This window comes from Camelina sativa, chromosome 4 (genome assembly GCF_030686135.1).
Source record: "Camelina sativa cultivar CO46 ecotype springtype chromosome 4, ASM3068613v1".
NCBI lineage: Eukaryota > Viridiplantae > Streptophyta > Magnoliopsida > Brassicales > Brassicaceae > Camelina > Camelina sativa.
The window spans coordinates 8,222,056-8,364,318 of NC_141883.1; the positions used below are offsets into that span (position 1 = coordinate 8,222,056).

The 142,263-nt window shown below is 36.8% G+C and overlaps 17 protein-coding genes, 2 long non-coding RNA genes and 2 pseudogenes across 25 annotated transcripts; 13 read left to right on the forward strand and 8 right to left on the reverse strand.

The window, feature by feature from the left end:
- The first annotated feature begins 5,251 nt into the window (after positions 1-5,251).
- LOC147945597 (secreted RxLR effector protein 161 pseudogene) lies at positions 5,252-6,058 on the forward strand (annotated as a pseudogene).
- Positions 6,059-6,617: 559 nt separating this feature from the next.
- Positions 6,618-8,098, forward strand: LOC109132665 (uncharacterized). Its single transcript, XR_002037678.2, has 2 exons — positions 6,618-7,142; positions 7,434-8,098. It is a non-coding gene; the product is annotated as an uncharacterized LOC109132665 (long non-coding RNA).
- Positions 8,099-9,595: 1,497 nt separating this feature from the next.
- LOC104780172 (BAG family molecular chaperone regulator 8, chloroplastic-like) lies at positions 9,596-15,868 on the forward strand. The gene is made up of 2 exons (XM_010504659.3): positions 9,596-14,466; positions 14,552-15,868. The coding sequence occupies exons 1-2, from the start codon at positions 13,720-13,722 to the stop codon at positions 15,692-15,694; spliced, it is 1,890 nt and encodes a 629-aa protein (XP_010502961.1). The 5' UTR covers positions 9,596-13,719; the 3' UTR covers positions 15,695-15,868.
- A 1,309-nt stretch (positions 15,869-17,177) lies between these two features.
- On the forward strand, positions 17,178-18,543 carry LOC147945598 (uncharacterized). Its single transcript, XM_087509308.1, has 3 exons — positions 17,178-17,703; positions 17,785-17,951; positions 18,022-18,543. Exons 1-3 carry the CDS (start codon positions 17,178-17,180, stop codon positions 18,541-18,543), a joined length of 1,215 nt encoding a protein of 404 aa, XP_087365434.1.
- Positions 18,544-18,546: 3 nt separating this feature from the next.
- Positions 18,547-19,236, forward strand: LOC147945599 (uncharacterized). Its single transcript, XM_087509309.1, has one exon. It carries the CDS (start codon positions 18,547-18,549, stop codon positions 19,234-19,236), a length of 690 nt encoding a protein of 229 aa, XP_087365435.1.
- Positions 19,237-28,383: 9,147 nt separating this feature from the next.
- On the forward strand, positions 28,384-33,707 carry LOC104780175 (alpha-glucan phosphorylase 1). Its single transcript, XM_010504661.2, has 15 exons — positions 28,384-28,852; positions 28,993-29,222; positions 29,327-29,428; positions 29,592-29,768; positions 29,859-30,134; positions 30,473-30,744; positions 30,866-30,983; positions 31,063-31,440; positions 31,536-31,688; positions 31,776-31,904; positions 32,089-32,325; positions 32,478-32,554; positions 32,793-32,979; positions 33,069-33,269; positions 33,376-33,707. Exons 1-15 carry the CDS (start codon positions 28,612-28,614, stop codon positions 33,490-33,492), a joined length of 2,895 nt encoding a protein of 964 aa, XP_010502963.1. The 5' UTR covers positions 28,384-28,611; the 3' UTR covers positions 33,493-33,707.
- On the reverse strand, positions 33,551-35,149 carry LOC104780174 (uncharacterized). Its single transcript, XM_010504660.3, has 2 exons — positions 34,732-35,149; positions 33,551-34,168 (listed from the first exon to the last, which is right to left on the reverse strand). The coding sequence occupies exons 1-2, from the start codon at positions 35,110-35,112 to the stop codon at positions 33,653-33,655; spliced, it is 897 nt and encodes a 298-aa protein (XP_010502962.2). The 5' UTR covers positions 35,113-35,149; the 3' UTR covers positions 33,551-33,652.
- A 444-nt stretch (positions 35,150-35,593) lies between these two features.
- LOC104783712 (uncharacterized) lies at positions 35,594-38,891 on the reverse strand. The gene is given in 3 exon segments (XM_087509310.1): positions 35,594-36,240; positions 36,243-36,709; positions 37,315-38,891. Coding segments are annotated over 3 exon segments (2,475 nt in total). The 5' UTR covers positions 38,676-38,891.
- Positions 38,892-39,353: 462 nt separating this feature from the next.
- LOC104783713 (uncharacterized) lies at positions 39,354-41,717 on the forward strand. Its single transcript, XM_087509312.1, has 3 exons — positions 39,354-39,608; positions 39,708-39,767; positions 39,864-41,717. Exons 1-3 carry the CDS (start codon positions 39,354-39,356, stop codon positions 41,715-41,717), a joined length of 2,169 nt encoding a protein of 722 aa, XP_087365438.1.
- A 2,649-nt stretch (positions 41,718-44,366) lies between these two features.
- On the reverse strand, positions 44,367-45,917 carry LOC104780176 (histidine-containing phosphotransfer protein 2). Its single transcript, XM_010504662.2, has 6 exons — positions 45,606-45,917; positions 45,186-45,316; positions 45,019-45,093; positions 44,843-44,914; positions 44,684-44,756; positions 44,367-44,588 (listed from the first exon to the last, which is right to left on the reverse strand). The coding sequence occupies exons 1-6, from the start codon at positions 45,669-45,671 to the stop codon at positions 44,532-44,534; spliced, it is 474 nt and encodes a 157-aa protein (XP_010502964.1). The 5' UTR covers positions 45,672-45,917; the 3' UTR covers positions 44,367-44,531.
- A 311-nt stretch (positions 45,918-46,228) lies between these two features.
- Positions 46,229-47,698, forward strand: LOC147945600 (uncharacterized). The gene has a single exon (XM_087509613.1). The coding sequence runs from the start codon at positions 46,229-46,231 to the stop codon at positions 47,696-47,698; it is 1,470 nt and encodes a 489-aa protein (XP_087365739.1).
- Positions 47,699-48,960: 1,262 nt separating this feature from the next.
- On the forward strand, positions 48,961-51,858 carry LOC147945601 (uncharacterized). The gene has a single exon (XM_087509313.1). It carries the CDS (start codon positions 50,932-50,934, stop codon positions 51,856-51,858), a length of 927 nt encoding a protein of 308 aa, XP_087365439.1. The 5' UTR covers positions 48,961-50,931.
- A 977-nt stretch (positions 51,859-52,835) lies between these two features.
- Positions 52,836-55,241, reverse strand: LOC104780177 (UDP-glucose 6-dehydrogenase 2). 2 transcript variants are annotated; one of them, XM_010504664.3, is made up of 2 exons: positions 55,002-55,241; positions 52,836-54,537 (listed from the first exon to the last, which is right to left on the reverse strand). In XM_010504664.3, exon 2 carries the CDS (start codon positions 54,532-54,534, stop codon positions 53,092-53,094), a length of 1,443 nt encoding a protein of 480 aa, XP_010502966.1. In that variant the 5' UTR covers positions 54,535-54,537; positions 55,002-55,241; the 3' UTR covers positions 52,836-53,091. The 2 variants fall into 2 exon arrangements, with proteins under 2 accessions (XP_010502966.1, XP_010502967.1); XM_010504665.3 differs by having other exon boundaries at positions 52,836-54,540; positions 55,002-55,237.
- A 5,135-nt stretch (positions 55,242-60,376) lies between these two features.
- On the reverse strand, positions 60,377-60,938 carry LOC147945602 (uncharacterized). Its single transcript, XR_015596342.1, has 2 exons — positions 60,805-60,938; positions 60,377-60,617 (listed from the first exon to the last, which is right to left on the reverse strand). It is a non-coding gene; the product is annotated as an uncharacterized LOC147945602 (long non-coding RNA).
- An 18,896-nt stretch (positions 60,939-79,834) lies between these two features.
- LOC104783714 (expansin-A23-like) lies at positions 79,835-81,154 on the forward strand. The gene is made up of 2 exons (XM_010508835.2): positions 79,835-80,025; positions 80,430-81,154. The coding sequence occupies exons 1-2, from the start codon at positions 79,875-79,877 to the stop codon at positions 81,047-81,049; spliced, it is 771 nt and encodes a 256-aa protein (XP_010507137.2). The 5' UTR covers positions 79,835-79,874; the 3' UTR covers positions 81,050-81,154.
- A 1,492-nt stretch (positions 81,155-82,646) lies between these two features.
- LOC104780178 (uncharacterized) lies at positions 82,647-83,178 on the forward strand. Its single transcript, XM_010504666.3, has one exon. The coding sequence runs from the start codon at positions 82,694-82,696 to the stop codon at positions 83,021-83,023; it is 330 nt and encodes a 109-aa protein (XP_010502968.1). The 5' UTR covers positions 82,647-82,693; the 3' UTR covers positions 83,024-83,178.
- Positions 83,179-89,781: 6,603 nt separating this feature from the next.
- On the reverse strand, positions 89,782-90,997 carry LOC104780179 (plant-specific TFIIB-related protein 2-like). Its single transcript, XM_010504667.2, has 2 exons — positions 90,148-90,997; positions 89,782-90,052 (listed from the first exon to the last, which is right to left on the reverse strand). The coding sequence occupies exons 1-2, from the start codon at positions 90,995-90,997 to the stop codon at positions 89,883-89,885; spliced, it is 1,020 nt and encodes a 339-aa protein (XP_010502969.2). The 3' UTR covers positions 89,782-89,882.
- Positions 90,998-91,288: 291 nt separating this feature from the next.
- LOC104780180 (uncharacterized) lies at positions 91,289-93,303 on the reverse strand (annotated as a pseudogene). The gene is made up of 6 exons (XR_015596656.1): positions 93,168-93,303; positions 92,441-92,648; positions 92,302-92,350; positions 91,971-92,208; positions 91,790-91,891; positions 91,289-91,703 (listed from the first exon to the last, which is right to left on the reverse strand). The product of XR_015596656.1 is annotated as an uncharacterized LOC104780180 (transcript).
- A 12,996-nt stretch (positions 93,304-106,299) lies between these two features.
- LOC147945603 (uncharacterized) lies at positions 106,300-106,806 on the forward strand. Its single transcript, XM_087509314.1, has one exon. It carries the CDS (start codon positions 106,300-106,302, stop codon positions 106,804-106,806), a length of 507 nt encoding a protein of 168 aa, XP_087365440.1.
- A 15,562-nt stretch (positions 106,807-122,368) lies between these two features.
- LOC104780181 (protein RIK-like) lies at positions 122,369-128,891 on the forward strand. Of its 5 annotated transcripts, none has more exons than XM_010504668.3 (12): positions 122,369-122,706; positions 122,930-123,062; positions 123,476-123,577; positions 123,650-123,684; positions 123,765-123,840; positions 124,102-124,218; positions 124,300-124,377; positions 124,646-124,739; positions 124,841-124,958; positions 125,088-125,607; positions 128,118-128,439; positions 128,615-128,891. In XM_010504668.3, the coding sequence occupies exons 1-12, from the start codon at positions 122,627-122,629 to the stop codon at positions 128,695-128,697; spliced, it is 1,758 nt and encodes a 585-aa protein (XP_010502970.1). In that variant the 5' UTR covers positions 122,369-122,626; the 3' UTR covers positions 128,698-128,891. The 5 variants fall into 5 exon arrangements, with proteins under 5 accessions (XP_010502970.1, XP_010502971.1, XP_010502972.1 ...); XM_010504669.3 differs by having other exon boundaries at positions 122,447-122,706; positions 128,121-128,439; XM_010504670.3 differs by lacking the exons at positions 128,118-128,439; positions 128,615-128,891 and adding an exon at positions 126,142-126,495 and having other exon boundaries at positions 122,447-122,706.
- A 3,306-nt stretch (positions 128,892-132,197) lies between these two features.
- Positions 132,198-134,823, reverse strand: LOC104780182 (exocyst complex component EXO70E2). Its single transcript, XM_010504672.3, has one exon. It carries the CDS (start codon positions 134,375-134,377, stop codon positions 132,377-132,379), a length of 2,001 nt encoding a protein of 666 aa, XP_010502974.1. The 5' UTR covers positions 134,378-134,823; the 3' UTR covers positions 132,198-132,376.
- Positions 134,824-142,263: the final 7,440 nt, after the last annotated feature.

Sequence of the window (142,263 nt, forward strand, 5' to 3'; positions counted from 1 at the left end):
AACACTGGATGGTGGACTCCATAACCGGGCCATGTACGACCCATACGTATACGGTCCATCGAACATAGGTTCATCAGCCATTACCTATTCTTAGTCGGTTTTAGTTTTTGTCTTTGCAACTCTATATATATGTAACCTCGATGAGATATTATGAATAAGAACAAGAGTTTTACTCCTTCGATTCTCTAGTTCCATAACACGTTATCAGCACGATCGTTTCTAAGATCCAGCTGAGTAAAACCCTAAAAACCCTAAAAACCCTAAAACCCCTAAAACCGCCGTCTCTCTTCTTTACCCTTACTCGAACCCTACTTCTCTTACTAGATCACGATAAACCCTTGTTCGTGACTAGTCCTTGTTCGAGATTAGTCCAAGCAGCCTGTGCTTGGATCAAAGTTCTATCCTATTCAAGTTCGAGGTTCGTGGTTCCGGGGTAAGCCCTGTTCGTGAGCGGTCAGAGATCCGTTCGTGGGAAGCTGTTGCGGTTCTGTTCGAGGTTCGTGGTCCATTCAAAGTTCGAGGTTCGTGAGAGATATCTGAGGTCTTTAGCTCCCAGATCAAAACCGGTCAGACCCCTATTGGTGTTAAGGTAAAATCGAAACCTATGGGACAATAAAAATCAAACTTGGACATTGAAAACTATTGAACCCTAAACATGCAAGTACACAATCTAACAAAGTTTAAATTCCCTAATTCCTAAAACTTAAAATCGGATTGTTTAGGGTTGTTAGATTGTCTTGTTAAATTGCACCAAAAATTATATCAAGCTTGAAATCGGATTGTTTGAAATTGTTTAAAATTATTGCTTGATTGTTTGATGCATAAGAACCTAGAACTTAAGTTGTTAAAATCGATTGTTAAATCTGATTGTTCTAGGAAGATTAAAAATCCGAAAATTGCATGCATCCTTGAAATTATTAATCGAATTTGGCATAGAATTTTCCTGTAAATTTCGGTTGCATAAGAACCCTAAAATCTTAAATTAAAATCGATTTAGGTGTTTGAGAAATTCAAACCCTAAAACTAAAACATTAAAATCGGAATTATTCTATGTTTGCATAAAAAAAAAATAGATAACTTCTAAATTAATTATAATCATTATCCTAAAGTTTAAGGAATATTTTGTTGTTATCTAAGTTAAGAAGAAAAAAAAGGAAAAATTCTAAAATTATCTAAGAAAAGGAAATTATTGCATGCCTTAATCTATTTGATTTTGTTGTCTTGTTTGCATGGATTTAAACCACGAAATTTAAGAGAGACAAGGCATGGTTCGGTCTCAAATACCGCATGACCTAAGTTTAAATTGATGGCATGGTTCGGTCTTAAATACCGCATGGCTTATTGTTTGAATGCATGGTTCAGTCTTAAATACCGCATGCTAATAATCGAATGTCTATTTCTGTTTATGCAGATGGCAAGGTTGAATAACCTAGACTATGCTGTTTTGGATGTCTCTGGAAACAACTACTTGAAGTGGGCATTGGACACCAAGATAAATTTGAAGTCAAAGGACTTGTTTGAATGCACTGAGGAGGATTACGATCCGACCGAAAAGAAAAAGTACAAGGCCATTCAACATATTCGCCATCACCTTGTTGAGAGTCTCAAAGACCAGTACCTCACAATAGAGAATCCTCTTGACCTTTGGACATAGCTTAAACGCAGATACGGACACCAACAAACGGTGCTCCTACCAAAGGCTCAATTCGATTGGAAGAACCTAAGGATCCAGGATTACAAATCCGTGGATGAGTATAACTCTAAGCTTTTTAGGATTGTCTCACTCCTTAGGTTGTGTGGTACTGAAGTCATGGAGAAAGAGTTGCTAGAGAAGACTTTGTCTACTTTTAGTACTCACAATATAGTACTTCAGCAACAGTACCGTGAAAAAGGTTTCAAAACCTATGGGGACTTAATCTCATGTTTGCTACTAGCTGAGCAGAACAATGAGTTGTTGTTGATGAATAGTGCTATGAGACCTCCCGGTACAACCCCATTACCGGAAGCACACAAGGTTGACGTGGCAAAGCAGAATGAGCCTAAACAGCCTAAAGAGCCCAAGGAGACTAACTACGTTCACAGAGAAAGACACTATGGCCGTGGCCGTGGTGGCAGAGGACGTGGTGGTCGTTGGGGCCAGGCAAGCCGTTTTGATGGTTACGGCCGTGGTGGTCGTGGCCGCGGTGGTAGGGGCCGTGGGTCCTTTAAACTGCAAATCAAGGCTAAATCGGTTTGTCACCGATGTAGTATGTCCAACCAGTGGGCTAAGAACTGCAGAACGCCTAGACATCTCATTGATGCATATCAAGAGACTTTGAAGAAGAATCTAGAGGCCAACTATGTGCATCTTGGTGGAGAAGAAGACTTCGACCATGAGAATGATGATCCACTAGATTTTGAGACTTCCGATTGTTTCAAGGAAGATAACTAATTTTAGTTATGGTTTTTGGTTTAATTTATATGCTTTCATGCTTTAATTTTATTCTATGTATTGGATAATTATTTTGGTTTAATTTCAATGATTTTATTTAAATTTTTTTTTGCTTATTTTATTAAAGTTTAAAATAAAAATTATTGTCATTATAGAAATGGCTGAGGATATGAGTGTGCTAGTGGTGGACAGTGGATCCAGCCACACAATTTTGAAAGATAAAAGATATTTTATAAACCTCATATTGAAAAATGCTAATGTTAGTACAATTGCGGGTATAGCAAATTTAATTGAAGGCTACGGCCAGGCACACATATTATTGCCTAACGGCACACATATAGAATTATGTGATGCATTGTACTCACCCAGCTCTAAGAGAAGCTTATTGAGCTTTAAAGACATTCGTTTGAATGGTTATCATATTGAAACAAAGGGTGAAGGAAGCAAAGAATTTTTATACATTACAGAAAATGTGAATGGCCATAAAAAGGTCCTTGAGACTATACCTGCACTAGCCACTGGTTTATACCATGCTAAGATTAACATGATAGAAGCTAACTTGGCAAAGCACAAAATGTTCAATGAACAGTTCACTCTATGGCATGACCGGCTTGGCCATCCGGTAAAGAACATGATGCGTAAACTAATTGATAGTTCAAATGGGCACAACCTTAAAGAAAGGAAAGTTATCCCTAAAAATCTCACGTGTGTAGCATGTGCACAAGGGAAACTTATAATACGGCCATCACCAGCCAAAGTTCATAAAGAGACTTTAAACTTGTTGGAAAGGATACAAGGTGATATATGTGGACCAATACACCCATCTTGTGGGATGTTTAAATATTTTATGGTTATGATCGATGCATCAACCAGATGGTCACACGTTTGCTTGTTATCCACAAGGAATCTAGCATTTGCTAGGATGTTAGCTCAAATTATAAGATTAAGAGCACATTTTCCAGATTTTCCACTTAAGACTATACGTCTAGACAATGCTGGTGAGTTTACATCCCAAGCGTTTAATGATTACTGTATGTCCATGGGGGTAAGTGTGGAACATCCTGTGGCACATGTCCATACACAAAATGGATTAGCTGAATCATTCATTAAACAAATACAGTTGATAGCTTGACCATTGTTAATGAGATCGAAGCTCCCTGTGTCGGCTTGGGGACACACAGTCTTACATGCATCAGAACTTATACGCATCAGGCCATCTAATGAACACAAATATTCACCATCCCAACTATTAACGGGTCATGAGCCAAACATATCCCATCTCAAAACATTCGGTTGTGCCGTTTATGTACCGATTGCTCCACCATAGAAAACTAAGATGGGACCTCAAAGGAGGATGGGAATATATGTTGGATATGAGTCTCCCACCATTATAAAGTATCTTGAGCCAACCACAGGAGATTTATTTAAGGCCAGATACGCGGACTGTCAATTTACAGAATCCGAATTTCCTATGTTGGGTGGAGAGACTAGCAAGCTGGTTAAAGAAATAACATGGAATCAAACATCCTTGAATTGGCAAGATCCTCGGACTCTAGCATGTGATGCAGAGGTCCAGAAAATTATACATTTGCAAAAGCTAGCTATACAATTGCCAGATTCCTTTGCTGACCCAAAGAGAGTAACAAAATCATACATACCAGCTTGTAATGCACCAGTACGTATTGATGTTCAGAAGGAACACAATAATCAAGTTGCTACAGAGTCTAAGCCACGTTTAAAACGAGGTAGACCATTAGTAACCAAAGATAAGAACCCTCGGAAAACCAAAGGTGCAAAACAGACCGAGGATAAGGGAATTACAGAAAATACAGACATGGCCGCGGCAAGTCCTAAGGTACCAAGTGAGGTTCGGGACGCTGAACCTCAAGGACCTGAAGGTATAGATAATGATGAGATCTCAATAAACTATATAATGTCTAGAATTAAATGGAACCGTAAAGATGTCGACATCGATGATATATTTGCATACAAGGTAGCACTTGAAATGAATGAGGATCATGAACCCACATCTATATTAGAGTGCACTCAAAGTAAAGATTGGCTAAAGTGGAAAGAAGCCATTGACATGGAGTTAAACTCTTTAAAAAAGAGAAGTGTGTTTGGTCCGATCTTAAGGATAACACCTGAAATTAAACCAGTTGGACATAAGTGGGTCTTTGTAAGAAAGAGAAATGAGAAGAATGAAATCGTGAGATACAAAGCACGGCTTGTAGCACAAGGATTCTCTCAAAGACCAGACATAGATTATGAGGATACATACTCTCCTGTGATGGATGCAACAACATTTCGGTACTTAATAAATTTGGCTATTAGAGAAAAACTGGATTTGCGGTTAATGGATGTTGTAACCGCATACTTATATGGTCCACTGGATAATGAAATCTATATGAGATTACCAGAAGGTTTTGAGCTCAAAGATAAGAGTAGTTCTCGAGAACAGTACTGCATAAGGCTGGACAAATCCCTTTATGGACTGAAACAGAGTGGTCGAATGTGGTATAACTGGTTAAGTGAATATTTAGCTAAAGAAGGCTATAAGAATGACCCAATCAGTCCATGTCTATTTATAAAGAAGTTTGCAAACAAAGGGTTTGTAATTATAGCAGTTTATGTGGATGATTTAAACATCCTTGGAACTTCTGGTGAAATTGCCCAAACAGTAGAATATCTCAAGAAAGAATTTAAAATGAAAGACCTAGGCAGACAAAATTCTGTTTGGGGCTACAGCTTGAGTACATAAATAATGGAATCCTTGTGCATCAAAACACATATACAGAAAAGGTACTCAAGAGGTTTAAAATGGACCAAGCTCACCCATTGACCAGCCCAATGGTTGTTAGAAGCTTAGACTTGGATAAAGATCCATTTGGTCCAAAGAAGGCCGATGAAGAAGTTCTCGGACCTGAAGTGCCATACCTCAGTGCAATTGGAGCGTTAATGTTCCTGGCTAGCCACACTAGACCGAACATATGTTTTGCCGTGAACCTCCTAGCAAGATTTAGTTCTTGTCCGACTATAAGGCACTGGAACGGTATTAAACATGTCCTGCGTTACCTACAAGGGACAGTAGATTTTGGTTTATTTTATACTAACTATAACAGAGATGGTTTAGTTGGTTTTGCTGATGCAGGTTACTTATCAGATCCACACAACTCCAGGTCTCAAACCGGGTACGTATTCACGCACGGTGGTACAGCAATCTCATGGCGATCCATGAAGCAGACCCTCGTGGCCACATCCTCAAACCACGCGGAGATCCTAACAATACATGAAGCCAGTCGTGAGTGTGTATGGTTACGGTCCATGACGCAACACATCCGGATCGATAGTGGCATGGACGACAATAAGGAAGCAACCGTAATCTATGAAGACAATACGGCCTGTATCGCACAGCTCAAGGAAGGTTACATTAAGGGAGATCGGACGAAGCACATACTACCCAAGTTCTTCTTCACACACGAACTACAAAAGGCCGGAGAAGTTCGTGTGATACAGGTGCAGTCATGCGACAACTCAGCCGATCTCTTCACCAAATCATTGCCGACAACAACATTCAGGAAGCTTACGCACCAGATTGGAATGCGGAGGCTTAAGGACTTAGAGTGATGCTTGGAACAGGGGGAGTAATGCGTGCTGTACTCTTTTTCCTTCACCAAGGTTTTGTCCCATTGGGTTTTTCTGGTAAGGTTTTAATGAGGCAGCATCCCCAAGCGCATTACAGGGATCATCTCCTTGCACATGCACGGTTATGTCATCCAAGGGGGAGTGTTGTAAAACACTGGATGATGGACTCCATAACCGGGCCATGTACGGCCTATACGTGTACGGCCCATCGGACATAGGCCCATCGGCCATTACCTATTCCTAGTCGGTTTTAGTCTTTGTCTTTGTAACTCTATATATATGTAACCTCGATGAGACATTATGAATAAGAACAAGAGTTTTACTCCTTCGATTCTCTAGTTCCATAACACAAGATCATAACCAGATGGTCACACGTTTGCTTGTTATCCACAAGGAATCTAGCATTTGCTAGAATGTTAGCTCAAATTATAAGATTAAGAGCATATTTTCCAGATTTTCCACTTAAGACTATACATCTAGACAATGCTGGTGAGTTTACATCTCAAACATTTAATGATTATTGTATGTCCGTGAGTTTACATCCTGTGACACATGTCCATACGCAAAATAGATTAGCTGAATCATTCATTGACAATGGTCGAGCTATCAACTGTAGAAATACATTTTGCCCTTTAGAAATACTAACATCCGGTGTTCGGGATGTTACCCTAAAAAAAAAGGTTTGAGAGAGAGAAACTTTCATCGGTGTTTTACTTTGACATCCGGTTCGCTCCGGCAAGGTAGTCCGGTAGTATAAACTGGCTTCAATCCGTCCAACACCGGCTTCTTATGCGTGGGTTTGGCTCGGGTTTTGTTTCCGTCAACGACCGTTTTCTTTGACGGTGATGGACGACTTTGCTTCGGGCATGAGTTGGCCCCCTCGGCGATTTCATGTTCCTGCTTCCGGCATGAGTTGGCCCCCTCGGCGATGTCATGTCCGGCTTTGCTTCTGGCATGCGTTGGCCTCCTCGGCAACGTTATGTTCGGCTTTGACTCCGGTAGGCGTTGGCCCCCTCGGCGACGTTATGACTGGATTTCGTCTAGGGTTTCACCATCCTGTTTCTCGGTGATTCATCTAGCTTGCTCCGGTTTTTTTCGGAAGTTATCCTCTGGTCAATTGATTCGGATGCTTTTGGTTTGGGTGATCTTAATTTTATTTCAATTCATAGATCTGATTGCATAATTCTTTGAGCCTCCTTTGTTTAAAGGACTTCTTTCGTTTTTCATGCTTATTGGGTTTGTTTTTAAAAAAAAAAAACGAATTGAGGTGGTGCTTGAAGTCGCCGTCGGTGCCCTTGGATTGATAACGAATTGAGAAATTTCTCCTTGCTGGAGCATTTCGATCAATTGTTTTTAGGGTTGGTGAAAGCTAAATCGGCTTAATCTCTACGTCGTTGGTTTTTCTGAGAGGCTTGGGAAGTTCTTTCATTCGCAGATTAGAAGTTGAAGTTTGTTAAAAATTGATAGAGTTCTCCAAATTATCCCTCATCGGATCTTACTGAAGCTTGAAGAATCAATGATTTTCAGCGGTTTCCGGTGGTTTGGAGTTCCTTCCGGTCGTAGATGGTAACCGGTGACGACATAATCTTTGGCTGTCCACGTCTTCACTTTTCTAAGTGTCCGACGTGGATCCATGATGACTCCTCAACAAGTCAACATCTCTTCCTTCATGCTTGGGTTTCTTTCTTGGATTGGGCTTTCCTTAGTTGGTCTAGGCCTTAGACCTTTTGTTTTGTATGTTTGTTTTTTAGTTACAGTTTAATAAAAAGAAAACTTAGGTTAGATATTAGGAAGTTTAAGGTGACTGGATTGCACTCATGGCTTCGCTAGGTGGCGCGTTAAGTGTAAATGTTCCTAGGATGAGGGTTAAGTGAGAGATTCGGTTTTCCTTATTCTATTAGGGTTGTTTTGTTTTTCTGTTTAATTTGGCTGTGCTCTTCTACCTTTCTTTGGGTTTTTAGGCTTCGTATGTACTGGCTTCTTGTTGATAATAATAATAATAATCCATTGAAAAAAAACAAATACAGCATCCGTATTTTGTTAAGATGCCGATGATGATACATTTTTTTGCCCTTTTCCCTTTAGAAAAAAATACATTTTACGAAAATGTTAATAAATTTTGTAAAATCTACGGTAATTACTAATACATTTAGTAATTTTTTTTAATATTTGTTTGTGCTCAACCATACCAAACAAAAACATTGTTGTGATTCAAATTGTGGAAAATAGGTTGTACTTATCTTGTTCAAAGTGACCCTAAGGTAAAACGTTTCTCATTTTTTTTTAGTATTTTCTAAAGATTAGCATGGTTTGGATTTAAAATAATATGTTTGTAAAATTGCGTTCTTCTTTTACTTATTATCATTATTTTTGTTTTTTCAGAACTACTTGTAAGAAAAACGGATGTTCATGAAATTATTTGATCTGAGCATCCACATTTTGGTAATTACTATAAACTCTGCAAAAATTATTTATGGCTTAAAAATTAGACAAAAATCGATAATGTCAGTGTTACTCTGCAAAAATTATTTATGGCTTGAAAATTAGACAAAAGTCTATAATGCCAGTGTTACTTAAGAATTGAACCTACTATTACCTAAGATTGAATTCACTATTACCTAAGAATTGAACTCACTATTATGTGGTGCTGCCAAAGCAACATAAATCGGAAATTAGACGACCAACATGTCTCCAATATTGGTATAATAATAATATGATTATTATTTTTTGGTAAACAACAGTTGTAATAATAGACCTAAAGTTATCATACTATCAACATCACAATATTGATTTTGGTATTGATTGTGGTGTCACTATTGCTTTGTTTCTCTCGGTATCAAAAACTAAACAAATTATCATTCAAAATTTTGTAAAATCTCAAATCTTACCAAAAATTCAGAATTGCATAAATAAAAATAAAATCAATTAAAAACTAAAAAATATACAAGACCTTTGTTTGCAAACTTAATTTTTAAATAGATTATTATTGTACTTAAGAATTTAGTTTATAATTTTACTCTTGAACTATAAGCAAACTTTTAGTAGAAAATGAAAATATTCATGTCTCCAACATTTCTCTCGCAAACTATACGCAATGTCGAGTCCCCGTAACCAAAAGAATTTCATACCATAATAGTACTTCGCGTCGAAACTCTATTATAGAGCAACATTTGTTCTAATACTATTCTATATTTTACTCTAAAATAGAAAAAATGATAGGATTGCTTTATATATGGAGCAACTTTATTTCTCACTTAATTTTTTTATACTAACTTTATTTTAGAGTTGAAACTAAAGCAATATATTAGAGGAAAAATAAAAATATTCTTTTAATGGTCTACCTTATTCAAATTTGTATTCTTTTAATGTTACTCACAAACATGAAACAGAATATTCATATCACCAACAATTCTGTTACAAAGTGTTTAATACCTTGTTGACAAAAAAAAAAAAAAAAAAGTGTTTAATACCTTAAGATGAAAAATCTGCAAAACTCAAGTGGAACAAATTAAGAACCTTGTACAAATCGGTCAAGAATAGAAGTTTAGAACGTGCGCGTGCGTTTCACGCGCCTTCATTTCTCTCTCTCAAAGGCGATTACCAAAGAGAAACCCTAGATCTGAGCGTGTCTTGCCTCTCCGGTATCCGGCATCGTTGTCGGTGCTGTGAGAGGGCCTGTTCTGTTCCTCTTTTGTCTCGGTTTCCCCCTCAGGCAATTTTCTTTGGCTGTTGGAACGGAGATTGGTGGTTTTGGCTTGCTGGCGCATTTCGAGGCTGGATCCAGTGGTGGTTTCAACGGAGGTCCTCCTCACCACCGTGGATCTTTCAATTAAAGGTTTCATCTCATCTCTGGGAGGCTTGGGACGGTTTCCCGGCTTGAGTGAGTCTCCTCGGGTCTGTACTCGACGGTGTAGCTGGTTCTAGATCTTGTGGCAGATAACTTCTTCGCTAGTGTGTGGCTTAGTGGCGGTTGGGTCTCGCATTCGTGTGAATCGATTGTTCTTTGCTTCTGTCTTGAAGCATCGAGGTCCCCTTGGCTTTTCTTGAAGTCTTGTAGCCGCGTTGTCCGTTCAATATGGCGGAGATTTTCCCTCGTCTGCGGACCTGTGATGTTCAGAGCATCAAAGGTCGTTGGTTATGCTAACGCTCTCCTCTCTTCCGAATTCTTCTCTTCACTGTTCTGTCTCTAGCTGTTGATGCTTGTGGTGGTTTTGTTCTTGTTCTATTGTTGGTGTCTTCTTTTTGTTCTGTTGCGACAAGGGTCTGCGCAGCGTAAAACTCTGGTGGGGTTTTTGGTGATGAATAAGAGGCGGCGGTGTGGTCTAGGTGGCTTCACTATCCCGTGGGAGATGGTTCCTTTAGCTTGCGATGGGAATGGTGGTCGGAGGCGGCTTCTCTGGCTACCCGTAGATGCTCTCGTACCGCCGGGTGTGTGTTTAAGTCCGCTATAGCCGTTCCGTTTTTGCATTAGTCCTCGGAGAAACTGTAAGTGTTCCTCTGCTAAGGTTTTGAAGGCTGGCCTAAGTTTGGAATTGCTCGTGTCAACAATGATGAGGATTCGAGCTCTTTGGAGCTGAGGCAACCACACAAATTTTTGGGCTTTTGTTCGGAATCGGTGTTTCTTCTCCTGATTCCTGCTTGCTGAGTTTTTTTGCTTGTGTTTCCTTGTTGTTTGTTGTCTTGTTTGTTGTGACGAGGTATTGTCTTGGCTGTTGTTCTGAAGCCGTGATATTTGCCTTGTTTTGCTACGGCAAGGGTTTGCTCGGTGTAAAGCTGTAGTGGAGTTTTTAGTGATGAATAGAGGCGGCGGTTTGGTCTAGGTGGCTTCACTATCCTGTGTGGGTGTGTGATTAAGTCGGCTATAGCCGTTCCGTTTTTGCGTTAGTCCTCGGAGAAGCTGTAGGTGTTCCTCTGCAACGGTTTTGAAGGCTGGCCTAAGTTAGGAACTGCTCGTGGCGACAACGATGAGGATTCAAGCTCTTTCGAGCTGAGGCAACCACGCAAATTTTTGAGCTTTATTGCTCGGAATCGGTGTTTCATCTCTGGACTTTGCTTGGTGGTTTTTTCTCCTTGTACTTCTGTGTTGTTTATGTTTTAGTTTTAGTTGTTTTGTTTAGTTTTTTTGGTCTTTTTCCGCTTCTTCGTAACTTCTGTTAAAAATGCAAAATTGGTATAAAATTTAACTTTTTTCCAAAAAAAAAACAAAAAGAAACCTCGTACAAATCCCATCCGGTTTGGTTCGACCAGTTGTCCATAAGATGAAATGCGTGCCGGTTTATAGTAGTCTCTGTCTCATAAAAATTGATGGTTTTAAATGATCAATGAGTTTAAATATATTATTTTTTTTTACTAAAGAGAAATTATTTAATTTAAACCAATAATAATTCAAATTTTTTTTTTTTTTGTTAACCAAACATTAAATTAGAAGATAACTTCAAGGTTAGTTGCCCAAACTGGAGAGAAAGAGTTTACAAAGGTAGATGCTGAAACTAACAATCTCGAAGAGCGGGCAAGACAATCAGCCCGTACATTAGACGTACGCGGAATCCTCAAAAGCAAAAAGGATGGAAATGATGAGTGAAGTGAGCTAAACTCATCCAACAGATTAGAAAAAGCATGACAATCATCAGGGAACTGCACCATCGCCACTAATTCAGCACAATCCGTCTCGAAACTCTAACATTGAGTGCCCATCGCCAATATGGATGCCATCGCCCAAATCAACGCTTGAAGCTCCCATTAATAACGTTCTATCTTCATTATTACATAATCACCAACCTAACCCTTCCAAAGAATCTGAAGCCTTCCAAGATCCATCGACCTGACACCGGAGACCAGGGAGCCGAATCTCCAAGGGTAAATGATCTAAAGGAACCGAAGTGAAGGACTTAGCCTCCTCCCATAACAACTTATCCATAGTCGCCTGAGTGATAATATCAGCTGGCTCTGCCTCTATACCCTGAAAACCTTTTTTATTTCTATCTTTCCAGATACACCAGACAATCCAAGGAAGACGGAAACTTATATCCGTGGTCACCGACTGGGACGACGCTCGCCAATATAGGAAATCTAAGTTCGGAAAAATAGAACCATATGGAAAATACCTACCTCGCAAAACCCGAGCCATAAGAGACGTTGGGTAGTGAATTAACCGCCAATACTGCTTAGCCAACATAGCATCATTGAACTGTTCCAAAGCACGAAACCCCAAGCCGCCGTCACATTTATCTTTACACATCTTATCCCAAGCAACCCAGTGCAAACCGCGGGCCTTATCGTTAGACTTCCGCCAAAAATTTGAGATAGCACTCGTTAAGTTAGACGTTAGATCCTTTGGCAACTTATAACAAGACATAACATGGGTTGGGAGAGCCAACGCTACCGATTTAATCATAACTTCCTTCCCACCTTCCGATAAATATTTTGTAGACCAACCATTCACGCGATCATCCAAACGGTCATTAACGTATCTAAAAACCTTAGTTCTCGAACCCTGGAGATTTTCCGGGATACCCAAATACAAACCCATACCACCTTCTTTGGAGATTCCCATTACCGATTTCAATTGAGTCCTTATTTCGGGGGAAACTTTTTTGCCAAACATGATGGATGATTTCTCTAAGTTAACCTCCTGCCCAGACGCTTTCCCGTAATCTTCAATAATTCCCAATACCGTAGAACATTCAGCTGCCTCTGCCTTACAGAAGAACAAACTATCATCAGCAAACAACAAATGTGAGATAGTGGGACAATCTCGAGCTAGCTTGATATCTGAAATCCTCTGTTCTCTTTCAGCCTTCTTAATATTGGCAAATAAGACCTCCGTACATAAAATAAACAAATAAGGAGATAAAGGATCCCCCTGACAAAGACCCCTCTGTGGCTTAATAAAGCCTTTAGGCTGACCATTTAAAATGACTTGATACGAAACGGAAGAAACACACCACATAATCCAGGAAACCCATTTCCTATCAAAACCCAGCTTAACCATAACTACTTCCAAAAAATCCCACTCTGCACGATCATATGACTTACTCATGTCTGTCTTGAAAGCCAAAAACTCCGATTTACATTGAGGATTGGTATTTAAACCATGAAACATCTCCTGGGCCACCAGTATATTATCAGTGATTAAACGTCCAGAAACAAAAGCCGATTGTGTTTCTGAAACAAGGGATGGGAGAACTCGCTTGAGCCGAAAACACAGAATTTTAGAGATAATCTTATAACACACATTACAAAGGCTAATCGGCCTAAACTCCGACATCCGTTGGGCTTGTTCCGTTTTAGGAATGAGACAAATATTCGTTTCATTTAACCGTGGATCGAAACGATCTGTGCGAAAAAAATCCTTCACCAAATCCACGAGATCTCCTTTAAGAATGGACCAGAACCTCTGAAAGAACAAAGCCGTCATTCCGTCAGGTCCTGGTGTCTTTTCAGGATGCATAGCAAATAAAGCTTTGCGAACCTCTAATTCTGTGATCTCCTTGATCAGAATCCTATTCATGTTAGTCGTGATTAGCTGAGGAATTTCCTGGAGTATCTGCGAGACATCCGTATTTTATATATTTTCAATGATTACTTCTTAAAATTTACAAAACATCAATTTTTGTGGAAAAAAAAAAAAAAAATTCCACAACATGAATCTTTATGACATAGAGGGAGTAACTCACAAGCACTACGTTTCTCAGTCTTCATCTTCTAAAAAGGTTTCTCTCATTCACGGGACCGATTTGGTCAAAAGCCATTTAATACTCCTTGATCTAGTAGTAGACTCCGCCGCCGATTCTATGGCATCTCACCACCACCACGGCTGCGTACGCCACCAGAACCACCACAATAAAATCCCTCTATTCGCCACATCATCACACTGCTGCACTCAAATCAACCACCCTTCTCCGCCGCCGCCGCCGCCGGAAGATAATCTTATTCATCTCGTCGCTACTTACCTCCAAAATCAGCAGCAACAAGAAACACAATGCTCATGCGAAGCCTCGTGTCAAAACATCAATGTCGTTAGTGGTCAGCACCGTGTTTTGCGCCAGCAGAAGAGTGTTCCACGAGAATACGACCAAGATGTTCTGTCTTGTCTTCTCCGCAAAATCGATGATCTTGAATCGTCGCTCAGCAAGTTTTCATCTTGCTATGACCGACGTCGTCGAGATCGACACTCTACGCTGAGAGATTCGGCGGCGCGTGTCATCCAAACCCATTTCCGGTCTTACCTTGTTCACAGATCCATATCCTTTAGGCAACTCAAGGAGCTTGCAACGATCAAATCTACCTTCCTGTCTCTCAAGTCTTCTGTTTCAGGGAAACCCATTTTCCCTTTCAAAGCTGTTTCTCAGAAAGCTACAGACCTGCTTCTTCAACTTGACTCGATTCAGGTATTAAACACTTTGTGAATCCTTCTGTTTATTAAGTTTTTTTTTCTTTCAGATCTTTGATTTAGTATCATTGTCTCTTTATTAGGGTAGGATTGATCCAATGATACGAAGTAGTAAGAGATCATTGAGCAGAGATTTGGTGAGGTTTTTGCAGTATGTTGATGATTGTGCTGTTAAAAGGAGTGATTTTGTTGCTAAGTCTTCAATAACCGTGAGTAGCCGCAGCAAACTTAATGGCAAAAAGCCTCAGGGTTTTGGTGTAGCTGATGACAGAACAATAGAGAAATCGAGGAAAGTCTTTGTTACTTCTAGTGAGGATGAAGATAGCAATGCAGACATGACTGTTGATAGTGAAGAAGTTCCAGTGAGTAGTATTGATAAGAGGAAGATTGGTAGCTCTAACTCTAGAACCGGGGCTGTGATAAAAGGCAATGTAGTGAAGCCTTCGGGTAGGACATTTGTTTTATTGGACAAGAACAGGAATGTGTATCATCAGGTATATGGCAATACGCATAATCTGACTTCGAGTGCGGAGGATGATTCAGTTGATGGTCACGAGGAACCCCTCGTGATGTCTAGGGATAGTAGAAGGAGGCATAGTTTGAAAACTAGGAACGGGGTTTCAGTGAATGGAAGTGGAGCGAAAACAAGCCGGGTGGTGAAAGCTGTGAGCGTTGATGGAAATGGGAATGTATGTAAGGTTTATGGAGATACAGATGACCTTACTTCAAGTGCAGAGGATGATGATTCAGTTGATGATGGAGAGGAAACCCTCGTGATGTCCCGGGATGATGGAAAGAGGCATAGTTTGAAAACTGGGAACAGGGTTTTGGTGAAAGGAAGTGGAGGAAAAACAATCCCAGTGGTGAAAACTGTGAGCTTTGATGAGAATGGGAACGTGTATAAGGCTTATGGAGATACGCCAGAGTCAAGCGTAAGCGAGGAAGGTGACTCGACAAGCGGATCAAATGGTGGAAATGGAGAAGGGAAAGGGAATGTGAATGAGGTTGAGGAAATCAAATACGTTCCAAAAGAAAACGAGAGCTTTAAAGATGATGATGAAGAAGAAGAAACTGATTCTGAAAATGAAGTCTCTTCTTCAGAGGGCAGTGAAGGAGTTACAAGAAACATGAACCACCAAGGAAATGACAAACACGAGAGGGAAATCCAGGTTCAAAAAGGAAGCTTAATGTTCTCTCCTCCATTGCCATTGCAAATGGAGCCTTGACCAGTGTGGCATGAAAAGAATCAAAGTCCTCCAAAGCGATAGCTTCATTGGTTATGACTAGTTTAATTCCAAAAACCTGCATTTTGCTATGTTTTAGAAACTCAATGAGATAACCTTTTTAGTTGTAGAATATTGTAACATAACTGCATTGTGAGTGTTTCCTTGGTTTGCTCATTCCACTTCCGTCTTTCTGTAATCTCTGTTGGATATGGGCTACGCCCAATATGCCACTCGGCCCAACAAAATTCATTAATTACAATCTCGGCCCGACAAGATTGGGAGCAAATCCACTAATTCCCGCAAAAGGGCAATCTCGGGAATTCACGACGGTAACCCTAGACATCCCTAGGTCAACAGTCCCCTATAAAAGGAGAAAGCATTTATTGGGATCAGCATCCTGACCCGCGGACAATACCTACAGAGCAATACTTTGCGTCGAAAACTGCGATTGTCTTTCGTATAATTTTTTCTTGTTTTCAGTTCGTCACTTTAAGCTTGCTAGTTCGTTTGTGAACTAACAAGCTCTAACCCGACTTGTTTTAAGTGACGATCTCACGTTTTCCCCAATTAATAAAAGAACTTGCTTGCTCTTTCCCACAAAATCTTTATTTGTTTAAACTGTGTAATCCCCGGTACAAACAATTGGCGCCTACCATGGGGTAAGAGTAAAGCGTTTCCTTTGACGAATCAAAACCGACGATCCTCACTTCTTCGAAGTCTCAAGAGTCATGACGAACCCCAGCGAAAACTTCAATGAAGCAACAGAGCAGCCAATGGGGGGCGATAGGGGCGAACAAGAACACAAACTGTCCCCCCGCCAAGCTCCCTGCCGAACTCCCTGCCGAACTCCCTGCCAAGCCCAACCGAAGGCTCCTTGCCGAGCCCAGTCGAAGGCCCACTGCCGAGCACAGTCTCTCCACCGGCGCCTGACGCGTCCTCCGAGCCTCCCGTAGCTGCACACGCCGAAGCCGGACCTGCCGCAGACCAGCTGGTTACCAACGCCGCTGCTCTCCTCACCGCCGCTCTCACCAACGCTACCACTCTCCCCAGCGCCACTCTCCCCTTACCTGTACAAAGAAACAAACTCGACGATATGATGCAGGTCATTCTCGGTCGTCTTGATGGCCAGGAAACACGAACGAACGAACGGCTCGAGGCCATCGCAGCTGCACAAGAGGCCTCGCAGAACCAAATCAGCAAGCTCCAACGAAGGAGGGGCGAGCGCCGAAACGACAGCAGTCCTACCGGTGAGAACGAGAATCCTCCCCCAGCACAACCTTCTGTGGAGGACCGATACGACGGCCACAAACGCCGCCCGACATAAATTATCGTAGGATCCGTTGATCGACGCAGTAGAGAGGAGCCAAATGAGGAGCTGCGAGACGGCCAAGACCAAAGGAGCGGTAGCCCGCCGACTCCGACATTGCCGATCCAACAGCCCGAGGCCGATCTCAAGGATGAAACCATACGATGCCTAGAGGCGATGGTCCACGAACTCTCTTCCAGAGTCCATCGAGCCACGAGCTCTGCTACCAACCTCGATCGAGTGCTCGAAGAAGTCCAGCGCTCACCGTTTACGGCACGAATCTCCCGCTTTCAAGTCCGTTACGTAAACAAGTTTAAGTTCACCCTGTACAACGGATTAGACGATCTGAAACCATTTTTGACGTCAATGAGTTTTGCAATCAGCCGAGCTCATTTCAGTGATGAAGAGTACGAAGCTGGCTGCTGCCAGCTATTCGTTGAGAATTTAGCCCATGAGGCTCTAGGGTGGGTCTCCCGGCTCCCGTCAAACTCGATAGGGAGCTATCACGAGCTTACCACCGCTTTTCTCCAACATCACTCTACATTCATGATTCGAGGTGCGTCGAATGCCGATCTCTGGAACATGTTCCAGCGAAACGACGAATCTCTCCGAGACTTCATGGAGAGGTTTAAAAGAATCGTCTCGAAACTCTCAATTGCCGACGACACGGCAATATCAGCTCTCCGAAATGCTCTCGCTCACGGCTCCCAATTTAGGGAGGACGGAATAATACACGAGCCTCTGACTCTGGATGACGCACTACACCGTGCTAACTGATACATAGAGTTAGACGAAAAGAAGGCATCGAGGACAAACCGTCCAGAACCCCCGGCCCCCAAATCGTCCAAAGGAAAAGAGAAGGCACAAGACGAGCATCACGAGTCTCGTCAACACTTTGACAAAGAATACGCTGATAAGTTGGACAAAGGAAAGAAAGTCCAAACGTTTGCAGTTAGCAATCAAGATCCCAAGGCATCTTCATCAAGGCCCTGGAATAACAAGTGGGTCCGAGACCCATCAGGAAAGGGTGGCAACAAATATTGAATACCACAAGCGAGCAGGACACTCAACAGAAGAGTGCCGCACCCTCCAACAAATATTGCTCGACAAATTTAAAGAGGGCCAAATTGACGTCGATCTCGAGCGACGACAAATAGCCGTTCACAGGGATAACCATTTCTTCAATCCTGAGAACGAAAACCCAAGCAAGCAATATAACACTCCGGCTCCACGCCGAAGACCCGAAACCCTACCTCCGCCCCCACCATCAACCCATAAAAGGAATCCCGAGCGAACTGAGGATGCAAACGCTCCGGCTCCACGCCAAAGAATAAACATGATCATCGGTGGTCTGGCGACTTGCCGAGACTCGGTCCGTTCTATCAAAGCTTATCGACGGGGACTAGAGGTCAAGCGAAGATGGTTAGCTCAAAGCACGCCACCTACTACGAACTCCGATCTAATAGTGTTCACAGAGGCCGACGCATCGGGTTTAACTGGGCCTCATAACGACCCACTGGTGGTTGAGATGGAGATTGGCTAAAGCATGGTTACCAAAATCTTGATCGACACAAGTAGTTCGGTAAACGTCAATTTCAAAGACGTGCTCATTCAAATGGAAATCGACCTGCGGACCACCGAGCACAATGTTCAACCTCTCACCGGATTCGACAGTGATACGGTGATGACGGAAGGCACGATCATGCTACCAGTTTATGTGGGCGGGACGATGCATTGCATCAACTTTGCTATCGTCGACAAGCCGATCGTATACAACGTCATCCTCGGCACTCCTTGGCTGCATAAGATGAAGGCTGTGGCATCAACTTACTACCAGTGCGTAAAGTTCCCAACTCCTAGAGGAATATTTACACTACAAGGGGACCAGCTGGTAGCAAGAACCTGCTTCATCATTGAGCGACAACAATGCCACGCCCGGACATTCACCGTTTTGGACTCAGCTGAGCGCCCAGATAGTCGTGTTCGCCCTAACTCTGAATCAATCATCCAAGTAAACATCGACTCTTCCGACGCAACTCGATGCGTGGGAATTGGGGCCGACCTACCACAACCAATCAAGGACGAACTCGTAAAGTTCCTGTGCCAGAACGCAACAAGCTTTGCATGGAGCATGAGCAGTATGACCGGCATCGACCCCAACATAACCTGCCAAGAGCTCAATGTGGACTTGACGTTCAAGCCGATCAAACAAAGGCGACGAAAGCTCAGTCTATAGCGTACCGCCGCCGTTAACGAAGAAGTCAAAAAATTGCTCGAGGCTGGATCCATCCGTGAGGTTAAGTATTCCGACTGGCCGAGCAATCCAGTCGTGGTAAAGAAAAAGAACGGCAAGTGGCGGGTGTGCGTCGATTTTACCGATCTCAACAAGGCGTGTCCAAAGGATAGCTTCCCCCTACCGCGAATCGACCAACTAGTCGAGGCAACCGCGGGGAACGAACGTTTGTCGTTCATGGATGCATACTCAGGATACAACCAGATTATGATGCAAAAGAGCGATCAGGAGAAAACGGCATTCATCACCGATCAGGGAACTTACTGTTACAAGGTTATGCCATTTGGCCTAAAAAACGCTGGTGCAACCTATCAGCGCCTCGTTAACCGCATGTTTGCCGAGCAGCTCGGACGAACCATGGAAGTTTACATCGATGATATGTTGGTCAAGTCAACCCGAGCCGCTGATCACGTCTTGCATCTCGCTCAGTGTTTTGAAGTGCTAAACCGATACAATATGAAGCTGAACCCAGCCAAGTGCTCGTTCGGCGTGACTTCTGGAGAATTCTTAGGATACCTCGTCACGAAGAGAGGTATCGAAGCTAACCCAAAACAAATTTCGGCGCTTACCAACCTCCCATCTCCCCGCAACACCCGAGAAGTTCAACGCCTCACCGGGCGGATCGCTGCTCTGAACAGATTTATTTCACGATCTACCGATAACTGTCTACCATTCTACCAGTTGCTTCGTAGCAACAAGAAATTCGAATGGGATGATAAGTGCGAGTCTGCTTTCCAAGAACTCAAGCACTACCTAGCTACTCCCCCTGTCCTAGCAAAGCCCGATTAGGGCGAAACTCTATATCTGTACATCGCTGTCTCCGGCTCGGCGGTCAGTGGCGTACTAATCAAGGAGGACAGAGGAGAACAACACCCAATCTTCTATGTGAGTAAAAGCTTAGACGGAGCCGAACTCCGATATCCCACATTAGAAAAACTCCCTTACGCTGTAGTTATTTCGGCCAGGAAGCTTCAGCCGTATTTTCAATCCCACACTATTGAAGTATTAACCAACCAACCCCTGCGAACCATTCTCCACAGCCCTAGTCAATCGGGCCGCCTGGCGAAATGGGCAGTGGAACTCAGCGAGTACGACATCGAATATAAAAACCTTGTTTCACCAACGGGTGAAGTACTCGAGCAATCGTTCCGGCTCGCCTTTCCCGCCTCGAACAACGAGGCCGAGTACGAAGCCTTAATCGCCGGAATGCGATTGGCAATTGGAATTGGGGTGAAAAAGATACAAGTCTTCTGTGACTCACAGTTGGTAACTCACCAGTTTAGTGGCGACTACGAGGCGAAGAACGACCACATGGATGCCTACCTCAGAGTCGTCAGAGACCTGTCCAACAATTTTGAGACATTCGAGCTGAACAAAATTCCCCGGAGTGAAAACGCACCGGCCGACGCTCTGGCCGTCCACGCATCCACCTCCGATCCTGACCTCCGCCGAGTCATCCCTGTCGAGAGCATCGATCGACCAAGCATCGATCTCCTAGCACGCGTCGAGCCCAATATCCAAGATAAGAAAAAGAAAAAACAGATTATCGAACATGAGACTTTCAGCGATCAAGTCTCGAAAAAGCAAAGAACAAAGGACAACACCCCCATACTCACGCTATTCGTCGTTGAACCATCGGCAAATGTACCACCTGTTGAGTTCTCAGCCGAGCAAGGATCCGCGATTATCAAAGAAGGACGAACTTCGTCGTCTCAGGAACAATCGTCACCATCTCACGAACAAGTTTCATCGTCACCATCTCAAGAACAAGCGTCATCATCGCACGCCCAACCCAATCCCGAACTTCACGAGCGACCACACGATTGGCAAGAAGAAATTCGTTGTTTTATCGCAGACGGTATCGTCCCCTCGGACAAATGGGAGGCCCGGCGCCTTCGAACTCGCTGCGCGCATTACACACTTCTCGATGGCAACATCTTTCGTTGGACAGCATCTGGTGCACTTTTGACTTGCGTCAGTCCCGAAGAAATCAATGATGTAATGAGAGAGGTTCACGAAGGTTCCGGCGGTAATCACTCCGGAGGTCGCGCGCTCGCACAACGCATACGCAATAATGGTCATTATTGGCCTACCATGAATGACGACTGCGAGAAATTCGTCGCTAGATGCGAGAAATGCCGAACTGTTGAGAACGACCTCTCCACCATATCCCTTTATGAGATGGGCCATGGATATCGTTGGACCTCTCCCTGCGTCCCGTCAGAAGAAATACATTCTCATTATGACGGATTATTTCACCAAATGGGTTGAAGCTGAAGCCTATGCAAAAATCGGAACAAACGAAGTCCAAAAATTTGTGTGGAAAAACATCATTTGTAGGCACGGAATTCCGTATGAGATTGTCACTGACAACGGCGCGCAGTTCACTTCGCTCCAATTCGAAGGTTTTTGCGCGAAGTGGAGAATCCGTTTGAGCAAGTCGACCCCCCGCTATCCACAAGGCAACGGACAAGCCGAGGCAACCAATAAGACCATCATTGATGGACTAAAGAAACGAATCGAAGATAAGAAAGGTCTCTGGGCCGACGAGCTCGATGGCGTTCTATGGTCACACCGAACTTCCCCGCGCCGATCAACAAGAAGGACACCGTTCTCTCTTGCGCATGGAATGGAAGCCCTTGCACCAGAGGAAATTGGCGTACCTACCTTACGACGCTCAATGCTCGTTCACGATCCTACTCTCAATACTAAGATGATGCTCGATACCCTCGACACTCTCGAAGAAGAACGCGACAAGGCACTTCTTCGAATTCTGAACTATCAACAGCAAGCCGCTAAATATTACAACAAGAAGGTGAAACCACGCCACTTTGACGAAGGCTATCTCGTCCTCCGAAAAGTCTTCGAGAACACTGCCAAGCTCAACGCAGTAAAAATGGGCGCTCATTGGGAGGGCCCTTACCTGATTTCCAAGGTCGTCACTCCCGGAGTCTACGAGCTGCTCGCCATGGACGGCACACCAATTCCTCGCTCATGGAATTCCGGCAACCTTAAACGTTATTACCGTTAGAACGGCCGCACTACAAAAAAAAAAAAAAAAAAAAAAGAACGCTCGTACTACCGAGCTCTCCCTTTGTAATATGAACTACGAATGGCTTGATCCCTTTTCTAAGGGTACGTAGGCAGCCCGTCACAAGGCACAGCTATACCAAAAAATTAAAAACAAAAGTTTCAACCTGTCAAAACACACGAGCTCTCTCGAACGAGTCCATCTTTGCGAGATGTCCAGCTATTACATCGACCCTCTGGCCAAGGGAACGATTTAAAACGCGTTCCTCATGGATGCAGCGGTGAAATAATCTGCATAAATAAGCCGACCCAGATCGCATTCAGCTAGCAGGCGGTTAAGTTTGTATAAGCCAAGCTCTTACTTGCACTCTCTTGCCGACCTCGTGGCACACACAGGGTAAGCCGTACACCAGAGCCGCACCTAGAAGGTACGACGAGCTCATCTTGACTACCACCCTAAAGATTTGGTATTCGATACACGTAATAGGATAAACCAGGAGACGTCTTGCACCGTAAAGTACAACTCGATACCAAAGATAGGAAAAACACAAAAACATTCTTATTCCATAAACATTTTTATTCCAGAAGAACACAAGGACAAGGAAACGAAAGCCAAATACAAAAGGCCACATTCGGCACAAAAAAAAACTAACAGAACAAACAAGTCTCAAAGTGCAAACTTAGTCTTCAAATCCCAGATCGGCATCGGAGGCTTTATCAAACTCAAGCTCGCCGATCTTCACGTGCCAGACTTGGCACTCCCTCCGCAGACTTTCCAGCGTGTCCATCGGAACATTCGCACCCCTAGCAACCATCTCCTCGAGATACGAGCGAATCCCCTTAGCACGGTTGCTTTCAACGAAGAAATGGTCCGTGCACTCTAAATAGATAATGTAACGACGCAATATGTCAACCCGAGTCCGGCATGCGTCAAGCTCGGGCCGACCTTCGAAGGGCTTGCTCCCAATAGGCTCGAGATCGTCCGCTTCAAGGACGGGAATCTCCACCTCAGCCAATGACGCCTCACGACGAGAGCGCTCCTCTAACAAACGATCCCATCTCCATTTCGGGACTAAAAATCCCTCGTCCATCATAGTTTCAAGATATCCGATAATTCCGTCAACACGATGAAACTAGAAATGACGCTCGAACTTTCGACGCGTAGCGAGAATGTAAGCTCTCAACCTCTGGATCCGAGCGCGATAAAACTCCATCTCGGAAAGAACTACGTCATCGGACCTCACAAAGAGCCGCTCTCGCGCCCTCCTCAGCCATGCCGACCTCGTTGTCACAGGCATATGACCGATCTCAACTACTCTAAAATCAAAAGGAGAGGTTTATCTTTAAAACAAGAAAGGAGGATGATGAGAAATGAGCAACTTGAAGACTAATTTATAGAACAAATAGTACAATTTTCGAGGCGAAGCAATTAATACCGCAATTCTCGAAAAACACATCCATAGAATGATGAACACATATCATAAAATCAGAAGACAACACATAAAGCAAATCCAATCATAATGCAAAGGTTCAAAAAGAAAATACACCGCCTAAACGGCTCAACAGTCACTACAAAATGGGAATAGGTTCTAATAGAACAACAAGACAAAAGCAAGTCACTGCTCGGCAGCAACCTGAGCGTCCGAGGCCGCAGGTGCCCCTGCCATGACGACCTCCTCTCCTACGATCACGGAAACCTCCGCCGCCTGAAGATTCGTAGGAACGATCCCAGTCTCTGGAAGAGCCTCGAGGTCGCTGTCCAAAACGTCGGCGATATCGAAACCAAGAACCTTGTCCTCCCACATCTTCGCATCAACCTCCAAGCCGAGCAAAGTCTTCGACGGAATGACCGTACCACTCTTCACCAGCTCCTGAAGACAATCATAGGTGCCGGTCACCTGGCTCAAAGTCAGAAGAGACTCCTGCGCCACTCTGTTGTCAATAATATGCTTCCTCATCCTCTCAATACGAGACCTGTAGCCAGCAACCTCGACATCGACGTCATGCCGCTCCGCTTGCAGCTGCTGCAACTGCGCCTTCTGAAATGCGTGATCGACCTCGAACTGCTCGAGACGAGAGCGGGAAGCGTCAAGAGAAGCCTTGAGATCAGCCACCTGCTTCCTGAAACCGGCAGTTTGCTTCGTAAGAACGGTAGAAACCCCCCGCTCTTTTTCAAGATCCTAACGAAGCTCCTCAGCCGATCTCCTCGACGGTTCAGAAGTACGAGAATCAGCAAGTTGCTTCTCCAGCTCAGCAATGCGACGCTCGTACGAGACGACCATGCGATTCACACCACCACCATCCTGAAATGCAAGAAATAATGAATCAAGATGATAATTGGGAAAATTCAATCAAGAACATAAAGAGAAATGCTAACCTGGAAGTGTTTCCGAGCCCACGACCGATACAGCTCGGGATCATAGAGGGAACCCACAGAGGGGAGCGGGTCGAAGGAGCCGCAAACCTTGCTAACGAGCTCACCACAAGCAGCAACGTTGTTGATGAACAACTCATCCTTCGTCTTGTAAGAAAAAGAGAACGAATCATCAATCTCAGTGGTGTCGCGCGGTATGCCATCCCTCCTAGATATCTTGGACGACTCGGGCTCGGGAACAACCACCTCACCATGAGAAGCTCTCTTCCTCGATGGAGTAGGACGCCCAGAATCAGCGACAACGATCGCCAGGGCATCAGAAGCCTCGCCACGTGACTTCTGTGCACGCGGAACGACAGCAGGAACCTTGGCAGCTCTTTTGTCGGCACGGATAGCGGCCACCTCCGCCGATCTTAAATCTCCTGCAACTCGCAGATCAGCACCTCCGCCGGCTGACGGGTCAACGACTTCAGTGTCGGCAGCGCGCGAAGAAGACCCAGCATCAACGGCCTTCTTGAACTGATCGGCGTATCGAGGAAGACGAGTGTTTACTTTTCCCATCCCTAAGCGCGGTAGACCTAAAAAGGAAAACAAAAGTGTGACGACCCAATAACCACCAAGGAGAGCAACAATCGATACAACAGAATAAGCAGGAAACTCACGAGATCTCTGAGTAATCGAAGGCCAATGGAGCGCCCCTAGTGTATGATCTGTCTGAGATTATCGAAAAAACCTGGAGGATGAGCGCGCAAACGGACGACAGGCTCTGCAAACACCAACAAAAACAAGGAAAGGGTCAGAAACCAGTCAAATGGCAATCAAACAAGTATGAGTGAGAAACTATGAAGCTACCGGGAAACATATTCCACTCAGTAGCACAAAACACATCGAGATCGTCAAACGAAATTTCATCCCGCTTAACAAAGTATCTTTTCTCAGCCCCGACGAATCTTTTCTCAGCCCCGACGATTATCTGATGACCCGATTTAGCACTGATGTAGAAGTATCCCGGACTACCTCTAACTTTTGTGAACTTGGTGGCTTCCTCCAGAAAATACACATCAACCTCTATACCACAGTTGGTACCAAGTATCGCCAAACCGACCGCATTACGGATACCTCCCACAGAAAGCTGAGAAATGGCAATCCTACGCCTCGCAGAATAACGTATCAAATATTCCGGCAAAGGGAACCAAAGACCGCATTCAGTAAAGTAATGCTCAAAAAGCGCAATGAAACCTGTCGGAGGCATCCAAAGACGTTCGTGAGCCTCAGGAACCCAGAAAACCAATCCCTCGGGCATCTTACACCACCGCGCCATCTCAGCAATACTATCCGATGTGCACAACGAAGGACCGTGATCGGCCGGACCGGCTGAAAGATTGGCACCAATCGACGCAGTTCTAAGACCCAAAACAGCCGAACAAGGACCAGTATCCTCGGCCAGGACAACGTCCATAGGACTCCCACCAAACCACTGTCGCTATCTTTGCTGAACTCGAGAATATCAGCAAAATTGTAGTCGTTGGCCAAACTATCAAAATCTCCACACTCTGCTCCAATACCAACACTAATATCATCAAAAACATCTTTATAAGCCGCAAACTCTTCGGAAAAAGTACGCTGGATTCCCGCAAGAGTTTTACCACGCGTATACGTTAGAACTCGGGAGCTCGTCGAAGGACGACCTTCCTTTCTGCACGAAATGCCGACCTCGCGACCACCCACCATGAGATCGGAACCGACCTCAACCCGGCGACTAAATGCGCCGACCTCAGGAGCACCCATTCGTCGAGCTGACATCCTGCTCGCGAGACTGCCGATCTCACCAATTCGACGAGTGGTCGCAGCGCCCTCAACCATGTCGATCTCCGGTTCGTCTCCTATGCCGACCTCGGGCATGCCTTCCACGCCGATCTCACTGACGCTAGGCCGAGCTACGAGATCTCTCATCCCGATCTCACCGACGCTAGGCCGAGCTACGAGATCTCTCATCCCGATCTCGCCGACAGATTGCCGACCTCCGAGATCTCTCATCTCGATCTCGCTGACGCCAGGCCGAGATCTGAGATCTCCCATGCCGAACTCACCAGATCCAGCCACTCTCGGCGGAAAAGCGCCGACCACACCATTCAATCTGGAACCCTCTCGATCCGATCTGCCGATCTCCGCCGATCGACCAGATTCAAACGCTCCGCCTTTCTCAGCCGGATTCACAGAATCCATACGGCGCCGATCTCCGACCATCCGGTTGCCGACCTCGTTCTCTATGCCACCCTCGAAACCCAGCTCGACCTGATGACCTTCAAACCCGCTCAAGCCCGAGCTAGCACGGCAACCTCCATCTCTCCCTGTATTGGCATCGTGCCGATCCCGAACCGAACGGCCTCGCTGACCACCGGCGATCTCCCCATGAGAAGCTCGGCGGCGGCAGCTGCTAGGTCTTCAAGGATATGTGACCAAACAAAGGGGAGAAAAAAATAGAGAGAGAAAGAAGTAAAGACATAAAATAAAAGGATAGAGAGAGAAAATTACCTTTTTATGAAGTGGAGGAAGTGAAGAAAAAGGGAGAAGAGGAAGAGCAAATAAATAAGTAAATAAAACGGAAATTTTACTGCAAAATCCGTCACCTCGATATGCGATATGCCCCTTTTCGGGAAATTCATCGAATACCGCGCTTAGAGTAAAGACCGCTGGATATCCACGGTATCTCTCGAAGAACGAGCCTGGTGACTACAAAAAAATCGTTGTAGCAATTTGTAGGAGCGACCCGAGACGATATGTGCCGAGTAGGCATATTACGGACAATTTAAGTACGCTCGCCGATCGTAGAAGGACTGCCACTCTCCGGACTAAGGGGGGGACTATTGTTGGATATGGGCTACGCCCAATATGCCACTCGGCCCAACCAGATTCATTAATTACAATCTCGGCCCGACAAGATTGGGAGCAAGTCCACTAATTCCCGCAAAAGGGCAATTTCGGGAATTCACGACGGAAACCCTAGACATCCCTAGGTCAACAGTCCCCTATAAAAGGAGAAAGCATTTATTGGGATCAGCATCCTGACCCGCGAACAATACCTACAGAGCAATACTTTGCGTCGAAAACTGCGATTGTCTTTCGTATAATTTGTTCTTGTTTTCAGTTCGTCACTTTAAGCTTGCTAGTTCGTTTGTGAACTAACAAGCTCTAACCCGACTTGTTTTAAATGACGATCTCACGTTTTCCCCGATTAATAAAAGAATTTGCTTGCTCTTTCCCACAAAATCTTTATTTGTTTAAACTGTGTAATCCCCGGTACAAACACTCTCTTTGCCATTTTTCGAGTCGACCCTTTTGTCGTAGACAAATGTTATTCTTTGAGTGATGGTCTCCTCAGTTGCCTGTAGAAACCAGCTTGATTAGGTAGATCAATTGGAGTGTAATCTTTTTTTATTTTTTTTATTTTTTGTGTTTGTAACTCAATAAGAACTTTTTTGTTTGTTGCATTATTCTCGTATCCGTTCAGTACAAACTACAAAGTCATATTGTAATTTTTTTCACGTGCACAAAAATATTTGAGTATGTTATATTATTAACAAAAGGAGTCGCACTAAATTGACGATGAAGAAACCTGACACGTGTACGGTGCACATTACTTCTCAGGTCCTTTTCTCCCAGAAATATCTCCTTCCTCCTCAACTACTAAACCCACTGAGAAAGGTGATTTCTCACGGATAGTAATAGTAATAGTACAGTCTCATCATCCAATAAAACAACGACACGTGGATTCAATGTCACGTAGTCAACCACAGATCACTTGTTTATAACTTGATCACTCTCACTGATAAGATTTTGCCTCGTGAAACTGAAAAAAAAAAAAAAGCTCAGAGCTCTCTCTCTAAGTGTTCTCTACTCCACCACTGGGATTGATGGATTCGATGCGAATCTCCGGTGTATCGACAGGAGCTGAGATTTTGGTACAATGCAATTCCTTATCTCGCCTCGTTGCGCGTCGTTGTGCTGACAACGGAAGATGGAAGACGAGGATGTTTCCGGCGAGAAGCAGAAACTGGCGACCGTCGGTAAAGAGAAGGTTTCCGTTAGTGGTTAAATCTATCTCTAGCGAGCCTAAGGAGAAGGTGGTTGATGCAGTTATCGATTCCGAACAAGGTCGTTTTCTCATCCGAATTACTTGGTTCTAGTTTAAGAATTTAGGGTATGGAATTTGGATTTTGTAGTGAAAATGTTGGGGTTTGTGAAAGTTTGCTGATTCGTATTCAATGTTCGCGTTTGATTGAATTTTTTTTCAGAAGTGATGAATCCGTTTGCTCCAGATGCTGCTTCCGTAGCTTCGAGTATCAAGTACCACGCGGAGTTCACGCCTTTATTTTCTCCGGAGAAGTTTGAGTTACCTAAGGCGTTCTTTGCGACTGCGCAGAGTGTTAGAGACGCTCTGATCATGAATTGGAATGCTACTTATGAGTATTACAATAGGGTGAATGTGAAACAGGCTTATTATCTGTCAATGGAGTTTTTGCAGGTTTTTGCTTTTGACTTTTATTCTTTCTTGTGTGTTTGAGACTCTTATTAGTGATCTTGTGTTTGGCTATAATATGACCTGACTGTTTCTCTCTCACATTGTAGGGTAGAGCCTTGTCGAATGCAGTGGGTAACCTTGGGCTTAATAGTGCTTATGGTGACGCCTTGAAGAGGCTTGGTTTTGATTTGGAAACTGTAGCTAGTCAGGTGAGTTTTTGATTATTATTGTAGATTGATCTTCTCAAGGATCTATGATTTACTACAAAAGTCTAAGAGCTGGTTGTTTTTGTGGGTTTGTTGCTTGGTTTCTCAGAGCCTTAATCTTCTTTATTTGTGCTGAGATGCTTAATCTTTGACTTCCAAATGGTAGGAGCCAGACCCTGCACTTGGGAATGGTGGACTTGGGAGACTTGCGTCGTGCTTTTTGGATTCCATGGCAACTTTGAATTATCCGGCTTGGGGTTATGGGCTTAGATACAAGTATGGCTTGTTCAAGCAGAGAATCACAAAAGATGGACAGGAGGAAGCTGCAGAAGATTGGCTTGAGGTCTCCTTCTCTAACTCTTTTCCTAATTTGTACTCCCTGGAAACAATGCTGAGAAGTGGACATATTTATTGACTTACCTTTTTCTTTCAGCTGAGCAATCCTTGGGAAATAGTCAGAAACGATGTCTCATATCCTATTAAGTTTTATGGAAAAGTGGTTTTTGGATCAGATGGTAAGAAACGGTGGATTGGTGGAGAAGACATAGTTGCTGTTGCCTATGATGTTCCTATACCTGGTTATAAAACTAAGACGACAATCAATCTGCGACTTTGGTCAACGAAAGCTCCTTCAGAAGATTTTGATTTATCTTCATACAACTCTGGGAAGCATACTGAAGCAGCAGAAGCTCTATTTAACGCTGAAAAGGTCTGTATTTGAGCAGCACTAACATCATTGCGTAGAACTAATAAAAAAAACTGTCGGTAGATGCATTAAGTTTTATTTAAAGTTGCTTTCACATTTGTGCTTTCACACCTAGCGCTTTTCACTTCTAATAAATTTGACCATGATCTGTTTACAAAGGCCTTTCTGGTTACTCGGTTAGTGCATATATCTTACAAATTTAGGGAGAACTAGCAACAATAGGTTATTACATGGAGATTCAGTCTCGCATCACTTGCACTTCTTTATATAACAACGAGCTTTTTGATGTGTACTTGCTGAAAAATCATTGTTTTTTTTCCTGTGTTTCCTAATGAAATTAGATTTGTTACGTGCTTTACCCTGGAGATGAGTCACTTGAAGGAAAAACTCTTCGTCTGAAGCAACAATACACGCTGTGCTCAGCCTCGCTCCAAGATATCGTAACACGTTTTGAGACAAGATCTGGAGGAAATGTCAACTGGGAAGAATTCCCAGAGAAGGTTGCAGTGCAGATGAATGACACTCACCCTACCCTATGCATTCCTGAGCTAATGAGGATTCTAATGGATTTGAAAGGACTAAGCTGGGAAGACGCTTGGAAAATCACACAAAGGTACTTTTTAAAATGTCTTTTAGTCTCTTGTGCTTATTTGCTTTTCTCGTTCCAAAATAAAAGATAAACATACAAGTTTAAAACCTGCAACGAGTTTCTGAAAGGTTAATAATGTTTCAAGGACTGTGGCATACACCAACCATACAGTCTTGCCTGAAGCACTGGAGAAGTGGAGCTTGGAACTAATGGAGAAATTGCTTCCACGTCATGTAGAGATTATAGAAAAGATTGATGAGGAGGTCATCCCTGAACAACATCAAATGTCTCTTCTATCTTTTCTTTCGTATTTGATCTAAATTTCAGTTTCATGTATTGCAGCTAGTTCGTACAATTGTCTCTGAGTATGGCACTGCAGACCATGACTTACTCAAAGAGAAACTGAAGGCAATGAGAATCTTAGAAAACGTCGAGTTGCCTTCTTCCTTTGCAAATGTGATTGTGAAGCCGGAGATCTTACCAGTTATTGCAAAAGACACCATAGACGAGCTCGAAGATGCTCAAACTGGCGTGAATAAGGAACAAGAAGAGGATAAAACTGCTGTGGAGGAGGAGGAAGTTATCCCAGAACCGACAGTAAAACCACCAGGGATGGTCCGTATGGCCAACCTTGCTGTCGTGGGTGGTCATGCTGTAAACGGAGTTGCAGAGATACACAGTGAAATAGTGAAGCAGGATGTTTTTAATGATTTCGTTCAGGTAAAAATTCTAATTAGTGAACCGTTGAAATGCTATAAAATATACTACCTGGAAGAACGTAGCTCTCATCTTTGAATATTCTATCATTTTGGCAGTTGTGGCCAGAAAAATTTCAGAATAAAACCAATGGAGTAACACCAAGGCGATGGATTCGTTTTTGCAACCCTTATCTAAGTGATATCATAACTAAATGGATAGGCACAGAAGACTGGGTCTTACATACCGAAAAGCTTGCAGAGCTAAGAAAGGTATGTGCTTTATCAGATTCGGTGTTGTTTCACATTCTGTAGTCTCTGTAGTAAGACACTGGGTATCATTGTTTGGTATTTCTCCAGTTTGCAGATAATGAAGATCTCCAATCTGAGTGGAGGTCAGCAAAGAAGAAAAACAAGTTGAAGGTTGTGTCACTTATCAAGGAAAGAACCGGATATACTGTCAGCCCGGATGCAATGTTTGACATTCAGGTTAGTTCCAAAGGATCTTTTTTTACTGATGAGTTGTTTGTTTGGATGCTGCTTTTCTGTTTGAAAAGTCCATTCGGCATCCGGGCTTTACCCAAATATATGTGTAAAGCACAAATCTAAGAAGCTTTCTTATCATCTCATTAAATAGTAAAACTTTGGTTTTTGCCTTGCAAACTATTTGCAGATTAAACGTATTCACGAGTACAAGCGACAACTGCTTAATATCTTGGGAATTGTTTACCGCTACAAAAAGATGAAGGAAATGAGTGCCAGTGAGAGGGAGAAGGCATTTGTTCCAAGAGTTTGCATATTTGGGGGAAAAGCATTTGCCACATATGTACAAGCTAAAAGGATTGTGAAATTCATCACAGATGTTGCATCTACAATTAACCATGATCCAGAAATAGGTGACCTGCTTAAGGTATGTGACTTTTCTTACCTACTTGTATTAACCATTTTCTCAAGCCTAGAGCAGACAACCAGGATAATCCTCTATGAAGTCTGGTTTAAGCGTCTTGTGGAAGATGGTACCTATATTAGAACCACTAATCAGAAGTGTTAACTATCTTCTAGGTTATCTTTGTTCCTGATTACAATGTCAGTGTTGCTGAATTGCTTATTCCAGCAAGTGAGCTTTCTCAGCACATCAGGTAACAACTGCTTTGGCTTAGTCACCTTTTTATAGGTTTTGGTCACAACTCCATGGGGCTGAAACACTAAAACTGAGATAACTGGTAAACCAGGAGCTTGGGCTAGTATCTCTGTTTGTCATGAGAACTGTAGGAACAAATCCTGGCACAAGGAACAATGTTTTTCAGTGAAATTTAGAAAAAGTTATATTCAATGGTACTGTGCTATTTTCTGAATACTTACGAGTTCTCTCTGCAGTACCGCTGGGATGGAAGCTAGTGGGACAAGCAACATGAAATTTTCGATGAACGGATGTGTTTTGATTGGAACCTTGGATGGGGCAAATGTCGAGATTAGAGAAGAAGTTGGAGAAGAAAATTTCTTTCTCTTTGGTGCCAAAGCTGATGAGATTGTGAACCTCAGGAAGGAGAGAGCAGAGGGAAAGGTATATGATTTGAAGAGTTAACCTTGTCACGCTTCTGTTTTAGCATCAAACAGAACTTGATTTTGATATGCTTGCTCTTCGCATTCCAGTTTGTTCCGCATCCTACTTTTGAAGAAGTCAAGAAGTTCGTTAGAAGCGGTGTCTTTGGCTCAAACACCTACGACGAACTAATTGGCTCTTTGGAAGGAAATGAAGGCTTTGGACGAGCGGATTACTTCCTCGTTGGCAAAGACTTTCCTAGTTACATTGAGTGCCAAGAAAAAGTCGATGTGGCATACCGAGACCAGAAAGTAAGTAGTGATACATTTTCATTGATCATCAAGCTTTATTTATGTTGACTCAGTACAAAACTTCCTCAAAGATTTAAACCTTAAAAATTGCTATTTATGATTACAGAGATGGACGAGAATGTCAATCTTGAACACAGCAGGTTCATTCAAGTTTAGCAGTGACCGGACAATCCACGAATACGCTATAGACATATGGAACATCAAGCAAGTTGAACTTCCATGAGGCTTGAGACCACCAGTCTACGTTAAGAAACTGTTTTGTACCTTCCCAAGTTTGTAAGTGTATCAAAAAGTAATAAGGAAATAATCATGTAATGATCCAATACAATTGAATGTAAGAAATAAGATACAATTGAATGTAAGAAATAAGATTCAAGAGTCTATTATGTATTTACAGGGGCCTTCGCTGCCTTAGCGGCATGCTTCTGACCGGCTAAATGATTGTTGTAAACCTTGTCGCTATTACAAACCACGTTGCATATTCTACACAATCTAACTGACTCATTTGAAACCCCACATTCAACGACTCTCCGTCTCGTTGTCTCTAGATCTTCTGGTGTTGATTCCGCACCTTTCTTCCTAGCCTTGCTCTTACACGGATTGTCTTGTGGTCCTATCAATGGGACTGCAATGGTTGGTCCAGACAAAGAAGAAGCCGTGTTAGATGACACTAAGCATGTTTTTAACTTCTCCAAGTTCTTCAGGTGTTTCTTCCCCAATATATGTTGCTCGAACACACTCGGACCGTTACAGTAAACTTTACAAACTTCACAGTAAGCAGATTGAACAACTTTTCCCTTCTTTGACGGTTTCTTCACTTCCGGAAGTTGAGCTTGAACTACGTAACCGGTACAAGAAATATCCGGCGGGTATACGCTATGAGGCTGCCCTGTGGGATCCTGATTCATCCTCAATTATAAAAGTACAAGAAAATATCAAATATCAAATTCAGCACACTGGGAAGGTAGTAAATATAGTGCATAAACAAACAAAATTTTATTTCTTCAGATCCTAGAATTTTTGTTGTTCTGTGACCATAATTTACATGATGGTTCCCTTTCTAGAACAAGTTTGAAGCATAACCAGATCCTTTGCACACCCCAAGAGGAGCAAATAGATCAATCTCATGAGAGCAATCACAAAGCAACATTGTCAAACTGAAATTCACTAATGATACAAGTAACACACAGATCACAATGAATCAGTAAGACATCATCTTCACATTGAGATTTGCACAAACAACAATCACTAGTTAATCAAACCTTTTGATGTCTGAGGAAAACAGAGCAACATGGTTGAAACTGAAATTCACCTAAATGCATCAAGAACTTGTTGCAAAGGACCTAACTTTATCATCATCCACATATCCTAACGAATCACTAAAGACATCATCTTGACCCCATTGATTTCCCAAGTTAAAGGATAAAAATGTCATAACTTTCCCCTCATCAAAACAACTTACAGGTCCTGTAATCGCAAGAGGATCAGTGCCATACATATGAATAGCCTCTCGCCAAGCCCAGTTCTGAGTATTCGAATCCAATATGTAATACGCCGTCGTATCTACAGTCACATCCGACGTGGTAGTGGCAATCGTAGCCGCCGTAGGATCAACAACTCCAGGCGGCGGTGGAATTGCAAAAGCTAAGGATTCATCATGGGTTTGCTGATTAGGTTCTGGATTTGTGTAGTAACCATAATAGGAAGCGTAGTACCCATCAGCGGGCGTCGACATATTCATTTCCGGTGGTTGTATCGCCGGTGCCGGCGGTTGTTGCCACTGGCTGTTGTAATCCATCAAAAAACTGAATGAAAGTTTTGATCTTTTTGCTCCTTTTTCCATAAAACCAAGACCAAAGTTTTCAACTTTTCATCTTTTCGTACAATTCTACTGAAACCGGACAAAAGACCAGACAGACCGGACCGGTTTGATCGAAAAGTGTGTCCTTCTGGTTTAATTGGACCAGTAAATAAATCAATTTCACTTGGATTGATTCTGTATGTCAGACATGAAGGTGGAACACACCTCATACAATCTACAAGAAGAAGAAGTATTTGAATCAAAGAATTGAGATTAAGCTCGAGATAGTTTCAGACTAACAAAAATACAGGGAAAAATGTCACAACTATACACATCTGCAAATCAAATCATTCTAAAGTTTCAATCTTCTATTTACTTCTACTAACACCACCCTTATTGTTCAACTCATCTCACTGTATAGATGAACACATACCTATCCTTTCTCTATAGTAATTTGGTACAATGTGAAACCTCAAAAGCTTTGGTAAGACTTGGAAACATCAAAGGAATGACATTTTTTATTCTATGAGAGTTGAAGTTTGCTGGTTTTGCTAGCTTCTGACTCAGTCATGCCACACACTGAACTATCATCTTCAGTGTACTCCATCTCACTCACTAACAGCCCTTTCATCGATCAGTGGAGTGTTTGGTGACCACCTAGAGTTTGAGAGCATACAAAACTCTTGCCACATATTTTGAATCTATAGCTGGAGTGAGATTTACTCCTCAGAGGAGAATGTAATGCAGTAAACTTGGTTTTACTGCAACTACTAGACTTGACAAAACCCGAGTGAGCAACCAGTTCACCGAAGTCATCTAGTTTCGACTCAGCACAATGTAAGATCTTCTCCTGAGAGACTCCAAAGCTTGATGGATGTGAAGGTAATGCACTAGACCTGGTCATACTGCATGTACTAGACTTGTGGAAACCCGAGTGAGCAAGCAATTCGTGAAACTCTAGTTGCGGCTCAGCACATTGTAAGTTCTTCTCCTCCTGAAAGACTTCAAAGCTTGATGGTTGTGTAACAATCTTCTTAGCTTTTACTGAGTTAGACAACGAATTATCATCTTCAGTATACTCCCTTTTATGTGCTAATTGCCCTTCAATCGATCTGTGAAGTCTTTGGTGACCACCTAGAGCTTGATAACACCCAAAAATCTTGTCACATTTACACAATTATAGCCGGAGTGAGTCTTTTTCTGCAATTTACTTCTCAAAGGACAAGGTTTACTCTCCAAATCCATAACATCATTATCACCCAGAGGCAAATTTCTGATAGAAGCAAAGTCATAAACTCGTTGAGAAAACATAACCAAGCTCACTGCAGCTTCTGTCACCTCCTGTTTCTCAATCTCAGTCATGGGAAAAGTAGATCCTATCCCAAATAGATCAAAGGCTTCTGTTTCTTTAGCACAAGAAGATGAAACAGAGCAAACCCTAGACTTCTTAAAACCCCAAATCCTTTCCAAACCATTATCATCTTCGATTCTATTGCTTTTCCGTTCAATTTTCTCGAGAAAATAAGGAAGACGATGGGAAAAGAAAACATCATAAAGGAGAAAGACGAAGATCGTGAAGACAACACATAAGTTTCTTATAATCAGAGAAATTGAAGAACAAAGGGTAAAAAGACGAAAGCTTTTTCCAGTTTATTTTCTCGGGAAAATGAGGAAAGGAAACATAAGAAAACCCCAAAGCACGAAAGGCGAGAGCTTGATTAGCTTACCAGAGCAAAATCCTCAATTGATTTTTAGAAATCAGGACGAGAAAGAACACATTTTGACCTAATCCGCTGAGCTTAAAACCTCAAAGAACACAATTTTGACTTGTCGCAGAGCTTGTAGTATCGCTTTCGATCAGAGCTACACACAGACTCTAGAGAAAAAAAATTACTTGTTGTGGAAGCTAATGAGTCTCTCTGTATGCAAAAGTAAAGAGCCAGGGGATAGTTATCTCCTACACTACGCGTACCATACACTTGGTGCTCTCTCTCTAATCGCTATACAAACCAAACCAATGAATTGTAATAACCGGTAAAGTAATCAATTTTCAATTTTGTCTTTGGATCATATGAAACATGAATTAACCAAAGAAATGGTATTTGAACCAGAGTTGTTTTCTCTTCTATTTTATGCAAAAGTGAATTTTTTTAACTATACATTTTGCAACATGTGTGATTTTTAGGAAGATATGAAAGTTTAAACAAACCATTCTAAAGTTTCGACCTCCAAAAATGAATTGTTCAATTACTAAAGTTATCGAAACCCGAGTGGGAGAACAGTTCACTGAAGTCTTGTTTCGACTCAACACAGTGTAAGATCTTCGCCTGAGAGACTTCAAAGCTTAGTGGTTGTATAAAAATCTTCGTAGCTTCTGACTCAGTCACGCCAAACAGTGAATTAACATCTTCTGATTTCTCGTTTTTACGCGCTAATTGCCCTTCAGTTGAAATGCTGGTCTGCGATTTACTTCTCAGGGAAGAAGATAATGGAATGATACTGCAACTAACAGACTTTTCGAAACCCGGATGAGAAAGCAATTCACTAAAGTCTTGTTTCGACTCAACACAATGTAAGATCTTCTCCTGAGAGACTTGTAATGAGTCAGACAATGAATTATGATCTTTAGTATACTTCCTTTTACGCGATAATTTCTCTCTATTCGGTCTGTGAACTCTTTGGTGGTTACTTAGAGATATAGAACGCACAAAACTCTCCCCACATATGTTGCAATCATAGCTTGATTTGCTCTGAGTATCTTTCTGTAATTCACTTCTCAGCGTACTGAAACTGGTTTGACTGCAACTACTAGAGTAAGAAAGCAGTTCACTAAAGTCTTGTTTCAACTCAACACAGTGTAAGACCTTCTCTTGATAGACTTCAAAGCTTGATGGTTTCGAAACAGTCTTTTTAGCTTCTGATAAGTAAGACAGTGACTTATTATCACCTACAGTGTACTCCTTTTTACGCTCTAATAGGCTGCGATGTCCTTTGTGGCCATCTAGAGCTTGCAAACACTCAAAACTCTTGTCACATACTTCGCATTTATGGCTGGACCTACTCTCAGGTCTCTTCTGTTACATACAATCCAAAGGAAGCAGTTCGCTGAAGTCTTGTCTTGACTCAACACAATCTAAGATCTTCTCCTCCTGAAACACTTCAAAGCTTGATGGTATTGAAACAATCGTCTTATCTTCTGATGAGCCAAAAAACAGTGAACTATCATCTTTAGTATTCTCCTTTTTACACTCTAGTTTCTTTTTAATCGATATGTGAAGTCTTTTGTGGCCACCCAGAGCTTGATAACACCCAAAAGTTTTGCCACATACATTACATCTATGACTTGAGGAACTCCGCAATTCACTTCTCAGAGCAACAACATCATCACTGCAAGTAGTAGACTTTTCGAAACCCGAGTGAGAAACCATTTTCCGGAAGTCTTGTATTGACTCAACACAACCTAAGCTCTTCTCTTGAATAGGTATGAGCTTATCTAAATCCATGGAATCATCATCACCAAGAGGCAAGCCAAAGTCACAAACTCGTTCAGATAACATAACCAAACTCATTGCAGCTTCTTCCATCTCATGTTCCTTTAGTGACATTGAAACCCAGCAAAAGCAACCCAAATCCTTAGCAAATAAAGTTCATCATCGAATACGCTTAGACCCACAAGAACAAAACCCAGGAATCTTCAGTCGAAAGTCTAAAATTGTAAAAAAGTCGTAAGCTTTATTGAGGGACGAATCATAATAGAATAGAGAAAAAGATGAAGATCGGAATTTGCAAAAAGCTGTGAGCTTTTGATCAGCTTACCTGAGAAAAACCCAAACTTGATTTTGGGTATCACGACTTGATGTTACAGCTAAAGTCAAAGGAGTCGTAGTGTGTCGACGTGTTCAGCTGATGTGTGGGCGGAGCTGACGTGTCAAAATAAAGGGGTTTCATTGGTCGAGCGGATGCGGATGACATGCTGGGCTGTGATTGGCTCATTTGAAATTTGTGACCGTTGTTGACCATTGACCGAGGAAGAAACTTAAATCGAGTTTTCTTCATTCTTTCTTTCATTATTTGAATATCTCCTTTGAAACTCTCTTTTATTGTAAAAACCTAAAAACAACTCGAATTGGTCTAGATCTTTTGGTAAGATCTTCATCATTTGAGATTCAACTCTCATTTTATGAGCGTCAGTTGGATTTGATTGTATTTGCAAATTTGAATTGAAGAAGTGTTGGATTTATCCTTTATCAGAGGTATCAGAGCTAATACGAACCTCGGAGAAGATGACGGAGACTCGTGCTCAGGCACAGGCTAGAGAAGCGGCGACTCGCGATGCCGAAGAATCGTCAAATGCTTGGATCGTGAAAGCTTTGGTGGAGCAAGACTCGAGGATTGCAGAGAATTATGCGGAGATGTTTGCCGTGATTCGTATGATGGCGGAGAAGGTGGATAACTTGGTGGCGGTGAATCCACAGATGTCGTATAGTTCATCTCCTCCGACAATAGAGAAGGCTGATTATAACTGTTTCCCGACGGAGGTACCACGCAGAGCAAGATCGGGTAATCCATATAACTATTCTGGAATGACTCGTCTAGCTAGGTTGGACTTTCCTAGGTTTGATGGTGAATGAATTAAGGATTGGTTGTTTAAGGTTGAGCAGTTCTTCCAATTGGATTTTACTCCGTATGAGATGAAGGTTCAGATGTGTGCTATACATTTTGATGGATCAGCTGCTGCTTGGCACCAATCTTTATTTGAATCGGATTTGGGAAGAACAATGTTGAATGATTAGGTATCCTATAAGCTGCTATTGAAAGAGAGGTTTGAGGATGCTTTGGATGATCCTATTGCGGAGTTAAAGATATTGCAGGAGACAGGGGGAATTAAGGAGTATAACGAGAAGTTTGAGCTTATACGTTTGAGATTAAGATTGCCTGAAGACTATTTGGTTCGTGCATACTTGGCGGGTCTTAGGACTGATACTCAAATGCACATTCGAATGTTTCAACCTCAAACTATAAGGCAATGCTGGATGTTGGGTAAGTTGTATGAACAGGCTCATCCTAGGAAGGGAAGTGGTATGACATCAAATGGATGGCAGAGTAACAAATGGCAAACGGGTGGCAATGTTCAGCCTAAGGCCGGGGTTGCTAACAATTCTGATTGGGTGCAGAAGACTGGCAACTTTGAATCGACTTACAGGCCTAAGGATAACACAATGCAGCCACGCAAGTTCCTATCGACAGAAGAGATGAATAAAAGGAGGTCGCAAGGATTGTGCTTTTTTTGTGATGAGAAATATTCACCAGAACATTTTCTCACTCACAAGAAGAAACAATTGTATATGATGGATGCAGATGAAGTGGAAGAAAAGACTGATGAGCTTTGTGTCGAAGAGGATGAGGGACCAGATATGGTTCAAGATAGGGCTCAAGTTTCAGTAAGTGCAGTGGAAGGTACAAATGACTTTTGGACTATGAGAGTCAGAGGTTATTATGGGAAGCAGAGTGTGGTCATGTTACTGGACTCGGGTTCCACTCATAATTTTATGGATCTGGGGACACTAGCAAGGTTGAAAATTCCATCGACTCAACCATGTCTCACTAAGGTTTTTGTTTCTGATGGTCAAAAGGTGGGAGTATCCGGTAAAATGGAAAAGTTTAATTGGAGTTTCAGGGATACATCTTTCGAAGCAGATATGATGGTGATACCGCTGAGGGGTTGCGACATAGTGTTGGGGGTACAGTGGTTGAAACCGTTGGGAACTATAACATGGAATTTTGACACTTTGGAGATGAGCTTTAAGTGGGGATTGAAGAATGTTCATCTTCGAGGGATTAAGCAAGGGTTTGTTAGAGAAGTTAAGGCAACGAAGCTCAACAAGATGAAAGAGAAAGATGTGCAGTTATCTATGATATGTGTTGAGCAAGTTCCTGAGGAGAGTGAAGTGATGTTATGCTCCGTAGAAATGCAAACTGGGAAAGAAGAAGAACACCCGAAGTTTGCAGAGTTGATTGAAGGGTTCGCTGACATTTTTGAGGAACCGACTGCTCTACCACCCTTCCGGGCTAATCACAATCATAAGATTCCACTTATGGAGGGGTCTAATCCTATTAACCAACGTCCCTATAGGTATGCATTGCATCAAAAAAATGAGATTGACAAGCTGGTGAAAGATATGTTGGTTGGTGGTAGTATACAAGCGAGCAACAATCCTTATGCATCCCCAGTGGTGTTAGTGAAGAAGAAAGATGGTAGTTGGAGACTATGTGTTGATTACAGGGGTCTGAATGGGATGACTGTTAAGGATCGGTTTCCTATACCTTTAATAGATGATCTAATGGATGAACTGGGAGGTTCGGTGATCTTTTCGAAGATAGACTTGCGAGCAGGGTATCATCAGGTCAGAATGGATCCTGCTGACATCTACAAAACGACTTTTAAGACACATAGTGGACATTACAAGTACTTGGTGATGCCGTTCGGATTAACCAATGCACCAGCTACGTTTCAGAGTTTAATGAATGAAGTTTTCAGGGCTTTTCTGAGGAAGTTTGTGCTCATATTTTTTGACGATATCCTCATTTACAGCTCGACTCTGGAAAATCATTTGTTACATGTGGAAGAGGTGTTTAAAGTGATGTGAAGTAATAGTTTGTATGCTAAGAAGAGCAAGTGTGCATTTGCGGTGAAGAGAGTGGAATATTTGGGCCATTACATTGAGGCTATGGGAGTTTCTACTGATCCCCAAAAGTTGGTGGCGGTAAAAGACTGGCATGTTCCCAAAACAGTGAAGCAAGTGAGAGGGTTCTTGGGTTTGGCAGGTTATTATCGCAAGTTTGTGAAGAGTTTTGGTGTGATTGCGAGACCTTTGCATGATCTTACCAAGAAGGATGCATTCATGTGGAATAATTCGGCTGCACAAGCTTTTGTCCAACTCAAGAGTGCCTTATGTGAAGCTCCAGTGTTAGCACTTCCACGTTTTGAAAAACCTTTTGTCGTTGAAACTGATGCTTGTGGGGTGGGAATTGGAGCAGTATTAATGCCGGAAGGTCACCCAGTGGCTTTTATCAGCCGACACTTGCGTGGTAAGCAACTGCATTTGTCGATTTATGAGAAGGAATTGCTTGCTATCGTGTTTGCAGTTCAAAAATGGCGCCATTATTTGCTTCCAAATCACTTTGTGATTAAAACGGATCAGAGAAGTTTGAAGTATTTTTTTGGAGTAAAGGTTGAACACGCCAATACAACAACAATGGCTTCCCAAGTTATTGGTTCCGGCTGACATGGAGTTGCGAGATGACATTCTCAAGTGGTTGCACGGTTCTGGTTATGGGGGACATTCTGGCCGAGATGCAACATGTCAACGAGTTAAGGGTCTTTTTTACTGGAAGGGGTTAGCCAAGGATATTCACCAGTACATACGGAGTTGCAGTGTGTCAACGGTGTAAGTATAATACTTCAGCTTCTCCTGGGTTACTTCAACCTTTACCAATTCCTGAGACCATTTGGACTGATTTATCCATGGATTTCATTGATGGGTTGCCTCCTTCCTTTAGGAAATCAGTTATCTTTGTTGTTGTTGATCGTTTGAGCAAGGCTGCCCATTTCATGGCACTTTCACATCCTTATTCTGTTGTGACGGTGGCTCAGGCTTTCATGGACAACGTATTCAAGTTACATGGTTTCTCTAAGACTATTGTCAGTGATCATGATACTGTTTTTCTCAGTGAGTTCTGGAAAGAGTTGTTTGCGTTGCAGGGCGTGTCATTGAACTATTCTAGTGCTTACCATCCTCAGTCTGATGGGCATACTGAGGTGGTTAACAGATGTTTGGAGACATACTTACGTTGTATGTTCAGTGATCGTCCTCATCTTTGGAGTAAATGGTTGCCATTGGCGGAGTTTTGGTACAACACCAACTTCCACACAGCCATTCCAATGACACCTTACGAGGCTGTATATGGTCAACCTCCACCCATTCATTTGCCTTATCTTCCGGGAGAATCAAAGGTTGCTGTTGTGGCTCAATGTTTGCATGATCGGGAAAACATGCTTCTTTTGCTCAAATTTCATTTATTGAGAGCACAACATAGGATGACGCAGAACGCAGATCTTCATCGTACTGATAGGAAGTTTGAGATTGGTGATGTGGTGTTTGTGAAGTTGCAGCCTTATCGACAGCAGTCAGTGGTGTTGCATTCCAATGAGAAGCTTGCTCCGAAGTATTTTGGACCTTACAATATATTGGATCGTTGTGGTGCGGTGGCTTACCGGTTGGACCTACCTTCTTCTTCTAAAATACATCATGTATTTCATGTTTCGTAGCTCAAAGCTTCGGTTGGTCGAGTATTGGCTACTACCGAGCTTCCTTCTGTGGCTTATGATGCTTTGCTTAAGGAACCTGATCGTATTCTGGAGAGGAAGATGGTTAACAGGCAGAGAAAGGCTGTTACTATGGTACTTATCAAGTGGACTAAACAGGCTGTAGAGGAAGCTACTTGAGAGTATTTGTTTGATATCCGCAAGAAATTTCCTGCATTCGAACCTTGAGGACAAAGTTCTTTCAAGGCGGGAGATTTGTTACAGCTAAAGTCAAAGGAGTCGTTGTGTGTCGACGTGTTCAGCTGATGTGTCGGCGGAGCTGACGTGTCAGAATAAAGGGGTTTGATTGGTCGAGCGGATGCGGATGACATGCTGGGCTGTGATTGGCTCATTTGAAGTTTGTGACCGTTGTTGACCATTGACCGAGGAAAAAGCATAAATCGAGTTTTCTTCATTCTTTTTTTCATTATTCGAATATCTCATTTGAAACTCTCTTTTATTGTAAAAACCCAGAAACAACTCGAATTGGTCTAGATCTTTTGGTAAGATCTTCATCATTTGAGATTTAACTCTCGTTTTATGAGCGTCAGTTGGATTTGATTGTATTTGCAAATTTGAATTGAAGAAGTGTTGGATTTATTCTTTATCACTTGAATCGCTCAAGCTCTTCTTGCTCAGCTTTTTTACTCATAGAGAGAGAGACTGATGAAAAAAAAATAACTTGTTGCGGAAGCTAAAGAAGACTATTTGGGAAGGGACTGTTATCTCCTACACTCGCGTCTACAATAAACCTTGTGCTACCTATTATTTTGGGTATCATTGGTATCCTCTAGACCCACCCATGAACTAAGGAATCGCTATTTTTTCATAAACCGGTCAGAAACCGGTTTGTGATTTATAATAATAATTGGTCCAAAGGTGTTAAAGATTCTCGGATGAGATCAAAAGAACGATACGTACGCACTACTGATTTTATCAACAACAAATCACTTGTCTCTTTTTTATTTTTTTCACACATTCTATTGAGTTTCGTGAGAGCAAACACCAAAGTCCAAAATAATTTAAAAGAGAAACTGAAAATCCAAATTTGAAGTCATCATCTTCTTTTCTTTTTCTTCTGGACTTAGTAGTCTCTTTAGTTAATATCCACTTGAGGAACAATACCACCAGCTTGAATGATTTGTTTCTCAAGCTGCAACAACAACAACAATGGTTTAACTGGTCATCATCAAGTTGATTCATAAGAGTAGCCCAAAAAACAGAAATGGATTCTCTATTCACACTTACATTGAACAAATCTTGAAGCTTTGACTTTAACGTCTTGTACTCGATATCCACTTGCTGCAAACATCTCACACAACTGTAACAGGATATTTAATTACTCCACAAATCTCAACCAATAGGTCCCAGAAGAAAAAACGATAACAATATCTTGAACAAGCTCACCCTTCGAAGTTCTGAGCTTCACAAAAGTCCTTGAAGCTAACACACAATGCTTTGACCCTCTTGGCACCAACACTGCAAAGAAACAAGACACAGCTTCTTCAATCTATCAAAGCACACACACACACACACAACTTCAGCTACTAAAGATGTTATAAGGACAAAAGCAAGAACATTACCTTGAGCTACTACCCTTCAATTGATGCACACTCGCGCCTACCGTACTAAAATCTACAGCTCCCGTGGTCTGGTCCCTGAAAGATATACACAAGCAATAACGAATCTAGCCAAACTTCTAATGGAAGAAGACTGAATTGACTTTGAGAGTGAGAAATGAGAGACTTACAAAGCTCTAGCCATGTTACTGATAAGTTTCACACAATCTTCAAAGAAAAGAGAGAGCACCTCAGCCACAAAATCAGGGCTTCCATCATCTTGAAGCTTTTTCAACTCAGTAAACTGATCATCCAAAAAACCCTTCACAAAAAAACAAACAAGCAATGATCTAAACCAAACCCATCACCCATGAATCAAAAAGTTTTAACCTTTACACAGCTCAAATCCCTAAAAAAAAAAGATAATAACTTGTAAGAAACACAAAATCTACAGAAACAAACCTTAAAGATTCAATCTTTCTTCAGTTTTATCACAAATCTATGCAATATAGGAGTAAATCTAGTGTCTATGATCTATATTAGCTTAGCTATAACCAAAAAGACATGTGTTGGGAATGAATTGGGTTCGAAGATTTGTAGAAGATTGAAACCTGTTGGTAAAGAGAAATGGTGTGATCACGGAATTGCCGCTGCAACTGAGAAATGAGAGCGTCCATGAGAGAAGAGTGAAGCGGAGACTAGGAGAGGAGATTTTTGACTTGGAGTTCTGGAAATAGCCAATCCCAAGAAGAAAGAAACACAATTGTGTCTTGTCTTTCTCACGAATTATATAACGCTTCTGCCATCAATGACTTTTTTTTTTTTTTTTTTTTTTTTTTTTTTTTTTTTTTTTTTTTTTTTTTTTTTTTTTTTTTTTTATCTTCAAAATTCTCGTCTTCAAAATTCTTTTTTTTAAGTGAAGTGATTTGCAAGACCACTCTCTTTTGGGGTTAAGACCTTCCTTTTCTCCTAATGTCTTCGATTAGGTTGGAAAGTGAACTTTTAGACTGAAAAACTTGTTTCCTTGTAGCCGCAATCTTCTGTTTATTACTTTTTCGTCTCTTTTCTTTGAAATTGTAGTTCTGTTGAAAGGTTTGTGTTTGATTGTTCTTATTTTCCTGAGTCAAGATCTTCGTTTTCTTTCATTGAGCGTTGTGTTTGGAGCTCTGGTATCTTGGGTAGTAAGTGTTTGGTATTGAGTCAGTGGTTGGAAGGTGCTAGCGGTGAATTAAGTATGTCGTCGGCGATGGACAAGGCGTTGATGGCGATGTCGCTAGAAGAAGAGGAGGAGGTTCCTTTTGAGATGCCAGACCTCCCTGAGTTTATGTCTATGGAGAGAAATGCTTTGAGTCTTATTGGGAGAACTCTAAATCCGTCTGTGCAATCTATGAAGGATCTAATCCGTGTTATGCCAAGGAAATGGCAGAAACCTGGAAGGATGAGGGGAGTGGCTCTCTCGAATGAAATATTTCAGTTCATCTTCAACTCAGAACATGATCTGCTGGAAGTTTTAGCGAAAGGGACTCATACTTACAATGATTGGTCAGTGGTAGTGGATAGGTGGTATGAACATCCGCCGGCTAATTATTTGCAAGTTATACCTATTTGGGTCCAAATTTGGAATGTTCCTATCAATTTCTATACAGTTAAGGCTATTACGGCTTTGGGGGAATTGATTGGTGAAGTAAAAGAAGTAGCTTTTGATCCAGATAAACCTCAAGTGCAAGAATTTGTGAGGGTGAAGGTTCTTTTTGATGTTTCCAGACCGCTGAGGAGATCCAAGGAGGTTAGGTTACCTCAGGGTGGCTCTACTGTGGTGCGCTTTCAATATGAGAGAATTCAAAAAAGGTGCTATGAGTGTCAGAGGTTGACACATGATCGAGATGCTTGTCCTATTTTGGTTAAGAAAAAACAAAAAGAGACAGAGGCTCGGAGAACAGGGAATCCTATTCAAAGCTTAGCCAAGCCCCTGTTTCTTAAGGAGTCTGATCCTTTGTTTGGAGTATTGAGAGAAGATCAAGTTGGGGTAGATCCTGCTACTGGTAGACAAAGGATTGCTAATGAGGTCTTGGAAGGAATGAGGCAGTACATTTTGGTAAACAATAATGAAGAGAGGTCGATTAAGATAGCCAAGATAAGGAAGTCTATCAGTGAAGTGGAAAAAGATCCTATTGCTAAGAAGACCATTCTCAGAATGGAAGCGACCCCGGTGGTTCATCTGGATGTGAACAAGGATAAGGGTTTAGTTTTTGGTTTTGACGAAGGTGATCAAAGGATGTTGGCGGAGTCCAGTGCAGGTAATACTATGAGTGGAGTAGTTCCGGATTTGAGTTCTTTTCCCAGTAAAGCTTGGGTGGAGGATTTCCAGAACTCTGTGGGCAATAAAGAGTTTGGGGATTATTTGGCTTTGTCTCAACCTTGTCAGAATAGAGTAACGGGTTTTAGGGCTGGCTTCTCAGAAGCGGGTCCTTCCGGCTCTAATACTAAAGCTAAGGCAAAACCAAGGAAAAGACTTCCATCCAGATTAAGGAATGCTAAAGCAAAGGATTCAAAGCTTCCAATAGTAGCTCAAATGGTGCGGATGGATTTAGAGTGTGGGGTGAAGGATAAAAGAAAAGCAGAGAATGAAGGTTCTAGCACTGCTAAATGTTTAAAGCTAAACCCTTTGAAGGTGATCCCAAACGAGGGATCGCCCAATGGTTAATGAGCATCATTAGCTGGAATTGCCAAGGCTTGGGACGGTCTCAAGACTTGGTGATTCCCCGTCTCAAGGAAATGCGTAAAAAACATTTTCCTGAGATCTTGTTTCTGATGGAGACTATGCATAGTAGAAATAGGCTGTTTGATATTCAGTGTCTTTTGGTTTATGATCGTTTATATACGGTGGAGCCAGTGGGTAAGTGTGGTGGATTGGCTCTTTTGTGGAAAAGTAGTGTCCAGTTGGACTTTTTGTATGAGGATAAGAATCTAATTGACATCCAAGTGCAGTTCGGTGCTGTAAACTTTTTCCTCTCTTGCGTGTATGGTGATCCGGATAGCAGTCTGAGGGATAAGGTGTGGGAAAGAATTTCTAGATTTGGAGTTGGAAGAAAGGACAAATGGTGTATGGTAGGTGATTTCAATGCCATATTACACAATGGGGAAAAAATTGGTGGTCCGAGGAGGCAAGAGTCTTATTTCAAATCTTTCTCTCAGTTGTTGGAAGCTTGTGGGTTGATGGAGCTGTCAAGTACAGGAAATAAATTTACTTGGGCAAGAAGAAGAGGAGATTATTGGGTGCAATGCAGGCTTGATAGAGCGTTTGGGAATCAAGCTTGGTGTGATGCCTTTCCTGCAACCAATCAAGCTTTCCTTGAAATGAGAGGGTCTGATCATAGACCTGTTCTCATTGGTCTAATGGCATCTCAGGAAGTTTACAGGGGGCAATTTCGATTTGATAAAAGGTTCCTAAACAAAAAAGAGGTTAAGGCTGCTATTAAAAAAGCGTGGAAGCCAGGCTTATCTAATAGGGGTTTTCTGGTGTCTCAAAGATTGAGAGATTGTAGAAAAGCGTTGAGTTCTTGGAAAAAAAAGAATAATCTCAACTCAAAACAGCAGATCCATCAGTTGGAAGCAGTTCTTGAAAATGTTCAGTCTCAACAATGGCCCAATTTACAGAGATTGCATGTTTTGAAAAAGGAGTTAGCAAAATCTTACTTCAAGGAAGAAGAATATTGGAGGCAGAAAAGTCGAAAGAAGTGGTTGAGATCAGGTAACAGAAATTCTAAGTTCTTCCATAATGCAGTTAAAGGCAATAGGGATCATAAGAGAATAGATCAGTTAAGAGATGCAAATGGAGAACTTATGAAATCTGAAGCTGCTAAAGGGGAAGTGGCATCGGCATATTTCAATCTTCTTTTCAAATCGTCTAATCCTCGATCCTTTCAGCAATGGTTTTATGGTTTCCCAGCCAGAGTAACAGAGGAGATGAATGATTCTCTCATGGAAAAAATATCGGCTGAAGAGATTAAAGAGGCTGTGTTTTCAATTGATCCTTCCAGTTCTCCGGGTCCAGATGGCATGTCTGGTTTGTTCTTCCAGAAATATTGGTCAACAGTTGGTGCACAGGTAATTACGGAGATCCAAGGTTTTTTCGAAGATGGTGTATTCCCTGTGGAATGGAATTATACACATTTGTGTCTCCTGCCTAAAACCCACAATCTGGTTGAAATGAGTGACTTGAGACCAATAAGTCTTTGTTCTGTGCTTTATAAGGTGATCTCCAAAATATTAGTCAAGAGAATGCAACCGTTACTCCCGGTAATTGTCTCTAGCAACCAGTCTGCGTTTGTGTCTGAAAGATTGATCACTGATAATATTTTGGTTGCAAATGAAGTTGTACATGGTCTCAAAACTAATAAGGAAATCTCCTCCCAGTTTATTGCAGTTAAAACGGATATGTCCAAGGCCTACGATCGAGTAGAGTGGAGTTATGTGAGAGCGTTGCTAAATGCTTTGGGATTCCATGGTCGGTGGGTGGAATGGATTATGCTCTACATAACGACAGTAACCTTCTCGGTTCTCATTAATGATCAACCATTTGGTATGATCTTTCCTCAGCGAGGCCTGCGTCAAGGAGATCCATTGTCACCCTTTCTGTTTGTGCTCTGTACTGAAGGCTTGACTTATTTGCTCAATAAAGGACAAGAAGAAGGGAAATTACAAGGTATCAAATTCTCAGAAGATGGTCCGGAAGTTCATCATCTCTTATTTGCGGATGACAGCCTCTTTATGTGTAAGGCGGACCTGGAGCAGGTGTCCTTTCTCCAAGAAGTCTTGAGTAAGTATGGAGCAACTACGGGTCAAACTATAAATCTGAGTAAGTCCTCAATTACCTTTGGTTCAAAAGTGAATCCACTTTCAAAGAGTGGTATCCAAGCAAAAATGGGTATCTCAAAGGAAGGTGGTGCAGGTAATTATCTGGGTATGCCTGAAAGTTTTAGTGGGTCAAAGGTGGAGTTATTGAGCTACATCAAAGAGAGGCTAAAAGCAAAACTGTCGGGATGGTATGGAAGATTCTTATCTCAAGGAGGCAAGGAGGTTCTCTTGAAATCAGTCGCTATGGCGATGCCAGTCTTTGTGATGTCATGCTTTAAGTTACCAAAATCTACCTGTTCTACTCTGGCTAGTGCTATGGCGGATTTTTGGTGGGGTAATGCTGAGCATACAAAAGGAATACATTGGCAAAGCTGGGAGAAGCTCTGTCTACCAAAAGAACAGGGAGGTTTAGGTTTCAGGGACATACCATCTTTCAATCAAGCCCTCTTGGCGAAACAAGCTTGGAGAATTTTTCAATACCCCAACAGTATCTTTGCTTTGGTAATGAAGAGTAGGTATTTTCCGGACTATGACTTTTTGGATGCAGAGCTTGGTGTTAGTCCCTCCTATGCTTGGAGAAGTATCCTCCACGGAAGAGAGCTTCTATCTAGGGGACTAGAGAAGAATGTTGGTAATGGAAGATCAATTCAAGTGTGGATTGATGACTGGATTGAAGATGAGGGGTAGAGAGCTCCATGGAAGAAAAATATTTTCTTCAATCCAGCTTTGAGGGTGTCGGATTTGATTGACAGGGAGAAAAGGGATTGAGATAATGAATTATTGGAATTTCACTTTTTCCAGCAGATATCATTCTAATAAAAAAAATCAAGCCAGTAATGGAGGTTGATGATTTTTATGCTTGGAAACATAACAAAAGTGGTGATTTCTCAGTTAAATCGGCTTACTGGTTAATATCTCAATCAGCCAATCCCCAGATCAGAGAGGAGGTAAACCAACAACCTTCAACAAACCCTTTAAAGTCTGAAGTTTGGGCATTGCAAACAGATCCAAAGCTCAAGGTTTTTTTGTGGAAAGTCTTGTCCGGGCTCTACCGGTTACGTTTGCTTTAAAAAAAAAGGGATGAAGATGGATGATACTTGTCAGATTTGTGGAACTGAGGAAGAGACGATAAATCATGTCTTGTTCTCTTGTTCTTTTTCGAGACAAGTTTGGGCTCTTTCAGGTATTCCATCTCCTGAAAGGGGTTTTCAGGAGGGTTCTGTTTTCTCCAATGTACACTATCTCATGTCAAATAGAAGAAACAGGCTGTGGCCTGAGGATTTTGGTAAGATTTTCCCATGGACTATATGGAGGATTTGGAAAAACAGAAATCTTGTTTCCTTTGAAAGTAAAGCTTTCACTCCTCAAGATTTGGTTCAAAAAAGTCAAGATGACCTGTTGGAATGGTCTGAGGCTCAAATTCTTGATAGCGCTGAGGAAGAAGAAGAAGTTGAAAAGGGTAGCAGAGGCTTTGAAGGAAGGTCCAAAGAAATGAGACAAGGTAAAAAGGAATGGAAGGCTCCTCCTCTGAATTGGTTAAAATGTAACATTGGAGTTTACTGGTCCTATAGAAACAAATTGGCGGGTGGGGCTTGGGTCCTTCGAGACCACAAAGGAGTTGTTCTGTTGCATAGTAGGACAGCTTTTACTTTGGTCAAAGACAAGAAGGAAGCTCAGTTCAAAGGTTTAGTGTGGGCCATGGAAAGTATGCACAGTCATCGAGTTGAGAATGTGATTTTCGCCTTGCAGGATGAGTGCTTGGTAAAAGCGATTGCTAAACCTGCAGTTTGGCCTTCATTTAGATATCAATATATGGAGGTGAGTTTTTTGTGTACATATTTCAAAAAATGGAAATTCTTTTTGGAAAACTTTTCCTCAAACAGAGGAGCTTCTCTGATAGCTAAGAGTGTGACCGAAGAGGGACGTTTTCACTCATATGTTGCCAAAAGTCATCTATTCTGGTTAGATGGGCTATTTGCTGAAGAAAGAGCATCAGCTGCTGTTTGAGGTAAAGTTTTTAAGTCATATGGTAGAGGTTTTGTTCCCTGGTAGTTTGGTTAAAAGCTAGTTGTAGTGTTTTGAGAGTTGGGAGGTGAAATTTTGTTTCCTCCTAGACTAGTTGTGGTTGGATTTGTAAAAAGTAACATCCGTCTAATATAATTCCAGTTGATCAAAAAAAAAATTTACATAAATATTTGGACATCTGTATGCATCTATAAAAAAATAAATAAAGGTTTTTGGAAAAATTTCGATTCTTAAAAAAAATCATACATGAATATTGCAACCTTTTATTTCGTTATTTTAATCACACATGAATGAAAGTAACATTTATACACTAGCAAACAACTTTAAACTAAAGAAAAAAATCTCTCAAAGAAAGAATTAAATCAAATAATAACTAGCTTTTGAGGAAAATAATATGCACAAATTGATGACATATAAAGAAACAAATAGTGTGCTAATTGCTAAAGTCTATTTATTCAAACTTCGTACCAAATAAAAAAAAAGTCTATTTATCCAAACTTGGATTTAAACACTTTATGTATCCCATGGTTAATTTGATTTGTATAGAAAACTTGTAATGATAAGAGTCCAAAGTATTTTGTGATTAAAACGTGATATCAAAAAGGTCTCTTACCACTACATTTGTAATTGGAAGCCTTAATTTTTGGACCATGACTTGCATTCATTTGTGACAAAAATGGTTGTCAGAAAGACAATGTTGAGGTTTGAGGACCATTGTTTTGGAGGACGAAAACGAAATCCAAAACATGAAATCATCCAAATCTTCGAAGCTTTAAACGTAGAATCGTTAGGTATGACATTGAGAATCTCCAACCTGGAAACTTGTTTTAGATGCGTTTGTTTCCTAAACCGAGAGTAATGAGAGATTATGTTGATTCTCATGAACAATGTGCAAAGATTCTTCTGAGTCTTAAACTTTTTCCAGACAAAACTCATTGAAGTGTCAACACTTCCAACGGTTAACTACAAACACATTTACTCCAATAAGAACAAAATTGAAACGACATCGTCGAATACAAGTCCTCTCCGACCAAAAATTATACCAATGGAAAAGAAACACACCAGAAGAATGGGTAATAAGAGAGCTTACATAACAAACAGATAGTAAGAAAATGTAACAAGTCTTAAAGACTCAACAATTATCACAAACAAAAAGCACAAATGATGAAATATAAGGTAAAAAGAATCAGCAATGGACTTTCCCTTTCCTCTTACTTAGGCAACGGCAGGCATGTCCTTGAGCCATGCGTCTAAGGGCTTACCGATGGAGTAAACAATGAAACCAATCTCCCTAAGCTTTTGTAGATTCATAATGTTCCTTCCATCGAACACGAAAGCCGGTTTCTGCATGTTGTCAAAGATCTTCTGGAAATCCAAGTTCTTGAACTCATCCCACTCGGTCATAATGCAGATACCGTGAGCGTCTTTGGTTGCCTCGTATGCGTCCCAAGTAACGCTCACTTGTTTCACTGTGGTTGGGCTCATTGGCTGCAAATGAAGAGGATGGTCCCAGTCAAACTTGTTCATGGATAAATCCCTCTGGATCTGCTCCTCAGTCACCTGCGGGTCGTAGATGCTTAACCTTGCTTTGTCTTCTAAAAGACCTTTGCACACATCGATGGCTGGAGTCTCCCTCGTGTCACCAGTATCTTTCTTGAACGCAAAACCAAGAACCGCAATCTTCTTGTTCGATACAGAGTTGAACATGGAGGAAACAACACGGTTCACGAACCTGCTCTTCTGGTAGTCATTGATCTTGATGACTTGCTTCCAGTACTCCGCCACTTCAGGGAGTCCATTGCACTCACAGATATAGACAAGATTCAAAATGTCCTTCTGGAAACACGAACCCCCGAATCCAACACTCGAGTTCAAAAACTTGGGACCGATCCTCGAGTCAGTACCAACCGCGTAAGACACTTGCGTGACATCAGCACCAGTGGCTTCACATAGAGCAGACATAGCATTGACAGATGAAATCCGTTGAGCCAAGAAAGCGTTTGCCGCAAGCTTTGAAAGCTCAGCAGACCAAAGATTAGTAGTTATGATTTGGCCTTCAGGAACCCAATGTGCATACACATCCTTGAGCGTCTGAACCGCTTTAAACCCTTCTGGAGTTTCCCGTCCTCCGATGAGAACACGGTCAGGGTTAAAAAGATCCTTAATCGCGGTTCCTTCAGCCAAAAACTCCGGGTTCGAAAGAATCTGAAACTTGATCCCTTTGCTGTTATGTGTCAAAATCTTCTCAATAGCTTCAGCTGTTTTAACAGGAACAGTCGACTTCTCAACCACAATCTTATCAGACACCGAAACATCAGCGATCATACGCGCAGCGCTCTCCCAGTAGGTAAGATCAGCGGCTTTACCAGCACCAAGACCTCTGGTTTTAGTGGGTGTGTTAACAGAAACAAACACAATATCAGCTTCCCTGACATGTTTCTCAACATCAGTGCTGAAGAAGAGGTTCTTGCCACGGCATTGCTTCACAACATCGTCGAGACCAGGCTCGTAAATCGGAAGCTGGTCACTGTTCCAAGCGTTGATACGCGGCACAGAGATATCCACAACAGCTACTTCAATGTCTGGACATTTCAGTGCAATCACTGCCATTGTCGGTCCACCAACATACCCAGCTCCAATACAACAAATCTTCACCATTTTCTGCTTATAAATCAAATTTTCACAAAGTCAATAACTTTATAATCAAAACCAAAACAGAGGATCAACTAAAAAAGGTGGATCCTTTTTTCAAAATAGGCAAATATTAATTCACACAATTGGAGAAAACTTTTGTTCCAATTTCGGGATCCAGAATTGAGAAGGAACGAAAGAGACACGGACCAAAATTTTCAAAAAGATCGATCTTTTACAAACAAAAAAAAAACAGAGTCAGATCTTAAATGAAAACATAACTACTAAACAATGAAATCGAATACTTCGTATATGAAAGCAACACATCATTAACGATCTAATCACGACGGATCTATTGGTTTTGGATCTGAGATTGACGATTCACAAAGCAGGGATCAGGAGACATATATAATGAAACGGTGAATTAGCAGAAAAAAATGTATTAAGAGAAACGAAATTTGCATTAGAGTGATGTTTATGATTATAATCATTACCTCTGCTGGAGATTTTTTACACAGCTGACGAAATTTTTTTTTTCCCTTCAGACACAAATTAGCGAGTGGAAATGGTGTTGTGAGGATGTAATGTATATATTGGAAGCAAGACGAAGAAGCAATGTTACGTTTTATAAGAATTTTGGGATTTCCGATTTTGCCCCTGACCGACCAGAGAGAGAGACTTAAGAAACCTGTAGGTTCGGTGGTGGTGGTGGGAGCACAGTGTTGATACTTTGATTGCAGTTTACCTCTGGCATTATTATTATTTATTATTTTTATTTTTTTTCAAAGAAACGAGTGAATACGGTGTAAATGACGATGATAACCCTTGTGTTTTAAGTGCCGTACGCGGTTGTGGTACTGTCTGGTCATTAGTTAGATTTCGTCTGTCATGCACGAGTCTACGAGTGGAAAAAATAATTATTTGACCCAAATTCCTAGTGCTGGCCAGAAAATTAAACCAGTTTGAATGTACAAATCGAAAGCAAATTAAACTGAAAAAATAAGGGAATGAAAAATGCCACTTTTCAAATTAAAATTATAAGAAATGCCACTTTCAATTTTTTTTTTACAAATGCTATTTTTTATTTTATGCCATAAGAGTAAAAAGATACTTTTACACTTGAATTACTTAAAATTTTTGAAAAAAAAATAGAATAGTGGCAACAGTTTCAATTTTTTGGTAGACTAGATCCAACGCCCAATAAGATTTAGTCCACCTAAATTTGTCCTTCAATTTCTTAAGTGGACAAGTTGCACTTGGTTGGACTCTATTTGTTCACCTACACGTCTGGTGGCGCATCTACCGATCTTATTGTGTCTCCAGTAGACCAGATTTAACGTCCGAACAGGTTTTTGTCCACCACATGTTCTTCGGTCTTCTTAGTAGACCAAATCCGTTTGGTTGACAACACTTGTCCACCCCAATTATGTCCTCTGCTCTCTTAGTAGACCATTAGTGGACCATGTCCACTTGGTTGGTGATACTTGTCCATCAATAACATGAAACCATTTTCTCCACCCTAAGATCTGCTACGCATGTACCAATCTTATTGAGAAATATCATACTCTGCTTTGAGGAAAGCAATTTAGTCCACCGGATCTGGTCCATCGGAAAAAACTTGGATCAGATATCAGATCTGATACACTAAAATTGTATGGAGAAGGAAACAAATAGAAGAAACTCAAAATTGAGAAAATATTATACTCAGCCTTGAGGTGAGCATCTCCAGAACAGAACAAAACATGTTGTGGGTTAGATTGAATTCGTGTTTTTGAAAATTTTCTTTAGTTTGAAGAAAGAAAGAGGAGAGAAAAATAAAGAGAGGTGAGAGAAGAAGAGAGATGAGAGATCGAGAAGATAAAAACAGAAGAGAGATAATTGAGAAAGAAATATAAGAAGGGCATTTTTGTTATTTTCAATAAATTAAAGTGGGATATATGGTATTTTAGAAGAGGTTTAATTGAAAATGACATTTTCTTAAATAAAGGTACTGTACAAGGCATATATAATAACCCAAATCGAGTAGAAAACTGATGTAAAAATCGAATGGAGATTAAACTTAAAAATTGAAACGTAATCATACCAAATCAAATGGATATTTGAAATACCCTAATTCTAATACATTTATATAAGTAAAAGTACTGTTTAATAACTTATTTTAGGCCGAATAACTAAAATATACCAAAAAGAAATTATATTTAAATACCCGAAATGGAAAACCAAAAATCTTTTAAATTTCTAAATATTAAAACCAAGACTGAACCGAAAATATCCAAAAAAAAAATCTGAAATTTTCATGTTAGAATTGAGAGAAAAAATACCAAAAAATAGTTTGGTTTGAGAGAAAAAATACCAAAAAATAGTTTGGTTTGAGATTGGTTCCTTGTTCATGATCCAAAAACACGAACATAAACCAAGAGAAATCGAACCGAACTTAAGAAATATTGAATGGATACTATTATACTAAACTTGAGTCAGAAAGATTGAAAAAAAAAAAAAATTCATATCGAACCAAGACAATTCCGAATATTTGTATGCTCAAGACTACATATATATATTTTTTTTAAGACAACATATTACATTGAACCAAAAAATCACGAATTTTGAAACTAGGAGTGATATAATTATTTGAGTTTTCAATAATAGAATATTTGGAATGTTCAGATCAATAAAATTACGTACTTATGAGAGAAAACTGGATACACGACCACTTTATATATGTTATAGTATATTTTTAATATATAGTTACAAATATAAACAAACATAGATGTATTTATACAAAACTAAATCATCCTCGTTACGATTAGGGATATAGATAGGAAACAAACACTTCCATGTTGTAATAATTGATACGAAAGATTAGAAGAGCAAGAGATGAGATCGACAACCAAGTTGCTTAAACCGCCTCTTCATCAAAGAGACCCATGGGAACACTACTATCCACACATATGTTGGGAGGATTGTGTTTTATTTTTGTATCATATTATAGAAAAAAAAATCTCCTTGTCTCATATATTACGAATGAATATCTGAATTTAATTCATATAGTATTACTTATTTCTTATAAATAATATGAATTCTTACTTGTATAATTTTAGTTGTAAATTAATATAAATATATGTGTTTTTTTTGTCAACTAAATATATGTGTTTCTTATATTTTATATGTATAAGTTTTATTATATTTGTGTCTGATGATTATTTTCTTATTATTTTCTACAAAAATATATCGAAACCAAAATTCAAATTAACTATGCCCCTGTATCTTTCATATTTTTTTCTCCATGCTTGATATTTCATGGCCTTAAAATTAACACAAAAAAATTATTTACCCTATTTTGTTAATATTATGTGTTAGGTAAATATAGTGTGAACATATATGTTTAGATAATATTAAAAGAAATTCTAAATAATCATTTTAACAAAATATAATCAAGGAGAGAAAATGTTATGTCGTTTTATGTATTTTTTGAAATATTTAAACGATGTTTTATGTAGTTTTCAAAATGTCTATCAGTCACTCTTTTAGTATTTTATGAATCTCTATAATATATTTAGTACGAAAATTAAACTATTAAATAAACGATTTGGAGAATTCAAAAAGTATTTATATTGAATAATTTTGATTTAATAATTTTTAATAAAAAAGAAAAATTAGTAGCAATACTGAATATTTTTCAATATTGAATATTTTGATTTAATATAAAAAATGATGATTATGTGTCATGGATTGAGATATGCTCATCATCTTAATAAGAAAAACGTAAACAAATACCAAGCAAGGATAGCTTAGTTGGGAGAGCGTCAGACTGAAGATCTGAAGGTCGCGTGTTGGATCATGCTCACCGCATTTGTTTTACTTTTTACCTTTATTAACATAATTGCTCATTAATTCTTAACAGTTTCCTATCCTTGCTAGTTCCCTTGTGGATAAAAAAAAATAATCTCTCAACTATGAACACAAAGGGCAACACCATAAGTGCTTATCACTCACTAGTACATTTTTCACTTATCACATATCTCTGGTATATTAAGCACAACTTATGTCTCTTAGTTAGTCATAGAACTTAGGGTAAAGTCGAGAACATATATTTAATTCTTAAAGATCTTTAAAGATCTTTATATATTGGTATATAAGTATTAAACTCGAAGACAATGCTCACCCATAATAAGCCATACAATGCCACAATGGATGCACAAACTCGATCTACTCATATATATGAGTTGTTTAAAATGAGTGGATCATTCTCTTTTTAGCTGTGAATACAACTTAAAATCTGAAATAGAAAAACCTAAACTTCAGTATAAGAACTTGAAATTATAAAGAACTAGATTTTATAACCGTAGGTTGCGCCAAATTTTAATTTAAAATTATTTTTTATCTATATAAATTTTTGAGCATAAATCTATATAAACACTATTAACTACAATTATTTAGTCGTTGACTTTTGACATCTATTTTTTTTCAAAACAAATATTGTAAAGTGATTTTCAAGACATATTATAACTATTTTCTTTTTAATTACTATCTTTTTTTTCTTCGTCAATAGGGTTCCATTAATAACAAGGTGGGATTACAAGGTGAAATACAAGAGTTGGCAAGGATATCAATCCTTCCAGAGGCTTAAGCGGGCGAGCACAAAACACTCCTGGAGACTAAGGAGAAAAGACCCAAACAACTTAAAACATAACATCCCTTCAATTACAACCCGGATCGGAAAAAAGAGACCCAAATATTGACAATTAAAACTTAAATCTTTGAAAATTAAAACTTAAAACATATCTGAGACAAGAAAAACCACACAAACGGATGCTAATACAAGAATCTCCTAACCGCAAAATTTGACCCGGAATAAAGTGCCGTGCGACCTCTTTTTGTTGTTTCGGCGTGGAACTACGAGGCAGTGAGACAGCTTCAAACCCTAATGACTCTTCAGGAGGAAAGGAAGGAGATCTAGATCTACGATGGTGAGATTTCTTCATCTGAGGCAGTGAAAAAACCAGTTAAAGACTGCCTCTGCCATGGAGGACGGCCAGCTCTGAAGATGCGCGTGACTAAAACACAAGAACCAAGCCACTAAACCTAAAGATGAGAAGATTTAAGCTTTAAAAATTTAGATCTGGAAAACTAGATCTGATGCCGTTGGAAGAAAAAAGAGAGGGATGTACCGAGAAAAGAGAAACAAAGCTAAATAAAGAGAGAAAACCCGACTCCGGTGCTGAGAGGGATGTAACCTAGACTGGCGGCGATTTTAATTACTATCTTTCAATACACAAATTTTTATAAAAAGCATTTGATTCAATTTATGAAATATCAATTTTTTTTTTCTTTTTGATCATGTTATAAACTAATATTTCCCTTTCTATTTAATTTTTCCCATTTAAAATTTTATAAATACAATTACATAAATTTTGTTTTACATAAATTTAAAATTTACTTTCATTCTAAAACTCATTAAAACATTTAAAATTTCAAACTATGATCAGTTAAAAGAAAATTCGAATTATATTATTACCAGTAATAACAAATTATAATATTTTTTTCTTATTTTAACATTTCATTTATTTTACATAATTAATTTATTTTATTTATTTAAAATTTCTATTAATTATAAATAACATGAATATGCAATATATGAATATTTTAAGTTTATTTTAAAGTGATAAATAGAATGTTGCTTAGGTGGATGAATGCTTAGGGCAACCCCAATGGAGGGTTATATTTTTGGGCCTGTTAAAATTTTTAATTAATATATTATGTATTTTTAGTAGAATAAGAACTTAAGTAATCTTAATTAAATTTTTCCTCTCCAATGGTGGGTTTTAATTTTGAGTCTCTTAATTTGAATTTTTTTTTTGAAAATAAAAACTTTAAACAAAAATATGAAATTATTGCATTTGAGATATATGTTTACAAAATTATATGAGAAGATATATTCACTTTTTGCAGATTCCATCTATAGGCAGAAACAAACTATTTATTCACTTTTTGCAGAGTCCATAAAAATGTTAACCTATAGAAAAGGGCATAGGCATGCCTCTAGGTGTTGTCGTAATTCAGACCCATGATACACGACTAACAGATATTGATGGGTCCTTGACAATAGAACCCTGGCAAATTGACAAGGTGAAGATGTCATCATTGACAGAACATTCACTGAAGCATGTATCAGAAACAAAGCTTCTTACGTTGTCCACATTCTAGTTACATCATAAGTATACGATCCAATTGATAATATATGAAAAGAAACGCGATGAGATTCTCAATCCCAGTTTTGAGAAAAGGTGAAAGACCAACCTGGAAGTTCACAGAACAAGCTCCAATATTCCATATCTTGAAAGGCTCTGTGACAACCTTCTCCCTAGATCCAACTTCCCACAAGGTGACTTCACCGCTGGAACAACCAACTAAAAGTAACAAACAGTTATAACTTGAAACATGAGCCAAACAAAGCTCAAGTGCTCAACTCTGTTAGTCTCTACATGGAAGATGCAAACTTATATTTAGACCTCTGATAATAATGAATTAATATGAAAATCTGATAGCCAAAATTGGACTGTCAAAGAACTTTCAGCATTCTGACCTAAGCATCTCATAAGGCTCTAGCTTTAGTTTAGTGTAATACAATCGAAAAAGCAATCAACTAGTGAAGGGAGAAATGAACACAAACAAAACAGGTTCCGTATAATAGAGCAGCTCCACCATGTAATATTGAATAGAAGAAATTAGAACTCAAATTAAACTAGAAAACACTGATCTCTACGAGAAAGCCATATTGTTACATGTCCAGAGGTTTCAGTAGCAACCTTTGCAGCCATATTGGCAACACTTCCAATAGCATCCATTGCAGCCATATTGGCAGACAATGGAGGCTACACAATGCTTCTCAAATGAAATCGAACAAAACCATTGTAGACATATCCAAATTTATAGATATATATCCAACTATTAACAAAAAAAAATTAACAAGTATTCCCTGGTTATAAGAGAACAAAGGAAGATCTAAGAATGATATTGGATTCCAACACAATTGATATCAAACCATTGTAGACATATCCAAATTTATAGATATATATCCAAATTTGTTTTTAAAAATATTATCAAAATTTGTTTTAAAATAAAATATATTGTATTGACGTTCAATTAAATTTCTTTTTTAAAAAGATCCTAATATGGATCAAGATGTCCAAATTTTTAGTGTGAGAAATAAAATCTATAAATTCATAAGTTATTGATCGGTATCCAGATACCGCAAAATCCTAAGATATTTGAATATGTCCTGATCTCTAGTTGAATTCTTGAAATGCTTCATTTTTATGGAAGCATGTTTTTGTTTTTTTTTTCTTTTTGTGTGTAAAGGTAGGAAAAGAAAAATGTTTTCAGGATTTCAAGCAGAAAAATGAAGCACACAAAGCATGAGTTCGTCTTGTAGCAAAAACTTGAAAAGCAAGGATATGACATATGAGATTGCTTACGAATTAGGGAATCTTTCTTTAATTATTGTTTTCTGTTGAGTGTTTTTCACGGTAATTGAAAATAGTTGAGTAAGAACCAAAACTAATAGCTATGAGATGTCACAACAAATGATGAGGTATCATTTATTTTAGGATTGAAACAAAGAAGCAAAACTCAAAAGTCAAATCCTGAAAGTATAGAGACGATGACGATGAGAGTTCGTTATCACAAACCCATAAGTTTGTTCAAATAGCCTCATTTGATTAGTAAACAAAACATAGAAGATGATTGGTAGAGACATTCAAAAGTTGTTGTAAAGAGAGGCCTTTTTGCTCAAATGCCATAGATTTTATTTTTAAAGGATTGATCGACTAGTATCACTTTAATTCATTTCATGGCCGTGGCCCGTGGTAAGGCTTTCGCTCAAGGCCATATAAAATGTGGCCAGTGGAAATCGTAGCGTTTCGTTCCTTCCAAATGTGGTAGGTCGCAGTTTAGAGAGGAGGCTGAGGAGCAATTTAAAGACAACAATGGCTTGACGCTGAGGTGGATTGTGTAGCTGGGTAATCCAGGATGAGAGACAAAGCTCGTCCAAATTGCAGAAGAAAAATGACAGGAGAAGAATAGGTGACAATTCAGCATTACTAACAAAGTGAAGCAGGAACATTTTTTCCCTTAACTAAAGTCACGTATCTGATTTGATGAATGTCTTCGGACACTTTGTTTTAAAAAATCGTGAACCTAAATGTTTTTTTTTTTTTTTTTTTTTTTTTTTTTTTTTTTTTTTTTTTGCGTTTTCATGTTTTTAAAACGTAATTTTGCTGAAAACTTAATAAAATATAATTTATTTATTTTTTGTTAAAGAAAAGGAAATGCAGTAGTACATAGCAGGTCCGGCCCATGGCTAAAGCTCATGAAGCTGGTGCTTTAAGCATCAAAAAGATATATAAATGTTAAGGGCATTGTTTTCCAAAAGTGTGTTATAGTGTAGTGGTCAAACCTCGTTTAGCACATCTAGATGTTTCCAGTTTGATCATTGACTAAGTTATTTTTGGGATTTTTTTTATTTTTATTGTTAATAGGTTCAAATTTTTTTTTTGCATTAGGCACTAGAATCTATTGTGTCCGTAAAACGTAGTAGCATAAACTTGACGAGTAAAGTGGATAAAAAAAATACTTGGAATAAAATCGAAAAAAGAAACAACAATTTTGAGGTATAGAGTTTCAATATTGTCTATTTTATATTATCACTATATTGTATTGCTTAATCAACGTTATTATTTTTATTTTATTTTATTCATATAACAAACCACATTTCTTTTATAAGTTAAACTCACCTTATGCCCTTGTGACCACTGCATATGATTCTTTATCACTTCTCTAGATCTCTTTACGGCTTAAAGCATTCCTCTCAATCCATAATTACATAGACTAGGTACATCCCCTTCCCCCAAGAATTTGACATAAATTATTCATTTATAATTTACAACGCAAGTTTTTCAAATTTTTTTTTCTATAGGTATTTTCTAAAATATATCACATAAGCCAATTTCTCTCTATAACAAACTATCTATTAACAAAAGGTTTCAATTTAGCGTGCTAATATGTTGAGCATCATTTAAACATAAATTAAATCTAAGATTCTACCTAATCTAACCATATTTTGTAGAATTACTTACAATGAAATTTTAAAACGGACTAAATGAATCATAAGACACATTCAAAAATAACCAACCGCGCAACTCCTGCGATAAAAAGAAAACCATATTTTTAGTTCTCGTTGAGGTTTGGTTTCAAACAGTAAAATTCATTTATGCAACTCTGTAAAGATTTTTCAACTTAACAAAACTATAGGGCTAACACGTATTGAGTTATATGAAACTTAGTGAAATGCTCAAACGTAGAAATATCAAATGAACATGAACACAAAATGTTGGTACTTGTAATTAGATAAATTTCTAGCCTAATGTGTTTGGAGAATGTGATAGAACAACATAATGGCTTGTAAGATAATAATCTATAAGTTTCGTATACGACTTATCTTCTTATAATTAAAAGAAGAGTACGTTTGGCTAAATATCCAAAATCCTCATTATATGTACTCAAATTGCCATTCAATTGTGCAAGAAGGAGTAGTTTCTTGTAATTGAAAAGGATAAAATCGTCAGAAAAAAACAAAATCGATTACCCGACCCGTTTTACCATACCCTTTTTAAAAGCACGTGGATCCTGTTCCTTTTCTTCTTCTAAGTGAGAATTTAAATTTGACCTAATATTATTTAGAAAAATACTTAGGTTCACTCATAGGATGAACCTTGTTGTTCACTTTCTCATTTTCAACCAATCAAAATCTTTCAATCTATTATTTCATTTAATAAATAAATCAAAATTAAATTAAAAGGTAAAATAAATTAAGGAAACAAATTTTGTATACTTTTAATTAAGAAAAGTTAAATATTGACCAGACCCGTTTTTTAAAATAATAAATAATAAATATAATATAATAATAATAATAAACTACAACTAGTGGTCCCATACCCACTATCCACCTAGTCACAATTACAATCCACAGCGGAAATAACCAATCGCAATATCCCATAAATAACCAATCATAATTCAATATCCAACATTAATTCCAAATCATAAATTAATGATCCAATCAACATAAACCAGAGAACCAGCAATCCTGAACAACATTCTAGGACTCAACTCTAGCAACCTTACAGAAGCCAGACAACCAAGCGAACCACTAGAACATCCTCCTCTTCATTGCCTTGATTCCATGATCACACTTTGCCTTTACCTGCACCACAAACACATATTGCAATGCATGAGTATTTAATAAACACTCAATAAGGCAATCTTCCCATCTACTGGGCTATACACACAAGCAATAGAGACATCTCTAACCATAAATAAACAATCAACAATCAACAATAACAAACCAGGAATCAGCATCGACCGACACCAACATGCATCGACCGACACCAGTTTGAGGTTGCGTCAACCGACGCAAGATCTGCATCGGTTGATGCAAGGTTAACTTGCATCGACCGATGCAAGGTTAACTTGCATCGACCGATGCAAGGTTAACTTGCATCGACCGATGCAAGGTTAACTTGCATCGACCAACGCATGCTCGACATAGCACGAAAACCCTAGAGTTTACGCGCCGTCCTCGTATTTGCATCGACCGACGCATAGTGTGCATCGACCGATGCAATGTCAAGCATCATTTTCCCCCGAAGCTTCTCGCCGGATCTTCGTTCCTACAACCACAAAACTCGATCCCAAGCCACAAGAAAGCTTCCCAACGTCCCAAATAACAATCTAACAAGTCTAACAACACATAACAAGCAGATCAGAGAAATCACCAGCTTAGATAAGCCATGGTCATGCACTTACCTTTGCAATAGAAGAATCTGAACCTCAAACAAGCAATAGAACACTCCTCACAAACTCCTACAACGTCCTAAGCCTCAGATCTCACTAGGAAACGTCACAAATCCACAAAAATCACCAAGAACACTTTTTCTCTCTTTTGTTTCTCTCAAAAACGGCCAAAATCGACTAATGAGACAAAAGAGACGACTTAAGGGTTTTCCTTTTCCCTTTTCTCAAAATGCAACACTGAATCTGCATCGACCGATGCACCTTCTGCATCGACCGATGCAATCCCCAAACCGGAATTTCGGTTCGCGGGTGTTACAGTTAAATATTGGCTTGGTTAAGATTTTACAATTAGAACAAAATTATGTGTCGGTTTGGGTTTATAAATAAGATGATTAGTATATGTCGGTTTGGGTTTACAAATGAAGTGGTTACGGTATAGATTTTATAATTAAAACGAAATAATATGTCGGTTTGAGTTTACAAATGAATAGTTAGGGTTTAGATTTTATAATTAAAACGAAATTATATGTCGTTTTGGGTTTACAAATACAGTGGTTAAGGTTTAGGTTTTACAATTGGAATGAAATTATATGTCGGTTAGGGTTTATGAAAGAGCGGTTTGAGTTTTTAATTTTATAATAATATATACAGATTTTGTTTCCTTATTTTATAAAGAAGAGAATAAATAGGTTATTAAATGTATTATGACATGTGAGATTTTTATTGGTGAAAATAAGGAGAAGTGAACAAAAGGGTTCAGCTTAGGAGTGAACCCAAGAATTGTTCTATTATTTATTATTCCTTTATCTCCCCTCTCGATTGCCGCCTACAAAGAAAAGAGAAAAAAGAAGAAGAAGATGTCTCTGAAGCTAATGGGAAGAAATTAGATTTGGATTTCAAGGAAAAGAAGCTATCTTCTAGAGATATATAAGTTGTTGTGCAAATGTTTTGTGTATAGTTGAAGTCTCAGAATTATGTAGATAAGGATTATGTAAGACAGTAAGAATGCGTTTCTCTGGTGCATGTTGTTTAATTTTGATATTTTTTGTTTGTTTTTAGGTTGATGTCGCCGTTCGACAGCTTCAGAATCAGAAACTGGTCCAGCAATAGCAATTACTTGGTTTTCCAGTGGCCGTGTTCCTTTTCTGTCTTTGTAGAACGACTAATTAGATGTTTAACTTAGATGGTCTATGGTGTTATTTCTGCTTCTTGACGGTTTAGTTGGTTGATGATCTGATATTGCTTGATATTGCTTGGAGTTCGTGACGAAGAACTATAATAAACCCAACAGACAAGTCTACAAGCTAATTACTTTTAGAAATTGCAGGAGTTGGTTTTATTAAGTTATATATAGAAGGTTTTCATGAATGAATTTTCAGATTTTTATTTGAGAATTGCAGTTATTAATTTTCTGATTTATAATTTGCAGGTTTTTGGCGAACTAATTTGCAGCTTTTGATTTTTAGAGTAATATATTGCAGGCTTTTGGCCAACAATTTTGCAAATTTTGGTATCGATAATGAAACAGTTCATAGGCTATTGACATGTTTGAAGCAGAAAAAGAAAAGAATGGGCAAGGTTAGTCTAATTTCAACCAAGAATATTGTTATAATTTTATGGGCTGAAGTATATGAACATATGAGTCCCCTTTTTTTCACTATCTCTCCACATAAGTATGCTCAAGTATATGACACGTGAAATGGCTGTAGAATCTTGCAGTGATCTCCTTGGAGCTGAAGCTTTTCTGGTTTGTCTACTAAGGTGAAATCAGGACAGGTCTCAGGTTCCACGGCGGGAGCATGAGTTGTTTCATGAGTAAACGCAACCAAGTCTCTCAGTTCAGTTTGTGGCTGTGAATCTGTAGGCTTCTCCAAAGTGCAATGTTCAGTTACAGGATGGGAAGGCACCCACTACAAGAAAACACGCGTTTTGCAAGGACAACTTGCGACGGAAACCAGCTCTCGCAAATTTGCGTTGGATTTGCGAGGGTAGTACGAGACCAAAAAAATTAGTAGCATATCCCTCGCAAATTTGCGAGGAAGGCGTTCGTCGCAAATCTCCTGCACAATTGCGAGGGATTCACGACAAATTCGCAGGGAAGGTAATATCCCTTGCAAATCTAGGTGCATAGCAATATTGCGAGGCTTTTGTGAAGACAAAATTCGCAGGGAAGGTACTACCCCACAATGTCGATCGATGCCTGATTTGCTAGTGTCGACCGACACCACTTGGTGTCGATCGACACTCCCTCTGCAACCACGATCCGCTCAAAGCCAAGAGTCGAATCTCGCTTCCAACCTCCTCAAAATCGCCCAATACTCAAAACCCAAGCCATATACGTCCATTGGAACCTGTAGCAACCAATCCCAGCAAGAAAACACACAAAACAACAACAAGCAAGCAAAAACAAGGAATCAAAGGCTTAGTTTAGCCATGATCATGCACTCACCTCTTTGCATAAAATTTAGACCAACAGCAACGAATCCTACACTCCTAACAACCATCTAACACGTTCCTAGCCTTGAATACTCACTCCCACAACAAGATCTCTCCAAAAACGCCTTCAAATCTCACAAACTCTCTCCAAAACCATAAGAATCTGTTTCTCTCCTTTTCTCTCTGTTTCAAGCGGCGACAACCCACAAAAACACGACCTAGGTCGTTTTCTCACTTTAATATATCGGTTCTATGGTTTTCTCTAAACCAAACCGACCAAAATCGACAATTAAATCAATCTGGCCGAACCAGAAATAAGTGGTGTCGACCGACACCACCATGGTGTCGATCGACACCCTCCCCCAAAAAGCACATTTTTAGTTTGCGGGTGTTACAACCCTAAACCCTAAAGACTAATTACATTACTATTAATGATTGAAAAGATGAATCTAAGACTTATAATGAAAGATAGGACAGTGCAAAACAAAACTATTGGATATATATATATATATTGTCTCAATGTAATCAACATATATAGAAGATATAGTAGAAGATAGTTAATGATTAGAGGAAGATGCAAAATTGGACAATTTTGGAAAGTTTGATGGTAAAAAAGAGTATGATGAGATCACAGGACCTTATAATATACTTGACAGTATATTTGACTAATTTTTTTAATTATTTTGTTGGTTTTTACAAAATAGATAATCAAGGTTTGCGACAAATTTGCGACTCATTTGTTAGACGAATAGCAAATGTGTCTCAATTTCCTCGCAAATATTGACACAAATGACAACTTCAAAATCTAAACCCTAAAGACTTTGCAAGGGATTTGCTACGGTTTCTCGCAAATCTTTTGAAAAATTGAAAAATTTTGAATTTTAGTTTATGGACGTATTTGCTACAATTTTAAACATTGGGGGGGTTAAATATCTGGAAACACAAATTGTATATATATTTATTTAATTTTGCTAGGCTTTTGCAAGAGATCCTAGCAAATCCCTAGCAATATTTGCGAGAGATTTTGCAAGGCTCAAACCACGATACATCCACAGCCGCAAAAAAAAACCCTAGTTTCCTAACTCCTCCTCTTCTCTCAGGTCCGGTGAATCTCTTACTCGAACCCTAACTCTTCCTCTTCTCTCTGGTCCGGTGAATCTCTTGTCCTGTTAATCTCCACCTCGATCTCTTCTCTCTTTGCTGGTTAATCTCCCCCTCTTCTCTCATGTACGGTGAGTCTCCTCCTCTCCCCTTCTATCTCTGATTAATCTTCACCTCGATCTCTTATCTCTTTTCCGGCTATTTTGTAGATAGAAAATCTTGTTAGTTTAGGGTTTTATTTTTAATTTTACGGTTATGATTTGGAGTTCAATTTTTAGTTTAGGATTCTAATTTCGAGTTTAGGGTTCTAATTTTATATTCAATTTTGAGTTTAGGGTTTCGATCTTAGGGTTTCGATTTTAGGGTTTCGATTTTAGGGTTACTATTTTAGGGTTTCGATTTTGAGTTTAGGGTTTCGATTTCGTGTTTAATTTTGATTTTTGGGTTTCAATTATAGGGTTTCGAGTTTAATTTTACTGAATTTTGGTTTTAGGGTTTCATTTACTCTGATTTGGATTTCATAGGATTTCATTTCGTTTTTAATTTTAATGAATTTAGGTTTTAGGGTTTAGGTTTTTTTTTTTTTTTTTTTTGATCCTAATTATTTTTAATTTTACACTCTCCCTTCAGATGTCTTCTCGTGACCAAAACGGGCCTGTAAACCAAAATGTTTACACCAGGTTCATATCATCTCAAGGGTTATCTCCTCCCATCCCTGCTCGAGGGATACGTTCTATTGGCTCTGCTCAAAGGGTACCTTCTCCCGCTTCTTCTCAAGGAACCTCACCGGCAACACAAGATAACCATAATGCAACCTCTCCGGGTGTGCAAAATGATCTTCCTCCTCAACAATCAATTAAATTCGCGTGTCAACAGTATGTCTGTCTCTCAAACTTTTTTCACTTTGGAAGAGTTACTTGCAAGTCCTGGGCGTGCTAGCTTACCAAAACAGGATCCTAAGCGACCTCAGGGTACTCTTTGGTGAGAATCTTATGTATGTTTATCTTTATGTTTTGTATTTTCATTGATCCTCATTCCATTTATCTTGTGGTTTGTAGGTTTGACCAGAATTCTTCGGTTGCTGCTATTGTCCAGGCCATTTTTGAAAGAGAATTCAAAGATGCTCATGCCAGTTGGACCCAAACACCAGGTCCGGTTGTAAACCGGTGGTTTGAAACTTTTGGGGTAAGTAAAATGTTTCTTGATGAATTAAATTACATATTTTGTGCTTTACTCACTTTATTTGATTATGATTCATGTTATGTTTTTGCAAGCAAACATATAACTGGGACCCTTCCATCAACGAAAGAGTTAGATCTGAGTTTGAAGCAAAGTTGAAGACCCGGATGAGTGATCAAGTGTCTTGATACTACCGTATGGGATGGCTTGGTCAAGTTTCGGTGTGAACCAAAATCAGAAGCAAAGAGTATCAATAGCCGCAATGCTCGCTACAGTGATCCTGATGGCACCGGAATACATAAGCACCGATATGGTCAGACTTCTTTTAAAGACTGATGTGATTCTCCCAAGGAATCGACGCTCTAAGGTAGGTAGACTGATAATCCTAGAACTCTAACTTAAGGTCGAGACCAATGAGTAAAGGTAAGTCTAAAAGTCGAGAGCAAATAATGCCTGGAATGTGATTTTATTTCCTAGAGGTGACCTTCGTAGATCAGTCGTAGAAGTTTGGGCTGTGGAGACAGTTGCACGGGAGTCCTTGGCTGATGGTTGTTTGAGATTCAAGGACAAATCTATTTTGGTGGGGGAGAATCGTAACATCCACAAACCGAAATCCCAGTTTAGGATGTGCATCGATCGATGCAGGTATTTCATCAGTTGATGCAAGGCCGGTTTGGTCACAAGCGGATTAAGTTAAACGTTGCGTTTTGGGGTTAGGGAAACCATGGAAATCGAGTATAAAAGGAGAAAATCGTTGGTTTGGCTGAGTTTGCGAAAGAGAGAAGAGAGGAAGAAGTTCTTATGTGTTCTTGAGAGTTCTTGGTGATTTGTGGTTGTAGATCTGTTGTTTTAGAGTCAGAATCTTCTTTGGCAAAGGTGAGTGCATGACGAGGGCTTATCTAAGCTTGAGATATCCTCTGATTTTGCTTGTTTATCTGTTATATTGTTGATTCCTTGGCTTGTTAGAACGTTTATGGGTCACTTGAGGCTTTAAGAAACTTCTTTGTGGCTTTGGATTGTTTTTTGGCGGTTTAGGGACGGAGATCCGGCGAGAAGCTTTGGGGAAGAACGATGCTTGGAATGTGTGTCGGTCGATGCACTATGTGCGTTGGTCGATGCAATGCGAGGACGGTGCGATTTTACCTAGGAGCATCGGTCGATGCTATGTGGAGGCGTCGATCGATGCAATTAGGGATTTTGTTAAATGTCGAGCATGCATCGGTCGATGCAGTGATGGTGTCGGTCGATGCAAGTGAACCTTGCATCGGTCGATGCAAGCTTGTGTCGGTCGATGCATGGGTTGGTGTTGGTCGATGCAATTAGTGATTTCTTGAAATGTCGAGCATGCATCGGTCTATGCAGTGATGGTGTCGGTCGATGAAGATGAACGTTGCATCAGTCAATGCAACCCCAATTGGTGTCAGTGGATCCAGTGATGGTGTCGGTCGATGCAGTGATGGTGTCAGTCGATCCAGTGATGGTGTCGGTCGATGCAGTGATGGTGTCAGTCGATCCAATGATGGTGTCGGTCGATGCAGTTGTCCTGGTTTGTTGTTTGTCTGTTGATTTTTGTTTGATGGTTAGAGTTATCTCAATCGCTTGTGTGTATAACCTAGTAGATGGGAGGATTGCCTCTCTGATTTTTTATAAAATACTCACGCATCTCATATGTGTTGTGATGCAGGTATAGGCAAAGTGTGAACGTGGAATCGAGACAATAAAGAGGAGGATGTTCTAGTGGCTCGTTGATGGGTTGTCTGGCTTCTGCTAGGTTGCTAGAGTAGAGTCATTAAAACATTGATAGGTTGCTAGTTTAATGTTTTATGACTTTGTTGAATTATCACTATTATTGATTTATAAATTATCACTATTATTGATTCAATCGCTTGTGTGTATAACCTAGTAGATGGGAGGATTGCCTCTCTGATTTTTTATAAAATACTCATGCATCTCATATGTGTTGTGATGCAGGTATAGGCAAAGTGTGAACGTGGAATCGAGACAATAAAGAGGAGGATGTTCTAGTGGCTCGTTGATGGGTTGTCTGGCTTCTGCTAGGTTGCTAGAGTAGAGTCATTAAAACATTGATAGGTTGCTAGTTTAATGTTTTATGACTTTGTTGAATTATCACTATTATTGATTTATAAATTATTGGTTATTAGTTATTGATTATTGTTATCTTTTGGTTATTTCCTCTGTTTGGCTTGATTGTGGTTGGGTTGCTAGTGGGTATGGGATCACTAGTTAATTATTATTATTAAAAAAAAGGGTCGGGTCATTTCAAGGGTCGAGCAGCTCTTTGAGTTGAACTTCGGGTGGTTCCCCTTGTGCTCGGTTTCACTAGTTCGGGTTAAAGCCTCGGGCTGTTCTTCTGCACGATCACACCTTCGAGTGAGGGCTTGGGTTACTCCTCTTGTGCTCCTTTCCTCCTTCATTCCTTCTTGGCAATAGCTGAATTTTTCCATCCTCATTATTGCTTTTTAAGCTCCAAAGCACATGTTTTTATCCAAAATGCAACAATGCAGCAACGCAACACCCTGAACAACCTAAATGCAAATATGTAGGGTTAATTACCTAAAAATGCTAAGGACAGACTCTAAACAATGCAAATCATTACTTAGAAGATGCCTAAGAAAATGTAATTTAGAGAGATATCAGTCTTGCAAGGGGTGTTAAATAAAATTATAATGAAAAAATATAAAAAGAAAGAGAGATGAGATTAATAGTGTTTCTTGGGTGACATTTGAGACACATATGAGAAAAATGATCTATAGTTGTTCTATAATTATTGGTTTTGGACAATTAATTAAATAATAAAGTAGTAATAAAAATAATATATATATATATATATATATATATATATATATATATTTTAAAGTGTTTAGAAACTTTAAGACAATAATAACCGATAATGATGTCTAATGAATCTTATTGGGCTTGTAATATGTCCATTTTTTTCTTCAAATTGGAGGAACTCTATTTTGAAATTGGGTTTTACTCCAATTTTATTCCATTTTAGAGTAAAAAAATAAAGATCTCCAAATTGTAGTGTAAAATGGAAATAGAGTTCTCCAAATATAGATAATAAAAGAAAGATATCTACTTTGGAGATAAAAATGGAGATGAGTTGGAAGTTGGAACAAAATTGACTCCAAACTTTATATGAAAATGGAAATGAAGATGGGTTGGATATATACTAATACAATATCAAAACAACTTAATTTATTATATTAGAGTGGGGTGTTACAGTTAGTTTTGTTATGGAGTGAATAATTGTTTTTCGTTAGTGCTGCCAAAATCCCTTGAATATATGGATTTAGTTGTGTAATTATATATCGACAATTTACAGGTTCACACAGACATGATTAGGATCACTATAGTTTAGTACACATAATGGTCCCAAAAATGATTGTGAAACGGAAAAATGATTGTGAACTATAAAGCGGAAAATATTTGACCCAAAAACAAAAAATAACGAAAACTTAATCAGAAAAGTTATTTGTAATTCAATAACCAAATAACTGTTCCAAAATAATAAACGTCACGTGCGAATGTGTGTCACTTTTTTAAAAGCATATTTCCTAAACTTTATTTATTTTATTCTTGTTTTTTCCAGCTCATCTTCATGAACTGTTTTGATATCATTTAATAAAGAGAATAAACAAAAACAAACATATATTTTAATAATTTTATTCATTCATCAGATCATGTGTGGCATCCCTCCCAAAATTGTTTATGGCATCATCCATTGATTCATGCATGAATCATGTCATGTAAAAAACATAATTAGGAGGAGAGAAACATATAAACGCCTTTTATTACCAATCAAGAATTTTTTTTAACAATTTGTGGTTTTAGAAAGAGAAAAGAAGAAATAATAATTTACGGTTTTATGAGCTGTTTATAACATGAATCGCTTTTGTTATCACCCATAGGCTTTTAACCAATGGTTTTCAACTAGAAAGAAGTAAAAAGTACTACAGTGTTTTTTTATAAATTATTATTTTATCTTCTATCTAAGAAATCATTATTTATATTTATATAATTCATAAGCAAAAACAAAAACAAAAATAATTATTTTCTCTTCTCTCTCTTATAAATTATAAATAAAAATAAATAATAATTAATTCACATATATTATAAAGAGATAAAAAATTAATAAATTACAAATAATATTTTTAGTTGTGAAAAAAAATGTATGTATAAGAAATTAAACTTTTAGTTTAAATAAATTTGGATATTTAATGTTTGAAAATTGTTTTTATTAACACAGAGCAGATCATTATTTACAATTAAATTAATTATATTCTTTACTAATACAATTATTGTTATAATAATAGATTAGATACATATATATACAATGTATATATGTGATTTTATTGTGAACCACACTTATTTTTTTACCAAACAAATATTATTCTTTACCGCTTATTTTGTATTAACCGCATTTGTTCCGCAAATATATTTGTTTCCCATGAACCGCACTTGAACCATACCATACTACTAAATCATTTTCCCCGCACAACCAAATACGTTGGTACCATTTGGAGCTTTAATTTATAGGGATAGTGAATAAAAGCTCTATATTTGCATTATTAAAAAAACAAAATAGTTAAAACCGCACAAGTGGTTTCAATCACAAAAAAGGTAATTTGCTTATTTAAAAAAATACGGATTGTTCAGTGGATAATATGTGGGACTGTTTTTAAAAAAAGGTATTGACCTGCGGATTTTAGATTGCAGAAAATATATATTTTATTTAATGGATTTTTTAATATAAAACTGTACTATATATATGTCTACTTAGGCTTTTATCAAAAAAACAAATTTGAAGTTGGGATATGTGGCCATGTATTGAGCTACTAGCTGAACATTTTTTTTTTACAAAATTAAAGATCTAGACGATCGTGTATTTACAAAATTAAAGATCTAGACGATCGTGCAAGGCAATCCGCCATCAGATTTGAGGAAAGAATTACATATGTTTTACGATTTAAATCTAAAAACACCAACAATGTCTAATCATATAGTAAAATATTAAATGATAAATTGTAAGTATTTAATACCAATATATGTTTAAGAATTAAATATTGTCTCGTGGATTAAAAAGCTAATATAGAGACTCATAAATTAATACCAAATTAATCATCAACTTATAAAATATCAAATATACTCCTGGATTAGGTTATAAAAAGCGAGCATGTGCTAAGAAGGCCTTTAGAAACGGTCTATAAATACTTAAAATAAAGTTCATTATCAATCTAGCCCAAAAAGTCTTAAAGAAAAAAAATTCCTCTTCTTCATACGAAACCCTAGATTTCGGGATGTTGTGCGGCGGCGATGGCGAAGAGGATGGTGGTAAGATCTCAACCCTTCTCTCTCTCTCACTCTCTCTCAGGTTCCAAGGAGTTTTTACTTTTCACTAGTGGGAAAACCAAAACAGTCTCTACTTGAAAAAAAAAAAAATGTCTTGTCATGTCAATTGTGATGTTTATAATTTAGTGGTTTTTTTTTTTTTGGTAAAATAATTTTGTGGTATTAGTACACTCTTTCCCCCTTTGAAATTTGTAGGGTGAAGTCTGAGAGAGATTTAGAAGCTTTGATAATGGCGAATCAACATTTCTTCCAGCCTCTTCTTCCTGGCTTTCACAGCCATCTGGTAATCTCTCTCTCCCACTCTCTCTCTCTCTCTCTCTCTCTCTCTCTCTCTCTCTCTCTCTCTCTCTCTCTCTCTCTCTCATTTGAGGTAATTCTTTTTTATTGTTAAACATTTTTCATGTTTTTCTAAAAGCTATTTCATATAAGTTTTATTTCATATTAGGTTTTAAATATATTAAAACTGATTTCAGTGCTGAGAAATAAATTTTTAATGTTAATAAATAGATTTGTAATTTCTGGTTTAAGTTGCAGATTAATAAAAATAAGAATCTTATTGTTAAGTAATTAATATTTTTGTAAAGTAAATAATATTATTGTACTAGTCATCTCTGTTACTTCTTACTGACACCTGTCCCCATGCCTGACTTAGCCTCGTTCTTGAACTTCTTTTTCTACCTCTCAGACCTTCCTGCCAAACGTTCCTCCCAATAGTCTAAGACCTCTCTCTTCCACCGACAAATCCCCAGAGACATGAAAACATGATCAAAATGTGTGTGTGTGTGTGTGAGGGACATAGTTATCTTTTGTTTTTCCGACCTTCTTTTCCTTCGTTATTTTTTTGTCACTTCCAAGATCCTTAGTTGGTTATTTGGTAGTCATAACTTAATGTGGGAAGTGAGAGATGTTTTGAATGCGGAAATTGAAAGATGTTTTGATGTGAGAAGTGAATTAGATATGTATTATTTATAAGCAAATAAAAAATTGAGTGATATCATCATAGAAATGATGATGTCAACTGAGTGATCTCTTCGTAGAAATGATGACGTCAACTGAGTGATGTGACTCCAAAATGGGATGAGGCAGCTCTACCAACCATTCACATATATTGCTGTTTTTTAATTTGGGTTAAAACGTCTTTCTTTGTTGAGAGGTTTGTTGTATTCATGCCCGGCCCGTGGCTAAAGCTCATGAAGCTGGTGCTTTAAGCATCAAAAAAATATATAAATGTCAAGGGCATCATTATCCAAAAGTGTGCTGTAGTGTAGTGGTCAACCCTGGTTTAGCACACCTAGATGTTTCCAGCTCGATCCTTGGCTAAGTTATTTTCGGGATTTATTAAATTTTGTTTTTAATAGGTTCAAATTTTTTTTTGCTTTAGGCACTAGAATCTATTGCGCCGGCCAAACGTAGTAGCATGAAATCGACGAGTAAAGTGGATAAAAAAAAATACTTGGAATAAAATCGAAAAAAGAAACAACAATTTTGAGGTATAGAGTTTCGATATTGTCTGTTTTATATTATCACTATATTGTATTGCTTGAATCAATGTTATTATTTTTATTTTATTTCATTCATATAACTGTTTGTGAAATGTAATTAACTTTTAATAAGTATATATGTTATGAAAACGATAATTAAATAATTAAATATATTTTCTGGTTTTAATAGTTGGTTAAGTCTTTCATTTTTTTTTAAACTAACTAGGTTTTACCTTGTGGTACACCACAGGTCTATTATTTTGTTGATATGATACTGTAATAGTTTAGTGGTGCTTGTAATCTATGGTGAATTGCATCTATATATATACTGTTAACGGTTGTAGATAGGTTTTGTATAAACTCTTGATTCGCAAGTTGAGAATATACATTTTATGATTTGGTTAGTTATGATTTAGGAATGAATGCTATGGCATATTCTTATTTTGATTCTCAATTGATATTATTGGATTAATAGTGTACATTTAAAGCTAGTAAGAACTTAGCAAATATGTAATCGTTTATTAAACGCAAATTAGATATTTCCTAAGATGTATTCTTCTTGAATTAGTTGCTAAATTATAGGGATGTGATTACAGAATTTGTGTTATCAATTCTTTTTGTCAAACTCAGTCCTAAAAATTCAGCATGTAAATTAGATATTTCCTAAGATATAATGGACATTAATTGACATTAATTGGATGTAAATAAGTACACTATGGATTAAAAACTGGCCCAAAATATTCGGTAATCTTAAGGAGGATCCGGATAATTGAATCGGTTATAATTTTAGTTAAAAATCTGACCCAAAGTTGGCAAAAAGCCAAAACGTGATGGCACCCTATTGTACTTTAAAAATGTATTTCGAGCTCTATACGTGGATATACTTGTTTGGTTATAAATATCCTAAGAAAATTTTTAAAATATATATCTGTTTATAAAAATTCAAATCACATCATATGCTGAAAAAAATCTAAAATTTTATTAACTATATGTATTAAATAGTAATTAAACTAATTAAATATAAGATTAAATAAAAGTGCAAGGAGAATTATATTTTAGTCAAACATATTGATTTAAATTAGGTAGATAGTTTTTAGGAAATTAATATTATCAAACAAGGAAATGATTGTGTTTGGTTGTAAGGATTGTAGAGAATTTAGTTGAGACTTGTTTGGATACAAAGATAAGAAAGGATGACACAAAAATGTACTTCAAAAAGGTTAAAATAGATAGAAAGAAACATTACCTTATATATTTAATGGCCTATTTATGTAAATAATTGTGAAATAAACATTATCTTATACTCCCGCTGTCTCATAAAGATTGATGTTTTGGGATATTTTTTTTGTCCCACAAAGATTAGTGTTTTGTAAACTTCAAGAAGTAATTATTGAAAATATTTAAAATTTTGAATTGTTATTGGTTTAAAATTAAATAATATGTCTTTAATCAAAGAAAAAAAATATATTTAAACTCAGTAATCATTGTTTTCTTAAAATGTGTAAAAGCTTCTAAACATCAATCTCTTAGAGACAGAGGGAGTATATTTCAATGACATATTTAATAAATCGAAAGGTTTGTTTTTGTAAATATGTTTATCTTGAGATGGTTAACTACAATTAGATCTTCAAACTACTCTGGCGTCGACGACACATCAGCATTTTCAACAAAATGCTTCCCTGTTAATATATAACTAGGTTTTCGCCTGCGGTACACCGCATGACTAAATTATAAATTATTGTATTTTAAATAATAAATTTTAAGATATTTAGTTTTCAAATTCTCAATTCATTAAGTTTTATCTAATTAATTTATAATTTTGTTTAGAATGTTTTTTCTTCTTCTTACGTTTTATACAATTTAGAACCTAATTACATTATATTTGTTATTAGATAGAATATAAAATTTTAAAACACTTACTTTTGTTTTCTATAATTAAACTGAGGTATGTCTATATAGTATGTTAGTGTATATTTTTATGTATATATAATTTTTTAATTTTTTGGAATATTAAGAAATATGTGTAATATTTTGTAGTTCATATACTAAATAATTTATAAGTTAATTTTTCAAACTATGACTACAAATTTATAGTAAATGAAATAAACTAATAATTTTAGTGTTGGTTCTATAGTCCAAACCCGCCATGCTAGGCGGATCATGCAACATGGGTTTATTTTCACGAGTTTACTTCTAGGGTAAACTTTTTCATTCACCTCCTTATAAAATAATGAAATAAAATTTGTATATATTTGCAATTATGTTTGTTACCTTTTAAAACAGTTTCTATAAAAAATTGAATAAAAGTAAAGTTAATTTGTTTATTAAATTAATTATTTAATATCAATGACATTTTTGTAAATAAGTGCCAATTTCAGGATTTATTTTATAAATGTCTTCAAAAATGTATATATATAGATGGATTTAATTGGTTATCTATTTTTATCCATGTGTCAGCATATGATGGAATTAAAAAACTGAAGTGTAATACCCTAGTGAAAAACATACAAGTTTTATTGTATTGATTGCCCAAAGGTTATAGTAAATTTTATACAGTAGTATATATCACAACCTAATATTTTATATTTCCCAGAATATTTCAACGGGAATTCCAAATTCATATCTACATTGACAATTTTGAGAAACGTATCTCAATCTCTCGTTCTTACTAAGGGAATAAGATATATACAGATTCAAGTCTTTATTATTTGATTCTAAATTTCTAGTAATGAAGGGTCGGTCTAAAATTAAGCAATCAATTCTCAAGGCTTTAAGACGGAAACATATTTTTCTGCTGATTTTGCATAATCCCATTTATTTTTTCAAAAGGTAAACTACCAAAAAAAAGATTCACAGCAATGTTCACTCTTCTTTTATAAATAATCACTCTTCTTTTCAATAAAAATAAGTAAGTAACTCGTAGAGAGCAAAAAAAAAAAAAAAAACATGAATCTATCAATGAGTTTTGTTGTACTGGCGATTCTTGTGTCGGCGGCCAACCTTGTCTTGGCTCATGTCGGTCTTACGAATATCGACTCTTCGTGGTACGACGCACACGCTACGTTTTATGGCGACATGAGCGGCGGAGAAACCATGCGTTAGTATTTTATTATAATGCCTTTTTCTGTTTTTTTTTCTTTGTGTTAATGATTTTTGATTAATAGTGTCTTACAAGTAATTTTTTTTTGATACAAAAAAGTTTGCTCAGATTAAGTGTTTCTAGATCTAGAAATTAACCATAATTTTTCTGTTCTAAAACATTCTGTTTTCATCGTTTAGTTATAATATTATTCAACAATTGTTTTTTTTTAAATCGACTATATGGTTTAAGTCTCCAATCGAACTATATATATATATATATGCATATTTAAACAATCTATATATATATATATGTGCCCTTTATATACAAAATACAACCGCAGTTATGCCTATTTAAATTTATATGCTCATTTATCTATTTTTTAATAATACATTAATCGTATGTAATTTTGGTGTGACCAGAGGGAGCGTGTGGTTATGGCGATCTATTCAAACAAGGTTACGGCTTAGAGACCGCGGCGCTAAGCACGGCGTTGTTCAACAACGGACAGACTTGTGGTGCATGTTTTGAGCTCATGTGTGTAAACTCACAGTATTGCAAACCTAACGCCGGTACGATCAAGATCACAGCCACGAATTTCTGCCCACCAAATTACGCCGAACCGTTTCAGTACCATTGGTGCAACCCTCCAAACAACCACTTCGACCTATCGATGAAAATGTTCCTTTCGTTCGCTGAGTACAGAGGAGGGATAGTTCCGGTGAAGTTTAGGAGAATGATGTGTGGTAAGAGTGGTGGTGTGAGGTTTGAGATCAAGGGCAATCCTTATTTTATCATGGTTTTGGTGTATAACGTTGGTGGTGCAGGAGATGTGACTAATGTTGAGATTAGAGGGCATAAGAGTAATTGGATCGCTATGAGTAGGAATTGGGGACAAATTTGGAATACTGGTTTAAACTTGGTTGGACAAAGGCTCTCGTTTGTGGTTCGGACTAGTGATGGTAGGAGCTTGGCGTTCTTTAATGTCGCACCGGAGAATTGGGGTTTCGGACAAACTTACGAAGGAAAACTCAATTTTTAGATTTTTTTTTCGTTTTTATTTTAGAAAACATTAATTTCTAGAGTTTTTTTTGTTGTTGTTGGAAACTATTACTTAAAATTTCATAAATCATAATAAATTTTAATCTTTTCGATTTTGTTGGAAATAGATAATTCAAAAAATTATTTGATTTGTGGATAAATACGAAGGTAGCTTCCAAGCACTCTCTTTTGAGGATGCTACTGTGTATACTTGTAATTGACCATAGGCCCATAAGCTTTGTTTCTTGGCGTTCTTTAATGTAATTGTAATTGACGAATGCGTTACTTGTAATTGTCCAGCTATTCCCTTCCATTATATATCCCAACTCTTCCTCCAACTTTTACCAATATAACCTCCCACCGCTCTTCACCAAAACGCATTCGTCAATTTTGTTAGTGATTAGGATTTATTTTGTGATTCAAAGTTCGGTCGTCACAAACTATATATTTAAAGCTTATGCAAAAATTTTAATTATTGATACGCTTGATGTGTTGAAACTTAAAAAGAGACTATCTAGTAACTTTATTGTGTTGGTTTTGACAAAAAAAAAAAAAAAAAAAAAAAAAAGAACTTTATTGTGTTAGTTGAGGGATTAGCAATATCTACCTTTGGCCAACATAAAGTTGACATGGTGTCTTTAAAAAAAAAAATTATAGTAGTTATCTTGAGTTTTCAATTTATAATAATTTTAATGATGTAAAAAGATAAAATTAACAAAAACACAAATCAAAATCGAACCAAAAACTATAAAAATAGAAGAACAATAACTTCTTAAGGGGGGATAATATGGAATAGAAATGTTCCACGATAGAAAAACTTGGCATGTGGTCGTAACAGAAGGCTATGGCAAGCTTTTACAGTCGAGTTTAGAAATGTGCACTCCTCACGCACTTCCCTCTTTTTCTAATTCAATTTCTTGGACTTATTGATAGATACATCTATTGCCACTTCCCCCCACATGTCCCTCCAAAGTAATCCGTACTACACAGTAGTCTTCACACTACAGCACCACTGCACATGCATGGATTTTCGAAGCCATCTTCTTTAAGGAAAATCCATATTTTTAAATAATAAATAACAAATCGGAAGGACATCATAAAATTCATGTTTTGGTCCTAAAGTTTACATTTGGACAGTCCTTATAATTAGTAACTTGTAATCAAATGTTCTGTTTAAGAATCTTTGTCTACTTATTACTTTTGTCTAAAAAAGCTCACGTACATCGTTTTGACATAGATAATAAGACTTTTCTATTCTATATCAGATTAAACATTATTGAGTTATAATAACTAAATAGGTTATACTTTTTACCAAAATTTTTTACTGCCGTGTCTTTTTTACAGTTCCCCATCAAGAAAAGAAAAAGCCAACTCATTCTTCTGATACTGCATGTAATATATTTGCCAAATAAGCCTACGACACAACGACAGTAAGATGTCATTTCAAATTACGTATAACACCCCCAAGTTGAAAAGGCAACAACAAAGAAACACAGCATGCGTGGTAGTGGTACTTTTGTAATCATCATAAACTTTGAGGGCTGTTTCGTAACATGGATCGTACTTAAAACCTCAAAACACCGTTCTCTTTCATTCTCACCTTCATCATCATCTCTCTCTCTCTTTCTTCTATTTCTTTGAGGAGATGAGAACTTTAAAGACTCAAAGCACAAGTGGGAGAAGAAGATGCGACAAGTTCAAAAGTAGAAGGGCACATGTGTTAGGCCCGTGCTGCGGAAAGGGTAGAATCGACGGAGGGAAGAAGGTACCGGAGAAGCTCCGAGCGTTGCAGAGCCTTCTTCCTGCACCGGCGAAGCTGAGTGAGTCGGAGAATGTAGGTGGTGGAGAGACGGATCAGCTGTTTCAAGACACGGCGGATTATATCGTCCGGCTTAGAACACAAGTCGTGGTGTTGAAGAAACTGATCGAGATTTACGACAACGCCTCTGATCAGAAGAGAGAAGTTGTTTTATAATGTTCATTTATATTTTTAATATTTCTTTAGTTTGATTATTTCAATTTTTTTTTTCTGTTATGCTTATTATTTTTGTGATCCAAATGTTTTTTTTTTGTTATGGTAGTCATGAATGTGTATAATGCTTTGATTTCAAGAAAGAAGTATTGATAAAATTGATAACCTTGTTTTAATTTATATGTCCTAGTCACACATAGCCTAGTTGTTTTTGCAGTATTAATCAGTTTAATTTTTTTGCTAAAATGTCATGCTTTATTATATTTTTATTGATGGTGAAACAACGACACTAGAACCGGGTTTGAAACATCTCGGATTACATTTAGAAATAGAGTTATACTTTTCTAAGCATGGGAGGTAGTAATTACTTGGAACCACGACATGGGAACATCCTAGAATTGCGACTCATAGTGCAAGTATTGCAAATGACCTTATCAACAATCCTGAAGTGGTCACTCTAAAATTAATAGATATGACTAAATGAGCCACAATAAAACAGAGGATTGTCATAGTTTTGTCCTGATTTTTTAAGCAACAAGTGTTTAATATGAGAATAAAACGAAAGCAAAAGACTTGTAGCAATAATCAACATAAGTGAATCTTCAAAGGATATTTGGAAGAAAAACATAGTAAAAGATCTAGAAACACCAACTAAATCACCAAAATTCATATCTTCAAGAAGAGAGATACGGATCATCGAGATACGTTTCTTAATACGTTTTAATTTGATGATCTCTCTCTCAGAGAGATAATTATGTTTTAGACCATCTCCGAAGGTGAGAAACCCTTATGGTCTCTTTTCATTACTTTTAGTATAAATTTTGAGAAAAATAGAAGTTAAAGAAACCTTTAAAATGTTCTAAAATTTCTTCTCCTTCAATGGTGGTCAAAGAAAATTAATTTAAAAAATCAAATTTGTTTAACTTGGAATACAAGTTCACCACTAAGCAGCAAACCATCATCACCTTTGCAGCAAGCCAACAAAACATCATCTGCAAACAAATAATTAAACATCAGCAGCAAACCATCATCACTAAGCAATGTTACAAGATTTAAACACCCATAATGTTGTGAGCAATGTTATTTAAACACCCACAATTGAATTTAGTTAAATTTTGACTTACATAACAAAATATTTTAGGTATTTTGATTATTTTTGATATTTAGGTATAAAACTAAATGAAATATTCAAAATTATAATCATAATTTTGGGGTAATTGCATTATATTAATGATAAATATTATAAATATGTTTATATGTTCGGATTTAATGGGTACCCAAACGGATACCGGGTATTACCCGATCCTAACCCGAACCTACGGGTATTAGAAAATAGAACCCAATAGGGTTTTATAGGCAAACCCGTACCCAACTCGAACCTGGTTTTTCGAGTCGGGTTCCGGATTGGGTATTCGGATACGGTTTTTATGTCCAGGCCTAAACAACATATTAAAAATCTCTATAGCAGCTTAACAATAGCAATTTATTGGATTCTTGAAATAAACTTACAACTTTAGATATTTGGGATGCTTGCATCGACATCCTTTGTGCTTCTTCCCAGTACTAATACCATCATGATCTATATTATCCTTTGTTTTTGAAGGCTCTCTTTATTCAAAATTAAAGACAATTCAAAACATAAGAGGAAATTACTTGAACAACGAAAAATTGGGCAGAGAGTAATTGGAATAGAACAATACCAAAAAATTGGAGGAAGTTCTTTTACAGGCAATACTGAAGATAACTCTAATTTGGTGAAAACAGGCTCCTTAGGGTTCTTATTTGTCGCGAGTTCTCCAGAATCTTCTTCAAACCATCAACGAGAGGAGCATCTATTTCACATAAATTCAACCAGAAATTTTTGGGTTTGTCAAAATACCCAACCAGAAATTCGTGAGAGAGAGAGAGAGAGGAGAGGAGGAGGAAGAGAGCAGATGGTAACCCCAGATTAGGTTCATAGCCACTACTCTTCCAATTTCATGATCCAGACGACGAATGAGCGAAATCGCAGCGTTTATTTTCGATTTCACCATCACTGATTGTCGTTCTTCCGAGAGAAAGAAGCGAGAAAGAGAGAAAGTCGAGAGAAAAAAAAGAAACGCATAATTTTTTTTTCAACACTTTTTACAGTAAACCTCTATAAAACTATCTGTTGTTCATGCACGACTCTACACATCTATTTTCTTTCTGATTTATTTTTCAACACTTTTTACAGTAAGAAACTCTGCTTTAGATCTACCGTTGGAGATACCCTTAGTCCCCAGAGCTAAATAATGCCCACTGAAGTGTGAGAAAGAGTTTGGTTCCACACGTTCGCTACTTAATAACGGTAAGAGAGAGAGAGTCGGCTAGGATGTATCAATCTAAACCTTCTTTATGCACGTTTAGAACAGTAAGATTTTTTTACTTCTAAAACTGAAGAGAAAATTGGAAAAAAATTATCTTTTCTATTTCTTCTCATTTATCCATCTATACCTTCTTTAAATAGGTGGAGAAATGTGTTTTATAATAATTCAAAACCTATTATACCACTAATTATGAAATTTTAAATTTCAGCCTTTATTAAAACCTTGTAATTCAAATTATTGACCACCAAATTTTTTTGATAGCCTCAAATCCAAAGAATCAGTTTCCAATAAAATAAACTTAAAATAATAAAATCGAAACGAAATAGCTTTAGTTATATATATATATATATATATATATATATATAATATTGAAGAAAATAAAAAAAGTGCTTTAATCAAGGAAAATTAAAATTATGAAAATGTATGTTTTTTCCGTAAGTTTGAGCCAATGACTCTTTTCCAATTTCTCATAAGATCCCCAACAAAAAATATTGGATTGAAAATGAAAAGAACATAATGAGTAGAACAAATATGTGTGTTAACTGTTAATGTAAAATAAAATTAAATAAATATGAATACTTATAGCATATCATACATAGACAAGATTTCTATTACCTACTAATTTAATAAGATATTTTTCTTGAGCATTGATATCCTTAACTTAATTCCCTTTAGTATAAGAATTTGAATGTTAGATATTATATTCATTCCCTTTAACATTCTTTATTTGATATGTAAGGAAAAATGCAATGAAGATATTTTCAAATTTTTGAATATTTGTATGTTTTTCTTGTGATATTAGATAAATACAAAGTCTAAATTGAGTACTATCTATATTCTAATTTTTAATTCTAAAGTTCGTAGAGCATGTAAAAATTGTAGAATGCATCATCTATTTTCTTTTTAAACATATACAACTGCTAGAAAATATATTATAAACTTTGCATGACAAACTTCCTTGGTCTAAAAACCTACTTGTTTTATGTTATTCTCAACAAATGAAAAAAATCAAAGCTTCTTTAGGATCATTAAGAACCATGGTGGTGTCACTGCCTGATTGGCCAGAAAATAAATTAGGGATTTAATTTTAATTTTATTTTGCAAACTTTCTTTCTTCATCCACCACGCCAAGTCGCCAATTTTTCACCGACAATGGAGGCGTAACCCTCTACGGTGGCGATTACCCGGTTGCATCAGTGTCAGAAATCTGAGCAACGACGGGAGAATTGTTGGAGATTTGACTACTTTTTCGGCTGCGGTGGACATTTTCAAACGTCAATTCGATGATCTGCAGACGCACATTGACCTCGCCGCTTCTTCCAATTTTCACCGTGAATGTGAGCCAATCGTCTCAGGATCCTGTACTGGTGATTTCAGATTGACCGGAAGGGGAACATTTCAGGTACCATGTTATGTCTTCACTTGATTAATTTCATTGCAAAAGGTGGTTCCTTTTGTTGATAGAATCGACAAGTGTCGTGTTCCATCTTAACTAGTGTAATGCCCCGACCGCCACCTCTCAGTGGGCCCCATGTCCACTCCAGTCCATGAGTCCACCTTTCTTAATGGGCCTCACGTCCTCTCACAAAGCCCGTGAGCCCATATATACCCGATGGTCGGTTTGCTACGTCAAGGAGGCTTTAAAGACTTGTTACTGTCCCTACAAATCATTAAATAATCGTTCCCTGTGTTTTTTCCTCACTCGCACAGTTCCGACAGTCACTTCCCGGAAGGTCACCCATCCTCAAACTACTCCAGGTTAAGCACACTTAACTCTATAATTCTCTCAGGACCCTTGACCGATAAGATAAGTGCACTTTGGGGACATAGGTGGCCAAATCAATTCTTTTAAACCTCTCCGCAATTCCCTGATACATGGGTGTCACAATTCACTCCCACTAACAGATTGCAACGTCCTCGTTGTGCACCAAGACCGTCACCGCGACAGTGTGAGTCCACTCGACTCAACACTCGTCTGGGTTCGGCTCTGATACCACTTGTAACGCCACGATCACCACCTCTCAGTGGGCCCCATGTCCACCCTTAGTCCATGGGTCCACCTTCCTTAATGGGCCTCACGTCCTCTACCGTCCCTACAAATCAACACATGATCTTTCCCTGTGTTTTGTCCTCACTTTCACAGTTCCGACAGTCACTTCCCGGAAGATCACCCATCCTGAGACTACTCAAGCTCAAGCACGCTTCACTCTGGAGTTCTCTCAGGATCTTTGATCGAAAAGATAAATGCATTTTGGTGACATAGGTGGCCAAATCAATTCTTTTAAACCTCTCCGCAAATCTCTGATACGTGGGTGTCACAACTAGAATCTAACCTGGGAAGAACTAGAATATCTCAATCATAGCATTGATACAAAATTGTTGTTTGTCAGAACCAAACGAGATGTTGTTGCTCTAAAAGTAGTGGTTTATGTGGTTTTCACTATTGCAAGTTAACTTCATATGACTAATTACGCTTTGCAAAGAACATAAGGTTTGACCAGATGGATAAATTTTTTGTTTGATGTGATGGTGCATAGTGCTTGCAAACTCGACGTTTGGACTATGAATATCATCCTTAGTGTGTTTGGAAACTCTTCTCGCAAAGGGGCATAGCCTTAGCATGTGGTCTATGGATTCTTCAGCTCCACACCTTTCTCATTCTTAATGCTATTTTCCTGCATTTCTTTGCTTTATCAATGTCTGTTTTGCTTGTTTTTGACATTAATAGTGTTCATATTTTTGCTTTCTACACTAAATGTCATAGGCATTTTGGCAAAAAAACAAAGCCACAAATATTGCAAAAGATTTTGTTAAGCAACTACCAATGGACCCATGAAATCTTACAGTTTATTAAAAAGTTCTTAATCTAACTTTTTTCAAAATTTATAAAAAATAATTTCTTAAGTAACTTTAACTAAGATACATTGATGGAAGTTCTGTAGCAAATTTTTTATATGATGTGGCCCAAATGCTTTAACTGCTTTATGGGTGGGCTGGACATGTGTTCCCTATGCTATTCACTATTATCTTTGGTTTTTAGACTGACTGAATATTAGACACGATTAAATTAGCATATTAAAGTAAGTTTGACGATTAGTGTTTTTTTTTTTGGGATCAAAAGTCACAAATAATACAGATTAATACAACAATTAAGTGAATTTCTTACCGTACTACGAGTACGTACGGTTGTAATACTAGTACATTATAATTTCCATTTCTAAAGTGTGTAAAACATGTAAAAATTGTAGAATGCATCATCTATTTTTTTTTAAACATATACAAATGGTAGAAAATGTATTCTAAGCATTGCATAACGAATTTCATTTGTCTAAAAACCTACATGTTTCTTGTTATTCTCAACAAAATCATGAATTTTTTTCTTCAAGTTTTTATCTTCATATATGTCTATCAACAAGTTTTTCTGGTTGTTTTCTTTAAAATTGTTTCAAATTTGGTCTTATCTATTAGTAAAGATAGTTAATGCGCAAGTGACAATTTACAAATAATTTATATGGATAAATTAAAAACAAATATATATATATATATTACAAATACTAACTTCAAGTTTTGATATTTATTCAAACGAGAAGGATTTAAATGTTTAATTATGTAAATCTTACAAATAAAAGGTTACTGTACCTAATGTACTTCCTAATTAATAATGAGATATATATGGAAAAATTGAAAGAAATCCTTTATAAATTTTTAAGATAGATTCTTTGGTTTTTACATAAATAACTTCATAACATCTTGTACATTCTTATTAGTGTAAATGTGTAAACATGTCAAATTGCTTAAGATGTGCTCCAAACGTTTTTTTTTAAAGGTTCAAGCATACATTTTACTCATAGTGGTTAGAGAGTAAACATATAATTATTTAACTAATTAACTAAACAAAACAAATATTACCCTTCTCAAAACAAAGTTCAAGCAAAAAAAAAAAGAAAAAAAAAAAGTTCAAGCTATCAACTGTACTTTTTCTACCTCATCTAGCTCGAATATATCTGCAATAACTTGGCACACTTAAGTAGCTTTCTAACTTACATTGAAAATTTCTGGCTTAGTTATCTTTGGAAAGCAAATACCCCACTTATATTAATTGGTTAAGTATAGTTATCCGAAAGAAAGTAAACAATTGTACTTGTACAGTAATATGTTTTAACTTACTTTGTGATCATTGACGTTTGAATCACATCCTTTTGGTTTAAAAAATTTCCTAAATGACATGAAAATATCTCACTGGGTTAAACAATTAATAATCTACTGACATATGGGACGACGGCTTCTAACTCTAGTTTTTCACATTTTTACTTTTAATTTGTTTGATAATCTAATCGGTCCATATCCAAAATGCATTTAAATGATTAGCAAAAATGCAGTCTGAATATATTTTCTTTTCGACAAGCAAACGTGTATTCACACACACATACGTAAGTAATGCATTAGAAAAGAGACCACAGTAAACTTAACACCAGAAATAAATCCCAAAGCTTCTTTCTTAGGTAGTGACTTCCCTATACTGAAAGTTTTGCAGAATCCCAAGAAGCTATGATATCTCTTAACTTCTTTATAACGTCTTCTTCACAAGCATACCAGTTTGGTATAATCTTCGAGGCGCAAGGGAAGATATCCTTTACAGAGTTCTTGATTGTATTCTCCACTACTTCTGAAACGATCGCAATTTCTGCAAATTAAAACCAAACAATTATAAGCATAATGAGTCAGATAAGCTTTTAACTATAATAGAGTTAAGGAAAGGAGAATTAATGATAAGGTTACCTCGAATAGGTCTCTTGTTGGTCTGAGATATATGAGAGATGATGAAGATAACAGCAGCAAGAATAGACTTAGGGTTTCTTCGGATAACAAAATTCGCAGATTTCTCCACGGCTTCTCGAATCGCCTTTATCTCTCTTTGACCTATATCAAGCTTGGAACAGAAGCGACGAACAAGTTCTCCCGTGTTTATTGTACTCGCATTGGCACCAGACACAGAGGCTTGTTCTGACTCAAGAAGATGCTTTATCACCAAGGCTTGTTTTCGTATATCCTTCAAGCTAACACCATTGGCAACCATTGATATCTCTTTCAACGTCCTCGACAGATTCAGTTCACGACAAGCCGTCGAAACAGAGGCAGCACAGAGAGCGTTCAACTTCTTTCCTCTGCGTAGTTTCGTGTTAGCGTGACCATCGAATCTTGATATAATCTCGCATGCCCTAGACTTGATTTTGATATCTAGGTCTAGCGCCTCCGTGATTCTCTGGGTTTCGCTAAAGGCTTTCCTGATTAGGTCTTCCTCATGATTCTTGACTTGGTTCTGTGCCCGGTACAGAGTCGAGATGTCGTCTTTGGAGACGAAAGAGGAACCGTTTTCTTTAGGTTTCTCGATGACGGTGGCGAGATCGCCGGATTTGAAAAGAGGGTTGGTTGGAGCACCAACACGATTTGGGTCTCGATCACTGCCATTGTCGTCGGAGGCAAAAGTTCTCCATTCCTCAAAGAAGTCGATGATGTGAGCTTCAAGGACGAGGCCACACTCTGAACAGATCGTGTCGCCACTACTGTGGTCGATCACCATTATGGTCGCTCTCTTGCAGTCCAAACAAGTCTCTTCCTCCATTAACATATTTTTAGGGTTTCTTTCCTCTTCGTGAATTTTTGTCAAGGTTGATTCAATGATTTGTTACCAAAAAACAGACTATTTATTAACGGATGGAGTAAACTAATTCCTTTTTCTAATAGGATTTTGATGCTTTTACTTTTTACAGTGTTACTATTTTACTAATAGTAAAAAGGAAATTTTCCCTTTTTTAATTCATATTGACAAATTATTTACTAATAGTAAAAAGGAAAATTATTTCTTTTTCTCCAATTGTTGAAGTAGCTATTGTCCAAAATAAAAAAATAAAAACAAATGTTTTGTAACTACAATAAATAATATTTACATATATGTATACGGATTACACACAAAAAAAAAGTTTATATCACATCAGTATAATCTAGAGGAGATATAGTACATAGTGACAGAGATTTATACAGTGAAAACTATATAGTAAAAGCTTATCTTACTGATCTACTTAAGAATCTCTGATGGATATGCAATCAAAACTACATTTTCTTCCTTAAAAAAATATGATGATCATAGAGGAAGACAATTTAGTGGCTCGGGTAGGTTCACTGGCATTTGTTTTTCAAGAACATATCTCTGCGGGATAGGTCTTGTAATGGTCTTTGCGCGGTTATGAAACTTGCCGAGATGGTTTATCATAGAGAATCTTTCAAGGTCTTGGATCTCTAAGATGATGTCTAATATTGATGTGGTCCTCTCCAAGCTGTATGGACAATTTGAAAAATAAAAATGTAACTCAAGAATTATTATCTTGTTCTCAAAGACAATTAAAGACTGATCCATCCATACCTTTGGAAGTCACTTTCAAGCTTTTGTATTTTCTCCATGAAAGCTTTGACAAGTGAAGAATATGGTCGATCTTTATCACTAGCTGTCTTCGAAGTTTGATGACTAGACAAAAAAACTCCTTTAGGGAAGTGAGCAAAATCATAAGAAACTGAGATCAATCTAAAACTATAATGGAACTCACTTTGTGCACTTCTTAAAATCTGAGTAGCATTTGAGAGAACATGAATCAGCGAGTGTGATTCTTGACACAAAGTAAAGTACCATCTCGTAGTTGAAAGCTGCCGCGTTGTTTCTGAGAAAACAAACGCAGGTGCGGGTTGGAGAAGCTGTTGCATGAGATTTGTGGATAAAAAAATCCTTCTCTTTGAAGGAGATATCACCTCATTCGGATCACACTTTTCATCAATCAAAATACAGTTCTGAAAACAATAAAACAAGTCTCTTTATCTGAAGATGGATATGAAAATTAGTAAAGAAAAAGTGATAGATATAATAAGAGCAATGCATGGTACCTTCTCACATAGAGCATTTGTCACAAGGTCCCATCCTTGTTCTAAGATACTATAGAGAGCAAATGTTTAAACGATCAAACATAGTAAATCTAGAATGTGACATTAGATTTACTACAAAAGAATGTTCCAAGGAAATGACCTGATGTTGTGACATAATTCAGAACCTTCCCGGTAGACATTGTGCCATGGTGATTGTAAAAAGGTTGAAACTTTACGCTTCTTCCGTCTCAATACAGCCATGTTTTGGTTCAGAGTGTTTGACTTGGTCAGTCCATGTCCATTGTTAGACTTCCAAACATAATTGTATATCCCCTGCATTTGTGGATCATTGTCCGCCTTTGAACACCCTGAATTTAACAAAATATGTCCAACAATTGCAGAATTGTGGAGGATCTTGTTAGAAACGTTTGTAATCTAAAGGCCTTGTGTCTTCATCTAAAGCAAACTTGATAAGAGTTGCAGTTCTGTACATGTGCCAAAATGTTATCATTTAAAAGCAATCTTTGCCTCTCCCATATTTTCTCTGTATGTAAGATCACTACTTTAAACTCTTTAACAATTAAAAGTTTGTCAATGACATCAAATCTTAAACCTTCCAAGCTATAAAAAGATTCCACAACCCATATATAATGTCATTACCATGCTTGAATAATCAACTTATAAATCCAACTTCCGATGAATCCTTGTGATTTACGATATAATTTAAAACCAGATACAAACAAACAAAAAACATTAGTAGAAGAGAATGCTTTGTGAATGCATGCAAAAAAACAGAAAAAAATTTGTTTTGTTATGAACATCGATTTGAGTATACAACTAGATTCTGATTAACAATAGTAAGTATACATAAAGCCAGTGAAATTTACCTAAGAAGTGCATGAGCAAGACACTGTATTCTTCTGATTTTACTATGAGAAACTTTTTAAAACTTTTTAGCTCTTTCAATCTGAGAAGCTCACTTCGTTTACAGTGAAACGACATCACACTTCTCGAGCTGGTTCGCATCCCATTGGGTCGATGAAACCAAAGAAACGAACACTTCACTTTTATAGGCTTCTCCTATGGGCTTCTACTATGGGCCTACTTTTGTTCCTAAATTGGGTCTCAGTGAATAATCAAGTTTGTCTCAAACACGAGAGATAGGAGCGTGACTAGCATGCAGGAAAAGCTAAAGAGAGAAAGATAGAGGTTTTAGAGAGCTTATCTTCTTCCTTTCATCTTGGTTGTAGTTTCTCTTAGGAGTTTTCTTCTTCCATCTGCTTTCATGTATGTACTCTATTTAACGCTTTATATAAACTTTGTGAACTGGTTTTAGCTCACCAAGATGTACCTTGGTCACATTGACCTTGGGAACTTGTAAATCTCGGTGTCATCTCTCGTCTTTTCTCTTATCTTGTTCTTCTATGAACACAAAAACAAACATATCAAGCGTTAAAAAAAAAAAACTATCTTGCTAATTCCATAAGTAAATAATTAGGCATGTATATTGGTCTCTTGATCGGTGATATATCATGGTTTTTATGGTTTTTAACTATGATATAAGTGTGCTTTTTGAGTCTTTTGATTTGTTTTCTAGGATGTTTTAGAGTCTTTACATGTTTTCTAGGATTTTGGCATGAATGGAGCAAAGTGAAGCAGTTTGGATCGTTTTGGAGCATTTAACCCTAGGAAATCAACTTGGAATCAATTCAGAGTGATGGTGTCGATCGACACCGTTTAGCATCGGTCGACACCCAGTCCAAACAGACGAGAGAGCCAAGTTTTGGAAGTTTTACAAATTTGCCCGAAGTCTTCCACAATTGCAACACAAGTCCTTGACGTGTTTTAGGACATATATATATATATTGTTTTTGGGTTTTAGAAACTCTTAAGTTTTATTCAAGCAGCTTTATGAGAGAGAGATATTGAGAGTTTTTAGAGAGACGGATCCGATTTCATCTATAGAGAGAATAATTTCTGAACTCCCTTATTTTACTTTTGATATCTATTGCATGTTATTCAGAAAGATGTTTTGTTCTTCATTAAATATGTCTGAGTAGTTTGTTTGTTAGGTTCAGGGTTTTTCACAGGGTTTTTATGATTTATTAGATCCGTTATTTTTAGGGTTCATTATCTTTTATGATATTCATCTTTGGTTGTTCTTCATATTAATTCTTGATTGATCACCTAGAATTAATATCTTAGGGAAACAAATTGATATGAGAATATAATTGTTTTCTTGATTAAACCATTGATGAGCAAAATTACTTTTTACAAAGAGATTTGATTTAGTAATTTTTTTATTTGATTTAGTAATTTTGTGAACAATCTAAACCTGATTTTAAAGCTGATTTTTAACCTATAATTTTACAAAGAGATTTGGATTTTCTGGTTTTAAATTTAGATAATATTTGCAGTGAGAACTGATTTATTTTACAAATTGTGCTTAGAGTTCTAGATCTGATTTTAATTGCTTGAACCTTAATTAATTTATTGATTTAATAATTCATAATTACCTGAGAAATTCTCTAGGTCTACCTTTTTGATCATCTGAATTCACAACACTTTTTTAAAAATTTTGCATTGCTTTTCAATAATTAAACCAACATGTTTAGCATAATAATAAAACTCCATAATTTATTGTGTTTGATCTAGAGTCTCTGTGGATTCGACCCCTAAGTACTACAGTGATCTCTTGTTTGAGAGAGTAGCTCTAGGTATTAATTTGAGCATATCAATATGGTAAGTGAATGAGTATATAGAAGATATGGCAAAAAAAGTTGGATATGCGATGGATAAGAAATGGGCAATGGTGAAGGAGGATGATGCAGACGAAGGAGAAGAAGAGATGCCGTTGTGGATGGACATCATAGCGAGACGCTAGCTGTGGGTTTTGGTCGTTTGGGTTGATGTCGACAAGAGAGATGGAGAGGATTTAGTTGTGGTGAAGAATCTTAGAAACTGCGGATACAACAATAAGTAGAAAAAACTGACTTGTTACAAAATACAAGGAGAATATCAATTACGCTATTCTTTTTCGAGTACGGCTCTACGTGTAAATACGCTTTAGTGTGGACTAGGGGATTGGTGGCTACTGGTTAGTGTAATGGCTTGAGGTGGAAGACTTGTCAGGCTGGTTTGTTTAAATCCTTTGGAAACAGCATGTTCGAACTTCTTGCTTGGTGCTTCAATTTTATTAGGAATCATTGACATCCAACCCAAAACCAATTGGAAATAAGTAAAGTGGTCCATGATCATTATATATTATCCCAAGGAACACATTCCAACCGATGTGGGATTCTAATAGGCTTCCTCGAGATGTGGATAGGAAGCGGTCCAACGGGAAACAACCCAAGTCCAACATCTCGGAAATACAACAAGAGATACCACTTATATGGGCCACATAGGTGGGAAACCATTTCTTTGTAATAATATATAAGGATCATGGACCCCTCCACTCATTGCCAATTGGTTTTGGATTGGATGTCCATGATTCCTAATATAGTATTGTAACCCATGGTTATGCCCAACAAGCAATTTCCCACAAAGAAATGGTTTTCCATCTATGGGGCCCACATAAGTGGTACGTCACTTTATATTTCCAATATGTTGGGCTTGGGCTGTTTTCCGTTGGACCGTTTCCCACTCACATCTCTAGGAGGTCTATTAGAATCCCACATCGGTTGGGATGTGTACTTTAGGATATTATATAAGCATCATGGACCACTCCACTCATTGATACTATATTAGGAATCATGGACATACAACTCAAAACCAATTGGCAATGAGTGGAGTGTTCCATGATCCTTATATATTATTCCAAGGAACACATCCCAACTGATGTGGGATTCTAATAGCTTTCTTGTTCCACCATGATGCGCTACGCAAAAATAAGAGTGTAAGTATTATTGTATTAGGTCTTCACATCTTGTACTTGTAGACTCTATCTTAAAGAACCTTTGTGAAAGATAAATTCAACAACTTTAGCTCTTTACTGACCAGGGAGACCTAGAACAGATTAAATACAAGAGTCAATAACCAAAAAAATAGATTTTGTTACCAACAAATTTTAATGAAGTTTTATATTAGTTTACCTGCAAAAAGAGCAACACAATCTAAAGCTACCCTTGCGTGTTCGTGCATGCATGGTCTTGTTCAGGTACTTGGGTGAGAGATGACCTAGAGCATCTAACACAACCACAAGAGAGAAATATTTTACCTGGTATCAGCCACACGTACAATACCTTTCCTTTACAGTGAGAATCTGCATTCTTGATGTCATATGATTTGATACCCCAGGCTTAAGTCTCGTCTTCTTTCAATAGTCTAGAAATCACTGAGCAACTGTAAGGGTCCACATGCAAGACTTTGTGCATGCCATCTCTGTAACGCTCCTAAGCCTTCCTATGGCCGGACAGGCCAACAGACAGCCACATGACGCTACGATGGGAATTGCGCTGAGGGGATGGTGGTTCCTCTGTATAACGATAGCTTGAGGGGTGGTGGGCCCTAAGAGTGGCAGAGGAGATGATGGTTCTCCTGGGAGATGGTGGTTCCCCTGGTACCGAGATCTTGAGGGTGACGATCCAAGAGCGAGACGATAAGGCTTGAGGACGGTGGTTTGAGAGTGAGATCGGTATAACGCAAAAGTTTTAACTTCAGAGTAGATGAGTTGGGAGAAAATAATGTCAGGACCTGTGAATAAGCATAATGACACCTGAATGTCGGGGTTGATGGTGGTTCAATCCTAGGTTTTATGTTGACCAGTGGGGTCAGGATTTTGTTGACCGTTGGGGTCATGTTTGTGTGGACCAGTAGGGTCTGGATTGTGTTGACTGGTGGGGTCAGGATGGGTTAACTAGTGGGGTCAACGTGTTGTGCACCGTTGGATCTCATTGTGGTTCGAACCATTGCGACGGTGGAAACGTTTTGCAGTAGGACTGGAGTGTTGTCAGATTCGAGGATGAATCTTTTGTTAGAGGAAGAGAATTGTAACGCCCGTGTTCCAAAGAAAAGTGGAAGAATCGATCAATTTATGTGAAATCATGAAATTACCCAGTTTGGTTTAAGAAACCCTAGGGGCTCGGGTATATAAGTGGTATCTCGACGCCAAGTGAAGGGGAGCAGTCTCTTGTCCTAAAAGGAGAGAAGAGAGTTGTGGGTTCTCTCTTTAAAGGGAGGAGAAAGGGGATGGTTTGACAATGGACGGAAAAAGGAAGGCGGTCTTGGTGTGAGGAAGAAGAGGAGATCAAGCAGTGGGCTTAAGGGGAGCTTCTTCTTCGTCATGCATCAAGGATGCTATATGAAGAGACCTTGTGCTTGGGGCATAAGAGGAGGAGAAGGGAGTTCCATCTTCTTCATATGTGAGGGGAAGGATGGAAACTTGGTGGTGGATGGGATAGACAAAGAGGCTCTCTCATGGATGTTATCCAGGTAAGTCGTGTTATTGATGTTTAATCGATTAGGGAACAGATGGTTGTGAAAGATTAGGGTTTTGCGGCGAGAAAGAGCTTGAAGGGAGGCTTGGATCTTGATGGGCTGCGTGGACTGATTCCAGATGGCTATTTGGGAGCAACGTTTAGAGGTTGAAACAGAGTCCAATTTGGCTGAAAATTGGTGGGGAGCTTCGTGGTGCTATAGGCTTCTTATCCAACGGTGGGATTGTGAAATTAACGTTGGGATTGTGAAATTAACGGTTGGTATATGTTTAAGTAAAATGTTTGTATTGTGGTCTGATAAAGACGGGTTTATGGTAAGATTGGGGTGTCGGGCGACACCAAGGTAATTTTGGTCGACACGACCATGTTGTTGTGTGTTTTGGTCCTAGGAAGACAACTGGAGTTAGGTTTGGATGAGGGGAGATCAATGGAAGTGATGTCATGGGCTTTGGTGTAGTGTCGATCGACGCCATTTGTGTTGGTTTGCAAGTGGTGCGATGGGTGATGTTCGACACTTGGTGGAGGTGTCGTTCGACACTTGAGGAGTGGATAGTGAATTTGCATATTTGAGGGGAAGTGTTGTCCATGAATGGACGAAATCAAATATTCCTGCCCACCTCTCTTGTTACTCGGTTGCTATGGGTGGTTGGTTGTGCGATTCAGTAACTAGATGAGGTGGGGTTTCGTGTATTTGTGGGAGTTTTTGTAAGGAGCGATTTCTACGCCAGTTGTCTCATCGAAATTATGGGTTTCCGATGAGATCGTTTCCCGGGGATCCTATGTGAGGATTGGGAATCCGGGTGCAGTCGTTTCAACAACGAATATTTATTTCTTACAATTCTGGACTCCAGACCAAACCACCCACGAGCCAGCCTTGATGTTTTCCTCAAACCATGAATCGATGAGTTAAAGGAGTTATGGTATAATGGGGTTGAGGCTTATGGTATCTCATTAAATCAAAATTTCAACATGAAAGCTGTTCTGCTGTGGATAATAAGCGATTTTCTGGCGTACGGTATGTTGTCGGGATGGAAAACACATGGAAGATTAACATGTCCAAGTTGTATCGATGACACTGGTGCTTTTCAATTACCAGCTGGGAGGAAAACATGTTGGTTTGACTGTCATAGGAGAATTCTTCCTACAAGTCATCCGATGCGAAAGAATAAAAATGACTTTTTGAAAGGAGAAAATTCATTGAATGACTATCCACCTGCATCTCTAACTAGTCAAGCTATATATGAGCGTATAAGGAAAGCAAAAGCACCTAAAACATATGTCTGCGGTGGAAATGGTCACGAAAAGAAAGTTAAAGGCTACGAAAGATGGCATAATTGGCATAAATAAAGCATACTATGCCAGTTACCGTACTGGGTCAATCTAAATTTAAGGCACAATCTGGATTTTGGTGCACATCAAGAAAAATCTCTTTGATAACTTGATGTATACCGCTATGAATGTAAAAGACAGATTGAAAGACAATGTGAAGTCAAGATTAGATATTGCAAGATTATGTTCCCGGCAAGATTTACATCTGGATGCTCAAGGGAGGGCCCCATTTCCTATTTGGAGATTGAAAACCAAAGCAAAAGAGGCTTTACTAAAGTGGGTAAAAGAAGATGTTAGATTTCCAGACTCTATGTTGCAGGTTTAGCTAGTTGTGCAGATATGAAAAATGGAAAGTTTTCGGGAATAAAGAGTCATGACTGCCATGTGTTTATGGAACGATTGCTTCCGTTTATATTTGCAGAGTTTTTACAGTGTAATGTGCACCTTGCGATTTCAAGAATATAAATTTACTATGTAAATTGGTTTAGTTGTTGATATTATAGGTATATATAACGACATATCATGTTCTAACTTTGTAGGGATTGACGAATTTTTCTGCGACTTATGTAGTAGATCATTGGAGCAATCCCGCCTCCAAATTCTGAAAGATTATATTGTCATGATCTTGTGTAATTTGGAGGAAATCTTCCCTCCTTTCTTTTTTGATGTAATGGAGCACCTACCTATTCCTTATGAAGCACAACTTGGTGGTCCCGTGCAATATAGGTGGATATATCCTTTCGAAAGGTTTTTTCAACGTTTAAAAGGCAAGACGAAGAACAAAAGATATCCAGCTGGCTCAATAGTTCAATCATACTTGAATGATGAGATATCTTATTTCTCGGAACATTATTTCGCTTCACACATTTCTACAACAAGGAGAAGAAGGTAAAATCTCTAAATATGATTATTGAATTTTTTTATCAATTTCTAAATTTGTAATAAAGTTTTTCTAAATAAACTTTACCAAGTTAATTCGACATGAATAAGGTGAAGTGCCTGTATATCCTATACCAGTACCAGATATATTCACTCAAGTGGGTCGTCCAGGCGGTAAATGTAGTGAATTTTGGTTAACTGAAAAAGATTATAAATGCGCACATGCATATGTTCTGTGCAATTGTGACTATTTCCAGCCACATCAGAGGTATTTGCGATTCACCAAAATTAATTATAACCATATATTCTTAGTAAACTTTAATATATCTACTTTATGTTGATAAACACACAGATTGTTGGAGGCGCAGTTTCGATATGAATATCCAGGACTATCTGATGAAGATGTTAGGTCGAAGAAAGATGAAGATTTCTATCAATGGAATAATGAATAAGTAATATGTATGTTTTACCACCTATTCACTATATCAACATAATAAATATCTTATTTTTAAATTTTGTATATATATGTTACACAGGTGCGTGCTGTTTTGAAAGTTTTTCTCCATTGGTACATGAAGTAGTGGAAGGTCCTGAAAATAAAGTCATGACCAATATATTTTATAAGAGGTTATCTGTTTCACACCAAAGCTCACGGTCTCACTAAAAAAAACAATGAAATATGGGGTATGTGTCCACGGACAAACTTATTCTGATGTATCTGACGAGGATGATTTTTACGGAACCATTGAAAATATCATAGAGCTTACGTATCCAGGATTTTTGAATTTACGGATTACACTTTTATATTGTGAATGGTATGACCCTACAATTCACAAAGGCACTCGAATACATGTTGGAGTCATTGTTGACGTGTTGTCATCAAGGAGATACAAACAATATGAACCATTTTTATTAGGTACTAGGTTTTACCCCGTGGTACACCATGGATCTATTATTTTGTTGATATATATATTGTTAACGGTTGTAAGTAGAGTTACAAAACTCTTGATTCGAAAGTTGAGAATATACATTTTACGATTTGTTAGTTATGATTTAGGAATGAATGATCTGACATATTCTTATTATGATACTCGATTGATATTATTAGATTAATAGTATACATTTAAAGCTAATAAGATATTGCCAAATATGTAATCGTTTATTAAACGCAATTTAGATATTTCCTAAGATGTATTCATCTTGAATTAGTTGCTATATTATAGGGATGTGATTAAGAGGATGTGATTACATAAATTGGGTTATCAATTCTTTTTGTCAAACTCGGTCCTAAAAATTTGGCATGCAAATTAGATATTTCCTAAGATACAATGGGCATTAATTGACATTAATTGGATGTAAATAAGTATGCTATGGATTAAAAACCGGCCCAACATATTCGGCAATCTTAAGGAGGATCCGGATAATTGAATCGGTTATAATTTTAGTTAAAAACCCGACCCAAAGTTGGTAAAATGTGATGGCACCCTATTGTACTCCAAAAATGTGTTCCGAGCTCTATATGTGGATATACTTGTTTGGTTACAAATATCCTAAGACAATTTTTAATATATATCCGTTTATAAAAATTCAAATCACATTATATGCTCAAAAAAATCTAAAATTTTATTAACATTATGTATTGAATAGTAATTAAAATAATTAAATCTAAGTTTAAATAAAAATGAAAGGAGAATTATATTTTAATCTAACATATTTATTTAAATTAGATAAATATATTTTAGGAAATTAATATTATCAAATAAGGAAATGATTGTGTTTGGTTGTAAGGATTGTAGAGAATTTAGTTGAGACTTGTTTGGATACAAAGATAAGAGAGGATGACACAAAAATGTACTTCAAAAATGTTAAGACAAATTGTTTGGAGCAGACGCCCAATGTCGATCGTTAATGCGACACTACTTTTCAGATTGAGAATTTTCCTCTTTATGATCTCGTTAATCTGAGTACTCGTCACGTTTGAAGCACAATTTCACAATGTTTTTATGTTTAACAATGTTTTTTCACAAGTGTAAACACTAGTGATAATTATGAACCATTCAAAATAACTCAGTACAATTTCAAAATTGCTAACACTGCCACAGTGTCGCTTTCACAAACCCATTAAATAAGCATTGGAATTCTCACTTGTGTTTACTCAAAACTCTAATTTGTACCATTCATTTCCTTTGCCTTGTATGTTCTATTTTAGCAAGTTGTTTCCTTATCATACAAAATTTCAACGGTTTCATTCGCAACCCCTTGGAATCATAAACCATAAAACCCCTCTTTCCCTCTTTCAATTTTTACATTTATAGCATCAATACACAATGTTGAAACACCAAATGTCACCACTCACCAAACGTCTAAATTAGAAATTTCCACACGCATTTTCGGGCAAATTTATAAGGAGTTCAAGTTCTAAATTAGTCAATTTAAATGGATGTAAAAGTTTACAATTTATATTTATATCTTTTACATTGATAGCATCAATACACAACATTGAAATGTTAAACGTCACCACTCACTACAAAGCAAACCAACAATCCATCATCGCCTTTCATCTGCAGCAAACAGCAAACCATCATCGTAAACCAGAAAAACCCTCATCTGCGCAAACCAACAAACTATTTCAATTTTTAGCAAGAATTGGAGACCACACATCACTAATACCAAATACAAGAACACAAAAACTAGAAGCATGTAATGGTTATCATATCAAACATTGTGAGCAATGTTATTCGGCTGAGTAAACAAAGAAAAGAACCAAATAAACTTGTGAGCAATATTACCATTAGTTACATTATACGTTATGAAAAATAGATCAGCTCTTAGGTTATATTCTGAACACGCATTCAACATGTATTCAAATATCTAACAAGCATTCAAAAACATAACAAAGTGTTAGGATGATGATTCACCGTGACTCATGCGTGAAATGGAAGCAGCTATCATTGTATGACCTTAGATACTCCCAATGAATCAAATAACATTGTCGCCATTGCTCCAATTAACCTCACACAAGAAGGTAGAAACACATTGATCAGCCCAAAAAACCGATTCAAGCTTTAAAAAAACAGAACACAAGCATTGATCAATAACAAAACACAAACAAAAGCACATAACATAAGCCGATTCAAGTTTTAAAAGAACCAAACACAAGCATTGATCAATAACATAAGACAAACCAGTTGAAGCGTTAGAAGAACAGAACACAAACATTGATCAATAACATAACACAAAACCGAAGCATTGATCAATAACATCACACAAGCCGATTCAAGCTTTAAAAGAACATAACACAAACATTGATCAATAACATAACACAAACCGATTTAAGGTATCAATGAATAAAACAAAGGAGACGATAAGAAAAATACATTGGATAAAGCATAATCGATGAATGTTGCGAAACAAATAGAAACTTCCAAAATAAGAAAAAGAAGTTTGACAACATTTAATTTTAACTCTAGAAGAATGTAAACACCCAATAGGAATTATGAGTATGATAAATAGTTTCAAACTACGTGTATCAAAGATTCAAACTGAGGTATCCTATTAAATTATAATAGAACTGTATGAGATCACTTGATGAAGATTTTGTTTAGAAACAGTGTAAGCCTTTTAAGTTTCAAATGCTACATATGAAAGAATATGAGTTCCAAAAATTTATTTTAATTGTGATAGAGAAGGTAATGCACCGTTATGAATACTCACTAACCGACATATTTATGTTCATTAGTCTCATCAACTTTCTCTGTAAAAGTATTTGTGAAAATGGTAAATTGGTCTAAAGATTTGCAATATTGAATTGATATCGAGAATCTAACATGTTTGAAAAAAACTCAAATGCATTTTTGGTCAATAGTTTTTCATACTTAATATATGCAGGCAATGTGACTTTTAACAAAAAAGCACATCAACATACTGACAAAAAAAAATTCAAAACGAAATTCACAATCTCCAAAAAATCGTAAAATCTAAAATAGTTAATTGTTCTTAAAAGTATACCAGAAATATAATTATGACTTTGAGATTTGAAAACTCAATACCGAAAAAGTGAATATATGCATGTGAGAAAAATATCTGACAATTATGTTTAGGGGAGGAGAACTTGCAGATGAAGTTTGCAGTTGTAACGATTACAACTGGTAATTAATGCAACCACACATCACTAATACCAAATACAAGAACACAAAACTGGAAACTTATAATGGTTATCATATAAAACATTGTTTTTTGTTGACAAAAAAAATCACTGGCAATAGTTAATTGTTGCGGCTAGATAACCATTACCTCGCAACAATACTAGACCAAATACAAGAACACAAAAACTGGAAGTAAGTAATGGTTATTATATCAAATCAATTTTAGTGATTTTTATCCTAAAATATTAACACCAAAATCTCATTTTATAATAGTTTCTAATATGTACATCTCTTTTGACAAAACAAACTAAATTATTATTCAAAAATTAATTTTCAATCCGATCAAATATGACTCAGTTACCAGGTTTGTCCAACATCTAACTCATGGACGTTAATGTGATATTAACCACGGTTTGGAGCAGACGCTCAATGATGATTTTTAAGGTGACTCTATTTTTCAGATTGAGAATTTTGCTCTTAATGATCTTGTTAATCTGAGTACTCTTCTTGTTTGAATCACAATTTCACAATGTTTTTATGTTTAACAATATTTTTTTCACAAGTGTAAACACAAGTGACAATTCTTAACCATTCAAAATGACTCAGTACAATTTCAGAATTGCTAACACTGTCACTTTAGGAAGCTGTTTCCTTATCATACAAAATTTCAATGATTTCATTCTAAACCCCTTGGAATCATAAACAATAAAACCCTTCTTTCCCTCTCTCAAGTTTTACATTTATAGCATCAATACACAACGTTGAAACACAAACGTCACCACTCACCAAACGGCTAAATTAGAAATTTTCACACACATTTTCGGAAAATTTCCAAGGAGTTCTAGTTCTAAATTAATCAATTTACATGGATGTAATATTTTACAATTTACAGTTATATCTTTTACATTGATAGCATCAATACACAACGTTGAAACATTAAACGTTACCACTCACCACAACCCACTCTTTATATAGTACACTAGATTAGGCCCGCGTATTAACGCGGCTATAAAAAAATATGTGAAATGTTAAGTTGTATTAAAAATGATAATTTTATTTCATTTTATTTTGTTGTTTAAACCCACACTCCATCTTGCAATATAGTTTCTTTGTATATTACATGATAATAAAATTAGATTTTAATTCTATGCACTCAATCCTAATGAGTAACATTTATAATTTTAATATAAAAATAAATGTGCATTGTATCAAATTTATATCTTACTTAATATTTTTAAAAACTAAAAATTAATAAAACATAATTCTTAAAGAAATAACTGAAAACTAATTTTATCTCATATTTGAAAAAGTAACAATATCTTAAATATATTTGTTTCATATTTTGTAATCTCATACGTTATAATTTTACTACTTGTCCAACTAATTTTTAAAAAAATATATACTAACATTATCATAAATTAATAAAAAATTCTAAAACGTTATTATGAGATAAATTATTTGTTTATGTAAATGTGTATCTACAATCCTTTTTCTTTTAGGATTAATAATTGACAGTATAATTTATTTAATTATGGTATTATAGTAATTAATTGTATAATTTTCTTAATTTGTTTTCTTATAGACTTAGTAATTTATATATATGAACTATATTTTATATTTCTTAAACTGTTTAAATTTTTTAATTTCTTATAATTTACAAATATGTTAAAATAAAGTTTTTTTATAACACATGACAAAATCTTTAATTGTTAAATTTGACATGTGTCACGATCACATGAGTTACTAACTTTGAAAACCAAGGTTTATACGATAACATAATATTGAATATGTTATCAAATCATTCACCGATTGAAAAACTTAAGGAAATTACATTAATTTATTATTTTGATTATCTTATTTTTCTTATATTATGTTAATAACTAATTTTAACACCTTTTTTTCAGCATCACTAATTTTAAAACATTTTTATACTTTAATCACTTTTCTGTATAAATTTATTTTTACTATATGAGTATAATAAATAATAATTGCTCTCTTTGAGTGTCCCCGTTCGCAGATGGTATGTGATTTGTCTCCGGTTTTGTTGATGCCGGATGGCTTTCCCTACAACTCAGTGTACTCGAATCTAAACTTTATTTTTTGGCGGGCATCATCCCAATCCAGGATTCCGGATATCAGTTTCCGTCTACCTTGGATTTTATGGTCAATTTGGAAGGATAGGAATAAAAAAAGTTTTTCAGGGAATAGAGGCAGAGCCGATTGATATTATGAATCAGGCGGCAAATGATAAAGTATTGTGGGAGGAGGCCAAATCCTTTTTGGTAAGATACTTGGATTCCTCGCCAACTTTGGAAGTACGAGATCCTTCTCCTTGGTGTCAGGTAGATGGATCCTGGAAAGGTTCAGATCCTTTTGTGGGTCTTGGGTGGTGGTATTGTAATAGTGAAGATATGACGCTTCTCCTGGGAGCACAGAGTCTTAGACGCAGCCCTACACCACTTAATTTGGAGTTAAAAGCCTTGATTTGGACTATGGAGTCCCTTCTGGCGGCTAGCGTTGACTGTCAAACTTTTGAGTCGGATTGTGCAGAGTTAGTTGCGATGGTGCAGTTCCCTGACGAATGGCCCGCCTTCTCGAATTTGTTGGACGAGTTCGCTTCACTCAGAGTATCCTATCCCTCTTTCATTCTTATCCAGATTCCGCGGGCATCAAATGTGAGAGCAGATTGTCTTGCTCGTTCTTCAAGATATTTAGTTTCTGAATTTTTTTTGTAAACTCTTTCCCTCCGGTTTGGGCAACCAATCTTGGAGTCCTCTTTTAATTTAATGTTTGGTTGAAAAAATAAAAATAATAATAATTGCAATTAAATTGCAAATATTTTCCTTATTAATTGCACATATTTTCCTATTGAAATTAGTAATTTAATAGATAACTTTCCTGTTAGAATTAGTGATATAATAGAATACTTTTGGTTTTATATACTTTTTGAATATATTAATTCTAATCCTTTTATTTGTAGGATTTTTTAATATTCCTAATAATTATTAAATAAAATTTCTTTTCACACATGTCAAAATATAATAGATATACTTGACACATGTCGTGACTATAAGAATTACTAACTTTCAAAACTAAGGTTTATATAATAAGATTTCATATGTTTCTATTTTTTCTGTCTCTTCCTTTGATGTTCTCTTCTGGTTAGCGAAACTCAATGGCTATTCAAGAGAAAAACAAAGCTGATGAAGAAATGAAAAGATTGGCAGAACAACAACAAGTAGACTTTTTGCTTATTGTCTGTAAATCATTCACTTTGAAGGGTAACTAATGTTCATATTTTTTCTGTCTCTTCCTCTGATTTCTCTGAAGTTAAGCGAAATTAATGCCTATTCCTATTCAAGAGCAAAACAAAGCTGATGAAGAAATGAAGAGATTGGCAGAACAACAACTGATAAGCTTTTGCTTATTGTATGTAAAATCATTCATTTGAAGGGCAACTAATGTTCAAGTTTTGGTGTTATTTCACAGAGGGAAAAAGCTGAGTTACATATGAAAAACCTTGAGCTGCAGAAAACACTCCATATTATGCAGGCATTGGAGCTGCAGAAAGAGATCATATAGTATAATTTTTATATAGTACATGTACATTTATATAATTTACATTTATATCTTTTACATTTATAGCATCAATACACAACGTTGAAACGTTAACCGTCACCACTCTTTATATAGTACATTTCATACGTTCCTATTTTTTCTGTCTTTTCCTCTGATCTTCTCTTCTGGTTAGCGAAACTCAATGGCTATTCAAGAGGAAAACAATGCTGATGAAGAAATGAAAATATAGGCAGAACAACAACATGTAGGCTTTTGTTTATTGTCTATAAAATCATTCCCTTTGAAGGGTAACTAATGTTTAAATTTTGGTGTTATTTCACAAAGGGAAAAAGCTGAGTTACATATGCTTGAGCTGCTGAAAACACTCCATGCTATGCAGGCATTGGAGCTGGAGAAAGGGATCATGAGTGGAAATTTGCATGCCATGAGACACATTCTTGGTATGGAGGAAGAAACAGAAAAATTAAATGAAAAACTGAAAGAGGTTACGGTAAAATATGGCTACGCTTTCAAAGACCATCAAAATGCGTGCAAGGGTTTGTTCAAAGTAAGCAATTCTAAGACTAATGAACATTTTTGCTGTTGATCTAGTGAGATATCTACTTCTCTTGCTACTAGATATTAGTTCTGTTATGTTCTGTTGACACATGTGTCTAATATTACTTCAATTTTCTTGCATAGGAAGGAAAGAATGTGCTAGTTCTCCTAGGCAGAGCTCATATAACGTGGAAAGGACCCATGACAGGGGAGAAGACAAGTGGAGTTCGGGATGCTGAAAAGTTTTTTTAGGATATCTATCAATCTATTTTGTATTTTTTAGAATAATTTCAGTGATGCCAGTTTTACATAAACATAAACATCAATTGGTAGAATTTATAAGGTTTAAACTTTTTTTATAAGACCATCTCCAATGGGGAGAGACCATTAAGGTTTTTTCTATTATTTTAAGTATAAATTTTGAATAAATAAAAGTTAAGAAAACCATAGTAGATTTTAAATTTCACTACAAGAAAACATGGAATCGCTGACTACAAAAACAGTCACTATACAGTCGCAAACTATTTAGTAACGATTGATTGGCGACTGACATGCGTAGTCGGTAAACAGTGCGTCGCTAAGATAATCAGTCGCTAAACAGTCGACACCGAACTACTAATTGGCGACTGATAATTGTGGTCGTTTTTCCCTCGCCAAACAGTCGCTAAATTTAGCGACTGAATTGCAACGGTTTAGCGATCGATCTGGTTACTCATTTGCGACTGTTTTGGTTACTGTTTTGTGTACGTTTCCGTGACTATTTTACGACTGTTTAACTATCATGTTTTAAAAAAATTATGGTAAAAATTAATTATTTGATTTTGTAATACCAAAACTGATTATGAAAACTATAACTAAAACATAACATACATGAAATTAAACAAAGACATAAGTTTAATTTTACATCCAATATAAGTTCCAGAAAACATCCAAACAATCATTACAAAAGTTTTTATGAGTTTCATAGCAAAGAGGTACAGGAAGTGGAATCGGTTGGCATAGACACAACAGGAGTTTCAGAGCAAAGAGGTACAGCTGCTGTCATCTCTAACCTTCTTCCCTTGGACTAACACCCCAATATGTATTCCACCACCGTGTAAAGGAGTAACAGCCTCTTTCACCGTCCTCTGAAACCAAAAGTATTAAGTATCATGACTAATGTTATGAAATAACATTGATCATTGCACACAGCAAAACCGAAACATCTAAAGAGACGGATAGGAAAAGACAAATTAATCACGCACCTTCAGTAAGCCTACATTTGCTGTCTCTGGAACTTCAATAACAAGCTCCAGAATCCTAAGGGACTTGATTCTGAACTTTACTGCAAACAATGATATAACATGAGACACACCACTACAAGAAATATGAGTTTTCTTAGCACTAGAAAAACACAAGAGTTAATGAATAGCTCAAGTCATGTTGAATAGTTCATAACAGAAAAACACAAGAGTTATTGAAAAATAAAGATTCAACCCATTATAATACCAAAACATTAAAAGCCAAGTGAATATACCTTGTAAGCACCAACATAAAACTCATTTTCGAGCATGTCCTGCAAGTGTTCATCGAGAACATAGACAAACTTCTTGGACCGAATAACTAACCAGTCCTTGACAATTTTTCTTCTTCTCATGATCCAGCACAGTAAAGAACGCCTGCAAGATATCAACGGTATTGGATATATGGACTAACCTGCTGGACTACACCTGCAAACAAAGAAGTAAAATTCTTCTGTTATAGTTCTCCAATTTCAAGCAGATTTTACTAATTCTGAAATAGAAATTAGGGAACAACACAACAATGATGATTCTCTTGCTTCCCTTCTTTGCAGACCAACGCTCAAGTCTTAATTCAAAACTTGAGATTCTGGCCAAACCAAACAAATCTAGCAGCGTAGAGAGAAGCACAAGAAACAATAGGTGAATAAAGAAAATCAGAGTCATCTAGCAACTATAAATAAAACCTTTGGAAAACTTAATTAGCTTTAAAAAAGACATCTAGCAAGAAACACTTTGAGCTCAGCCGAGAACCAAACCTAAACTTAGAGACATCTTGAGATAGTTGAACATGAAATATGTAAAGTGAAGCTAGAAGAAAGTTTGAAACTTTAACCTGAACTCTTTGCAATTTTAGAAAGAATCACAAGCCCATCTCTGTTAGTAACCCGAAACTGGAATCGTGTGAGATAAAAGGAGACATCAACGGCAATAGAAACGGCAGCATTATAGCTTGAAGGCGTAGTAGAGAGAAAGCGACGAGGGGACTGATGAGGAATAGGGTTTTGGATCTGGGTCTGGAGGAAGTAGTACGATTGAGAGCAATTGAGAGATACAAGGAGGGATTATAGCGTTTCTCGATTGAGTTGGGGATCTGAGGGATTAGGGTTTTCTCGGGGAAGAAGAGAAACGGTTTGGGTTTGAGCCGTTATGTTACGGCCCAAATTTGGTTTAAAGCCCAAATTAAATAAAACAGTCGCTAAAGAGTCGCTGTTTAGTCGCAATGTTTGGCGACTGTCAAATTGGTCTCCAAACTAGTCGCAAATTGGCGACTACACTGCGACATTATGCATCAGTCTCGAATTAGCATCTATTAGGCGACTGTTTTATTTTAGTAGCCATTGAGTAGCAAAACAATAGCAATTCAGTCGCTAAATTTAGCGACTGTGTTTTAGGTCGCAACTTGCAGTCGGCAATTCCATGTTTTCTTGTAGTGTTTGTACTCCTCCAATAGTAAGGGATTCTTAAAAAGAAAAGGAATATTATTTTGCAAATTCAAATTTGTTTTACTTTTAACAAGTTTACCACAAAGCAAACCAACAATCCATCATCGCCTTTCATCGGCAGCAAACAGCAAGCCATCATCGTAAACCAGAAAAACCCTCATCTGCGCAAACCAACAAACTATATCAATTTTTAGCAAGAATTGGAGACCACACATCACTGATACCAAATAAAAGAACACAAAAACTGGAAGCAAGTAATGGTTATCATATCAAACATTGTGAGCAATGTTATTCCACTGAGTAAACAAAGAGAAGAACCAAATAAACTTGTGAGCAATGTTACCATTAGTTACATTATGAAAAATAGATCAGTTCTTAGGCTATATTCTGAACACACATTCAACAGGCATTCAAATATCTAACAAGCATTCAAAAACATAACAAAGTGTTAGGTTGATGATTTACCGTGACTCATGCGTGAAATGGAAGCAGCTATCATTGTATGACCTCAGATACTCCCAATGAATAACATAGCACTGTCGTCATTGCTCCAATTAACCTCACACAAGAAGGTAGAAACACATAGATTAGCCCAACAAACCGATTCATGCTTTACAAGAACATAACACAAGCATTGATCAATAACATAACACAAACAAAAGCACATAACACAAACCAATTCAAGCTTTAAAAGAACCGAACACAAGCATTGCTCAATAACATAAGACAAACCAGTTGAAGCTTTAGAATAAGAGAACACAAACATTGATCAATAACATAACACAAAGCCGAAGCATTGATCAATAACATAACACAAAACCGAAGCATTTATCAAGAACATAACACAAGCCGATTCAAACTTTAAAAGACGCTAACAGAAACATTGATCAATAACATAACACAACCCGATGGAAGCTTTAAATAAACAGAACACAAGCATTGATCAATAACATATCACAAACCGAAACATTGATCAATAACATAACAGAAGCCGATTCAAGATTTAAAAGAACATAACACAAACATTGATCAATAACATAACACAAACTGATTTAAGGTATCAGTGAATAAAACAAAGGAGAAGATAAGAAAAATACATTGGATAAAGCATAATCAACGAATGTTACAAAACAAATAGAAACTTCCAGAACAAGAAAAAGAAGTTGAAAACATTTAATTTTAACTCTAGAAGAATGTAAACACCCTATAGGAATTATGAGTATGATAAATAATTCAAACTACGTGTATCAAAGATCCAAAATGAGGTATCCTCTTAAATTAAAATAAAACTGTACGAGATCACTTGATGAAGATTTGGTTTACAAATTGTGTAAGCCTTTTAACTTTCAAATGCTACATATGAAAGAATATGAGCTCTAACAATTTATTTTAATTGTGATAGAGAAGGTAATGCACCATTATGAATACTCCCTAACTCACATATTTATGTTCATTAGTCTCATCAACTTTCTCTGTAAATTGGTCTGAAGATTTGTAAGAATGGTAAATTGGTCTGAAGATTTATAATATTGAATTGATATCAGGAATCTAACATTTTTTGTATTTTAAAATCAAATGCATTTGTGGTCAATAGTTTTTAATACTTAACTAGGTACTAATTTGCGGATAACCGCAGGCTGATTTTTTTTTTTATAAATTGTAATAATTTATTTTGTTATTATGTTATTTATTAGTTTTTAAAATCTAAGTTGTTAAACGGAACTGATATAGAATTTATTTGATTAGATTTTTGATAAAAAAAATTAACCCGATCGAAACGTTGAAATAAAAAAAACTATTTATCATTAAATTATTTTTTTAAAATCTTAGCTGTTAAATTTTTAATAATATTTTTTTCAAGTACTAATTAGTTTAGATTCGAATAGATTTTATTTAATTTTGTCGATTTAATTTAATTTGACCAGTCTATGATTTTTTTTAATTTATTAATAATTAATAAAGATTAATTCAATAACTAATAAAGATTAATTAATTAATAAAACTTTTCTAATGGCAAGTGAATGTTATTTTTTACACATTTTAAGATTAGTTTTATATCTATACTTCCCAATTAATATAGTAGAATATATGCAAGCAATGTGATTTTCAACAAAAAACACATCAACATACTGACAAAAAAATTCAAGACGAAATTCACAATCACAAAAAAAATCAGAAAATCTAAAATAGTTAATTGTTGATCTTAAAAGTATAACAGAAAAATAACTAAGACTTTGAGATTTGAAAATCAATTACGAAAAAACTGAATATATGCATGTGAGAAAGATATATGACAATTATGTTTAGGGGAGGGAAATTTGCAGATGAAGTTTGTACGTTGTACAATGACATCCTTTGGTATACATATTTCGATAAAATTTTAATTATTATATGGAATATTGTTTGGCATCCATTGTATTTTGAAACTTCATTTTCGTGAATCGAGAAAACAGATTGTTGCTGCAATTTAATGGTTTTTTGGTAAAACATCATTTTGTTATGTTTCTTATTGTCCTGGCTAAAACATTTGATGCATTTACATGTGTAATGGTTGTAACGATCACAACTGGTAATTAATGCAATCCATGGAGGTCCATTCAAATGATGTCTGATTTCATATTAACTAGTTCAATACTCCCTTGGACGTCAATGTGATAATAACAAAAGGTTGTCTTGATACACAAAAGTAGCACCATCATGGTTAGTTGAATTGAAGACCACACAAAGATTAACTAATTTGATTCCATTCCAATTAATGTTTTGTTACACTTTGGTAATTTACTCTCATGCATAATGAGAAGCCTAAAAAAATTATAACCGTCGGTCCACTTGACTAAAGACATTTTTCATGGATTTTTATTAAACAATTTTATGTATTGTCATAGATTTGTATTAATTTTTTAAAAATATTATGACATATCATCTTTATTTTTTTAGAAATTACCTAGATATCATATCTTCGGTTTGTATAAATTTATTTTCAACATGTGTATTAATGATAATTAATTGTTTCATTGACACATTAGTCTTCCATTCTTGTTATTTTTCTATGATCATTCATATCCTAAAATATTCTTACCAAAATCTCATTTTATAATAGTTTCTAATATGTACATCTCTTTTGATAAAACAAACTAAATTATTAATTTTCAATCCGATCAAATATGACTCAATACTTGAACTAAGGTGAATATGAAAGAATGAGCTGAAGAGACACATAACAAGATGTAAAAAAAAATTTGCTTAATAAGAGTTTGCTAAGGAAAAAAAATTAGGTTGAGATTTTTTGCTACATTTTGTTTCTAGTTTGATTTGGATATCAAAATAATACTTGTTTTTGAGATAAAATAATATTTTGTGGCTGAAATAATAATTTAGTAATGTTAATGGTGTCAAACATGAAAGTTGGTGCAAGTGCAATTAAATAATTTTAAAATATTTATAAAACAATTTTATAGTGTCAATTAAACCTTTAACTTAAAGAGTAGATACACCCTTGAACATATTTTATTCACCTTTTATCATCGTCATATGTTTGGGTACTATTTGATGTTGAAGCTAAAGAAATTTTTTTGGAAAAATAACTGAAAGAATTTTTTTGTTCTAATTAAGAGATTTTAATGAAAGCATTCAGATAAATAAATTAGAAAATAATTAATGAGATCACTCCTGCTGTTTTAGAAATTAAACTTTTGTCGTAAAATGAGATACCGTCTCGTGTCTTGGTTATGCATATATTAATTTTAATTATAGTTCTCAAACAAAGATCACAGTTGAAGTGTTATTTTGGTATTTAAGTTGAAAAATAACCCAATAAGGACAATGTTCTTGTAGTGTGATCCTCTTGACAACAATCAAATTTTCAACATTCTCTTTATATTTTGAAAAAAAAATATATGTAGTAAAGTAGTTCATGATGCTTTTGAAGTTTTTTAAAAATATAATTTTTTTTTCCAAATTTAATCAAAGTGTTCAGTCAATATCGCATGTATTATTCGCAATGGCACAATAATCAAAAATCAATATCGCACGGATTTATTTTTTTGTATGTTGAGTGTTTATGTTAAAAATTTGGCAAAACTGCGTTAAAAATTCTAAAAGTAGATTTTGGTAGAGTTTAGAGAAAATACTAGTGTGGTGGTGAGTAACGACATTTATGAACTTCAAAAGACGAGACCAAAAGTATGACTATTAGAAAAATTAATGAGACTATAGTCGACAAAATATATGTATCTGTTAGGGTGTCGTAAAGAAGAAATAATAGAGTTTTGGATCTGAAATCAAAATTTAAAGTAGAAAAGATTAAAGAAGATGAAAAAAACGATTAACAAAGATGTGAAAAACATCTCATGTTTAAGATTTAATTTTAACATGAATCTTTATAACTGTGTTCTATAACTTTTGTAAGATTAATATTTTGATTTTTATTATGTTTGATTTTAGCTACATTGTTTACTATGTGTAAGTATCTTTTTTAATTAGTTTTTTTCATTTTAACTCACTATTTTCTTGCAATTTTTTTCTGATTATTATTTTTTTTTTTCAACAACATCTCATACTTTATGATCTTGGTGTGGTGTATGTTCAATTATGATTATTTTATTTTAATATTATTCATGTGATGGTATTTAATGCGATTTGGATTCCGATATGTAATGTGATTATGATATGATTCAAATCTGAATTTGATATTTTACAATCCTATGATACTAGTTTGATACATATATGATACTAGTAGTAAGCCCGTACTTCGAACGGACAAAATTTATCAAACAAACTTGTATTAAAAAAAATGAAAATCAAGATGATTATTTTTAGTTAATTTTGATAAAATGCGGGAAAATAGTTAAAGTTGATGTATATTACCATTATTTGTTAATCATTTGGTTACTGAGTTTTATCACAAGTGTGAGAAAGAGCTTTGGCTCAAATGACTAAAGACATGTAAGCAAAGCTTCGAAAAATTCCAACCGAAACTAACATGAGTAGTGAATTGAAATAAATTTTACTGAAAACTCTCATATTACTGATTTCACCTTACTTTTACGTTCACCCAAAAGAGTTTTATACAGCAAGTCAAACAATCTGAAATCCTAATATTATTGATTTCAAACGATGCCTAATTATGTTGAGTGATTTGCCTTGGGACTGGAGAATCTCAACCTATTTGGATTGATGAGCCTTCATCTTTGTACATGCACCGACCTTCTTCTTTACTCTGATACACGAAAAGACGTGTTAACGACTGTGGTGTATCTTTTAGTGCTTCATTTGTTTAACTGGGCTTGTCTTCAGTTGTTGTTGTGGTTTTGTTGAGTGATCGAGGCCCATCTTCTTCGACGCCTCTGTTTCAAGGGTTAAATATCACGACGGATAAGAGGCGGAGAAGTGTGGAATAACGTCTCAGACACGTCGTCTTTGGTTGGAAACAGCTCTTCAAGTAGATCGTATAAACTCGATGTCTGCAAGATGCGATACAAATTCAAGAGTTCGGCACAATTTCTTTAGGCTGCGGCTACGATGGCCTTTTTTAGGGTGAGAAAGCTCAGACCCTTAAATTTGTGACTCGAATTCCGTCAACATTATCTCCGATATTGAAACCGAAACAACTCTGAAAAACAGATCATAGAGTAAAAATCATTAACAACTCATATGAGAATACAAATAGATCTAAATGCAACAATGGAATGAAATTATAACAAAATTTAAATTAAAAAAGGGCAAAGAAACGGGAGAATGATAAAATCAAATCATGTAGTCTGCAGGAAATTGTAATCATAAAGACAAACAATGTGAAGAGTAGGAGTGAAGGAAATGATGAATTTTTCAATAGTTAAACAGGAAGGGGGAAGTGGAGGAGATTAATGATATCGTGGAAAGGAGCAATTGAAAAAGAGGGTTTTTTAAAAACCCCATTACGTTTTTCATGGGCTCTATTTAAGAAGATAATATATTTCAGAGTAAAGTGATACGTAGAATAACATAATACATACCAATGTAGAATACTTCCTGGTTTTATCTTTTGGATAAAAATTCCATGTCCCAGATATTAGAGCTCTGATCTTCCATTCTTTTTTCAAAGAATTTAGATTTGAAAAAAAGAGTATAATCCAGAGGCATCTTCCAACTGTATAAAAGAAAATTCAGAATTAATATGAGTTCAAGAGAAAGTATATGGATATGAACAAAAACTAAAGATTTACCTGCGTGAGAATTGTAATTGTGGTTTATATAGCAACTACAAACAAAAAACGATGGAGTGGAGAAAAATAACAGAGAAGGATCGAGAGAGAAGACACTAAAATTGGATTTAAATAGGAGATTCTCTTGTAACCATAATCATGAACGTGGATGCGTTAGTGGGCGTAAATATAGGGATGTTTTTTTTTTGTTACAGGTTGTGTTGATCGTAAATCGTAAATCGTAAATCGTAAATCGTAAATCGTAAATCGTAAATCGTAATTGGAGGAACGATGAAGAACAAAAAAAATTGTGATATAACACATAAAATTAGACCTTTTTAATAGTCCAAAGGTTTTGATAATTTCATAACATTTAATTGGTTAATTTTTTTTTTTTAAGAATTCATTTTTTTAAAGGATCGTGTGTATATATGTTTTTGTTTTTCTTTTAACTAAAAAAGTATTTGATGTGACCAGTTATTATGGGACAGGTGACTTGTGTTTTATAGGATAAAGGATTATTACGAAAACTTTATGGTGTATACAAAATATAAGCTTGCAAAAAATGTTGAAACATATTTATTAATTCATATAGATCTATTTTTTGGAGAAAATCTTATTCATGTAGATTACATTTGTCTTTTCTATCAAATTTCTTCTAAACTTGTGCATCACGGAATACATAATTATTTATGATATTATGTGTTGAAGTGTGTCAAAAATTAATGCTCCCTCTACATTTCAATGCGTCATAAATGACTTGTTTAGACCATATTTCCACAAGTTGTACCTTTTTGACGATTTTTGGTGTAATGTAGCAACTCATGTGGACCATTTGGGAGTGGTGCTTCAACTGATGCAGCAACACAAGTTCTATTGCAACTCCAAAAATGTTCTTTTGACAAAATGGCGGTGTCCTATCTAAGTTACAAGATATTTGCACAAGTAGAGGCTGAAGATTCAGACAAGATAGAGGCAATGTTTTCCTCCCATAAATAAAATCAGTCATCGAATTGAGAGGGTTTATGGGTTCGACATAATACTATTGTGGGTTTTTGTAAATTTTGTGGAGATATAGAACGGATAATGACTATTTTGTTGAAGAAGAATGGATTCATATGCTCCGAATCCATATTTTTATCTTCTCTATCTTTCCTCTATGCCATTAACTTTAACTCCCGGACCGTCTTAGTGGGTCTTATGTCCAATCCCAGTCCATGGGCCCACCTTTCTTAATGGGCCTCATGTTCTCTAGGCCCGTGAGCCCATCCATATCTGACGACCGTTTTGCTACGCCCGAGAGGTTTTAAAGACTTGTTACCGTGCCTACAAATCACCACATGATTTTTCCCTTTGTTTTGTCCTCACTCGCACAGTTCCGACAGTCACTTCTCGGAAGGTCGCCCATCCTGAGACTACTCCAGCATAAGCACGCTTAACTGTGGAGTTCTCTCAAGACCCTTGACAGAAAATTTAAGTACACTTTGGTGACATAGGTGGCCAAATAAATTCTTTAAACCTCTCCCCATATCCCTGAAACCGGGGTGTCACAATTCATCCCCACTAACAGATCGCAACGTCCTCGTTGCGCACCAAGAGCGTCACCCCCATTAGTGTGAGCCCACTCGACTCCACACTCGTCTGGGTTTGGCGATGATACCACTTGTAACATCCGTGTACCGGGATTTGAATTTTGTGATGTATTGAGTAAACCAAGAGAGGGAATTTTAAATAATTTCAGTTTAATTGAATTCTCGTTTATTATATTTAAACCAGAACCCCTAGATTTTTCAAAGTGTCGCTTCCTTTCTTTTGGTGAAGTGTCGACGTTGGTTGCTCAAAGATTAAGAGAGATATCTTGGTTGTTTTGGTGAGAAGGAGAAAGAGATCAACAAAGCTTTGTGTTAGAGAGAAGGAAAATAAGCAGAATCGTGACGGTGTTAAAAGATATGGTTTCGACATATTAAATCATTGTCAGAGGTAACGAAATTTGTTGGAGTTTTTCCCAAGCCTTTCATCGTCATTCTAATTTTTACATAACTGGATTTGGGTTTAGACTCTGTGAGTTATGGGCATTTTTGTCGGGCACGTTCTCTCAGTCGCAAATTGAGACCAGCAGATGTATCGGGATCGATTGCGGGTACATCTGAGATCCGATTGTGCCGAAATTTTGTGGGAAGCTTCTGGACGTCTAGACCTTGCTTTTCACTGGAAGGATTGGAAAGTTAGTGGTTCGTTTTGATTTCGTGGTTTCACTTGTGAGATTGTTCTTTTCTGTTCTTCCTAACAGTTTGTTTTCAATGTTTGTTTGTTGGTGTGATTGGTTGTAGGAGCGAGTTTGGTTATTTTTGGAAATTAGAGAGCCTTTGTTTTGGTTGTAGTTATTTCCGTGGATCACTTATTAAGGTGATTGTGTGACCATGAACTTATCTAAGCAATTGGATTGTATGACTTGTTTTGTGTAATGATGTGTAGGTGTGGTGAAAGTGTTATTGGTTGTTATGTTTAATGGTTGGTTTGTTATAATTTATTTGTAGTTGTATTCTTGATTTGCTTGTGTGTATAGCTCGTAGATGGGAGGATTGCCTCACTGGATATTTCTATTGACATTCACGCATCTCATTGTGTTTGTGGTGCAGGTAGAGACAAAGTGTGACCGTGGGATCATGGCAATGAAGAGAAGGATGTTCTAGAGACTTAGTTGTTATTCTTTGGTTTATTTTAGGTTACTAAAATTGGAATGTTGGTGTTAGAACCATTGTTTAAATTGCTAGTTTTTTGTCTATGATTATGGTTAATTATTTGTTTATTATTATTGGTATTTTTCATTGCTTATTTGGTGATTTGAGTTCTGCATATTTAAAAAAATACTTTTGAGTTATTTATTTCTTATTTATTCTTTATTATTTTTTTAAAAAAATAGGTTGGGTCGTTTCATTAACAACTTAATACTTTTCTCCCTCCTTTTTTCTTGTGTCGATTACTACTTGATAGGCTCACAACTTATTGGTAAGGAACTAATGACAAAGATTATTTTTTAGTGATTTACCTTAGCTTACTTTTCCCTCGATTAGATGATATGGCTGCCAACAAAGATTTGTATTTGATATGATAATTTTCTTTCAATGATTTGAAATCTTAAGAGAGATTTGAAAACAGATTTGTCGCCTGAATTTGTTTGTTTGTAATAATTTAAATCGGGAGAAGATTAAATAAATTTTAATTTTAATTAGAATTTTTCTTAAAAAAAGTTAGATTGTCTACGTTGCATTCTCTTCACCAATTTTTTTATAGATATTTTTTTTTTCAGCAAAGGTAATTTATTTATTCTGAATAAAATAAGTCAACATACAAAGGTTCCATCAACCATATAAGGGGATGTCTACAATCAGAATAAAAATCTAGAGTATTACAACCCAATTTTGCTAAAAGATGAGCAACCTCATTGTTTGTACGATGAATAAACGAAAACTTTACATCAGAAAAACTATTTGACATGTAATTTATGTCTTGAATTAGACTATGAATAGAAACATCCACCAAATCTCCATTGATGCAATCTATTAGTGTTTTACAATCCCCTTCAAAACAAACATTCATATAGCCTTGTCCTGCAGTTTGTTGCATAGCAAATAAAAGAGCAAGTGCTTTCTTTTGTTTTTTTTTGTCATCTGAACTTTTTCATAAAAGTTGTGTTAAGCATATAAAAACGGCGGTTAACAACATAACCCCAGAAACAAAAGCCAACGGATAAAGAACTATCACTGGAAGCTTAAGTCGGTAGGTAACACACCTCCAGAGACTAAGACTAATAGAAGAACAAAGACAAAAGCCAAGACCTATAGTAAAAGTTTACAAAGGGAATGAAAGAAGAATCAAAGATCTAAAACTGCCCAAGTGAAACTGAGCGAATTCCACTAAGCTTTCCCAAAGAACCTGTAAGCGTCGGAGAGTACCCAGAAGACCGAAATCACTAAGAGAGCATACCGTAGCAAAGCCATCATCAAACCGGTAGGAACGAAAGCAGAATTCATACCATCACAGAGAAACAGAAACCACAACCACTACACCAAACCAGAATCCCATGGAGGGCGATCCAAACTAAGAGCAAAGAAAAACCTTGCGAATCGACCTGAGACAAATCAAAGAAGACCAGCAGCTCTTACACGCGGACCCTCGTCGACCCAGCTTCAGCCATCTACAGACCCAAAACTGGTAACCTCCTCGCAAGAGAAGAGCTGAAGGACGATTCCACTGCTATTGTCAAGAACTCAACTCCAAAACTCCAAAAAGCCATAGAGGAGAGCTAGTAGATGACTAGCAACAAAAAAAACATCCGAATGGCAGGCACAAGGAACAATACCGAGCTCGCAACGCCAACACTAACAAACCAACAGACCCAAACTAGCAGAAGATCTAAGAACCAATTCAAACCCTTAACCAGAGAAGGCAGACTTGCGTAGATAACATAAACCACAATTCAAAGCAAACTAAAACCTTCGGTAAAAGCCACAACGACACTAAAACCAACACACCCTTGTTGAAAAATCCGCAAGCTAGAGAAGAGAGAGACGAGAGAGATACAATACCAACAGTTCATGAGACGACACACGTTCCTCTCCATCAAACCACCATCGATAAGAGCACCACCCGATCTGAGTCACAACTTAGACTAATCCGTTAAGAAACGGATCCGTCTCTAACCACAACCAACTCTCACCGCCGATGGCTTCCCCTCCTACAACCGTTCTTCGCTTCATTTCATAGAGGGTTTTGACGACAAGACCGCTACAACTTCGAAAGCAACATATCTAAACCAAGCAGACCAAAGAAAGACGAAGGCTAAGACGCAAGACAAAGTTCTACACCCTCCCACAGCTCCGATAAGAAGCCCGGCAGCCGGAGATAGCAGATCGAAAATCTTAAGATTTTGTCGTGGCGACTGGAGTTGAGAGAGAAATTAGGGCGACCCACCGGTCCAAATATGAAAAAAAGAGCAAGTGCTCCTCCTTCCAAAGAATTGTTTGCATTTCAAAGTAAACTCGAACCCAAATATGTAGCGATGTCAAGATGATTTCCAACAAAATCCAACCTCTTATGGACTAATATAGAGAGAATTGACTAAAGGTTAATGATTTGGAAAATAAAAAAAATTGAAATAAATACTTCATAATTTATTAAAAGTTTTAAACATTTATTTCGTCACAAAACAATATAAAATTTTCACCACTTTTCGTAAATTTATGTTTTTTTGACATATTTTTGCAAAAAAAAAAAGAAAAACTTAAGATCCACATATACTGTACTCTGTTTTTCCCAATAAAACCATAATTCTTTTTTATCTATCAAATTAACCCAATTTAAATCGAGAAACCAAAATTTTCTATTGGAATCCAAAAGTTTCAATTGCAAAGAAAAGGGGGGAAAGTTTTTGCTCCGTTCGATTTGGAGTTTGTTTCTCTGAATTCTTCTCTTCGTATTCGTTGAATCCTATAGGAACAATCCTTTTTGTGTCAGAGAACGTCTGTAAAGATGACAGGGGACAACAATGAGGCTAGGGTTTCTCCAAGCGACTCGGCTACATCAAACGATGCTTCTCGGACGAGGCAAAGGTACCAACTTTATATTGTTTAACCATTCAAATTACAATCTTTATACATTTTTTGTGAAATTGACACCCTTCTTTGGATTGTTGCTTGAACGACTTTGATTTTGGTTTTGGAATCTAATTTGTGAATAAAGGTTCTGGCTTTGAAGCTCATGCTGATCTCTCTTAACCAATTTTGCAACTTTAGTTATATTATTAACTGACCGTTTTGGGAATTTGGGTGGCAGGAGAAAGAGAAAGTGGGATCAGCCAGCAGAGCAACTTGTTGCGGCTGGAGTTGCGTTTCCTCAGTTACTCTCTTTAGGCAACAATACTTTGAATGTTCCTGCCGTGATGCCATTGCTCCAAACGCTTAATCAAGTAAATATCTCTTATGCTCTTGAGGGGTTTTCTGTGCTAATCTTTCTCTGACTTAGCTATTGCATTATGCACTATGGCGTAGATGATGATATGTCATGTTTTGATCTGATTTGGTGTCCTGCTATATGTTTTCTTAGTGAACTGTATAATCTGCTACCTCCTTAAAATTGTTGTATCACTTGAAACTTTGTGTCCGATGATTACTTGATTAGTAGTTTTACCGTGTGTGGTCCAGTTTCCTCTGTTCATGTATGAGATTCCCCAAGTCCTCGATATATGGTGGCTGTGTTTGTGACTTTGACATTATTGACTTTATACTGAACGAGCTATTATTTGTGGATATATGTCTTCTTCTTTTATCCTATCCTTTAAACATGGTGATTTATTGTGCGCTTTGTTGCATGTCCATCTAGTCTAAGATCCAGGATGAGTTGATCATAGCACGAGAAATTGTTATCAATGATGCTGAGGCTTCTCTTAGGCACAAGCTTACTAAACGCTCAACTCAAGAAGAAGTATGTGTAATTTACTATGTCTATAAGATACAATTTTCCTAGTTTTATTTTTAACGTCTATTTTTCTTGCAGATTCAGAGGTGTACTGATGCTGTGGTGATTACCAGGTTTGTCCAACATCTAACTCATGGAGGAGAAAGTCTTACAAGAATCTTTTCTAGATTGAATTGATGAACTCTTTTTGTAGGGGCAAGTATCGTCCTCCAAATGCACCTCCTGATGGTGAAAAGCCGTTATATCTCCACATATCTGCTGCTGCTCATGTATGTTAATCCTTTTTAGCTTAACAGAACACTAGCCAAGGGTAACCGAGAGCACTAGGCTAATAAAATGGTGATTAGTTTTTGGGTAGAAACTTATTGATTATAGTGGTGTATAGTGCTGGTCAATATGTTTTGGAAATATGATAGATGTTCTTCATGGGAGGGGCAGAAAGTAAAACATTTATTGGCTTAAAGAAATACCTTGAGGTTTTGAGCTTTGAGAAGTCGGCCTTGTTTTAACGTTTGGTATTGCAATTTCAGTTAAAAGAGACTACAGAACGTATTCTAGCTGTTGATCGTGCAGCAGCTATGATTGAGGAGATGATGAAACACAAATCAAACTCACAAGTCATGTCGGTTGGTTTGCCCACTGCCAAGGTAGATATTCCTAGATTGTGGGAGACTTTGTTTTTTGTAGTTATGATATTGGAGCAATAATATATTTAACCATGTTGCCAGATGCACAGCACATGCGTATATTTGGGTTTCGAAGCTGACCCGTCATCTAACGTTGCTGCTCGTATTCGTGGACCTAATGTGGGTATTCATTCTTTCAATATTCCCACCTTTTTTCCTTTCTAATTTACAACAGATCTGAATCGATAGTCTAATATCAAATTATGTATCAGTAGAAGTGTTAGCCAATTGGTGTTTAGGTTTTCATTTTTGATTAATAATATTTGCACTTTTTTGTCTCACTCCATGAATTCGAGAGATTCTAATGTTGAAGCTCTCTCTGACATCTCCGTGCAATCGGGAGAGAACTTTTTTTTGTGTTGGTGGTGGTTGGCTTTTGTACATGCAGGATCAGTATATAAATCACATTATGAATGAAACAGGAGCAACTGTTGGACTAAGAGGACGTGGTTCAGGAAGCCTTGAGAACCAACATGGAGAAGGTAATATTTACTTTATTTGTGTTTTTTTCTGCCTACTTGTGATGGTGTGATTTACATTGTTAATGTAAATGTTACTTCCTGTTTTTAACGCATTATTGCAGACGCACAGCTACCGTTACATATATTATTGTCCAGCAGCAACCCGAAGAGCATTGACAATGCAAAACGTTTAGCTGAGAATCTTATGGATACAATCAGTGTAGAATTCGGGGCATCAAGGTTCAATTTTCTTTAAATATTTACTTATCTCTTGGTCTTTTATTTTCTGTTCAGAAGCATGTTCATGTGTCTTTTTCATTGCATTTGCTGATCTGTCATTGTAATTGTTTGTTCCACAAAATGTTTCAGGGTTACCTCAAGTAAGTTGTATGGCGCAGTACCACCACCACAGCAACTGCTTTCTGGAGCTCCGGGTTCGGAAAAGGAGCAATGGCCAAATTTGATTTCAACATGTGGTTTGATGACATCGATACCCATCACAGCACCACCAAAGGCTGTTAGTCCATTTCCAGTTACTCCCTCGACAAGTCTTTATCCTCAGTTTCCAATAATGCAACCTCTAGGAATATCAAATGGTGGGCACTTGCAACCAAGTCCAGTGAGTTACTTACAGCCAATGGCTGGGGGAACTAGCTATAGTGGGTATGCTGGTATATACCCTCAAGCCACACCACTACAACAAGTTGCTCAAGTCCTTAAGCAATCAATTTCTCCTGTTGTCTCTACTGTGCCCCCTACTATGTTGACAGCTGCCTCCGTATCGAACCCAAGTGATATTTCAAGTACAGAAAAGGAAAGGCGCCCACCCCAAAAGCGAAAGTTTCAGGAACTACCAGCTGATTGTAAGGTTCCAGCGAAACCAAAACAGGTAAAAGATCTTTTCCTGCATCTGCGGTGATTTTGACGGAGTAATGGATGGGTCCAAACCCTGAGGCCTGAGGCTCTTTCATAGCTACCATGAGAGAACTTGTGCTTGTGGTTGTTTGAAATAAATTTTGGCTAGTATTGGGTACTTGTAAGCAATAACCAATAGATGAGTGAACATATCAGGTCAAGTGTTTTACATAGAAACAGGATTGAGATATTTTGAGTGGGGTGACAAAGGTAAATCGTTTTTCTGGTAGTTAAAAGGTTTAACCATGAAGCCTAGTATTCATCTTCTTAAGCATGTCATATGCACATGTTTGCACTTCTCAACCGCTTCTATAAGTCTCTTACCTATTCATGAACTCTTTTTAATTGGCAGTTACGCTCTCTACAATGATACATTGTTTCAGTTTCTGTCATGAAATTTATTTTGTGCTGATTTTTCCCCCTTACTATTCCAGGTATTTTTCTGAACTTCTAAGAAGCTAACTAGCTGATTCTGGACCCGTGGGCCATTGGTTTGCATGTTTCACAGGGTACTTTTAATAGTGGAGGCCTTGGTTTTAAAAAGCGCGCCATGGCGCGTTGCGCAATGATGTGAGGAGATGAGGGAAACAGGACACTATGGCAAGGCGATATCCATGATGCGAGCGAAATGATGAGCCATAGCCGATGCGACCATTGCGTGAGGCGAGCGCAACATGGTTTGTGGCACAAACAAGGTAAAAAATTGTTCTGTAATATAGTAGTTTACTTATATATCAAACATATAATGAAAAAATATTTGATTTTCTCAATAATATCTTTAATTATTGATTTTATGTAATCAAAAGTCTTTGATTTGATCATTTTTTCACCCATTATATATAAGAAAACCCTAGTTTATTTAGTCTCCTCATCTCTTGCATTCACGAGTCCTAAACGTCTACAGCTTCTGCACGTCTACACGTCTACAGCTACTGCAAAAGGTAATCATCTACTAATCAAAACTGTTGTATACTTACTTGTATTTCTTAATTTCTTTTGAGATGGATTGGATTGTTTTATGCTAGTTTATTCTAAAGTTTTAATAAGTTTCAGCAGAATACCTCTTATTTTCTTTCTTTTAAACACCAAGCGCCTCATATCCATGTTGCGATGCGCCACATGCGCCATGGCGTATGGCACATTAACAGGATGTTTGTGCCACAGTGCGCTTTGCGCGATTTAAAACCAAGGTGGAGGCACCATGTGGTTTGCAGCTTGGTTTTAAATCGCGCAAAGCGCACTGTGGCACAAACATCCTGTTAATGTGCCATACGCCATGGCGCATGCGGCGCATCGCAACATGGATATGAGGCGCTTGGTGTTTAAAAGAAAGAAAATAAGAGGTATTCTGCTGAAACTTATTAAAACTTTAGAATAAACTAGCATAAAACAATCCAATCCATCTCAAAAGAAATTAAGAAATACAAGTAAGTATACAACAGTTTTGATTAGTAGATGATTACCTTTTGCAGTAGCTGTAGACGTGCAGAAGCTGTAGACGTTTAGGACTCGTGAATGAAAGAGATGAGGAGACTAAATAAACTAGGGTTTTCTCATATATAATGGGAGAAAAAATGATCAAATCAAAGATTTTTGATTACATAAAATCAATAATTAAAGATATTATTGAGAAAATCAAATATTTTTTCATTATACGTTTGATATATAAGTAAACTACTATATTACAAAACAATTTTTTACCTTGTTTGTGCCATAAACCATGTTGCGCTCGCCTCACGCAATGGTCGCATCGGCTATTGCTCATCGTTTCGCTCGCATCATGGATATCGCCTTGCCATAGTGTCCTGTTTCCCTCATCTCCTCACATCATTGCGCAACGCGCCACAGGCGCGCTTTTTAAAACCAAGGTTTGCAGTCATTTTCGCTTCAACTTGAGGATCAGAATTATAACTTTTTTCCAGAATTTAATGTCTTTTTAACTGACGTGATATGTGTCCCTTGTGTGCATGTCATTTTTGCACAATCCAATGCATCTTCACTTTAGTGCCTTGCAGTTAGGTTGGCATTACTCATTACAGAATGACTGATGCCCTTATCCATGGTAGAATAGGCTCATTCTCCACCGTAACTTTGTTCTGGATTTATAGTTTCTATTTTTAATCTATGTTTCTTGATGCATGGAGTTAGAGAACATTAATATATAGCTGCCATTAGAACTAAGCAGCTATACATCTTCTGATCTTTAACTTGTGTCTTTAAGGATGCTAGTGAGCTTAACACTGTTCAGATGAAAATGTTGTTTTGATTCACGTTGGTTGTGAATGAGCTTGTAAAGGTTTCAAGTTTTACCAAATACATTCTTCATTAATTAGCTTTTGGATACATATTTCCTGGATTTGAAAGCATTTGCATTAACAGTACCCTCTTTTTATATATTTGCGTGATCGCTTTTAAAAACCTGTAGATATCTAACTGTCGTTGTGTAAATGGCCTCGAATATTCTATTCATATCATTTGTTGCAGCAGTTGGAGTTAGCAATGTCAGGTGAAGTTGCTCCAAAGAATGTAGTTGAGGAGCCATCAGCAAATAGAGTGCGGTCACCACCTTCACCAAGATCCGTGATGCCTCCTCCTCCACCAAAGACCTTAACACCACCGCCTTCGCAGACCGTGTCTCCTCTATCATCAATAAGCATGCTTCCTCCACCACCACCTTCGAAGACCGCGTCTCCTTTATCATCAAAAAGCATGCTTCCTCCACCACCACGACTTACATCAACAACTCAACCTTCAAGATTACAGGAGGGCAATCACATCACTGTAATGAAACCAAATCCAGTTCCAGGTATATTAGATTCGAACTAATCCTTGGAAAACTCATCGACAACTCACTCAGTTCTTGTCTTTCATCCCTGTTGATTTTGCATACCATTTTGTGTCTTGTGGTTTAACGGCAACTTAGCATAACCTAGTAATCGTAGAATCAAATTTATGATCAGTCGCATGTCTTGATGTTGCAGATACGTTAATAAAGCTGATGGAATATGGAGATGATGAAGACGATGATGACGATCCTGATGAGACATTGACCGTCGGATCATGATAGTGTCTCGCAACAAAATGCCAATTAATGTTTGTAACAATAGAAATGTTGGTGTCTTGCTGATTTGGAATTTCATGCCTAAGGCTTTATTAAGGGGAGGTATTGGTTTAGGATTTAGAAAGAATTTTAATGACTTTAAAAGTTAGGTAAAATATGTTATTATTCAATCAAGACTTTTAAAAACTCTTTAAAAATTTGGTGTTATTGGTTGTGGATTTGTAAAAAGTTATCTAAAATCTTGATAAATCTAGTGTTATTGGATTAAGAGTTTTATAAAGTCATTAAAAGTTTTATGTTATTCAAGTAAAACAAAAGAATCTTGGATTGTTAATGAATTCAAATTTTATGTTATTGGTTTAGGATTTTATATCATTTCCTTCATAACAAAAGTCATGAAAACTCTTTCATCAAATAGAAAGATTTTACAAGATTAGAAAAAACAAATCATCAAGATTTTAAAAAACTTCCTAAACAATTTCTTAGAATCCTTCATTTTTAACTTTCAATTTTCTATGATTCTAACAATCAGCAAAAACATAAAGTCATTAAAATTCTTTCTAAATCCTCAACCAATATCTCCCCCTAAGTTCAAATCTTTGCAAGGCTTTAGTTGCTTGTTTTACCTTTTGTCTCATAATTACTAAGACATGATGGGGAAGCCTTTCCCTTGGCCTTTATACAATACTAGATTAGGACCCGTCCGATGTGCGGGTTTAGAGTTTTATAAATAAAATTAAATTTAACAAAGAATATAAAATAAATATTTTTAGTAAGTAAAAACTATCTATAAAAATAAATTGATACATGGAGTTGTCCAATGTGATATTTGATATAAATGGTGAGACTATGCGGTTGAGACTATTATTCATGTTTTCTTTTAATGTCCTCGTTCTTGTGAAGTTTGGGATTTATCTCTGACTCTGGTCTCGTCAGATGGTTTTTCATATGAGTCGGTGTACTCGAATTTGGATTTTGTTTTCTGGAGGGGTGCCTCTCAACAGGATGATCATGATCAGCTTCTACAATTACCATGGATTTTATGGGCAATCTGGAAGACCAAAAATAAAAAAGTTTTTCAAGGTTTAGAGATCGAGGTGAATGATATAATTGCTCAGGCTTTGGGCGTTAAGTTAGCCTGGGAAGAGGCGCTCTATTTTATGGCAGTCATGTCAGCTCCATCTCCGTCTTCGAATGTCTAGATTTCTTCACCTGGTTGTCAGATTGATGATTCTTGGAAAGCAACCAATGTGCATTTAGGATTGGGTTGGTGGTTTTGCGTTGAGGAGGAGTGAACCTTGTTGTTGGAGGCCAAGTGGGTGGGCATTTTAACTGAACCGAACCGACCCAACCGACCCAAACCACACCCAATCCTACTCTCAAACCATTTGGTTAAGTTTTTTCTCAACCCAAATGGTTCGGTTTGGTTCGGTTTAAACCCAAACCGAACCGATAACCCAATGTGCTTTTTATTAACTAATTTAATTAATAATATTCATAACTTTTGTATAATATGTAATCATAATCTTATATTCTTTATGAATTCATTTATGTTAAATTAGATTTAATGATTTCTAAAACTTTAACCCTAGGGTTTAAAGAGTAAAATTGTAAATAACTCCAAAGTTATTATAAGAAATTAGACTTTTCTATCTTCTTATGTTGTTTGGTTTGTTTCATTTTTATTTTATTCTAATTACTAAACATTTAATAATAATATTGTTATTATTTTTAGGAAAAATTTTATGGATTCTTTGAATTATTCAACTTACAACTTCTTGTTTACTTTATACATATTATTATCAAAGGACAATGAATTTTGTTTTGTTACATCAATTGATTTGTAAACCGAATAAAATCGAACCAAATTAGAGTCAAATCGAACCAAATCAAACCGAACATAAACCAACCCAAACACAAACCAAACCGAACTAACTTTGGTTGAGTATGGTTAGATTTTTATGAAAACCGAATTAATCAAACCGAACCGAACCCAAACCGAACCCGAACTTAAACCGAAATGCCCACCCCTAGTCGGAGCCCTTCCCCCTACATTCGGAGTTAGAAGCGTTGTTGTGGGTCATGGAGCGGATACATGCTACAGGGATCGTTTGTCAACATTTCAAGACAGATTGTGCTGAGTTACTTACTATTGTGCAGTCTCTGAAGATTGACCATCCTTCTCCAACCTGATCGATGAGTTTAACTCGCTGGAGTCCTTCCCACTATTCTGTATCTCTTGGATCTCGCGTGATTCAAATACGAAGGCAGATTGTCTTTTCTGTGCTTCGCGTTCTCTTATCTCTGAAGTTTTTTTTTGTAAACCCCCTCCCTCAAGCTTGGACAACTAACCGATGAATTTCCTTTTAATTTATTGTTTGGTTAGATGAGTTCAAAGTTATTAAAATAAAATTAAATTAACAAAGAATATATATTTAATTATTTTCATAAGTAAAAACAATGTATAAAAGTAAAGAGATAAACTTTAGTTGTAGAATATAATTATTTTCTTTATAATGATATTTTAAAAAATTTTAAAGCTGTTCAAATTTTTTAATTTTCTTATAATTTTTTTTTAATATTTTTAAAACTGTTAAAGTTTTGTTTTACATATGGATGTTTACAAAGGTATTTTTTCTTTAAAACATTTTAAATAAAATTAGGTTTTCTTTTCTCGATTTGACTTTTATATAAAACCTTTTTAGGGTAGGTTCTGAATTTTTACATTTTTATTTTAAAATTTTTAATTAATTTAGAATTGACATGTGTCAACATCTGAATGATACCATTGACACGTGTCACGATCTTGTTAATTAGTAATTTTGTCATCAAACTTAGGTTTTCTTTTCTCTATTTGACTTTTATATAAAACGTTTTTATGGTAGGTTTTGAATTTTTACATTTTTATTTTAAAATTTTTAATTAATTTAGAATTGATATGTGTCAACATCTGAATGATACTATTAACACGTATCACGATGTTGTTAATTAGTAATTTTGTCATCAAACTTTGTATAATAAGATTTACCTATAATTCTATTTAGAGTATATAATAATCCCTTGCAAATTCTATACATATCTTTTGAGTATTTCTTTCTAAAACAATAACGTGTTGTGAGTATAAAATTTGCAGTTTTGTAGTTAATATAATACCAATTGGTCAAAGATCATACATTCATATGGGACCAACTTCATGATTTATTAATTTTGAAAATTGTATTACAGTTTGCAGAAGAATAAAACACCATTGACCCACAAATTTTAAGTAGAAAGTATTTCAAGTTGCAATTTTAATTTTGTCAACGAAAATTCCAAATTAGTTTAAAATATTATCAATATGTATGGTGTGACACCATGGAACATAGTGGCAGTTGATCAAAGACTTCTGGTAATAGTGATATGGTCAACAAAGTCTATTTCTTTTGACTTGTCCCTTACTCTCAAACTACAATCATTTCTTTTGATTGTATTATTCTTCTTTACTTACCAAACCAACGACAAGAAACAACAAAAGACTTCTCAAACTTTTATTTCACTAACCATATTCATGAAATGATGAATATAAAAATTACAAAGGTCAAATAAATTCAATACAAATAAAACAAATTACATATATTTCTATACTTATAACATAAATATTATGAATCACCAAACTCTTTAACACAATTCATCATCATCATAATCATCTTCTGTAAGAATTGTTCAAGGATTTAGGAGAACCAGCAAAGAGATCTAGTAAGAGTCTCTCAAGATCATCAGTACTGTACTTAATATACTTTTCACTCACAGTGTTCTTGTGTCTACAGTAAAATGTCCAGTATGCTTGAATCACCCACATCGAAGCCTTTGTCCTCACATCTTCTCTTAGCCTCTCATCTGATATTAACCACCCGGTTTGGGCCTTGTACACTTCCTCAAACGCAGTGTTGAATCCTTGAAACCGCTCCCTCGGGCGTAGATTCCTTGAACCAGAACCAGAACCAGAACCTGAGCCCGAACCGGAACCAGAACCATCGTCCTTGAGGAAGGATAGGACAGGGAGCCAGGTGGCACGTTCGTATTCCGTTGCTTGCTGCTGAAACTTCCATGTATGTTTCCGGTTCCATTTGTCTCCGAAGATATGTCTCAGCTCAGAGTTTAGCACTTTCCTGGTCATGTAGTGTACGTTGTTGAGGAGAAAAATGTGTCGTAGAGAGATGTCTTTGTATAGTTTTGATTTCTCTTGAAGGTTGGCTTCAAGAACTGAGGTTATGGAGTAGAAATGTCGCGTCATTGCAAGAAACTTCTCTGGTGAAGAAGAGTTTTCGTAGGTGGACTCTTCTTCGACCATCACAGGATTGATAATATCAGGCGATGGTGGTATAGTGAGATCTTCTACATCGTCGTGTTCCATAAGAAGCGAGTCGAGCGTGTGGCTGAAATCAGTTAGCGCCATGAGGTAGTTCATCACGTAGTTTGTAAGCGGGTGAACAGCTCCTCCAGGGAAAGGATGAGATGAGACATCCGAAGCAATCGCACTTTTGAATTCAAGAAACGTTGTTCTTGCGCAGTCCCCAAGTCTCCTCATAACTTCCCTGTATTCTGTTCTTACTGATGAACCAGGATGATCCGAGAACAAAGCATCGATCTCTGGTAGAAGCTCGGATGCTAGCTCGTACATTTCAAGAATCCTAAGCAACTTCTCTGGTTGTCGTGGACCAAGAGACACAGCTTCACCAAAATTGAGCAACTGCATCATCGGAGCCTTTACTGTATCAACAAAACATGTTAGACCGATCTCGTTTAGGTCACCAAAGATCTGATTGTCCAGAGCCTTCTCGTTTAAGAGATATATCTGGACGATACTTCTCACAACCCGAACCCATTTCTTGATATTCGTATTCAACGTCGCCCAATCCATCCTCAAAACATCTTCAATGCTCAACTTCTCGACCTCATGGTTATAAAGAAACTCATCCAACGCGTCTTTTCTAACCATTGTACATACCTGAATACACTCACGGTCATACCCCGAAACAATCATAGTGTTTGCAATGTTCTTGAGGTCTGATATAACATCAGGATTAATCAAATCAACCACAATTTCCCCTGAGCTTCTCCTACTATTGTTATTATTGGTTTCAAGAATCAAATCCTCAGTAGAAGCAGCACCAAAAGAAGCCATGGATCCTTCTTCAACACCATGATCCGCTTCAACAGACCGAAATGAAGAATGTTCAAGCTCAAAAGGCAACCTGTTCTCCACAAGAAGATGCTTAAACTCATCCTCAAGCCGTGCCATGGCCGTTTGAAGAACATCATGAGCTTTTCTCAAAGAAACCTCCTCAGTCCCAGTCTTTCCCAAACCAGAAGAACCGTCTAACCGGTCAATCAAACTTCTCAACTCATTCACAGCATCCAGATACAGATTCCCTTCACCAGAACCCAAATCCCAAATCATGGATTCATCAACATCCCTAGTCATAATCTTCTCACTAACAACATTAAGCCTTAGCTCAACCTCACCTATTTCATCTTCCTCATCTCTATCTTCAGAGATCACCACACGAGACAACTCTAACAAGAGATTACCCAAAACCTTCTTAGCATTATCAGTAAGACTCTTACCAGATCTAAGTTCCTTCACAAGATACTTAGCAGCAACAATCAATTTCTCTTCTCCATCTACCTCAAACTCTCCCATCTCCACACAATCACCAAACAAAGCTTATCCTAAAACAGACTTTAAAGCTCTAAACCTTAACTCTCAAAACCTTGAACCCATTCAAAAAAACCCAGAAGAAATAATCAACAACAACAAAAAAAGGCTTAAACTTTACATGAAAGATAGAGACTTTAAAGTGAAAAACTTGGCAAAAGAGGATCTTTGTCAGAATATGAGATTGGTGAAGAAGAGAAGAAACGTACGGACTGAAAAAAAGATTGGTCGCTGCCTAATTCTGATTTAAAAAAATGCAAACTTTCCCAGAAAATCTCTGTTTCTTCTCTCTTTTTTTCTTTCTTGTTTTTGGACTTTATTAGTTTTGTTTTGCATTATTTTGTTTTTTCTCTATAGGACCTTCAAAGAACAGAGGAAGAAGATTCAACGGAAGAAATGTAAACGCAGTATTATAAATTTATTTTTTATTATCCACAAACAATTAATTTCTAAAATATTGGAATATTAACTATTTTATTACTCTGCTAACCACACTCGGTTTTGTAATTTTTAAACACAACTGGTGTTTTTTTTTTATGTTTTTGTTAGTGTATATATATATATGCTGCTGGTTATATTATATTTTGTTTAACTAGATCAGTTAGATAAACAAAACAAAAAATGAGGCAGTCTACTCTAAGATGGTTTTATAATACGGGAGAAAAGAATTTGAAACTTATATTAAAATAGAATTTTAATATATTTGACCTGCGAAAGTGGTAATGTAACATAGTGTTGTAAATCGTGCAAATTTAATTAAACGAGCAAGTTGAAAAGACTGTAGCAACTAGCAAGGAGAAAGTTTATTTTGTGGTCGAAGAACACTCCAAGGGTCAAGGTCAAGGCTAATGTAAACAACTTGATCGCTCTGTGTTTCTTATGATAATAATAGACTTACACCTGTGGGAGTGTGGGTGGAAAAAGAAGTAGAGAAAGAAATGGCAATTAATTAAATTTAAGACTGAATATAATAAAACTGAAGGTTATATGCTAAGACTATTTTGAATAGTTTTCCTTATTTTTTACTAACAGAGGATTTCTATAATAGAGATAAATTTTGCTTCAATAGTTTTTTATATTTTTTCTTCTATAAAATAATATTCTAAATAGATACTATTTTTATTTTATAATTCATACTTTTTATTTATAAAAATTGCAACTTTAATTTTGTAACACTCTCATAAAATTATCTTTTGCAAATGGTAGTCTTAATATTTGAAAACAATTATTTATACTTAAATTTATATTATTAGTTCTTAAAAAAAATATTTTATTTATTTTGGTCATAAATAAAAGAAGTTATAGATTAAGAGGACTACTTTACAAATAACATAGTTCAACTCTATTTATAGAGGAAAAAATAGAGTTCTTCTATATATAGAAAAAAAAAATAGCAATCTCTATTATAGATTTGAAAATAGAGATGGATTGGAGCAAAAATTAGTCTATAATAGAGTTTCGAAGCAAAAATAGAAAACCATTGGAGATGTTTTAAATATTAAAATTTGAGTAGACAATGTTGAATTCCTATTAAAAAAAGTATATTGTTATTACTAATTTTATAATTTGTTAAATATATTTATGTTATTTTGTTAAACAAATAGTAAAAATAAATAAAATGCTAAGTCATATTACCCTCGTTTCATATTACTTTTTGTTAGAGTAATTTCACACGTATTAGAAAAATTATGACACCCCGGTTTCAGAGACTTGCAGAGAGGTATAAAAGAATTGATTTTGCCACTTATGTCACCAAAGTGCACTTATTTTTTCTGTCAATGATCCTGAGAGAACTCCAGAATTAAGCTTGCTTGAGCTGGAGTAGTCTCATGATGGGTGACCTTCCGGAAAGTGACTGTCGGAACAGTGCAAACGAGGACAAAACACAGGAAGACTATGTAGTGATTTGTTGGGACGGTAACAAGTCTTTAAAAGCGGTTGTCGGATGTGGATGAACTCACGGGCCTAGTGAGAGGACGTGAGGCCTATTAAGGAAGGTAGGCCCATAGGCTGGGATTGGACATGGGACCTACTTAGAGGTGGCGGTCGGGGCGTTACAAGTGGTATCAGAGCCGAACACAAACAAGTGTGGAGTCGAGTGGGCTCACACCGTTAGGGGGTGACGGTTTTGGTGCGCAACGAGAACGTTGCGATCTGTTAGTAGGGTGAATTGTGACACCCTGGTTTCAGAGACTTGCGGAGAGGTTTAAAAGAATTGATTTGGCCACCTATGTCACTAAAGTGTACTTATCTTTTCGATCAAGAGTCCTGAGAGAACTCCAGAGTTAAGCGTGCTTGAGCTGGAGTAGTCTTAGGATGGGTGACCTTCCGGGAAGTGGCTGTCGGAACTGTGCAAATGAGGACAAAACACAGGAAGATCATGTGGTGATTTGTAGGGACGGTAAAAAGTCTTTAAAACCGGCTGTCGGATGTGGATAGACTCAGGACGTGAAGCCTATTGAGGAAGGTAGGCCCATGGACTGAGATTGGACATGGGGCCTACTTAGAGGTGGCGGTCGGAGCGTTACAAGTGGTATTAGAGCCGAACCCAGACAAGTGTGGAGTAGAGTGGTCTCATACCGTTAGGGGGTGACGTTCTTGGTGCGCAACGAGAACGTTGCGATCTGTTAGTGGGGTGAATTGTGACACCCCGGTTTCAGAGACTTGCAGAGAGTTTTAAAAGAATTGATTTGGCCACTTATGTCACTAAAGTGAACTTATCTTTTCGGTCAAGCGTCCTGAGAGAACTCCAGAGTTAAGCGTGTTTGAGCTGGAGTAATCTCAGGATGGGTGACTTTATGGGAAGTAACTGTTGGAACTGTGCAAGTGAGGATAGAACACAGGAAAATATCATGTGGTGATTTGTAGGGACGGTAACAAGTCTTTAAAACCTCTCGGACGTAGCAAATCGGCCGTCGGATGTGGATGGGCTTACGGGCCTAGTGAGAGGACGTTAGACCTATTAAGAAAGGTGGGCCCATGTATTGAGATTGGACATGGGACCTACTTAGAGTTGGCGGTCAAGGCGTTACAAAAATAATTAAATTTTTTGTTTTATCTTCTATTAATACAATATTTTATTTTATATAAGTAATTAATAAATTAAAACTTAAGGACAAAACTATAAATTAGAAATTTGTTTAATAAATTTTCATTATAAACTTTAATTCTAAAAAGAGAACTAAAAAGGAAATGGAAAGAGTATAATAGAAATATTTATAGAAAATTAGAGATTTATTTCGTAAAGTTATTGCTAACAAACAAATATTGGCTTATTAGTAAATGTCAAAGCCATTTTTTGCGTAAAGTTAGAGATTTATTTCGTAAAGTTATCTCTATACGTATTAAAATAGACACTATGATACTCATTTGATCGTAACATAAATCTGTTTAGTTATTTTCCAAATAAGTCAATTGTATTCATTCATAGTCTCTTTTTTTGGCAAATAAATTCATTCATAGTCTAACTTGCGGTTATATTATAATTTTTAGCCCATTTACATTACTCTTGTTTTCTTAATAAATTTCACATTTGAAAGAAAGAAAACTAAATGAATTAATATAGATTTATAAAAAATAGGATATTTAATAAATTAAAAAACTCATAATAGTGTTTATTTAAAATAATTTTGTAATTGTATTTTGAAACAACCCTTTCCGTTTTTTATAATAATAATAATTCTCTAGTGGTCTCATATCCACTATCAACCTAATAACAATCATCAACAGCGGATAACCCAAACAATTTTATTAACCAAATAAAATCCAATAACCAATCAAGTAAATAACAAAATCCAACATCCTACAATGTTCTATCAGCTCAACCCTAGCAACCTAACAATAGCTAGACCACAATCAATCAAGCCTCTAGAACATCCTCCTCATCATCGCCTTGATTTCACGATCACATTTTGCCTTTACCTGCACCACAAACACAAATTGAGATGCATGAGTATTGTCATAAACACTCAGTGAGGCAATCCTCCCATCAAGTGGGCTATACACACAAGCAACTGAGATTCTCTTTTTAAGGCAAACAAACAAAACATAAACAACACATATAACCAGGAAAAACAAGTGTCGGATAAGATTGGTGTCGACCGACACTAGGTCAGTGTCGACCGACACTAACACGTCCATGGTGTCGACCGACACCTAACTGGTGTCGACCGACACTTAACTGGTGTCGATCAACACCGCCTTCGCAGACGCGAACTGCACGAAACTGAACGACAAACCTCTGTTTTAAATCGTCTCCAATCTGTTTCAAACTCTCCCAAACGCTTCAGGAACCTATGGAAACATGAAACTAACCAACCCAAGCAAGCAAAACACCACATACAACAAAGAACAACCAAAACAAAAGAGATCTCAGACTTAGATCAGTCATGGTCAAGCACTCACCTCTTTTGCAGGAAGATTTGATTGAGAAACAGTGGAAACAACACCTTAAGAAGCTTCTCCTTCGTTCCCACCAACAACACTCCCTTCCACAGCAACAGATCTCACCAAAACAGCCAAGAACAAGCCCAAAAATCTCTCAAAAATACTTTCAAACGCTTTCTCTCCTTTTTCTCTATTTTCTCACTAAACGACGACCAAAAACACGAAAACCCTCGACTTGGGTCGCCCCCCCCCCCCCCCCCCCCCCCGCTTATATATGTGGTTTGGACAATCTAATTCAACCAAACCAGCCCGAAATCGCGAAATAAAACAATCTGGTCGAAGCAGAAATTGCTGGTGTGGACCGACACTCCCTCCGGTGTCGATTGATACCCACCTCCAAAACGCACATTTTGATTTACGGATGTTACAATTTTGAAATAATAAAGCATAAAAAATATTTGTTTGGATTATTTTTTCTCTCTAACTTCTCAAACCATATACGAAAAAAACATCTTAAAAATAAACTATATATATATATATACATATATAATTTTCTAAACATGTACTCGGCTTATTAGTTATGACCTTCTAAATCAAGTTGATAAGATACGTCTAAAACTAGTTACTAAATCCAAAATTTATTTCAATATTTTAATAGTGAGAGTCAATATATGTACAGTAAGACCAATAAATTTTAAATAAGTATCCAATTTGATTTTGTTGTCGAACGAAATTACTAGAAAAAAAAAGAAAAAAAAAACACTACTAGTAACATTTGTGGAAGTGTCTACTGAACACCTTACTATTTTAGAGATTTTTATCCAAATAGATCTTTGTTCCAATCCAAAAAAAATTGAAATTGGGCATTTTTATCTGTGATACTGAATTTATGCAATTTTTAGTAAAACTAAAAAACAATTTTGGCCTTCTATCTTCTTCTTTCTTTACGTTTTTGTTCTCTTCTTCCTTCTCCTATGCTAATGAGATAATCGCCTCCTGTGGCTGGCTTCTCACCATCTTGCCTCCAAAATACAAAACCGTTCTACCACCAACACCATCTTGGATCTAATAAATTCAATGGATTTAATCTATTTCGTTTTGGATGAAGAAATCTAAACCCTAAGAAGATATTATCTTGTGAACCTAAAGGTTATAATTACAAATAAGTATTAAATCAAAAATTCCAATCATCTTCAAAACTATCTCGTTCACCTGAATTTCATCTCGTTCACAGGATCTCATCATCATCACCACCATCTCGTCACTCAATCTCATCAATTTATTTTGAATGTGACCATAAAAAAGTTCATGATAAAGGTGGATGTTCATTGGCAAAGGTCGCAAATCCAAATATATATGTATATATTTGTCTTTTCATCCAAGTATAAATGTTCATTTCTGCAATCATGGAGAGAAGAATCTAATTCCATAAGAATCTAGAAGAAAATGGGTCCTATAGTATATTACACAAAATGCCACTATATTTTAATACAACATATAATAACAGAATTTTAATATTAATTTGTTGTAACCAAAAAATGTTTATCCACAAAAATAGCAAATAAAACATAACCTATTATGAAGTGTTTCACAAAAAAAAAACCTAGAGATAAGTTATTGATGAGAGAATTTGGGGATTGATTGCAGTCATTCATATTAAGATTCTAACATTTTACATATTATACCCGCTGCTGATATACATAGTCCATCATATGTATTTATTTTATATTATACCTAAAAAATAATTAGATCATTTTAACTTTTATTCTAGAATATATATATATATATATATTATTAATAAATGATAATACTACAAAATATTAACGGATATTTACGGGTCGGGTAACAACACGGCTAACAAGATGAGTAATGACACAGATATCAAAAATTAAATTAATATCCGATACTCGATCCTTACTCATAAATAATATAATTATAATACCTTTCACTTGACCCTAAAGCTGCGGATACCCTTTTTTGGGACGGAAACAAGCCAAGCAACGGGTCAAATACGGATAACGATATAAGTTTCTATACCTACCTATTAGTAGTTTAATATGACTCAAAACTCACCCTATAGTACTATACTCCCTCTGTCTCTAAAAGATTGATGTTTATAATCTTTTACACATTTTAAAAAACAATGATTACTGAGTTTAAATATATTTTTTTCTTTGACTAAAGAGATATTATTTAATTTTAAACCGACAACAATTCAAAATTTTAAATATTTTCAATGATTACTTTTTGAAGTTTACAAAACATCAAATCTTTGTAGGACAAAAAAATATCCCAAAACATCAATCTTTGTGGGACAGAAGAAATATTATATAACATGTAAATGAATGATACAAAATAATCATAATCTTAACAAATAACCAAATAAAAAAAATTCCTCGTGCTACCATGCTACCGGTACGGATGATTATCTAATTAATTCTAATATTTTACCTACTTTATATATATATATATATTAAATTAAGCTAATAAGTCAAAAACTGAGAACTTTCTTTTGTGGAAAAAGTTACTTGTTGACTTTCGTAGGTCCGTCAAACTATTATAGAATATTTAATGTTTAAATTTTTAAAAGATATTTGACAAACAAAATGAATTATGAAAGACTTCAGATTTCTATATAAATTTAGTGTTATTCAATTTTATAGTATTTTGTAAAATCTTTAATTTTAATGTTATTAGACATGAATTTAATTTTAATGTTATTATACATGAATTTTTTGAATTTTCTTAAATGTTATTTTGTATGTTTGATAGAGTCATTCTAACACTATTTTTACGTTTCAATATAAATATCCTATTAGATTTTTATAAATTTCTTATTTTAACCTAAGATTCATTGAAAAATATCAAGAGCTACAATAAAAATTTTAAATATGTAAAAAAATTCTCATAAATTTTTTTAATTTGTATGAAAATGTTTTTTTCGAAACTTAGTATGAAACAGAGGGACTAATCTTATTCAATATAAGGATGGCTTTGGTAGTTATGCCATTTTTAAAAGAATTTGATAGAAAACTAAACAAAAAGGTGAAGAACTAATTCCTATTTTGTATGTTCTCATTTGGATACAATTCATTTTTTTGTCAACATTGAATCGACAATACCTGATTCATAGCCAATCTCTATTAAACAGAGAGTAACACGATATAGTAAAGTCAAAATCCGGTGGGATCGGTCGCAGAGGTGTGATGCAAGCCTGCAACCACTTGATTAAAGACAAATTCTGGATTTAATTCATTTATTAGTTAGATTCTATCATTTCTTTGTTCAATTCAATTATTGAATACCCCTCATAAGATATAAGAACGATATATATAATATGTAAAAACAAAATGAGGATGTAATTTGTTCAAAATACAATCGTTAACACACGAAATATACGAAAAAAACTGATGCAACTAAAAGTTAAACAAAACAAATTTGTTAGAGTAATATAGATTATATAATACGTATTTTTCAACAAAAAA

Bases quoted from the DNA above. Each gene is read 5' to 3' on its own strand.
- LOC104780178 (XM_010504666.3), top strand. From the start codon at position 82,694: ATGAGAACTTTAAAGACTCAAAGCACAAGTGGGAGAAGAAGATGCGAC.
- LOC104780177 (XM_010504664.3), bottom strand. From the start codon at position 54,534: ATGGTGAAGATTTGTTGTATTGGAGCTGGGTATGTTGGTGGACCGACA.
- LOC104780182 (XM_010504672.3), bottom strand. From the start codon at position 134,377: ATGGGAGAGTTTGAGGTAGATGGAGAAGAGAAATTGATTGTTGCTGCT.
- LOC147945600 (XM_087509613.1), top strand. From the start codon at position 46,229: ATGTCGTCGGCGATGGACAAGGCGTTGATGGCGATGTCGCTAGAAGAA.
- LOC147945599 (XM_087509309.1), top strand. From the start codon at position 18,547: ATGGTTACCAAAATCTTGATCGACACAAGTAGTTCGGTAAACGTCAAT.
- LOC104780176 (XM_010504662.2), bottom strand. From the start codon at position 45,671: ATGGACGCTCTCATTTCTCAGTTGCAGCGGCAATTCCGTGATCACACC. The intron at 45,094-45,185 runs GTAAGTCTCTCA...TATATCTTTCAG, and splicing joins AGTAACATGGCTAGAGCTTT to GGACCAGACCACGGGAGCTG. The intron at 44,915-45,018 runs GTAATGTTCTTG...GTTTCTTTGCAG, and splicing joins TTGAAGGGTAGTAGCTCAAG to TGTTGGTGCCAAGAGGGTCA.
- LOC104783713 (XM_087509312.1), top strand. From the start codon at position 39,354: ATGACGGAGACTCGTGCTCAGGCACAGGCTAGAGAAGCGGCGACTCGC. The intron at 39,609-39,707 runs GTACCACGCAGA...GAATGAATTAAG, and splicing joins ATAACTGTTTCCCGACGGAG to GATTGGTTGTTTAAGGTTGA. The intron at 39,768-39,863 runs GTTCAGATGTGT...TTGAATGATTAG, and splicing joins TTACTCCGTATGAGATGAAG to GTATCCTATAAGCTGCTATT.
- LOC104780181 (XM_010504668.3), top strand. From the start codon at position 122,627: ATGACAGGGGACAACAATGAGGCTAGGGTTTCTCCAAGCGACTCGGCT. The intron at 123,841-124,101 runs GTATGTTAATCC...TTGCAATTTCAG, and splicing joins ACATATCTGCTGCTGCTCAT to TTAAAAGAGACTACAGAACG. The intron at 124,219-124,299 runs GTAGATATTCCT...CCATGTTGCCAG, and splicing joins TTGGTTTGCCCACTGCCAAG to ATGCACAGCACATGCGTATA.
- LOC147945598 (XM_087509308.1), top strand. From the start codon at position 17,178: ATGGTCCACGAACTCTCTTCCAGAGTCCATCGAGCCACGAGCTCTGCT. The intron at 17,704-17,784 runs GCTCCCAATTTA...ACTGATACATAG, and splicing joins CCGAAATGCTCTCGCTCACG to AGTTAGACGAAAAGAAGGCA. The intron at 17,952-18,021 runs GTTAGCAATCAA...GAGACCCATCAG, and splicing joins AGAAAGTCCAAACGTTTGCA to GAAAGGGTGGCAACAAATAT.
- LOC104783714 (XM_010508835.2), top strand. From the start codon at position 79,875: ATGAATCTATCAATGAGTTTTGTTGTACTGGCGATTCTTGTGTCGGCG. The intron at 80,026-80,429 runs GTTAGTATTTTA...TGGTGTGACCAG, and splicing joins GAGCGGCGGAGAAACCATGC to AGGGAGCGTGTGGTTATGGC.
- LOC104780174 (XM_010504660.3), bottom strand. From the start codon at position 35,112: ATGGAAAAAGGAGCAAAAAGATCAAAACTTTCATTCAGTTTTTTGATG. The intron at 34,169-34,731 runs GTAAGTTGTTTT...AGGATGAATCAG, and splicing joins CTCTTGCGATTACAGGACCT to GATCCCACAGGGCAGCCTCA.
- LOC104780172 (XM_010504659.3), top strand. From the start codon at position 13,720: ATGAATCTTTATGACATAGAGGGAGTAACTCACAAGCACTACGTTTCT. The intron at 14,467-14,551 runs GTATTAAACACT...TCTCTTTATTAG, and splicing joins TTCAACTTGACTCGATTCAG to GGTAGGATTGATCCAATGAT.
- LOC104780175 (XM_010504661.2), top strand. From the start codon at position 28,612: ATGGATTCGATGCGAATCTCCGGTGTATCGACAGGAGCTGAGATTTTG. The intron at 31,441-31,535 runs GTAAAAATTCTA...TCATTTTGGCAG, and splicing joins TTTTTAATGATTTCGTTCAG to TTGTGGCCAGAAAAATTTCA. The intron at 32,555-32,792 runs GTAACAACTGCT...TTCTCTCTGCAG, and splicing joins GAGCTTTCTCAGCACATCAG to TACCGCTGGGATGGAAGCTA.
- LOC147945603 (XM_087509314.1), top strand. From the start codon at position 106,300: ATGAATCAGGCGGCAAATGATAAAGTATTGTGGGAGGAGGCCAAATCC.
- LOC147945601 (XM_087509313.1), top strand. From the start codon at position 50,932: ATGAAGATGGATGATACTTGTCAGATTTGTGGAACTGAGGAAGAGACG.
- LOC104780179 (XM_010504667.2), bottom strand. From the start codon at position 90,997: ATGTTAATGGAGGAAGAGACTTGTTTGGACTGCAAGAGAGCGACCATA. The intron at 90,053-90,147 runs GTAACCTTATCA...TTTAATTTGCAG, and splicing joins CAACAAGAGACCTATTCGAG to AAATTGCGATCGTTTCAGAA.